Source organism: Centruroides sculpturatus, unplaced genomic scaffold (genome assembly GCF_000671375.1).
Source record: "Centruroides sculpturatus isolate CEXI.00-Female unplaced genomic scaffold, Cexi_2.0 scaffold147, whole genome shotgun sequence".
Lineage (NCBI taxonomy): Eukaryota > Metazoa > Arthropoda > Arachnida > Scorpiones > Buthidae > Centruroides > Centruroides sculpturatus.
Genome location: NW_019384357.1, coordinates 313,940 through 458,118, shown reverse-complemented (window position 1 = coordinate 458,118; position 144,179 = coordinate 313,940). Strand labels below are relative to the sequence as shown.

Sequence of the window (144,179 nt, the reverse complement as noted above, 5' to 3'; positions counted from 1 at the left end):
AGCAAGCGTATAAAATTATGTAGGAAACGATGAAACTACATCAGAGATGCATCTAACAACTTTAATATCCCATTATTAAAAGCAACGAGGGAGAGATTGATATAAAAACTCCATCAGGACATCGTTTCTCTGCATAATTGGTGCGAAATCGATGGATTAAACACGCTTGGTTAATCTCTAGAATTGTTGCATCAGAAACAGACATTGTCATCCATTTTCTTTCATTCGATGACATCGTCCATCATGACTGTACCAAAAAATCATTTTTTCTTCCGGTGGACAATGTACGAGCTAACGTTGTTTTCGTTTTCGGATGTCTTTAAAAGCAAAAATCCACCCTCTTATCGGGGAATGGATTTGCCTGCGTCTCGCCACTTCAATCTATGACGTCAAAAGGTGCAGTATTTATAAATATCACGTGACGGGAACGTCGCGCATACGCGTCGCGCATTCGACACGCTGGGTATTTAAAGGCAGAGACGCGTGTGGGTTGCAGAGTGTGGCTAATGTGAAAGAAAGGCAAGGCGTGTGTTGTTAAAGTAGGGGCATCAGCTCTAACCGGCTGTGCTCTTTAGGCTTACAGCTGGCTGGAAGCCTTGCTTTGTTTTGGTTGATAGAAGTTCTAGCATTAGCTCGGTTTATCTTTTGGTCCATATAAAAAATTTTAAAATGAATCAAAAAAATTCGGATCACTAAATTTTAGCTATCAAAATTATTTGAATTCAAAATAATACATATAAAAGAGTGTTGTATACGCCGTCTTATTTGTAAGTAGCCGAAGCTAACTGGAAATTTCTTCGACAATGAAACAGGAAGTGTTCCTGGCAAGTACCGAGGCTGGTTTGATCCGTCGATCCCCAAATGGTCCACTCTCGCCTATCCTGCTGCTGGATTCACCGAATGACTCACCCGTCGGTACACCAGACTCAGGCATCCTCACTGCAAGTAAGTGGAATACAAAACATTCATTGTCCCTTACTAATGTGTTCTGAGCTAGAAATAAATTTCTTCTACTTTTATCTCTTTTTTTCTTATGTTGTCAACAGTTAACGTCCCGTCTATGTAAATTGTCTGATGTCACTATTTTTGTGTGTCAATAATGTTATTGTCTTATACAAGTATAGTGTATATTATACATCTAACCTCTAAAAAACTATGTTGCAATATTTTTATTGCGAAATTTTAAAAAAACTTAGTCCATAAATAACTTAATTATAGAAATAATTTATACTTTATTTAAATATTCTTTTTAGATCTTGATTGATTTGAAATTAGAGACGATCGTCTTCTATTTAATCTAATTAAAATGGCAGATTTGTTAAAAGAAAGCTAACATTTTTCTATAATTTTCTTAATTAATGACGTTTCCCGAATACTAAAAAAACCCGCATTTATTGCGATTTTTTGTGAATCCTTTTTAGTTTTTCTGAATGTCACGAAAAAAGAGAGTTGATTAAACTTGCATTGTTTCCTTAACTGAGAAAACTGGAGTGGAAAAAAATATATATATCTATATATATATTCCACATTGGAGATGATAGGAAGTAAAAAAAAAAATTATAAGTCGATCGTGACAAAATCAAATCTATATATATACATATATATTCGATTTGATTTTGGTTTAAATTGTTAAAACGCAATTTATGAGTTTATCTTTTTTTGTTTTAAAATGCCATTTATATTCATAAATAAAACTAGTTACATCCAAGATCATTTGCCGAAGGAGTGGGAGAGAGGGGAAAAATCTGAAACACTCGGAAACATTTTATCTATAGAGGACGAGTGATCATCAGTTGTTTTTAATCTTTAATTTCTGATGATAGTTGACTGATTATTTAAAATCTAAAATTCCACATTGGAGATGATAGGAAGTAAAAAAAAAAAATTATAAGTCGATCATGACAAGAATCCCTAAGGAAGCCTCTGCTCGCTGTTTAAAAACCCCATCCCATTTTGAGCCCCATCTACGATATCCGGAGATTCGCTACGCTAGGAAACTATCTCTAGCATCTTAACGAATCACCAAGCTAAGGTGTCCGTTAAAAAAAGGGAGGAAGAAAAATGTTAGAAGGGCTAAACATCGACTCTTCCGATCAGTTGTTAGCGTTATTTAAATGTAGAGATGGCGAATCAAACCTGTACCAACCCCCGATGAGGAATGGAAGTGACCCAGCAATGTACTGGTTCAATCAATCGACATTGCTGAGGCCGGGAAGGATAGTGTAAAACTGGATGGACCTTTACAATACATATAAAAATCGATTGATAGATGCGAAACAGCTGTTTTGTTCGATTATTCCGATGTGCCACGAATGAAAATGACATCTTGGAGGAAATTTTAAAGGCGCAGATGTAATTCGTTGCTTTTAAATTAAAGAAAACGAAAGAAAGAAAAAAAAAACTTCCTCCTCGTATATGTGTCATACGTGTTAAACTGTCAGAAGCTTAACGATCGGCTTCGAATTCACTGTCATAGCGCATTCATGCTAATAAATGTTAGTAAATATGACTCACTATTGACTGGTAGAATTGATTCCTGTTTTCTGTACTCTGTATTTATACGTAATTACTGATTATTATTTTTTTTTCTTCCGTGGTACCTATATATAGGTTAGTAAAATCGCCGCCTTTTCGGAGGTTTTTAAACTGTTTCGGGCACGCACGAATAGTTCATTGTTAGAAATCGTACGTGGGACTTTTACCCTTAACTGCGCTGACTCCAACTATGGCGGATGCTGACCTAAATACCGATTCACGTGACAAGGAGAACTTGGTTATTTTGAAAGAGCTCGTCTGTGTTGAGCTGAATTTTTAGAAACCGTTCGGTTTTCGTTTTATATAATGTTTGGATTACCCTGAAGGTTTCTATTATTTACCCGCGGGAAGTAGTCATCAGTTTTTACTTTTCCAGGAAATCGTACTTGGTCTCGAGCCATATCTCTTACGTTTTTGCTTTCGATTTTTTTTTTCCTTCGTGCAATCTGCGCCGTTGGCAAACTTCTTTCGTCGGTGTTTCGACATCTCGCACAAACGCTTGGTTAACTGCTCTTTAAAATGTTAAATCGGGTCTTTTGCCTTAGTGTAAAAAGTTTTTTTTTTTTTTCTAATATTGTATCCCTGTCTAAATTTTCAACCTTGACCTCGTGTCAAGAAAACAAGTCGAACGTGTCCTCTGGAGACAAGTCTCACGTATTTCGTTTTCCACCAGTAGATTGCGTGCTTCGAATCTGTCTTCTATATTACTGAGCACGGATGTCAAATATCGGTTAGGAGAGAATTGTAGGACAGCATTTCACTTGTGTTTAATAATAAACAACGGCAATATACATATATTATTCTAATTAATTTTTTTTAATTCTGTATAGTCCATTTTTTACAGATGTGTAGACTGCCCAAACAGAAAAATTTAATCTATATTTACAACAGAGGTATTGCTTTTGTTTCAGACGTCATATCTCAATCTTACTTTCGATTTCTATAGATTAAAACAGGAATTAAATAAGCAACACAATACATTTCATGCATGTGCTTTCCATTTGTGTCATCTGTATTAACTTTTTCTTTATTTATAATTGTAATAATAATGCAAGCTTTCTGACCAATTATCTTATTTTTGTTTTGAAATTATTTATTGTTTCATTATAATATGAATATGGTATTTAAATTTATTCAACATTATAGTTTAAAGAAACATTTATGAATATTTCTATCCTAAATATTTACATCAAATCATAAAAGTATCTTGTAAAATCATAGTTAATTAAAGTAGTTAAAGATTTTTTAAAAATAGAATCTTGGATTCAAAGCGTTTTTTTGACATTTTACAGTTATGGAGATAAATTTAACTGACATTTGTAACAATTTTCACTTTCTTGACTTAAAATTACCAAATTTTTCAACACATTTTTATATTTCAATATGAATATTTCAGTGAAAATTTCAAAAATTTGTTACATTAAATGTCTGTTTCCTTCATTTATTGTGAAGTAAACTTTAAATAAATTTTGCAATTGCTAACTTTCCATTTAGGTAATTTTGATTTGAAAATAAAAAAGTGAACATAAACTTTAATTTAATAAATATTTCTATAATATATAAATGATTTTAATTACCATTCAATCTTGCAAATACAATCTATACCTTTTGGTACGGTATTAAAGTTATTTTATGTAATCAGCTAAAACTCAAAATAGGAATCAGTAGAATGAAATTTTGTTGAAGTATTTAAATTTTTAATTCAATTAGTATTATCAAATTTTAATAAATTTGATTTTATTATTGTTTAATTATCAGTTTAAATATTTTTTAAAAACATTTTTTAGATAAGATTTTAACAGATTAAATCTGAAATGAATAGTAATGATAGTTTTGATTTAATTAAGTTTTATTTGTTACTATTTAGAGCAATTAATTAAAACAAGTCTGTCCTGGTGAATTTAAATTCTGTATTTTTGGGTTAAAAACAGGACAACGAACTTTTTGGCCAACAACTTGCATCACCTTTGTTAGCCTGATAACTTTCATAAAAGTCAAATGAAGTAAAATTTTGGATGACAGTCAATGATTGTTTTAGTGATCCTATTAAAAATAGTAAATTAAATTGGTTTTACTTTTGTCTTAAAATTATTTTATATAATTGACATTAATGCAGTATTACTAGTTTTAATTTGCATAATCTGTTTACTTATCAATTTTGCTCTTCAACTTTTTTTTTATTTTTTTTTTTAATTTTATTTCTAATTGTGTCAAGGAATTTTGCATTAATTGTTTGTATTAATTTTGCAGGTTTTATATTTTAAAGCAATAAAAATACAACATTGGTGATGCAAGTTATTATCTATTTATTGCAAATGATGTGATGTAAATTCTATCTGAACGGTAAAGAAATGTTTTTGCTGTTGGTTAATTTATTACTTAAGTTGCAATATGTAATTTTGGTTGTGTTTTAAACCAAAATGTCTGACTGTGTGATATGTAATTGCTCTTGCTGTTTGATTTGCAGTAAAAATACTTAGTTCAGTACAGTTTAATGAAGATTTTTGTAATTTATAATTTAATGCAAAGTTTTGGGCATCTCAAAAGAACTTGGATATTTAAAAATTAGATAAGAAAAATACTATTAGTATAATTAAGTGTAATTAATGTACATGCTAAATGTTGTTTGCTTAATAGTGGGGCAAAGATTAAATTTTACTTGCAAAAAAAATGCCCTGCAGGCACAGAGAAACTGTTCCATTATTCTCTAATTATTTTGCTCTTCTGTATCTAGGTCTATATATTTTTTTAGATCTGTTTAAAATAGTTTTGTTACAGCTGCTGCATTTTTTAATGTTCTTTTCTCTTAATGTTTTGCATTTATGGTTTTTTTTTTTAAATAAGCTTTAAAGTTATGAAAATATTTAAAAATACAAAACAACTAATATAATTAAGGAAAATTTACTAGCATGTTACTAAACTGTATTTTAAAAAAATATTTTGTAATGATCACTTCATGAGATTCTGAAAAAATTTACTCCAGAAATTTACAATTTAGAATTTAATTTATATCAAAAACAAAAATGGCTTCAGTGAATACAAATCAATACAGAAATAAAAGTTTAAAAATCTTATTTATATTTTAATCTAAATTTTGATAAAGATCAGTTCAGAAAATTAGTTTTTGCAAAATTTTACTCACAAATTTAAATACTGTACATAATACAGTAACATAAATTTCATTATTTTTAAAAATATAATAATAATCATTACTGATAATCAGAAAATGCTGATTTAAATAATCTAGCTTTTTTTAAAAATGACTTAATAGATTAACTAGGATGATAATTTAGTGATTATTTTTATAAAAATTTTTGTTTTTTGCAATGAAAATTATAATTGGGTTATACATTCCCATTGTTGTTTGTTAATCTCAAAGGGATAGGTTGTTTGTTAATCTCAAATGAAATTTATGTTACTGTATTAGATAGATGAAAGTAGAGAGCAGATATGGAAAGCTTATTTTTACATTAAAATATGATTGTCACAATGTTGAGCTGCAAGTTTTAATGTCACAATAAGTAATAGCTTGTTTTTTTCTTATTCTTAATATAGTTGTCTTAATTTTTTATCACATTTACAATCTACGGATGTGTTATTGTATGTATATACATAAAGTTCTTGATATGCAATAAAATTTCATATATAATACGAAGTAAAATATTTTTTGGACAACTGACTTCAATAATCTACAAGATCGGTTTGGTATAATTTTATATGTCTATTGCATGACTATCTTTCTTTCATTTGTTTGCAAATGTCATTTCCAAATAAATAAATAAATAAATTGATTTTGAAATGATAGTTTCTGGTTTAGTAGAGTGAGTATCACTATAACAATGTGAGTCATCATAAGGACATCCACTCCACTCCACTTGCTTTCAAAAATTGATTGTGTTATTATTAGACTTATATATATTAACTGCATAAAAGTCTGTTTAAATAATATAAACAAACATTATACATGGATAATTGATTTTTAAGTGTATAAATACAATTTACTTCTGTATTTTAAATTGAATTGACTATGGTAGCTGCTTGTTAAGTTTATTGTTTTGTTTTATTGTGTTCTTAATATTGAAAAATAATAATGTAATCACTCCAATTGTTCTCAAAACATTTTGATGACATTGTTTTATTATGCAAATTTTTCACCATTTGGCTTGATACAGATGAAATGACTTTTGCAAAATATAATCAAGCATTTTGATTGATACAGCTCGGAAATTAAATGTGGGAAAATATTTCACTGTTTGTTTTTATTTTATTTTATTGAATTTGTTCTAATATAATAAGTATAAAATACAAGGCAAAATTACTAGCAATTTAATGTTCTTAAAATACAAATTTCTTTCAAAATGAAGTAATAAATTTTATTAAAATATTTTATTTTTAAAAACTCAAATACAGGTTTTACCTACCTTATCAGTATTTAAATTATCACTTAACATTAGTTTTTAAATCTTTTTCTTTTGATTACAGTCAAATTAAAATGTGTAATTTTGCTTTATCATTAGAATTTTTAAATCTTATGGCAATGACACACTTAAATAAATTTACTTCCTAATTTTTTAAGCTTTTTAATATTTTTTTGCAGTAAGAGAAAAGGTCATTTATGATTACTTTCCATTGTATCAACTGTTTACCAACTAATTTACAGATTTTACAGCCTTGTTTTTACTACTGCATTTACAAATAAGTCCATGAAAGAAGTTTATTTTGTGCTAAAAATAAAGTTTGTTTTTGTATGTCATTTGTTAAAAATGGATATAATTTTTTGATTGATATTGATGTTTGTTAAAAATAAACACATGATTTTGGTATAGCATTGCTTCAGATTCTATTTACAAGCCAAATAATTTGTAAATAAAAATGTGGGTGATACTAAATCAATATCCTGTTTGTTTAAATAAGGTTTTTTTTTGTTTTTAATTTATTGAAAGCCTTGTTATATTATTGGTGACCTGCAACTATCCAATATATTCTAATCAGTTTCTCATTGTTCTGAATGGTATTTAGAATCTGGCATCATAAAAGGATTAAACTTTTCATAATTTATTTAACTGGAGTAAAAGAAGGTTGACAGAATGGTTACATCCCAATTTCCTAAGACAAACAAACAGATTTTAAATTTGGCAAAAAATTATTCTACATTTCCAAAGCATTTGAAACTCTTTCCAATTTCTAGAGAATTATTATATTAGCCATTTGAAAATATGTCAGTAAATAGCTAGATTCTGACTAACAAAACTACTGCTTTATTTAATTAAAACACTGGTTTTTTTTTCTTTTTGCAAATATTTCATTTTAGAATCATTTTAGGTGATGTGCCAGATGTTCTGCAAACATCTACAAATGCATGCAGCCAGCCCATCGAAACACCAAAGCCTTCACAAGACCAGCAGCGGAAGCGAAGAAGAAAGAAAAAACGAACAGGATCTAGTTTGGCTTGCAGTGATTTTTCGGGTAATGCATTATTACTGATTTACAATTAATAAAAAATTGGTTTTTTCGGAACTCAATTTTATAACTTTATTTCGGTATATATTTCTTAATGCATTAACAGATTTAAAATTAAAACTTATTTCACTGATCCACGTAATTACAATATGGCTATTTTATTCAGATTTATTAATTAGCTTTAATTACATTTTAACTTAGCAAAAATAGAAATAATATCTCTGTTCTTTTTTAAATGGTTGTTATTTTTATAGACTTGTACAGGTTAACAGAAGAGATACTTGGTGAAGGTGCATATGCATCTGTAAGAACTTGTATTAATGTTTATACCGAGAAAGAATATGCTGTAAAGGTATATAGTATTTTTAATTATTATATTGCTTTTAATAAATTTGTAATATAAGTTATTAGTTACAGTAGTTATGACTACAAAATTACATAATTGTTTTTCTAATGACTTTTTTCTATTGGTAATAATTTCAATAAATATTTTCATTTTTAAAATGGTGTCAGATGATTATTTATGGTAGCTAATTTAATAAATTCAGGTTTTAAATATATTTTTATGTAATAATTGTTGGATTTAGATAATTTTTATTAATTTAACATTATAACATAACTTACAAAATTTAATGTTATGTGATTATTATAATCTTTATTTTAAAAAATTTATTAATTATTACTGATAATATAAAGTTATATCTATATAACGATTTTTTGTAGCAAAATTTATAAAAATAACCTTTTCACATTACTATTAATATTTTTTTATAGAAAAGAATATTTTTACTTTTTTTTTTACTTTAAGTATATTATTTATTATTAGAATATAGTATTAACATTAAAAAATAATGCAATATTCTGAAATATGAGCAAATTTAAATGATAGTATAAATTTTACATTTTACTATCTCAAAATATTAACATTTTATACAGAAAGTGATGTTTGTTTTAAATATTTTGACTTTTTAAATACAGGAAATCAAGAAATATCTATAAAGATTTTTAATATACAATAAAGACAATTAAAATATTTTTAAAATTTTATGTAGAGAGTATTTCAGATTTAAATTTACAGTAAAACATGAGTTGTTATATTTCTGAAAAATGAAAAGTGAATGCATTCTTTTATTACCAATGTTGAGTCATGATTATCAGAATCAAATATGTAATTTAGGTGGTTTGGAAAATTTCAGATTTACGTTTTCCCCGTAAATTTTACAATGATTTGATATTGCCTGGAGAGTTGACCCAGTTATCAAGCAACAGCTATAATCAAAGAGAGTTGTACCCAAAATCTACATTATTTCCTGATGATTGCTATTTTCATGTTGAATAGTAGGCTGGGTTGACCTCAAAGCCATTTTGGAAAACCTTTTTTTTTTTTTTTTTTTTTCCTTGTATAGGATTGATTTTGATTTCTTTCAATCTGTGATATTTATCTATAATTATCTTTCCTTTATATCAATTCTTTTTATTGTTAAACTGTCAGTGGTTTAAAATTTTTAAAAAATATATATTTCCATGAATTCTGATTACAAGATTTTTACTTAAGTTTTTCTATTGATTGATATTTTTTTTATATTTAATTTTTTTACATACATTACTTAAAAGTAGAAAATACCTTATACTGTAGAAATTGCAATTAATAAAACCTTATTTTGGTTAACATTTTAGAAAACCTTATTTTCTAAAATGTTAAGCTTTTTAACTATACAAAAACCAAGATTTCAGAATTCTAAAATTTTAAAAATGGAAATAAGTTCAATTTATAAATCTTTAGAAGACATTTTTTATTAACTCAAAAACAAGTAATTTTTAAGATTCTATTTGTAAACAGATTAAAACATTCAAATCACTAAATTATCATTATTTAAATCTAGTCTATTATTATATAACAAATGTGCCATCAGTTCTTAAAGCAGTTTGGGTTTTTTCATTTTTGTTAAAATTTAAGGTTATTGAAAGCAGTGTTTAGATATTTTTTAAAAAATAGACATTTGAAAATTATTATAAATAAGTTTTTAAAAACATTAAAATTGAAATTTTAAACATTTAAGAAAATCTTAATTTTGTCACTGATTATACTTAAATTTATAAACCAAATTACACAGCACAATTACTATAAATTATTGTTAAATATTTGATTTCGATAAGATTTTCTTACCTATTTGTTTTTTCCATTTTAAAAAAAATATATCGTAATTACAATTACCAGAAAAAACTTTACTCCTCTTTGTTAACAATAATTTAAATATATTTGATTTTTTTTTTTTGTTTTAGATTGAATATTAATGCATATCTAAAGATATATAAATATATACATATATTGATATTGTACAAAGCTGAAATAAAATAAGATCATTTTAATTTGACTTTACTTGCAAAATTTTGGAAGATTTCATTAACTTGACCATTTAAAATCAAAAATTATTAAAGTTTCTAATTTTTATTGATTTTCATGTTAAATAAGTAAATTGTCTTTCTGCAGAAATATATTAAAGGCAAACAATCAGAGATAACTTACATATTTGTATAAATTAATTATTAAAAAATAAATTATTGTGTATAATTTCAGAACATAAGTATTAATTTCCAAAGTAATTAATTACAAAATATGCTGTAATTACATTGACTTGTTATTATTTTAATTTTAACACATTCAAAAGCATTAAAATTTTTCCATTAAGATAATTGAAAAAGAACCAGGTCATAGCCGATCAAGAGTATTTCGTGAAGTAGAGACATTCCATCATTGTCAAGGTCACCAGAACATTATTCAACTGATAGAATTTTTTGAAGAACAAGACAGGTATATTAATCTTAAATTAAATTTGCAAAAGTTTTGATAACACTGATAAATGATGTTAGAATAAGATTTGGTAGTAACTTGTCACAATATTTAATAATGAAAATTTAAATATTTTTATAATTATGTAATTATACTAAATGGGTTTCTCATTAGTAAAAGAATTTTTAATAATTAATAATTTTGCTATTTTAATGAAAATTTCTAAGTTACTAATAATTTTTGAACACAAAATTTTATAATCAGTAGATATTAAATTCAAATGCACAGTTCATTAAATGGAAATCCTCAATCTTTTTGAGCTAATGGCTTGCAAGCAATTTTGGCAGCAAGCCAAGCTAGTTTGCACCAAAGATGCTCTTATGTATAAAGAAACAGTGAAAATAGTGATCTGTGTCTTTTTTTTATTAAAAAAAAAAGAAATAATTCTTTTTATCATTTATAATTTCAAAATTATTTTTTGAATTTTATGGCACTTCTGAGAAATCTATAGTACATTGATTTATTGATAAATCACTATCCTAAATTACTGGAAATTTTCAAACATTAATTAATTTCATATTTAAATAAATATTTTAAAATTATTTACTTGTAAAAATTGTCCAGTTAATTGAAACTTTTGTTTTAAAGAATAATTAAAACTTCTTTTTTAAAAATTTTTTAACGAGTCATGTATGTGAATAATGTATTACATCTTACATTTCAATTTTTCTTCTAGGTTTTACTTGGTGTTTGAGAAGGTCAATGGAGGTAGGTTAATATTTATACAAAATAAAAAATAAATAAAAAAGAATTAGTTTTTTATTAATTTTTTTTATGAATAGGCCCATTATTAGCACACATTCAAAAGAGAGTCCATTTTACTGAAAATGAAGCAAGTACTATTATTAGAGATATTGCCACTGCATTAAAATTTTTACATCATAAAGGTATTTTTTTTTTAAAACTGTTGTTCAATTATTAAAAAATCTTGAATGCATACTAAAGTTTTTTTTTTAATTAGGAATTGCACATCGTGATTTAAAACCAGAAAACATTCTTTGCTTTAGTGAAAATCAGGTTAGAGGACTTACTACCAACTTCTTATATTTATGAAAATTTGCTTGTTAGTTAAATTAATGAAAAGTTTTATATGTTGTGAATAATTATTAAAAATTAGTAATAAGTTTTTTTACTAAAATTCAATGACTAGTTTTAATTTACATAAATCTTTTTGATGTATAAATATTTAAAATTTTTTTATATTATTATTTTTAGGTCTGTCCTGTAAAAATTTGTGATTTTGATTTGGGCAGTGGTATAGTATTCAACAGCACAACTCCTGTCAGTACACCAGAATTACAAACACCTGTGAGTATTTTAAAATTATATCAGCTGGATTTTTGTTAAATGCATATTTCACGTAAATAAAAGCTAGTACTTTCTTTAATTGTGGCAATAAAAATATATTAAATGTAGAATTTTTAAAAAGTAAATATTTTCAAATCAACAAAAGCATAATGATTATATGAAGTAAATGTGAATAGTGATTATGATAAATCAATTTTAAATCCATTTGTATTTAACACATAAGTTTTTTAAAAAATTTATGCGAAGTTAAAGCAATCAACCTACTAGTATTATTATTTGCAGTATTAAGTCTACATAATTTGATGCACAAATTAATTATTTTTATTTATTTAATGAAGCTGTTATTGTGCATACTTATTAAAAAAATTGTCATGCACAATATAATTTTCTTGTTTATTACAAAAAAAATTATAGATTATTAATTTTTCAGGCATTTGTTGTTTTATTTAATAGCTTTTGTAGCAAAAACTATGCATTTTTTTTTATTTTGAAATATATATGACAGTTCACCTAGCAACAATAATTTTTCTCATTTATTTCATTATTGTAAAGCGTTTAATTTTTGTTTTTTTAATTTAGTTTAAATGTCTTTTTAAACAATTAAATGCTTTTTGATATTTCAGATGTTACTGAGATGCAATAAATATTTTTAAAACATTTTTAAAATTATTGTAATCAAGTCCTTAAACTGTTTAAAAAATTTATAATCTTATTATAAAATGATAAGTAATTAATTATTTTAAACTTAAAAGTATAAACAAAATATAAAATTGCAACGTTTAACAAAAAGAATACTTTGCTTCCGTTTATAATTAATTTATATATACATACATACATTTTACTACATATTCTGAACTGCAAGAAATTATTTTAGATAAGATTAAATTTTTTTTTTTGTGAGTTTAATTTGAGATTATAAGGTATTTGATTTTATCTTGTATTTCAACTGATAGGTGGGATCAGCAGAATTTATGGCACCAGAAGTGGTAGAAGCATTTATTGGAGAAGCAACCACCTATGATAAACGTTGTGATTTATGGAGTTTAGGGGTAATTATGTAAGTATATTGATTTCCAAATTTACCGAGAATTTAGAAGAGTTCTAAATAATTTAAAAATATACTAATTTTACTAAATATAAGAACTAAATGTTTAATTGCTCTTTACTTCTTAATTCCTCAAGATACTTTATTTACCTTGTATTTGAAGAGGAAAAGTATTTCAACTTTAAGCTGATTATAATAAACTTATCAGAAAACTAACAATAGAATTTATATTTTTATATTTTTCATACTCACTTATAACAACAAAAGCTGCACTTATGTATTAATTTAACATTAAAATTATAGATATTTTAGTTAATGTTATTTTTATATCTAGTATATAAGCACACAGTCCACAATTATTATCAAATATTATGCATAATAATAATAATGAAACACTCTTATACAGAGAACATTTTGTTTTTTAACATTGTTTCTTTTATTAGAAATAGCTTAATTTTTGGATTGCATTCATTTAAAATTTTTTTTTTCCTTGTGTCAAAATAAATGTAAAATGTAAGCTATTTTTATGAAAATATCCAAGCAATTAAATATTAGAGATGGACAAAAACTTATATACATCAGTCCACATCTTTTCTTGGCCTTAATTGAATGTGTAGGATCATTTGTGAAATCTATAATATTTATTAGTGTTAAGAAAAAAATTACTATTGATAGTTTACTTAAACATCAATTAAACATATGACTGTAGTTGGTTATTTCAACAAGTTTTGTTTTAATAGGATTTGTTTATGTTATTTCAAAGTTATTGCAACATAGTGTGAACATGACAATTTGAAACTCTATTATCTTATAAACTATCCCATATAGATTTAAGCTGATTATAGTAGTCTGTTTTTAAGAACATGTAGATTTTATGTAATTCTTAAAGAATACTTAATCAGCAGATAAAATGTCGTCCAAATCAGATCTTTTGATGCATCTTAAAAGACAATCTTATGGCAAACTGAAAAATCTGTAAAAAAAATATATTCATATAAATTAAAATTCATAATTGCATAATTTGACATTGTTGCATTTAAAAATTTTTCTAATGCATTTGCTGACACTCATTTTCTTCATTTCGACAAATTGTTCAATTTAAAACTGATTTCTAATTCAAATATATTTTTTTTCTAATGATACATGCAATAACATGATTAAATGTTTAGTTTTATTACAGTTTTTCCAAGTTTTCTTCAATGTTTTCTTAGTTATATATTCATTTCAGATCTTTATATATACATTGCAAATTAATGTGTCCATAAAAAAATTAATCATTATGTTTTAAATCAATATTATACCCAAATTGTATAGTTTTTGTTAATTATTTCATTGAAGTCATTTTAATAATAATCTAGACCGTTTCAGTAGAACTAGTATTTTAAAATCATTTTTTAGCCAAGAATTTTGCTATTTGAAGTCATATAGATATATGCATGGTTGTCAAATATATTGCATCTGCAACATTCCTAATTATAATATATATTGCAATATTGCAGATCTGTCTTTTCAAATAAAGATATTGAAGTCTCATCTAATAATTTTTCATCTAATAAGAATCCTGTTAAATGAGTAGAAAAGCAAAAATGTTAATTTTCAAGTAACTAACATTATTTAGTGCAACTTTTTCATATTTTATATTCAATATTTTCATGAAGATAACTAACAATTCAGTTTTTTAATAATTTATATTAATAATTTTTCAGGTACATATTGCTTTGTGGATATCCCCCATTTTATGGTCGATGTGGAAGCGATTGTGGATGGGAGAGGGGAGAATTTTGTCAGTCCTGTCAGGTTAGTTTAAAGCTTTATACATATAGATTTTTTTTTAATTATACAGAATTTCATATATGCTCATAACCACTGGTAATTCTTTAGTGTTAATCATTTTGATTAAATTCAGCACTCCTTTTAATTTTTTAATGTTAAATTCTATTTAATACTTGTAATTTCTATACTTGGATTTTTAAACTACAGTATTTAAATTTCAAAAAAGCATACTTGTCCAAAATTTTCATTGTACAATGAAGATTTGAAATTGACTCCATTGAAGAGTCATAAAATATAAGCTGATAAGAAAATTAATCCACACATACTTGGATTAATTTATCAGTATATGAAATGTATTTATGATAAATAGGCAATCTGGTTTGAGGAAGAAAGTAGCTATTAACACTAATTAAAAGATTTTAGAAATTTTTTTAGAAACAAATTATCGGACTAATTATCATCTAAATATATAAAATTACTTGTTCTGACAGACTGACTGAGTGATTGATTCATCATTGCCCAGAGCAAACTGCTAAACCTTCTTTAGGTTCAACAGTTTGAGGTGAAATGAAATTTGGTACAGTTAGAGTATGTCATGAAAACACACTAAGAAAGGATTTTTGGAAATTCCTCCACAGGAAAAGATTAAGGCTTAACCTGAAGAACAGCTTCTGCTGTACTATTTTAGATGAGATTTTTTTTTGTTTTCAACTAAGTTTAGTCTTCATTGAGTACTTAGGTGTATTAAATTGATAATATTTCAGACATTGTTATAAATATTTTTATTAGTGTTGTAACGAATAGTATATTCGGCCTCAAGCCGAATATTGAATATTCGGCCAAGAGCGTGGCCGAATAGCCGAATATTCGGCCAAACTATTCGGCTTGATTAACGCACGTACGAAAATTGGCGCGCAAACCGCATTATGGCAAGGATCCTGCTCTCTATTGGCCCGCTATCACTACGCTTCGCCAATTGCGTTAATTCTTGGCAGTTGTAGCGGACAGGCAAGAGTGTCATGGAAGTATGTGATAAATGATATCAAATGTGAAAAACAATGAAATGACCTACACGTGTAAATAACGGAAAAAGAACAGAGAAGGATCGTGAAGTGAAAATGTGAAAATAAATATGAAATTGAGTTGACAACATAATCGAACAAGTCTAGGCAGCTTATTGGCACAAAATTCTCGGCCGTCACCAATGCCAAACAATTGTTGTCATAGACTTCGGAAAACTAAATGCTTGTAATGTAAGTCACTTAGCGTGCACGGGCGAAAGCCTGGGGCCGTTTGGGTTATCAAGGTGTCTCGAATCTGTGAAATCATAACTGTGACTTATATCGACGCTCTATCTGTCTCTTTTCTCCGTTATCACCAGGCTGTCACGTAATTGTAAAATGGGAACTCTACGACGGAAAAATGACGAATCGAAAGTATCGTGAGTGCGTATTATGATGTATGCACAGACATACATGGATTAGAGCGATAGAGGAAAGAGAAAGGGAAGAGCAAAGACGAGCGCTTAAAAAGAAGGATAGGCAGGGTCAGACCCTCAGATGTGCGAGGATTCTCCAACGATAGACGTGTACGTGTGCTGATCTTTGTAATTATAAATTTTGAATACATGTGACTAATATTATTTTCTTTTTGTGCATGTTACAAGTTATAAATAAATATAAACAAACAACACTAACTCGATAACATTAAATCTAAATACCAAAACGATTAATTTACTGTGTTTTTGTTATTTCTTACTCCTGTTTTTAAGTATTCGGTATTCGGCCGAATAGTGATTAAATATTCGGTATTCGGCCGAATAGTGAAAAATAGGCCGAATACCGAATAGTAACCGAATATTCGTTACATCACTAATTTTTATATATTTCAATTTTTTAACCAAATGTTCAAACCATTTTAAATTCAAATTTGTTATTGCATATTGGTTTGAATATAGAATGATTGTAAATGTTTCAGAAAATTGATCAAATTGAAAAGAGTTCGTTTGATTCTCAGCAATTCTCATCATTCTCAGCAGTAGGTGTTATATAACAATTACTATGGTTGTTGAAATACTGAATATAAATGGTGTTTGCTTGCAAAATCTGCTTAGGTGAAGTCGTGGATAACAGCTAGTTTGATATAAAAGAAGTGCTAATGATAGCAAATGTGTGATTATTATATTAAAGTAGATAGTAAAAAAAAATATGAATTCCAAAAGTTCTTTTTTCACCAGAGGACAAAAGCAAGACTTCTGGGAAAATTATTTATGTTTGAAGTACTAATGATAGTTTTCATTATAAATAGACAGACATGATCAAATCAGTTGCAGCTGATATTCCACAAAGATTTAAGCAACATAGAAATAGTGCCAAGTTTAATATAGTTAATGTCAAATGTAATTTATCTGAATATATTTTATCTACAAAACAATCATATATGTTTTTATGATAAAAATAAGAGTTTAGAAAATTTAAATTTTATAATAATTTTATAATAAGTAATCAATTTAATTAAATTATTAAAGTTTTTTAACAATAAGAAAATGTAATTCTGAATTTAAGTACCAAACAATAATTGTAATTAAATTATTAGATAAACATGAAATCTGATAAAAAAATTATCCATACTGAACTGTGAAGCTAAAAATAAACTTAAGATGAATGACTAGTCTTTTTTGAAGTAATCCTCTCCTTATGTGTGTATTCTTACTGACATTTTCTTTCTGCTCAAAGCTTCAGTTTATAAAATGATTTTAAAAGAGAAATCGCATTTTGTTTTGTGGTTTCCATGACAAATCTTTTTTTTAAATATTTTGAGAATTTGGAATTAGAAAAGGACAATATCTAGTGATTATGAAGATGATCGTATTGTTTTTGTTCAAAACTATATTTAGTTTTGAACTCTTCATAATTATTGGCCAAGTGGTAAAATTATATTGTCTTGATGAATAAGTCAATCAATTGCCTATCACTTTTGTAGTTTGTAATTTATAGAATTATATAGATGTCACTGAGCTTATTTTACAAATGCTATTAATCATTTGGCTTTATATTCAAAATAATCATATCTGTTTAATCTTTTTCAAATGTGATAGTTTGGTTGTGCTTACAACTTTATCTCTTGCACTTGTACCAAAGCATCTATATATATATATATATGAGGATGTTTGTTTGTTTGCTATACACACCTAGGTCATTCGACCAATTGCTACAAAACTCAGCAGTTATGTTCAAATACTCCTAAGTTAGGTCATGTCATACATCCCACCCCAAATTTATTGATTGGATTTCTATATGTGCCATTTACTTGCCAAATTGATTAACTCTATAAAACAAAAAGGGGAGAAAAGTGACAAAGTAATATACATTCTTTTTTAAAATTCCTTGTAAAATATAAATTCAAATAAACATTGTAGAATGTATTATTGTACATGTAGCTTTTATTTGTCATATAAAATATATAAGATAGCATAGATATGCTATTATCATTACTATTATTACGATTTTGGTGAGATTAAGGGAGTTAATCGATTTGGCAAGTGAAAAATGTAACATCAAATTCAGTCTTCACATTAGCATACATTTTTTTATTAAAGATTTTTCACAAAAATGAATAACTGTTCTGTTACTGTTACAATGGCTATTTATTATTTTGTTTTAAATTGATCGTTCAGCAACATAAATGATGTCTTCTTTGTCATCTTTATTTAAGGTCCCACCATGTCAATTTGCTGTTAAGTTTTTATAAGAATCATGTTTAATAGGAGGAATGAAAAAAATCAATTTTAGTCTTATCTATCTTGCTATAACAGGTATAACTTTTCTTTTTTCTAAAAACAATTGTCACCAAAATTAAACAATTGTACAATATTTCACAAGTATCCTTACTTCTGCGGAAGTTGGATCGTAACTAAGTAATTTCTTTTACTTACTTTTTGTGATGAGATAACATTAAATAATTTATCGTTTATATACAAAGTATTGGTCAGTGCACACTGCAGCATTGCAATCACACTGTGCACTGGCAGATTAGGGTTACAATATGGAGTTAATTAGATTGGCTTCTGAAATAAATAAGTTTTTTCAATAGCCTATAAAATTTTGTCATTAAGTGGTATTGATCCTTATTATTAAGAGAACTTATACGCTTAACTTCTTTATATTCATAATATCAAGTGCTTTCACACTAAAATTTAAAAAAATTCAAAATGTGAAGTTAGTTGATTTGGCTTCTGGATGGCTCATATATCAATTAATTTGTCTACACTTAATTGTTGGCTTTACATGTAGTGCCATCTATTGGAAAAAATTTAACAAAATAATTGTTTAGTTATATTTAGTTAACCTTTAATTATAATTAACAAAATAATTATAATTAATAAAAATATATATTATATTCAACGAATTACTGCAACAATGATATAGCACAAAATAGATGTGCCGTTATTCTTTTATCATGACAGGTAGCACATTTCAGCAAGTTCCTACGTGGAGTGTAGTAGTATTTTGCCCCTGTATATCATACTTTTCCTATTAGCAATAGTCATGGCAGTTATTTATCTAAGTACATTTGGGAAATTTTTGAATTGAAATAATGTGACTCAGTACAAATTGGAAGTTGTATATAGTTAATCTGGCCTTCTTCTATTAAGATTTCCATGCCTTGTCTCGTTAAGGTAAGTAACTTCAGTCATATGCGAGGCCATCACAACCTGTCTAACACAGATCACTTTTCAAATATTAATACTGGTATTAATTAGTAGTTGTTGACCTCCCCTGGAAGAGAGGATTCAAATTACTTCAAACCCCTTTCGCAACAGTTCCTTCTTTCTATCAGACCAGCAGTATGGTGACATTCAAATAGGAAAATTACATAATACAAAGTTGCAAGCACAAAATATGTTTAAGCAGTTTTTGAGGGTGCTGAATTTAAATATTTTGTCTGTTTTTTGGGAAATTTGATTCGTTGGCAGATTACCGTTTGATATTCAGGTGTTAATGGTACAGTTTTTTAGAGTTAACGTTAGAAACATATGATATCTGAAAAATTTAAGATATATTTTCAATTCCTAACTACTTGACCAATGAAATTGTGCCATTTCGTACCAGCTGAGTATTGCTATAAATGTGACAATGGTAGGCTGAACAAAGTCTTTATATAGTTTTCATTTTAATGTTTGTTATATCGTAGTATTTAATTTATCTACAAAGGTTATCTTTGGTCACCTTGGTGTGATAAACTTTTACATAATATAACCTTTGTAAATATAAATTAAATTAATATAATATATATAATAGAAGGGTTAGAAGTAAGAAATAATCTAATGATCTTAATCTTTGCTGCTGTTGTTTTTTGCCCAAGCAATGCAATCTGCTAGTATATCCATATTTTACTTTGTTATTACATGAATAGATAATTTTTAAAACAAATTGTCAAAAAAATATTTTCTTCCTTCGTGATCAGAAATAGTGGATTGAACATAATATTCAATAATATACCATGTGTCTAAATATTCTATTAAAACTGCTTGATATCAATTGAAGATTCTTACATCATTGACAATTTACTCTTATTTTTAAATAGATCCTATCGCAATTAGGGATTGCAATCCAGCAATGTTTTTAATCCAGCTGGATTTTTGCTGGACCAACATCATTACAGCTGGATCCAGTGTGGATGTATTTTTGGTGCAATAAAGTGTTATCTAGCTATCTATCCAGAAATTTATGGGTTTTTTTTTAAAAGAAATAAAACATTTTTTTAAATACTTAAGTCACTTTTATTATTTAGACTGGTTACTATAAATCAGTAAAATTTCTTACACATTTAGGTAGTAAACTTAACTTTGATTCGATTTAACACTTGAGATAGAGATAATTATAATCTAACTAAACATTTAAAGTTAATTATAATGTAATCTTTAAGTTAAATAATAGCAAAGGTAATTCTACTAATTAATTTATATTAATATATTATATTATAATAATGTAAGGACGGATAATCAGTGACTAAGTGGCTATCAGTCTTGCCAGTTTTCTTATATAGGCTCTACATATCAGTCTGTAGTTATTTATAAGTAATTTAATTATTAGTGTTAGTAGTGAGTAAGTAACTAGTAGTAGTCTAGTAGTTAGCCAATTGAAGACTGGTGAGCAACTCATTGATTAGTGACCACTTGTCAGTGGAGAATTTAGTGTCTGAGCCAGTGTCTATTAAAGCTTTATTGATGCAAACTTTTACACTGTAGAAATGTTCTAGCATGCTGAGGAGACTATTCCATCTAGTGTAGCAGTCAAGAATCAAACTCAATTCTTTGTCCTTTGCTTCTTTTACATACTTTTGCAAAAACACATCATCTTTGGTTGGTGATTTTTTAAAAATCATATTCTGTTGTTAAGTGTAGGCCTCAGGGTGGAGAGAGAAATGGGCCATAAATGTTGCTTTTTGAGTCAATAAAAGCCGCAGTCATGGTGTTGGTGGTTTTTGATCCGTTAGTGGCAACAATGGTGTTTATATTTTGATGGTCTTCCCATTCCTTAAAGGTGTAGTACTAGCCGACCACGAGCGATAGCGAGTGTATCAGCATCAATATCTGATGGACTGTCTGTTTAAACATGTGATAGGCTTAGCAGAGAGAGTGTCACGCCTCCCTATTATCGTGCAGTCACCAGATAAAAGTATGAAAACTTTCTTATTTTTTGTCTCCAGTAAAATATCAATTGAGCTGAAATAAAAGATTTTCTATTAGCTAGTGACAGTCATCTCCTGGAGAGAGAGGTTAGCTTTCATGGACAAGCTGTGAGGCTGCAGCTTCCCGTAGGCTTAAACTGCAATCGTTCTGTCACGTGATTAATTGATGTCACAACCGACCGTAAATTAGAATTATGCACCAGGGCTAGGAGAGGATTTACTTATTTTATTTAGTGCAAAGGCACTTTATTTAGCGAGAGTGGAAAGTCAACTGGCAATTAGATCAGCAGAGGTAAAAGGGCGGGCGGTGCAGTGTAGAGGAGGTGTAGCATGTGCCACACTGAACAGCAATGTTGCTTTCACCGCCAAGCAATAGCACATGTAGCAAAGTGGCAATGCCAACAACGTAGACTTTTGCGCCATTATTTAGAAAGTTAATTGAGTATTTGCGGATCTCCAGCGCTGGATCCAGCACCTGGTGCTGGATCCAACAGGCCGAAGAATTCACTGGATCCAGCTGAGGCCATATTCTGGTCGATTGGCTAATCATTTGGATTAGCCAATCGACCAGAATATGGCCTCAGCTGGATCCAGTGAATTATGAGCTGATGTTTCCAACAAATTGTATAAGTGAATGTCCTAAATATTTTTTTCTGAGCAAAAATGTCAAATTGATAAATTTGGCTAATCCAAATGATTAGCCAATCAGCGACCAGCTTACGAGAGACTAGAGACGGTGACCAGAATATGGCTCCTGGATTGCTGGATGAGGGATCCAGCAATTCCTAATCACAATATCAAATTTATCAATTTGACATTTTTGCTCAGAAAAAAATATTTAGGACATTCACTTATACAATTTGTTGGAAACATCAGCTCATAATTAAAACTATTTAAGATGATTTTACATTAAACAAACATCATGAAACCTGATAAATTTGTAAAGCCAAACAATCACTAGATTACATCGGGCTACTTTTCTGTGATTATATTTAATTAATTACTAATACTTTGTCACTAAAAGGAGTCATTGGATAAATTATAGACTTAAATTTCCACTGCCATCTGTTTCTGTCTTTCCTTAATCTTGAGAAGTGTTATAGATGAAACCACTTAAAAGTGGTTTCTGTACGAATAAACAGAAATGTTATGTATGTCCTTCAAATCAGACGTTCACCCGAGTTCAAGAGTTATTCAGAAGGTTATTAATTCTCAGATATTTTATTGAAATGCATTTTGAATGGAAATTCTTGTTGATACCTCTTCAATGACTGTACAATCTGAGAGCTTACACTGATATTTTGTATTCTTTGAAATATCAGTGTAGGCTCTGTCACACATTGTACAGTCATTGAAGAGGTATCAACAAGATTTTCCATTCAAAATGCATTTCAATAAAATATCTGAGAATTAATTGTCTTCTGAGTAACTCTTGAACTCTGGTGAATGTTTGTTTGATTTTGAAGGGGATTTTTTGGACAAATAATGTCTTTTTTTAAATGATTTATAAAAGTGAATGACTGATTATATCTGGCAAATATTGCTAATTTTAGCTTCATATTAAACTATTCTTATTATTATTTTTTTCTATAACAAATTCCAGGACATGTTGTTTACATGTATACAAGATGGTGCATACTATTTTCCTGAAAGAGAATGGGCATACATTTCTGAAGAAGCAAAAGATTTAATAAGACATCTACTAGTGAAAGATGCCAGCCAGAGATATACAGCAGAAATGGTTCTCAATCATCCATGGATTTCACATGGTGGTCCAACCACACGTCTGGAAACGCCCAGCATCATACGCAGGTAATTTCTTTTTAATATCCTATATTAATTCATAGTGGATTTATATTTAAAACTCAATTTTTACATACAGAAACAACAGTGCCAAAGATTTGGCAGCTTTTGCAGAAAGTGCCAATGCTATGAAACGTCTTGTTTTACGTCACTTAGCATACAGCATGGAATTAAGACCCCACCGTGTCGAAGAAGAAGATCTGTTACTTCCTGGTACTCCCACACCTCCATCATGCAGTCCATCCCCAATATTTGGGCTTTCCCCTCCAAGCGAATCCAAAATTGCTCAACGTCGACTCCGCAGTTTGAGCCTCAGAAAAGCCTCTGAACCAGTAACGCTTTTGGGGTAATTTTCATAAACCTCAAATTAAAAACAAAAAAAAAAAAAGTGCAAGAATATTTAGTTGTTGGCAGGGAATTTCTGGTGCAAATTATTGTACAGTTGTTTTCCTGTACAAATTACTGCGCAGTTGTTTAAAACAGTACAAAAAAAATGTGGCACATATAAGTTGTTTTTACAATTAAAATCGACATTAATACTATTATTATTAATATTTAGAGTGAAATTCCCTGTAACACATTGACAATATTTGAATCACTGTAATACATACGAATGATCATAACAAGTAATCTGCACTTTAATTTAAAAGAAAAAATATATATATGTATATTTAAACCTTTTCTTGTCTATTTCATAACAAAAAAAAAAAAAGTGGTTGAGGTTGTGTTAAAGTATGTTTTAGTGTTCTGAAATGAATGTATTTCAGCAAGAATATATAATCCGTAGCATTTCAAAGTAGATCTTAACGATTTGGAAATCAATCATTGTACTTAAAGTGCCAGTAATTGTTTAATGTGTACAGAGTGTGAAATGCATCCTCAACTTGGTTTTAACAAGTTGGCATTCTGTAGTAATGTTTTTCACCCGGTTCTAAGGGTGATGTTTTATACAGAATAGTTGAAAGTTCCTGATTGCAGGCCTTCTCTCCTGCCACTTAGAAATATAAAACAACAAATGAAATGCTCATTACAGTTTGGACCTCAGGGAAAATAATTCCAATCTCTCTGCACAAACAATAGCTGTCTAGCTCTCGCTTGAGGTCCAGAAAACATTTTTATTGTTTTGCACTAAATGGTACAATGCCACAAGGCACAAACAAGTAAGATGTGGTATTCGATCAGTTTCTACATTTTAAAACAAATTACCCATCTAGGCATAATAGTTTTCCACAAGATTGGTTTTCAGTACTGAAAAACGAATGAAAAGTTGAAATATGGTTCTGATTTAATTAGATCAAATTATATCTTTTAGAGAATGTAGTTCAAAATAGACATAATTAAGGAAAAATGTCCACGTACTTTTATGTATCTAATACAAAATGTTCTTCATCTTGTATATTTTTTGTTTTTATGCATTACCGTTTTTAAATTCCTGCCACAAAATATAACTTATCAAGTTTGATAATATTAATAATAATAAAAATAATAATAATTAATAATTCACTGAAAACAAAAATTCCTGTTTTAAAAATTAACTTTTGAGTTAACTTTTCTGGAATGTACTTTACCAATTGTAAAACTTTAATATTGATCTTACTCATCAAATAAAACATGTCTTGAATTTATATACATATAAATTATATATAAATATATAATATATATGAATGACTTGATGGTGTTTTGATAAAATACCAATATATTGTTCTGGTTTACAAGAGCCTACCAAATGGGAAAAAATAAGATGAGTTGTACGGTTAAAGAGAGAAATAAAAAAAAACATGCCACATCATTTTTGTTGTCTTTTCTTTAACATTTAGGTTTTACCTGATAATTTACATCGTATGCGTTCTAATTTCTCATGTTACATACTGAAGATTTTCGTTTTTTCTATCATTTTGATTCTTTGTACATTTGCTGTAAATTCCAAATATAAATTTTTAACACAATACCGTTGTATTTTTATTGCTTCAATGAGCAATAAAAATTCAACGGTATTGTGTTAAATTGTACCAAAGTATTAACGAATTTCAATGAATTCGTTAATACTTTGGTACAATTGTGGTTTATGATGTTTCAATCAACAATCTCATTTTCGAGTTTTCTCGTCATAATTACAATCTTTAATGCGGACTTACTCGTGTATTTGTGAATCATTAAATTAGCTCGTATTTACTGTTAAATATTCTGGTTTGCATATAAAGTGGTTTACTCTTACAAGATAAAAACTTTATTTCTGAATATAATATATTCATTATAGTAAAAATAGATTCTAAATAATTGCAAATGGCTGAATAGTGTTTGCATATCAGCAACTATCACGTAAATTTATAAATCTCCACACAAATATGTAATTAATAATTTGCATGCTTGCAGGCTAATTCCAATTTTATTGATAGTAATCTGATGGCAAAAATGAAGATCGAATTAAGTTATTTTCAAAATTCGATGGTGGAGAAATGTGTTTCAATGATTTGCAACTTGTGTAATCTCTTTAATTGACCAGTTGACCAAAAAGTATTTCAGTAAAAAAATTTATCTACCAGTTTCTCTACAATAAGTTATAAACCACATTTCTAGGTTTATAAATTATTGTAGATATATAAAGAATAATTTTGGCACTGCTCGTATATTTGTCTAGAAAATGTGTATTATGAGTTTCTTTAATAATTTTCAACTTCGTTCATGAAAAATATTAACGATTCTATTTTTAGTAAAAAAAAAAAACAAGTTAATCACGAAACTTATACATAATTCCCAATCGTTTATGTTACAATAAATTGTGTTTATTGTATGTAACATAAACGATTTTTAGGTTCTTGATTCTTGCAATGGGCAAGAATCAAGAACCTAAAAATTTTTCTTGGGCGATCTGTCTCGTGTCCCGCTACTTCCATTGGAGTAGACATGGTCAAACCCACAATGGTCTTGAAAAAGCACAAGCTATTGAGGACATATTCGAATCTCAGCATTAAATACCTAGCACAATGCAGCCGTAAATTAAAATTTTTGATCTAAGCCAGACTGTCTAGACCAGTGTTTCTCAACCTCTAACGAATCATCGTCCCCCTTCAATAAAACTGTTACGTAGTATCACCCCCTTCAAAATTCCGATGCCGAGGGCCAGGGCTAACGCCAAATTCGTACTGCATTGAATAGACTAGTGACTAGTATAATGTTGTTTAAGTATTGTACGATATAACGAATAAAATAACTAATTAATCTTAATATAATGTTTTACTATATCGCCCAGAAAATCGTTTTTCGCCCCCAAAATATAAATTGATACAAATCGCCCCCTCAACATGGAAAAACGCCCACATGGGGGCGATATCGCCCCCGTTGAGAAACACTGGTCTAGACTCTAGACCAGGGGTGGCCAACACGAGGCCCGCGGGCCGCATGCGGCCCGCCTGGAGTAATGTTGCGGCCCGTGGAGCTAGGGCAAATGAACGTAAATGTTAACTTTATTGTACATATCACCAAAAGAACATTACGTCATGAGTTATTCCTATTATGTATTTTTAAATTATAGCTAACAGAAATTTGAAATATCTCTCATTTTGGAAAAATTCATAGATTTTTAGCTACGAGTATTTCAAATATCCCGCTATTTGACACTCAAGGTTACTTAGTTTTTTGTCCGACGCTAGGTGTTGATAAAATTTAATATGAGACCTCAGCTATATATGTTCTGTGGTCTTCGGCGTTTTCGGGAAGCTCACAATGCTATCGGGCTCATACTCATAACTACTTTCAGTCCAGCTTGACAAAGTTCCGTGTTATTCTGTAGTTTCGTTTTATTATCGCCAATGCATCTGGAGAGATTTTGCAATCGACGTTAAAATACATATTTAGCATATTTTATAATTACAGTTCAAACTACTTTAACCAAGTAGCCTGTCTACCATATCGATTCTATAAGTAAGTAAACCCTGAAACGTTGGAGAAATTTCGTCAAGTTGGTTTGGAAGAGTTCTGTGAAACGTATTTGGACAAGGATAAATATCCTGAGTTTTACAAATATGCTCTGTCGATGGTTTCGCTATGTGGAAACACTTATGCGTGTGAACAGCTTTTTAGTCGCATGAAGTACATCAAATCACAAGTGAGATCGAATTACTGATGTTCATTTGGAAAACTGTTTGCGTGTAGCGACATCATCAGTGGAGATCAATTTTGATGCACTTAGTTCTGTAAAACAAAGTCAGATATCTCACTTTTAAATATTTTTAAATTGTCTAATAAATATGTTTGATTCTCGGTTATGTTTTATTTTCTTCAAAAAAATAAATACTGTATACCTATTTTTTGTGTTTTTTTACATTAAACCAGGCAAGTGTTTGACCACGATCTCACCTACTGGGAAGTGACGATGTGGTTGAAGCTGTAGCACGCTTGCTTGTTTACTTTAATTAAAAAAAAAAAAAATAGGTGCGTGGCCCGGCAGGAAATATTATTTCTGAAATTTGGCCCGCCTTCTGAAAAGGTTGGCCACCCCTGCTCTAGACAATCTGGCTTACAAGTTAGATCAAAAATTCACTAGTCTCTCGCTCTAGACTCTAGAGCGAGAGACTTTATCGTCATGATCATTTGTCTAGCATGTATAGTACCCTTACGAAACTGGAAGCAGACAGGAGAATACGATACGCGAATTGCAAGATTAGTTTGTGTTGGATTGGATGAATTTGTTTTATTAATTAAAATTATCTTTGTTGAAAGATTTCTCTTCTTAACTGTGGCTCATTACCGCTTCATGGGGCCAGGAAAATTTGAATTAGGAGGCGCCGTATACATGTTGCCTTCAGACATTTTTTTTCGGAGGAATTTTTTGAGAAAATATATTTTTATAAATGATTGGTTTGGGCTTCTTGTTGGTAGGGCCCCAGGAAATTGCTTTTTTTGCTCGTAGGATAATGTGCCACTGCACAAAACATGGGTCCCTTTCTTATAAAAAAGGTTTGTGTTTTATGCAATTTTAGGAAGTAAAAGTCCGTCTTTTTGCTGTAAGCTGTAAGCACGACTCGCAACTTCGCCGCCATTTAAATAGTATAAAATATATTTTTATTATTGCAGCTAAGCTTATTGCAGAAATTTTGCGGGTCGTTATTGATTTTAATTTTAGAAAGATGATTTTAAAAAAAGTATTTGGATTAATCATCAGGGTAAAAATTCTTTAAAATATCAATTTGTTTTAATTTATGTATTAAAGCAATTTAGTAACGGAAGGATTTTTTTAAAACTCTTCCCTCCCAAGGACAATAAAAGGGCCTTTTGGGTTAGGCTTATAATAGTGCAAGGGGTGAGGGACAACGTGCGAGTGACGGGGTCCAACATATCAGGAGGAACCACTCGCAAAAAATTCTTGAGGATTTTTCGAACAGTCCTGGATCGATTCTAAGTTCCCAATCTAACCTTACGGCCACCAGAAACGGAAAGTAATGGTGTTTTATTATTATTGAATTAATAAACTTTCTCTCATAAAATATAAATTAACTAAATGATTAAATAATTGTTTTAAATTTTTTAATAATAACAACAACAACAATAAATTTTATTCCAAATATTAAAATAACAACTTTTTTTAAAAGTAATTGAAAGTTGGCAACACTGAAACAGGCATTTTCAGTCGTCTGTCGAATCGAGTAAACAAATATGCGTCAAATAGGATGGGCGAGTTAAATGGAAAAAGAAAAGAGTCGTTTAGTCTGTGATATTTGTCAAAAAACATATCGATCGAAAGTGTGTTTAAGGGTGCACATTAAGCACAAACATCCATCGCAGAGGAACCCTTTGTGTTTTCAATGCGACGAATGTGGAAAAGTCTTTCAATGGAAAGACACGTTAAAAGATCATTTAATCTTAAAACATGGATTTTCCGAACCGGGTAAGTGCACCTTAGTCCTTGCTGTTTCTTTAATTTTGCTTAATATAAATTTTAAAGTGTATAAAATTCGGTAATCGGCGCAATTGTAGATATGAATGACACGTGACCCGAGGAGCTGTAGAGCGTGCCCATAGAAGCAGAAAAGTCAAAGGAAATGTACTGTACCTCTACGTGTGACCCTTCACGAGATATAACCCTCCCCAAAATTACTCTGACATATTCCTATGCTTTTTTTTCCATAATGTATCTCTATGAAAGGTTTTTTTTTTTAAATTTCTATACAGAAGGCATTATAAAAGCTTTTTTTCAGCGTTTACGGAAGGTCCAGCTACATGACATTCCTTTGAAACTAAAAAACTTGATGCGCTATCGATCCTTTTTTAGTTTCAATGGAGTGTTGTACAAACAAAAGATATCCCAATGGGAAATCCTATGTTGGGACTAATATGCGAACTGGTGAACAACGAAGTAGGGACAGTAATGGACTTTGAAAATCTGTACCCATCTGTTAATTTAATGTCTTGCTTTGATGCACTCGTCGAACTCGTGATCTGACACAATCCGATGTTATCGGAATATTTGGAGGATGTAAATAATCTAGTGGACTTGATGTGCTACCAGCGCCCGTTCAAGCATTTATGTCGCCCTGAACAAAAAGACAAATTACCGCCCCATAAATTTATTCAGAGAGAAACATGTAATATAAAATTAACAATCAAGTAGTACAAAACAGTAAAAATTAAAGTATACCTGTACCTAGTTACAAATTGTTAACTAGATGCATTTTTGATGATATTACAAAAATGTATTATTGTACAAGCAAACAAAAAACTTATATCCTATAAAAAGTAGGCCTACATCAACTATACTAAAATCAAAAGAAACCTTTTTTATTAACTCTTTTAAGTTTACTTGATTGGCAGTTTCATATGCATTCGCCAAAATGGCCAAACTATTAAGATGATTTTGTGTGGTAGTGGAATGTAAAAGTTTCTAATTAATTTTTATTTAGAGAGAGACTTTTCCCCCACCAGCTACAGTTATTGGTATGATTGGCAGTATTCTTAAGGTGACACTAAGGTTTGGGACAAAATTTAACATTATTGCTTATGCTTTCCTTTTTGCCCAAAAGCCCTCTTTTATGGTTGTTTTCTTCAGAATTAAGGAATGCAAATATTTTCTTAGCTTTTAGGCAAAAATAATAAATACGAAATGTAAATTGCATTGTAATTTTAGCCACAGAAAAAAATAGACAAATATAAATTTTGTTTAATTAAGTATTTAACTCATAAATACTTTGTCACATTCACAACCAAAATGCTGCCTTGGACAAATTTCCAGGTTGTCCATCCCTAGAGCGGGCCCTGGTGCTACCTGTCTGGCTATACTTTGATTGGAATTGGCTGTTATGAAGGATTGGAATGAGTGTGGGGTATATCGTTCTAGAGTAAATGACTAGAGTAAAGATTTATGTTTAAACCATGTGAAATACAATGAGGTTTGTTATATAATAATCAGTAACGCTTTGAGTTTTTATGAACGTGTAAAACTTTTTGACTTGGCTTCCACTGGTCATGGGACACACATCCTGTCAAAATTTACTTCTTTACACTTTTTCCAAGAACTCTGCTCCCACGGAAATGACGATGTTTCTTATTCTTTCTTGTAACCATTGTAGCCTATATTCTTTGGCATGGGTGGCAACTAGACTTTGTCTTTTACAAAATCCAAATGCAGAAGTCAAGGGGTATAAGGTCTGAGGTGCTGGGTGGCTGGGTTGTGGTGATTGCATGTTTTATAATAAATAAGATACAAATCTTACTCCGTGTAATCTTGCATTTATTGCATGGCAAACTTACATTGACTAGCTGGGTCAAATGCACCCGCCAAAGTCTTATTCCTCAGGTTTTGTCGGTTCTTCTCCTTGCCAACGTGTTGCCAGCTAAAGTAACAGATAGTTTATTGTGTTGCCATGGATTATCTTCCAGTGAGGAAAAAAGCGTAAAAAAATATTCCGAGATAGTTGTGACTGCATGACCTTGCACATTGTAAGAGAGATGACAAATACTGCCTAGAATGGGTTTTATTAGTCAGTAATAGTGACAAGTCTCTGTAGATATTGTACTCTTTTTCTGTAGCAAATAGATTTTGCAATGTCTTCTGGTTTAGAAGTTTGTACTTCTGTTGGCATTGTTGGCATTTGTAAAGATGTGGTGGCTAAATTATGGGTGCCACTGGAGGAATTAAAACTCGTTGTGGCCGAATCTGTCTTGCCCTTTAAGATAAATGCTGCCTGACTATATTGACATTTGAATCTTTTGAGCTAATAATTTATCTCACTGTTAAAATTAGTAAATTCTTCAACATGAAAAAAATCTAAAGAAACATTTCCTAGATTTAATTTTTCTACATATTACTGACATTTAGAACACATTTACATGACATGTTTTAGTTTTTTCTGGTTGAGATTTTATATTTGAATCATTTTCTTTTATTTAACCAATAATTAGTTAAGTGTTGCAATTCAAAAAGGTAAATTGTTATTCTTGTATGAAATGACAGTTTGTGAAGCCACCTGTGATGTAATTGTAGAGAACCAATGAAAATTTAATCTATCCCCCTATGTATTACTATTGCTTACTGGAGTGGTTTGCTTGCAAAATGATGATTGTCAATGATGACAAATGTTTTACCTTTGATTGCTACCCTGTATTATCTTATTGGTAAAGATTTATTATGTGGAAACAAAAACAGGAAACCAATATATAATGGATTTGCTGTACAATAAAATTTGGGATTATAAATAATTTTGTTGAAGAACTTTGTCTTGAAAGTACTGCCTCTTATGGTAGGCAGTTTTGAGTTTGTATGAAACATATATTCAAACTGTAATAATCCATATAAACTATAAACCAAGGTTTTAAACTGGTCTTTTTAAACAAACAGTTATTTATTGTGATGATATCACAATGCTATCGATTTTAATAGTGTTTTGCCCCTGTACATCATACCTTTCCTGTTAACAAGAGTCATGCTGATCATCTATCTAATCTGTTCTGGAGAAAATTTTTGAATTGAAATAACATGAATTGAAGTTTGTATATAGTTAATTGGGGTTTCCTGTCCTAAGTTTTCCATATCTGGTTTCGACTTTCATCTATCTAACTCCGTTCATGAGATTAAGGAAGGACAGACTGACAGATGCTAATAGGAATTTATAGGTCTGCAAATTTTTAAAATTGCAGCCCAAATATTATAAATGTGGAGAAGGTTTACTTAGAAATGTGAATTGTAAATATTAATTTAAATAGTGGTCCTGATGTCATGACTATATACTATATAGTACATTTTTTAAAATATGAAAATGATACATTTTACTAAATAGTACAATTAATGTGCATGACACATTTTAATTAAAAATTACATCATGCATATTAGCATATATTTACATAATAAGTAGTCACTGATCAAAGCCATCTATCCAATGTAATTAGATTGTTTAAACAATTATTTTTATTTATTTATGTAGACAACTTAATAATTAATTATAAATATTGCAATATTTGTAATTATTTACTTTTTTGTGAAATTATTATGTAATTATACTAATTATTTAATAAATTATTAAAATTATAATTATTAGTTTAGATAAGAGATGGTACCTAATGTCTAGATACTAAGTAATTTGGTACTAGAGGTAATCATTAATAATAGTGGATTTATAGTCCGGTTGTTTAAGCTGATCATTTGGTTGAGAAATTGTTATGCCTGCTAGTTTGCATTCCTTCAAAATCTGCCACTCTAGGCCCTGGCCTACTGTGCTTGTTTATAAATCCAGCCCTAACCATGCAGATTTATTCCAACATTGTATCTAATGAGTTTCCTGCAGTTACAACTAGCTAGTTTTAAGCCATCTTTTTCTGCCAGTGATCTACAGATAAAACTGATACTCTGTTGTCATGATAGCTATGCAAAGAGCTACATTTTCCCTAATTGGTTTAATTTTAGTAAAAATAGATTGACTTATTGATGATTTTATAATCTTTCAAAAGTGAGTAGATCAATAGTAATCACTAGAAATCATTATCATCACTTCATTACTCTGGGAAAATGGGAATAATTTTAATTATGACAACTACCTCATGGAGCTGCATGGAAACATGACTCATAAACTTACATAAGATTTGTCTTCACATATATAAACAATCATCTTTGAATGTTTTAATAAATTAGAATAATAAAATTTTTATAATTTAAGAACATATTGTTAATGTAATTATGTATGATATAAATATTAAGTTTTATATTTAGGAAAGAAAATGCTATGGTGTCACTTCTGTCCCAAAAAATTCCTGTATAAAACACAGCTTGACTCGCATTTACATAAACATAATGATTACAGACCCTTTCAGTGTGAACAATGTGGTGAGTGAAATTTTACATATATTTAAATACAACAATATATAAACTTTTATAATGATTCATTTCATTTTTATCCAAATATTTGACTTATTTGTTTTAATGGAAATAAAAACAAAAACCGTAGGTTTTACAAAGCACTTATACTTTAATTCATAGATAAAAACAATCTCAAAAAACATATGTTCAAGCAATGAATAGTTGAAAAATTTTTAAAGTAACTTGTTAAGATAGTGTAAAACAATTTCTAACAAATAAAACGGCAAAGCCATTTTTGGGACAACTGTGTCTTGGAGACTCACTACTAAGTGGGATCACTTCAACACTCATGGTGGGTCTTGTTCTCATTCTCCAATCTTCTTTGGTATTGCTGGTTTTGAGTGCAATCATTCAAACTTTGCCAGCCACTACCATGAGGTCATCCACAATGCATTTTCGGTGAAATTTCTCTCCTTTCATTGCATGTCGCCCCAAGTTGATTTCTGTCGATGCATAACAAAAATTTTCCATTTTGAAAAATAATTGTGGCTATTGTATCATCTGAAATTATTTTTTATTTTGCACAAATAAAATAAATATACAGTAGAGCGTCGATTATCTGAAAGTCAATCATCCGAAACGTCAATTATCCGAAAGAATTCCAGTCAGCAAATTTAAATTTTCGCCAGTGCTGTGGTGCTGCAATCTTTGGCTATGTCTTGGGCTACTCAAATATTTTACGTTTTTGATACTAAATTAACTTCTGAAGTGAAGTGTAATTTTTTATTTNATTTTTTATTTTGCACAAATAAAATAAATATATTAATAAATGTTAAAACAAAAAAAAATTATATTTTGGAAGTTAGTTTTAATGTAAAATTATACTAGTGCCATCTAGTTTCAAAAATGCTCCGATGCTGAAAAAAGATATCTCTGTTGAGAAATTGTTGAGAGAGGTAAATGGGTTTTTTCAAAGATTGGCTTGTCAAAATTTGATTTCGAAACATTCACATTTCCAACTTTTCAACGAGCAACGCATGTGCAAATCTCACACCTGCGCCTGTTTGTAGAAAGAATGTTGCCATTTTATATTTTATTTTGACTTGGTTCCCAGTCCCCCCGAGTATCTACAAGTCTGGATTTTTTATGTGCACATAATTTGGTCACAAAATACTCTGTGCCAAATTGCAACTCCTGACATGTACTCCTTCATACCTCTAAGGTGTGCAGCTGTTGACAGCAGGGCGATTTTATAAATAAGACAGTCTTGTCAAAAAGCTTATGAAATAGAAATATAATTTGCTTTAAAAAATGAACTAGTTTTGTTTTTATTATTGTTTATTATTTGAAAATATTACAATAATATATTCATGCTCCAAAAATTTTTTTTTGTGTTCTGTTTTTAGAAGAAAACAAATTTAGATATGAGACTAAACAGATGTGTGCATATAAATATATATTTCATATTTCTGGAATCTTAAAATATTGTTAATGTAATTTTCCTTTCAGGGAAAAAATTCAAATACAAACATTCATGGAAGAAACATGATACAACAGTCCACTCCAATAAAAGGGATTTTCAGTGTGATACTTGCGGCAAAACTTTTAAGACGAAGAATTATCTGTATACTCATGAAACTAACGTTCATCAACAGAATAGTCCCGTCAAATGCAGGTAAAACATCCATTTAAATTTTTTCACTAATACAAGAAGACAAGATTAAATAAATTTATACTTTATGTACTAAAAAGGTTAAGAAATATGCAGATGCTTCTACAGAAAATTGTATCTTTTTTTAATTATTTTCTTTCTAGCTTTTGTGAGAAATATCTGAAAACAAAAAAGATCCTAAATTATCACATTCAGCAAGTTCACCAGAAAAAGGAAAGGAAATACATATGTTCTGTTTGTTTCCAAGCCTTTGTTTCACCAAAAGATCTTCTTAGACACAGTAAAACGCATACTCGAGTTAAAGACCATCATTGCAGTTACTGCCACAAGAGCTTTTCTCGAGCAGACAATTTGCAGACCCACCAAAAAATTCATAACAAACAAAAAGAAAAACTTTAAAATAAATATAAAGGATGATTTGGTACCTCTGTAATTCTGCAGCATGATAACTCTCATACAAAGGAATATTTTGTACAGTAACAGGTTCCCTGATGTGTTATTTAGGAGTAATGTGGCTCATCAGAAGCTTACCATGCTTCAGTGCCATCATATGATTTGTGGACAAGTAAGCAAGAATGGATGTGTAAGATTTGGCTGATCTCACCAACATGACAATGTTATGGGAAAGCTAGAATAAATGGTGTCACGAGCTATCTGCATTTACCAACAGCAGTTATTAGACCTCACATTTGATTATGTCCAATAATCACTGTTATAATGATGTCATCAATGTACTGCAGTTTAGAATGGACACTTTTAACAATTGAACTTCCTGGTAAGTGTATTTGTATCAGTAAGTACTTCCCTTTCATTGTTGTATTATCTGTCACTTATGTGTTACTGCACATAAAATATTCCTTTCTGCAAGACCTATTGTGCTGCAGAGGTCCCAAATTACCTTGAATAAGTGATTACATAATTAACAAATTGGCATTTATGGCTATGAGTAAGGTGTATTATTATTTTTTTTCTTTTTAAAAAAGGAAATGTAAATTTATGAAAATAGGACAATTGAATATTTTTCCACATGATAAAGCTATTTCCATGATTAGCCTCTTAAAATTTTAAAATTTAATGCACTCCAGGAAATTTCTTGTTTCAGAATGTAGAGAAGTGATCGAAATTTGGAATCTCTAGCGTGAAGTGACTAGGACAGCATCTCTCAACATGTTAAAGATTTCCAACATATCTAATGTTAAAGATTGACAGAGATTGGATTAAGAGGACCACATTAAAAAAAAAAAAGGTGCTTTCATATTGCTACATCTTTGATAAATAACACTTTATATTTCTTTAATTATAAAGCATATATCTTCATATATTGTAGGATTTTTTAAAAATATTTATTTTAAAGAATAAAATGTTACAATATTTTGCCAGCGATGTTGAAAAGATCTGATTTCATAGAAAGCAAACAAATGTGCAGAATTGAAAATCTGTTTTATATTTTTAAATGTAGAATTCTAATTTTTAAGTAGATTAAACTTCTATATTTTTATTTAAAAAATGTTAATAAAAATTAAAAAGTAACCATCGAGCAGAGATGTGGATTATGTTCACAATATAAAATCATATATTGATGAATCCTGATTCATCAAGAGATTTGATTTATTTCAGTAACTTTTTTTATTTACATTAATGTGCAACACCACACTATGTAGCATTCCCCAAATTATAATTCCCATTAAAAACTAATGATCACAAACATCTTTAATTAAGTTTGACTCACACTTTTAGCAATTAATCTCAATAACTAGAAATGATGTGTAATACATTTGATCACCAGAACAGCAAGATTGTTACTTGTAAAAAAGAGATTTTGTCAGTACTCAAAATATAAAAATGCATTCTACTTTAAATTCTTTTGGATTAGGAATAAGACTACAGGTGCTCCCCTATTTATCTCCCTGGAACAAATTGTTTAGACTGTACTTCTAAAATTTAATTTTAGACAGATTTTAGAAGTTCTCATGCTGCTCAGAGTGGTGTCGAAATCAGTCTTTGGCCAGTAATAAATTAATCTTATTTCCATTGCCACTTATGAGGTGGTGTGGAAGTCAGTAACATTGGAATAATGGCATTTTTTGTTATCGTTTGCAATTTTTATAAACTTTTATGATAGTGCTTCAGAAATGCATCCAAAACAATAGTAAATATAGCAGTGAAGTGCAAAAAGCATGGCTCTAAAACCATGGAAACTAAACTGATTATTATAAAACACTGCTAAGCAATATCGAGCAGGTAAACAATGTATTCTATTGTACATTGAAAGCTAAATAATAAGTGGTTATTCCATGTACAAATATACATGGAATAACCATTTAATTTTAGTATTTTGACCTATGACAATCCTTGGGAACCTAACCTGTTTGTAAGTAGATCACCTACTATGACTTATAAAAATAAATTATCTTTTAATCCTCTGAAAACCAATGGTTTGCTGCATTTCAAAAGCTGGCTGAATAAGTAAATTTTCTGATTTTATTGTTCTCTCTTTAATAATAACATTTTCAAATTCTTTTTTCAAGTGATAAAATATTTTAGCACTGTCTAAAATAATTTTCTTCTGAAATGTCTGTGTATATTTTGATAATTCCTGAATTATTGCATAATCAATTGACAGACTTCGAAAAATTACTGTTTTATTAATCATTATTGAAAAGCACATTATATCAAAACAGTAACAGAGATTTTATTATATATTTAAATTTAATGTGGCAAATGTAAGACATATACAGTAGGCCTTCATGTACAGATGCAGTTAAAACCTTTTGATCAAATCTAAAATTCTTGTATTGTATTAAGTCTCACAGATATAATATTNCATTATTGAAAAGCACATTATATCAAAACAGTAACAGAGAAGTTTTATTATATATTTAAATTGTTTAATTTACAGATGTAATTTTAGAATATCTTGCTGATAATATTTTGAAATTTATTTTATGCATACACTGAAAAGCAGTTAAATAAAGCAATAAATATTTAATTGTAATGTTCATCTAAAAGATTGTATGTGTAAAACATGAAAACAATCAAATGAGTAAACTGATCTAAAAAATGAATATTGAACACTTTAATCTATAATTAGTTTAATTTGTAATTTAAAAACAAAAACATCTTGTTTTTAATTTACTGTTTTAGTCATTTTAGATTGAACTGTTAAATAAAAAAACTACCAATTTTCTTATTAAGTCATAAAACTGGCTTCGAAAAAGAGTTTCTTAAATTTTTCTTTTGTAATGGATTATAGAATTCATTAAATCTACCCCTTAATATATTAATAAACTTGAAGAAAACTTAACCTTTTTGTTGCCACAAGTTAATCATTGTTTCCAATTAAAATGAAAGTAGAAAAATGATAAATCGTACCATTTAAATTATCTTTATTGTGGGGATCTGAAATATTTGCCTATTATATAATTTACTTTTGACTTTAAATTTTATTAATCAAACAAAAATTCTAAAAAGGAACTCAACCAGAACATCTGTAACAAGAAGAATGCTGTATCAGTACAAGACACATCAAAATGTTGATGACATGTTTTGTACTGACGTATTAACTTATCAAGAACTGAATCACCAGTAGAGGAAAGAAAACTTTCCCCCAAAACTTAGGATATTCCAGAATATAACCACCAGATGAGAGAGACTTGAGATACAGGGGACTTTAGATGGTCAACAATCGGCCATTGTTGCCAGTTGCCAAACCGGGTCTTCGGTCATATCTGCTTCTATCTTTTACTTTGTTGTTGGACAGAAAGACCTGGATGACTTGTCCTCAGTCTTCCAACCATTGTCATAACATAATACCTAGTTTAACAAATGTCAACTCTTGCACATGCAAAATTAAATAATGTTTATTTACTTAGTACAGTGAGGTAATATATTTTCAGAGATTTAAATGTAGGTGCCACTCCCAGAAATTTACTCAACACCCTTAATTGTCAAAATTTGACAATTAAGGGTGTTGACTGTATTTTATACAAACAAATATATGATTTGGAATTGCATAATTTTTTATTTTTAGATTAGTTTATTAACACCTCAAGCTGAAGATGTGAAGGATTTGGAGAGAGTTAAAATTAGTGATGGACAAAATGATTCTTTTCACCAATTCAAATCATTAATCTGGTTTTTGAATTGATGAATTGATTTTGGGAGTCTAAAAGAATCAAAAGAAGTTGATTATTTTTTAAATTTAGTGATCAAGCGATTAAAAAAAAATCAACTATTTACATTTATACAAGACATTAGATAAAGTTATTGTTATAAATTAACTTTATCTAAACTGAAAAGTGGTTAAGTTTAAATTGGAATGTAGAAATATATTTTTCTGTGGCATTATTGTTTTGTATTACGACTGCAAACCACTCAAAAATTATTATAGATTTTTAAGTTATAATTACATTCTTTATTATAACAGAATATTTTGTTTAATTACAGATGAGCAAGAAATAATAATAATTGCCCATCTATAATTAATGTTATATTATAAAAGAGTATAAAAAAATATTTACATACTGGTATTCTTTATACAATTTCAGACAGTTATTTTTAAAATATAAAATGATTTTGAATCCTTAACTGATTTATTATGTTTTTCATGTCATTATTAAATGAGAAAGATCCACAGATGAGAACGAAAATGTCTTTTACTTTGAATTTCATTTCCTTCAATATTAAATCTTTGTGGATCCTGCCGTAGTGGATTTTATCACCGTATTTCTTCTTAGTTTTATCACTTTCCTGAAATATTGGGATAATAGTTTTTGAATTTTCAAAGTTAATGAAGCAAAAAGATTTATAAAAGATAAGTTTACAATGCTAATAAAGGAAATTTCTTTAATCTTGTGATTGGAATGTTAACAAACATTCACTAGAATTAAAAGTTTATAGTTAACAATTTCATAGTTATCTTAAAATCATAAGTCATAAGTATTTTCTAAACATTGTTTTCATGCTGTAGCATGAGCTGATTGATTTATTATACAAGTGCTAATTTTTTAAATTAATAATCAAAAACTTAAATTATTAGTGTGTATCAAAATGAGCTTCTTGGAAGAACATTTAAGACATGTAATGTTATATGAATTTGAAAAAGATAACACTGCAGTAAAGTCTGAAATGCAAACACGGGGATTTAAATCTTAACATGAGTCTAGCACTCTGGATGAGCTTCTGGTTACAAAATGCTGAAATTGTTGAAGTAATAAAAGCTGACTCCAAACTTGGAGTGTCCCAATTTCATCTAGTTTTTCTTCAATATTTTTCCTAGCTAGTGCAACTGATCAACAAGTACAGTCAAACCCTCAGTTTTTGAACTTGTTCCTAAAAATTGTTCTAAAACCAAAACAAATTTTCCAATAATAAACAATATAAAATGAATTAATGTGTTCCTGACCCCTAAAATAAAACATTTTTTTTTTTTTTTTACCTTTTAACTGTATTTCATGCCTACAAATGCAGTTTAATATTACGTATAATTTTCACCTTTAAACATGAATTCTTGGATGCTATTTATATTATGTGAATAGTCAGTTAACACAGTTTATATTGATTAATTTGATTTAAATTCAATTGTGGCACATACTGAAAAATGGAAGTGGTATCTTTCCCACAAGTGCATTGAAATCTAATTTAAATAACAATGTTGTCGATGATTTGTGTCAAGATGTCTAATGATGCAAGGCGATCTCGGCACCACTAACTTATGAATTGGTAGTCACATCTTTGATGGGTCAAGCTGTCAACAGTCTGTCTCTCTAATCTGTAGCCAGCTCTTGCCAAGTAGCTTGTTCGACAACTGGTGTAATAGAAAATAGATGTTTGACTGACATAATATTTAAGTGAATTGCTGTAATCTCTATTTCATGCAAACTAGTCAACTATTACAATGTTTGAAATACTAATCAAATGAACATCATTTTTAGATTCAAATATTTTTTTTCACTGCGTAATGTTGCACACAATATAGCCTCAACATGTTTTGCTAACCAAGACCAATCCAAACTTTAGTGGAACAAAGCCAGAGTTATCAAAACTATTTCTTTGCTGTTCCAAGCCTTACTAACAGAGCAAATGGAAATATCCAAGCAGAAAACCACCAGGGGAATGTCTAAATGCTAAAGATGCAGATATACTCACCACTTCTTGGAAATACACCTTCATTAACATGTAACTAGCATACAAATTTTCTAATGCTTTATCTGTTTGTCACCTTAATATGTATTTATTATTATTTTGTTAATTGTATTTAAATTTGCTTGCCATGTTTAAGCATTTCAAATTCTGTATTCCATTAATGAAGATTCCTGATAAATTAGACTGAAAACATTAGTTTCCAATATCTTTTTGCTGTGCAAAGCTATTATTTATTTGAGTATCTCTAGTTTTAAAATAGGATTGGTATGTAAATAAATAAATTTTTCTTTCATAAATTATAAAATATACAAACTTGGCTTAGGCAGTAGACTACTGTAAAATTCCAATAACTTTCCCAGGATTTTAACTTGGTTTTCAACATTATATCATCATAGTATCTACATGCATAAAAGAGACACAGAAACGTTTCGTCATCCTCATTATCAAGAATCTGTCGAATTACTTCGACCACTGGAGTAATACCACTTCCAGCTACAAGCATTATTATTTGTGAAAACTACATAAAAAAAATAAAAATATATAATGTAAATTTTTCTTAGATTTAAAATACACTACTGCAATTAAAAAGAATTATCTTATTGAATGCAATTATAACTCAATCTTTAACAAAAAACATTAAAATTCTCCTGAAAGTATTTAGATGGAAAATTTAATTAGTGATAATTAAAAAGCAATCAGTATACTACAAGCTGTAACAAAAAATGAAAAAAAAATTCATTTTTACTTAAAACTATGCAAGATTTAACTTATTATACAGTTTTTATAAATTCTCTCTTAATTTTCCTGTCTTTGATCCAAATATGAAATACAAACTTTTAAATTCTTGCTGTTGCATCAATGTAATTCAAACTCAGCATGTAACATCTGGCAAAACTGGTATACTTGTGATGGAAAATATGTAAATAAATAAATTTTTCTTTCATAAAATATAAATATACAAACTTGGCTTAGGCAGTAGACTACTGTAAAATTTGGAGCATTGTCAAAATCTGCTGGATATTCATTAAAGCATACATAATATTTTTGAGTTTTAATTTGCTTAGCATTAGAATTAATTTTTTTTTAAATATAAACGAATTAAATCTTATTACAAATGTAAGAGTTTCAGTTGATTAGTGCAAGAAAAATTTGAATTCAAACATGGTTGCTGTAGAAACACCCCTTCCACCAATAAACAGTGGTTTATATAGAGATAGAAATGTACAGACTTTGAAATATTTTTTAAACGAAAAAAGGATATTATATTATTAAATTCTTTGTTCAGAAAATAACATCAATTACAATAAAACCAGAGTTTTGATTTTTTTAAATATTGGATGTGCAGTATCCAAATACATCTCTTCTAGAAAGTAGTGTGTGATGTACTTATTTTATACTAGTAGCTCAGGACGCCTCCTAGTGAGCGTTCTTTACAAATTTCCATGAGGCACGGTTCCTTTGACTTTTTTGTTCCTATCAATATGCTCTACAACTCTGTTAAAGTCCGAATGGTAAGATTTACCCTCTGAATGAAGAGGTGGTGATCCTCCAAACCGTAGACCCCTGTACTGACAATAAAGTAAAAGGAACCATATCCCTACTCGTGACCCTTCGAGAGATATAAGCTCCTGAAATAATAAATTACTATTACAAATATACTGAATTATTTATATTGTTATATTGACCAAATAATAATTTATTGTCCAAATGAATAATAAAAATTTATATTGTTAATTTAAATAAGAATTAAAACTGTTAATTTGAATGTTTGAAATATGACACACGATAGGGATGCCTCTAGTGTCTGTTATCAAACGGTTATGGGACGGATAGATAGATACCCGTTGAATGGGTTATATATATAGATGACAGACAAAATACGATGACATAATGTTCTCATAGTGTGATGCAAATCTTATTATACTATACAGGTACACCTCGCCTTACATTGGTAATTGGTTCCAGGAGAACGACGTAAGTCGAATTTACTTGTCTCCAAATCTACTTGTCACTAGGCTAAACCGTAAATTACCATTCCCGGTTCTGTATTTTATTTATTAATGCATTTTTAATAATATATGGTTAATAAAAATCTATTTTAAGCTTACAAACAAATAAATTTTAGTTTTTAATATAGTACAGAAAAAAATCTAAATTTATGAATGCATGTACTGTAAATACAGTACATACTTGTATATATTTTAATATGATTCTATGTGCTTTAAATTCGTTTTTCTAGTGATATTACGACTTCAATATTTGTGGCGGACAGACGTAAAGTCGAATAAAATGACTTAAACTTGATTTTTATTTTTCCATATACTTTTTTAACAAGCGATGTATAATCGGGAACGACATAACTCGAAACGACGTAAGTCGAGGTATGCCTGTACTTTTGTGAAAGTAATATAATGCAGTGAACCTAGTCTCACTGAAAAAGTATATATCATTTCAAAGATTTGGAAGTCTCTGAGATGTAGTTTTTGAGCACATTGAAAACAGTTACAAATTTTTACAATGAATATGATTTTTTAGTGAAATTATTATTAGATTTTGCTTTCTTGATCCAAAAATGTACTTATCTAATTAAAGTTTATTTTTGGCAATTGATCTCAGACTTATACAGATTATAACCCCAGCAAATTAAAAACCAGGGTTTGTTCAAATTTATATACAGTATAACTATAATCAGTTATTTATAAAATGGACATAATTTCAATTTTTTACCTAATAATTACATTGCTTTCCATTATAAATGTTCTCAAAGTGGTGATAATTTTATAGAAAATTAATCATCAGCAGACTAAATATACTGTAAGTGTATTCTAAAGTTCTTATTGAAAAGATGTAAAAATAAAAATTTTCTTTTAGAAATTTTTTCAATTTCTAAAATCAATGATAATTTATATTTTGTATAGATTGCTACTTTTATCACTATAAAAAATAAACTTTTAACTTACAGAATTTGGTTTGTATTGAAAATCTCCAAATGGTCCACGCCAACTGATTTTGTCATTAATTTTCCATTGATGAATACATTTGGACATTTTTCCATGTTCGTACAACTAAAAATAATAATTATGGCATATTTTAATGCAATGATAAATAAAACATATATATATTATAGAAGCTATTTAGAAATTCTCATTTCTGAAACTTATTACAAAAATAAATTTATTTAGGTTATAGATAATTAAAACATGTATAAATAAGAAAAGTATATTGATTAATAATAATTCAGAAAACAATTCATTTATTATTGTATTATTACATAATGATTATGTAAAAGGAATTTTAATTAGAAATAAAGCTTATAAATTTAATAAAGTTTATAAATTTTAATGCAAAGAGATATGCACCAAGAATGAGGTATTGGAAATGAATGAAACTTCATTAGTGTGATGATAATATAGCAAAGCGATTTTCTGTGGAATGATGATATAGTTTAAAGGAATGTTTAGTACCTTGCACAAACTCCTTTGATTGGATACATGTGGTTAGATAGTTAAGATACACTATGCTATTCTGCATCATATTTGCCACAGATGTTGCAGCATCATTCCAATACTCTTAGATGGCTGAAGCTGGCATACAATCTGGTCCCACAAATGCTCAATGTAGAAATCTGGTCAGGTCAAAGAAACATGGAAATGTGATAAAGACATTGTGTATTATGTTTGGTTGAAACAAAAAAAAAAAAAAAAAAAAAACATTGTGCTTTTTCTGTATTGTCACCATTTCTAATTCTGCAAGTCAATAGCACTAAAAAACTTTGAGTTATTTTTTCATTTACTGCAAACCATATTCAATAGACCAATTCATTTTTGTGTTATGACTATGGGTAATAATGATCTTTCTCAGACACCCATATATAAATACCAAATGAATTGTTAAAGTTATGTTCTATCCACAAATTTCCAGAATGTTTTTTTGAATTTTGCCACATGAGGGTGTGTCTCTTAGCAGCCATTAAGATACTGCTAGTTGTTAGTGTATGACTGCAATTTTTAGTTTTTCATTGGTGACATGTCTTATAAAACCAGTTCAGATAGATATTGTGCAATGATTGACTGCCATAACGGCCAGTGTGTTCTTTATAAGCTGTATGCGATATACACGAAAACATGATACATTGAGATTATTCATGTATTCAACCATTCCAGTTACATCCATTTTAATTTCTACGTGATGAAAATTTAATAAGAGAATGGGTAACCAGTCATGCATGTTACATCCAGCTAAATAAATAACTTTGTCATCATAAGACACAAATCCATATAGAATAATTACTTGCAGATAAGGTATGTGGTGGCTCTACATTTGTCTTAAGGACAAGTGTTTTGTGACAATTAATTAATTAAAATTTCATCTACTTTACCCTTGAAAAATAATTATGAGTCAAGACTCCCATAATTAAGCATTTCTTGTATGCTTTTTTTCTTTGTTAGAAAAAGTTTAAACTTGTGTAAGAATGATTGAAAATACTCTCTTTATAATTTAAATATAAAAAACCCTTACAATTACTAACAAAGTGAGCAATATGAATGAATTTTTATTAGTAATTTCGAAATCAATTATATTCTCAATTCTATAGTTCTGCAGTTCCATAATTCTTGCATTATCTTAATGGCGGCACAGCGGTGGCAATACAGTTTGGGAAAATACATAAACCTTCTCTGGAAACTTGCGGATAAGAAATTCTTTTTACATTCTACAATGATAAACTATATTGTATTTTAATTATGTTCTACATCAGTGATATGAAAATTATGGATTGCAACCCCAAAGAGGTTGCAAAATATTTTCAAAAACAGAAATAAGTGGGATATTTGAGTGGTTTACTTTTTCACACTTAATAAAAGCATGAAAAAATAAACCACTCAAAGATTGAATAATTAGAACTAAATTGCAGCTGTACCAAATTTCTACCTAAAGAGGTAAAAGTTAATAAAAAAAACAATAAGTTTATGAATTTGTTAATTGTCTGCTTCAGAAATATAAATAAATAAAATATAAGACTTTGGCTATCAATCAGTGCCAAACTATGTAAACTTTTATGAAAAATATAAAATCATAAAATTTCTGTTTTTGAAAATAATAAATTAACTTTCTGACTGTTACGATTCTATTCTTTAAATTTATATGTACTGTACTGTACATCAGGTTTTTTCCAATACAGTAGAACCTTGATTATCTGAAAAATTATCCTGCAAGTGAATACACTACTTTTCATATACTGTAGTTCATAAAATAAGGTTTAAAATGATTTGTTTCTGTTACCTTTTATCATTTAACTTCAATATGAGATAAATCATATTAAAATGTAACTACAATAATAAATGTTTTCATTCTTAAAACTACTGTTAATACAATGATTTAAAGAATAAAAATAATAGCTGTATAATAACTAATGTAAAATTGTTGTTGTCATATTTGATTAAATTCATTAAGGTATAAAGAAAAGGGACAAAAGTACATAAATTTCTATTTTGCTTTCATTATATTAACCATAGAATTTCTTAAACTAGTATCACCAAAATTATATGTATATAATTAGTCATAAAATCCTATGCTCAGTTGATATTCAAGTAAAATTATTCCTTAACAGGAAAAAAATTGATTAGGAGGTAATAGTCTTATATTATCATGTAGAAAGGTTTTGAAAGAATAGGAAATTAGTAATATAACAACACAATAGAGTACTTTGTAAATTCTGTATTGCTTCATATTTAAAATGGACTTTTCTTCATACATTCTCAAACTTATACTCAAATATTCTCAAGGTATGTCTTAAATTTGAAGTAACATGGTATTTACAAATATTTCAGAAAGCTCTTGTATTAAGATAATAAGTATGTAAGAAGATAAAAAGATCATTAATCTACAGAAATTTTTAAAGATAATATGCATCCTAATGCAATTACTCGTATGTTAAAGTGTTCAAAGAAATAATAACACTAATTCTTACAAATGATTAATTCAATATTTTTTAATTTTTCCTATAATAATAATTACTATTATTACTTGGTAAATAGAAATAATATATCACATCAGCTTAGAAAATGTGTTAACTGAAATAATTATCATTTTAAAATATTAATTACAAATCAATTAATAACTTTTGAATGAAACATATAAATTTTAATGAAGAAAATGAAATATTTTAATTTTCTTCATTAAAATTTATATGTTTCATTCAAAAGTTATTAATTGATTTGTAATTAATATTTTAAAACTTTGTAAAATTCACATAATTTTATTACTGCTAGTTATATTAAACTAAAACGATCATCTAAATGTGAATAGAATGTTTAGTCATTATTAATTGATCTGAGTTTTACTTATATTTTAATTAAGACATTAAATCATAAATAGTCATTAAATATATATTATAATGCTAATTGTGAAATTTAAAACAACAAAAAGCATGTTTTAACAAGAAGTCATATAAACTAATAATTTACAAAGAACTATTGGTTAAATATCATGATGAAAGATTTCACTTTACTATGTCAAATGCACAGATTTGGTTGAGTTACCTGCAAACAGACATCAGATATTATTATTTATAGAAACTTTTGGGTTATTGTGAATGCTTTATGGAATTTTAAATCAGAAGATCATGTTTTTGATCTTCATTCTTCCAGCTTGTCCAAACTGTATAATAAATTTCTCAGACACAGTAGACACAGTAATTTGCTAATAATCAATGCTGATAAATGATTACAATATTTATGAAAAATATTGAAAACATCTGTTACATTTTCAGTGTTTCATATATAATGTCATATATACAGTATATGTTACTGTAATCTTAAATTCTACAAATAATCTAATAATTAAATAATTGTTAATTGTATGGGAAATAGATATCAAATAAAAAAAAAGGATATATTGTACTAACTTCAAATATGAAATATTACTTGTGCTCTTTCATTTAATTTTTAAATAATTTTAAGTATAAATTACTTTAATTTGAGAATTTATTTTATTTTAAGATTTAGAATCTATAAGAATTTCATAAACTGCTTACTTATATATATATATACATTAATTCATCCACTATTTTATTCTTTTTGACAATTTCTATACATTTTTCTTGAGAATATTTTCATAGAAGTGAATTTGATATGACTATTAAAAATAGCTAACTGCAAGTAACATCTGAAACACACAATATAAATAATTTATTGTAATAAACTATTGATATGAAAAGTATATTGTTAATTAATCATTTTAAATAAAATGAAATAAAACCAAATTTAAATTTGATGCATGCATAATTAACTAAAATATATACTTTGTTTTCGTATTCACCAAACAGATATGATCAAAATTAAATTTTAAGTCAGTCATTAAAAATAATTTTATGTTCTGTAATATATTTTCTAACTGGGTGTTATTTAGAACTTATTAATTGAACTGATAATTACAAAATATACTTGCATATACAGGGGTGGCTTTGGCTTACATATTTTTATTACTAATGCTTTTGGTCAAATGAATAGTTTTTACTACTTTTTACAGTTTTTCATTATAGATATAGATTATAACATGTTGGCTGAACTTGTTCTTTAAATAATTGGAAAACAAAACTCATGACTTTTTAAAAACTATCACATCTTTCAGGTGTACTTATTAAATGTACGAAGGCTTGAAGGTATGTTTTTTAAAAATTTTAAAATTTAAAAAAATAAATTCTGAAGATAGAACCATTACGAGACCTGAATGATTAAAAATTGGAATCACACCAGAAAAATTTATAGAACACCTGAAGACGACCCTAGAAATGGGTTGAAAACATTTTTGATATGTTCTAAGTAGTAACTGCAAAGCTATACAAAGTTAGTGTGACGTATTTGTTGTTATTTTTATTGTGTAATTTTTAAAAGTACATTTCTAAAATAGTAGTATACATTATAAATCTCTTTAAAACACACCTCAATTCTCCTTCATACCCTCAATTTCTATATGAATGAAAATGAACTATTCTAGAAATTAAAGTATGAAAACTGAAACCAATATTTCAGCTTCATACTTTTAAATTTATAATCATAATGCTTATAATTAGGAAGAGTTTTTATACATTAAAGTAATAACTTATAAAATTGCAGTAATTTTAATTAAATAACCACCTTTCTTTAAAGACTTTATTTCCTTAAATGGATACACATAAGTATGAGTAATTTGGATAACAGTTTTTGACCAACAGCTATAGTCTGTTGGCTACCACTTGTAAGTTTTTGGTAGTCAATTACAATTTTCTGGTAGTATTTGACTGCCAGACTATTGCATTTTTCAAACCATGTATTTGATAAAACTTTTTTCTATTTCCATTCATGTTACAATTGTAAAATATCACAGTAATAACATGTACTATTAGTAATTCAAACACAAATTATTTATTGTATTTATTCAGACATTTGGCAAATCTCATCATTAAATTTTATTCAGTTGATATGTGTTCATCTCATTTGTACACATTTTGGGCATTCCTTGCCTCTCTTCAGCCAACTTTTAGATAACACATTATTGAAAGTTAAAACCATAAAATTCCTTTGTCTATTTTAACTAAATTCCTTTGTCTAGTTGTCTATTGTATTGTTCAAACCATACAAAAATTTGTAATTTAATGGATGACAAGTAAAATAGACAAAGGAATTTTATGGTTTTAACTTTCAATAATCTGTAATCTAAAAGTTAGCTGAAGAGGGGCAAGGAATGCCTGAAACGTGTACAAATGAGATGAACACTTATCAACTGAATAAAATTTAATGATGAGATTTGCCAAGTGTCTGAATAAATACAATAAATAATTTGTGTTTGAATTACTAAAAATTACTGGCACAGTTTCAAAAATACCAAAACATGTACTATTGTTAAGATATATCAATAACTTGTCAAAGTTGAAAAATATATATTTTTAACAAAGTGGCTATTTATACATATAGTATGTATATGCAATTGGCTATTTAATCCTTTTAAAGCCATTACATAAAGATGACAGTTTTAATGTTATTTATAATTTAGGATATCCTAAATTTTGATTATTGATATCCTAATTATGATATTGATTATTGAGAAATGAGAATTAAAAATAATGACACTGAGGAAAATCTTGATAGCAAAATATCAAAATTTTATAATACATCGGTGGAAGCATGTTCTTGTTCATATTGGAATTCTTTCAGTGCACTATGTCATCATATTCTTATGATAAGAAAATATAATAATTTGGACATATTTTCAAAAGCTTGCTTTCATGCAAGATATATTATTTCAATTGAAAATGAACTGAGTATGGATACAGATGATGTAAATGTAGACATCAATGATCATATTGAAGATGAAACTTTTACTGATGATTGATTGTCCCAACAAAATATTATCGGATTTGGAAAAATTTAATATGGCACTGGCAATAACTAAAAATATTGCAGATATTTGTCTAATTATGGAATGCAAACCTTCAATAAATATGTAGAGGAATTAAAAATAATAGAAAGCAATGCAAGAAATAGAATTTCTCTTTTTGAACACAAGAGTAGTGTGGGCTTAGTACAATTGAACCAAAAGAACTTGAAGAACAAATTAGGTCTAATAACGAGCTCTGTTCAAATCAATCAAATAAAAACTTAAAATTCAAAACTAAAATTAAATCCAAAGAATGTCTGAAGAGAAAGACTTAGCAGACCACATTTTACAAAAAAAAAAAAAAATTAATACAGAATAAAAAATAATATATTTATTTTTCTTTATTGGTATATCTACCAATCTACTTTAAATTTCATTACCTATATTTCATTGATTTAATGATACTTCATAGTTTATTGACTAGTTTGAACAACATTGTAACTGAACTTTAATAAATAAAACTATAATTATTTATAATTATGTAGTTATCATCAAAATATTAATCGTAATAACAGCGCATACAGTCAGTATCCGACCAGAAGGTAAGAACATAAAGTCAGTATGTATAAATAGTCACATCCTATTTTTAAACTGACCGAAGTATCAGAATTTATATGCATACTAATAAAAAAAAAAAGACATATGACAGAAAAATAGAAAGTACAGACATATAGTAATCTATCAAAATATGATAGAATAATAAAAATCTTTTAGACTGATATATATCAAACATTATTTCAAAATGTTAAACAAACTAACTACTAATATAACATTAATTAATGTAAATACTTGAAATTTTTCTACAAAATAACAAAAAATACCTACTAACCTTAATAAGTACATCAAAATGACCTTCTGTGTCAACAGGACTAATTGGAGTATATTGTCTTGTAATCCATTCATTATTAAATGAGTCTCTAGAATTATTTATTTAAAAACTATTTATTAATTATTGTGGTAAAACATTTTAAAATTATCTTTTAAACAAAGTTGAATAAAATATTTTTTTTTAATATTTATTAAATGAGCATTTAAAATAGAAATTATACAAATTTACAATACCTTAAAATCAAATGCTGACCCATTTTTATTCCTAATTTTCTATTATTTGATATATTAAAACGATAAATACTGCTGTTAACTGTTTCCTTTATGATATTTTTTAAAGTAAATTTAGAATATTCTTCTTGACATATCACATTTTCCTAATAAAAGAAAAAATAATAATAATGTAATTTATTAAAATTAAATAACTTTAAAATATATTTTTTTTCTACAATTATTATTATTAAAAAGATTTCTTATAGATTTTTAAAAGTATTAGAAAACAATAGCTAAATAATTTTGTAGTTATTTAAATTATAGTATAATGATATTTCAAGGTATTTTAGCTGAATGCATTCTAGTAAAATTAAAGTTACAGCTGAACCCATAATGGGCTTGCTAAAAGAGGCCCTTTTAGTATCCACAGGGTGTAAAGAGTTAAAAAAACCAAACTGTAGGCCTATTCAAGATTATTGTTTTATCATCATTTATAGAAATGCATTATATTCACTTCTAAAAGTATGAAAATGCTAATTCATAATAATATTTTAGTATTCCTTACTTGTACTTTAAAATTTGAATCTTTCCAAATATTGCACAATCAATTTCAAATTATAAAAATATTTTATATTTAAATTTGAATAATTTTATAAAATTACGAAAAAACTATTATTTTATTAAAGCTAATTTGTCAATTATTGCTATTATGTTATTAATAGGGATGTCATTTTGTATAAAATGTGTAAAAAGACATAATGGCTTTGTGAACCTAAATATTAATTAATGAATTATACGGAGATTATTTGGAAATTAAGAAAACAAAAATACAAAAATGCATAAAATGCACAACTTTTTGGAATTTACATAAATGTACGTAATTCAACATGAAGTGCAGAGAACTGTGTAATTTTTTTTTCTTAAAGACAAACCAACTTTTTTTATATATATAATATAGAGTTAAAATGGCTGATGATTACACCCACAAAAATTGCACATCTGAAATAAAAAGAAAATTGAACTGTCATAAAACAACAAAAAAGTAAGGTAAAAAATACAATAAAACAGAAATTGCAACAAATTATGTAAAATAATCAGTAACTTTACTTTGATGACATTTTTTAATGTGTGCATATATTAACAGTTCTAAATTATTTATAAATTTCAATTTTTCTGAAAAGTGCACAAATTAAAAATTTTAATTATGAAGTCTACAAGATCAATTATATAATTTTAAGTTCATAAAGGAAATGTGATAAACCAAGAATGTCATCTTAGGAGATTTAGATGCTCAGTCTGCCCCACAATCTCTCTATACAGCACCGTCCACATAGTATTAATTATTGTCAGGCCCAGCATTGCTAACAATGGCACCTCAACACAAATTTTCAAATGATATCCTGCAGAACACCTTTACATTTTTAATTGTTAAAACAGTGTCTGAATGCAATGCATACCTTGTTCACCTTATTACTGTCACAAATTGCCAATGTTTAAGAAAACAAAGCTGTTGGATGATTCATCTGACAATTTGCATTTTCATTCTTTCAGAGGCTTCTTAATATAACACTTAAAACTGGTTAAAATTTCAGCTTTGAAGGAGGCAGTCAGGACCTTATTATAGCCATAGACCATGCCCACAGGAGTAAAAATGTCAAAAAAACAGACAACTGTCTATCGTCCACATCCTTCACAAGATACAGCCTCCAAAATCGGCTTATAAACATTCAATAAGCTTAACAGATTGCACTCTTGAAGTAGGCTAGTTGTTGCAATGACATTCCTTGCATTTTATGAACTTTTAACCATCTCTAGTAAGTAAAATTAAAAACAGTTGAACTTTAGCATTGTTTTGAGAAACAGTTCTGGACAAAACAGTCTGGAACCATTTCTTAAAATCCCATGAAATTTTTTTCCAGTTTTGTGAGTCTGGTGGTAGGTTATAACTTAAACAAACAACTGTATGAAAACCCAATAAATATGTTACTACAGCCAACTAGTGCCATCGAGCTATATAATGGCTGCAATACTAATAAATTACCAAACAATTTGATACTAGAGGGAGGCGATAGGTGTCATCTCATAATAATTATTTAATTAAAATTATAATTATTAAATTTATTACAAGGTGCCTACCGCTCTAACGTAATGCTAGAGGGAGACGCCTAACGCCTCCCTCTAGCATTACGTTATAGCTTCAAGAGAACCAGGCAGATTTGAATTAGTGGGCTCAACGTAGCTTCAACTTTGGATATTTCTTGGGGAATCCTCCCGACATCCTCACTTGTTTTTTTTTAACACAACCACTAAAGAATTAAGTTCCATGCTGTACCACACTGGCAATCCAGAATCTCGGATACTGCCCAAATTTAAATTTCAATATTCTTACTACAGTAACGAGTCAATAAAAGATTGCTTTGGGCAACTGCCCTTTTTTCTTTGGACGATGCTTTGGGCAATTGCTAAAACATCAGCATAAATGATCGTCACGAAAGAAAATCCCTGAATTGAAGAAAATGATACCTTCTGACAAAGAAATGCTTAGGAGATTTAAGGACATCTTTGGCAATGCCAGAAGAAAGATACAAAATGCCCTTTTTTCCCCTTGCCATCATGAGGGACTTCAAAATTGCAGAAATGCAAAAGACGATTGGTTTATTCCTTTGACTCTTTACTCCTGTAGACACAGTCCACGTCTCTGATAGGGTCTGAACCTCACCGCTTGAGTCGAAAACTCACCGCATCCGACTCTTTCTCGTTCGAAGCTTTATCTTTCAGGAAATACTTCTTGCATTCTTTCTTCCATATTTTCAATTCCTGTTCATAAATGTCAAATACACAAAGGGTGCAGCCTGATCCACAACAGTCAGATGGTAAAGGTTCAATGGGTTTTAACCTGATCAGATCTTCTGGTAATTGTTGTTCATCAATGCTAAATTCATATGAAAAAATAAGATATAAAGTTATTTTAATAAATAAACTTTAATTTAAACTAATTACTACGAATTATAACAATCATATTAACAAATATTTCTAAAATAATTGTTAGAAATAGACATTTAAACTTCTTTTGTAAACTTTGAACGTAAGACTTACGTTTCTGGTGCAGACGACATTTTCTCCAAATTAGTTCGAAATAACAGCGTTAGAGGGCGCCAACTAATATATTTTTTCAAATTTAATTGAAGATTTATATNATAATAAAATTATAATAATAATTTTAAATTTTTTAAAGTTAAAAAAAATTTTTTTTTCCAGTTTTAATAAAATTAAGTAACTTCTAAAATTAAATAAAGATAAAATTTTAAAATATTAGCGAAATTAATTAAATTTGATTAATGTGATTTTTTTTTAAATTTTACTTTATAACGATTAATAAAATAATTTTTTTTAAATGGCAAAAATAAGATTAATTAATTAATTATAATTAATTTTAAAAATTTATTTTTACTTTAAATAATATCTTAGCATCAAATTAACATTTTTTCCATAAGAAGCTAAAATAATAAGTAATTATCCAACTGGAATAAATTTAATATAATTAATTCCGATTTCGATGCCGACGGCTGTAAAATGTACAAAATTTCAAAACACAAAGATATCAAAAATTAATCACGAAGGGTAAGCATATAATTTAAATTTAATTAAGAAACTAAAGTATCTATGTAACAGTATTAATAATTACGTAACACAAATTATGCAGAATTTTAATATTATGGGGAATTATTGATTAAGTTATCTTAACAACCGCAAGGGGGAAAGGGAATAATGACGTAGACAGTATTTAAAAATTTGAATTTGAAATTTTATAACTAAATAGGCCTATTTTTTTTTTTTTTTAAACTTTTCGTAAAGAAAATTTTTCAACCATATTATTTCTATTTAAATAAAAATTTTCTCTCGTAATCGTGAGTCAGGATGATTATGTAACTTTTAACAAAATACAGTATTGTTCGATTGTGAGCCTATGACAAAGTCTCTTACAAAATCGTTTTTTTTCTTTCTTTCTTTCTTTCAAACATGACACGTTTTATATTTTTAATATGTATATTTGTCGCTTAGATATGGCGAAAATTATTAATTTATTACCTTTTATTCTATGATTTTGTTAGTTTTATCAGTTATTAAATCTTATTTTAAACGTTTTACAAATAAATCTATTATATAAAGATTTTAATATTTTTGAAGATGTAAATTCAATTGGTTTGCGTTAATCTACAGAATTTTTATAGAATAAAATATTCTGCAGGATATTTTATTCTGTAATACTTCCCGTAGATTTCTACAGGATATTTTGTATTCCCACGTTTCCCTCTAGACTTTTTACAAGCTAATTTTTATTATGTAAATACTCTATAAATTTTATATTCCACACACAACATTATATAGACTAACGGTGATTAACAATTAATACAGACGATTTAATAATATAATTATATTAATTTCACAACTTGTTTTTTTGTAAACGAAATTTCCATTGGTAGATCTACAGTTATAATTCAATTTTTTCTGTTTTGCGATGACCGTTGGGTACCGGAAATACTCATAAGAATCATTTCCTGTGATGTGTCTCTAAATTAACTCGCTTTTATTAACGTTAGCCGCATTGGCTTCTGAAATAAAACTATAAAAACTCCGACTTTACAGATAATTCTAGTGCTTTAGTAGATTTCTTTCTTGAATACTTGAAATCTTTGTACATAAGAACTTACCTCTCGAACTTAATTTTCTACCTCTTAGAAGTGTAGAATTTATCAAAGTCAAGTGTGTTCTGTTAGTAGAGAGATAAATAATATACATTTAAGAATATATAAGTGCAGTTCTTTCATCCCTCTAGCTTTATTTTCCTTTTAAAAATTCGTAAGTAAGTGATTGTGTTTAAAGAAAGAATAATGGTGTAGAGAACGTACACACTCTCTTCTCTCTATTCATCCAATTAAGAAAAGCCCCGAAGGACGAACTATTTAAGACGATGTACGTCTTCACACCGAAGATAAACCACATTTTAATTTTATAAATACGTAAATTATAGGAAGAAAGGCGAAAAAAAATAATGTGTTAAAAATAATGGAAAGAACGTCGTTAACGTAATTTACTACACAAGAATCGCACCAGTGATTACAGTAGTAGAGATACAATTCCATCACGTTACTCTTCCAGGGATATATCAGAAGCAAGTAAATGTTTTCATAAATTCGAGGAATGTACCATAAACAGCTGTGGCCTACGGGGTTCGATATATCGATCGTGTGACGTCAGCCACACACACGTGAAATAACTCAGCTGTATACTTGGCAGCGGCTCAGACACACGAAGAACGTGGTCGGGACCGCGTTAAAACTTCAGCAATCACAAACGAAGGGACGTGTTTGGTTCAGGGACTTCCTTTTAAAGTAATTGTACGTTTTCGTTAACAGAAATGAGGCCTGAATGATGAGTGAGAGAGTAGACGAGAAAGAATAAGGGTCGTTGAACGAGTCGGCAAAAGTCAAGGTGGCCATCGGATGTGGCAAGTACGGGATTGGTTGACGGACATTTGTGACTTGTCGCATTCCTTCCGTTGCTGAGCAGTTCCTTGGGCCAAGTACGAGTTTCTTACACGCTCGGCTCAGTCAATGTTCCTTACTTTAAAGGAATTCCATCATTGTAAGTACTTCTTCTCTTTGTTATTATTGTTATTAATTTTTTTTTTATTTTTACTTGGTGTACGTACCATGGCTATGTTGGTGTGTGGTTTGCGAAGGGAGACGGTTTTGAAGGTCACGGTTGATCGAAATTGACGAGGATAGTCCGTTGGTTGTTTTCGTACCTTCACAGTAATCTATCAGAAACCATTTCGTTAGCGAAAACTTATCAACTCCTTAAATCTCCTGCTTCGGGATTATTCTAGATAATTAAATTACACGTTATTAACCTTTTTATCAAGGACAAAAACGTAGGATATAAGTAGGAAAAAAGTGAGGTATATGTGAATTTTTCTTTATTTTTGCTTTTAATTCGATTATTTTTTATCTTCTTTCACAATTATCTTCGTACATTGTTACATTCGTACAACTAATTTATCAAAAGAATTCTCGTGGGAGTTGTTTATATTATTCTTTAACAAGAACAATCAATATCAGGACACGAAAGATTTTGATCAGTTCCAATGGACCGATATTGATTGTCTTTAAACATGCAAAAGAAAATTAAAAAAAAAAGAAAAGAAAAGAAGAAGAATTTTTTAATTAACGAAGACTTAAACAATTAAACTGTTACGATTTTTAAATTTTTAGTATGCAAATCCCACGTTTAACAACAGGATATTTAAAATTCTAGTGTAGTTCTGGTGTTGTAAGTCTGTTGCAAGTTAATGCTATTTAAACTATTGCGTAATTTGTTATTATTATTATTTTTTATAAAAGAACCTTTTATAACATCAACTTAATGAGATCGAAATGTAATTCGCTTCATACTGAAAGAAGGGAAAAATAAGTAAAGGATTTCTTTAAAAAAAAATACTATGACGCAACTGATCCAATTACTAAAGATGTAATCTTAATTGTCTTAAGAAGAGAGCAAGAGAGAAATATGGTTTCTAAACTTACTTATTTATTTTTAAAATAATTAATCATACTTTTTGCCAATTCGTCGCATCATAACCACACGCAACCTTGACCTATATTTTAAACAAAAATTCTAATTCTTTCCATCATTTAAAAGTTAAATACTAGAAAAAAAAAAAAAAACTTTAAAATCGATTAACTTTCAAACCAGTTATTTAGTTAAATTGTAAATTAATTTCTTTCCTCAATTTATTTACTTTTTCCTCTTTAAATAAATAAATATTATGTGTTTTTTTTCCTGCGCTATTTCTCATTCAAGTATCGCGACTAATTGTATAAAGTATACGAAAAATTCACTCACGCTAAAAAGTCGTATACCCGGATAAAATACTTTAGATTATATCTCATATCGTAACTGAGATATTCAAAAGGTGTCCTTGTTTGTGACGTCATCGCTTGTATAGTAATTTATCACAACGCAAAACAATGAACAGTCAAGAATGTGTGTGTTATACATACGTATAACTGCCATACCCATACATACAGCGAGTAATTAAGACAAGTTTTATGTTTACGAACCCAATTTTTATTTATTTATTTATTAATTTTCTTAGATTTATCTCTTTAGAAACCTTTCTGTGTAAAATTTGCACAGTTTTTTTAGTGTGTGTAACTTAACGTTCCCATTAGAAAATGCTTTAAAAAAAGATAATACCCGTACTTACTTTCCTTATAAAACTAAGTTGGTGTATACGTTTCCTTGTACAATTGTCCGTTTAAGTGTCAGCTATTATTATACTTTTTTAAACTATTATAACTCTGTTTATTCAAGTTCTTGTGAATATTTATATGTACGCTTGTATAAACACGAGAAATTTTAGTTAATATAACCCATTAAAAAGATCTCTAGCAGCTCGTTTCTTGGTTTTATAAAGAAGTATTATGGTGTAAAAAGGTCATAAAGATCCATCTTTAATCATATATATCTTATTTTTATAGATTTAAATTGAATTTTATTCATATTTAATCCATTATGTGTAAGGATTATGTATAGGATGTCACTTTCTTTTAATGAATATAATTCACGGTTAATCAAGGAATTATTCTTTTTTACTGAGTGTATGCAAATTAAAAATTTAAATTCAGAGGTCACATCAATTGAATTTAATTAAGAAATGTAGAAACAATTTTAAACATAATTAAAATTTTATCTAGATTCATTTAAATGTAGAAGAATTACCTTAAAATGATCACGCTCGTGGGAAGTGTAAATTGTAATAAAAGCCATAAAATGGCATTCGCTAGAACGTGAAATAACTTGACCCTTAACCCGTCGGGCAATTTTAAGAATATTTAAATTTTTTTTTAAAGCATTAATATTTACATTTTTTTCCGGCTGAAAAAAAAGTGGTATGAATCTCAATTAAATATCATTTTATCCGCAAATAATATTAATTATATTTAATTAAATATAAGATCCTTTATTTTTTTTAAAAGAAAATTTGAGAAATTTGATACTCTAACAATACATTTAATATTCTGTTAGAAGCAAATCTTCCATTTTATGGGCATGATTAATTGGATCAAGGTAAAAGTTAATTGCTTAGAAAATCGTGGATAAAGTTGACGCTCGTAATTTTTCGTTGTTACCGTTAATTTATTGCCATTATTAACAATTTCTATTTTAAATTATTATATGTACCTCTCTCTTTGTCATTATATAAAATCAAGACTATTGATCACCATTAATTAAATGAGTATTGAGCAAATATTTAGATACATATATCCACGAACAGCATTGACTACGCCTCTACTTGATGATGGTAAATTAAGAATTTATTTATAAAAATTAATTAGTTTATTGTGTTTTATAGTTTTATTACATCATAAACTTAATATAGATTGAGTAAATATGTATAAATCATTTATAATTTTATATAAAATCAATGATTTTAATTGCTGTTTATTAGTTTTCTTCACTGTGGAATTGGATTATATTTTAAAATAAAATTAAATATTTATTTTTTCAGATTCAGATATTTAAACGCGGATAGATTAAAATTATGAGAAATTGCTTTAAAAGTATTTATTATTAATGCTATTTATATATAAATTTAATGTTAATATAACCCATTAAAATCTATATTAATCTCATTAAAGACAAGTTGAGACCACCCTTAATGGCTTCTGTAGGATATTTACAATAATAATATAAAAATTTAATTTAATATGTTTTTAGTTGAAATTTGATATTCAGTATATTATATATTGTTATTTTTAAAGGAAATCATCTCATATTTGACCTTTAAAATGATGTTATAATGTTGAATACGGACGCTATTCTCATACATCACCACACACCATCCACTTCTTTTATCATTTTTTTTAGATCTTATCGTAGAAAACAATTGACAAAACATCCTTAATTCTCTTGAAATTTTCTTAATTAAATAAAAGAGATCCTTATAAATGAATTCGTTAATTCTTAGTTACAATACTTGGAAAAAATCTTAAGGCCATCTTTGTTTAATGTAAGAGATAACGCTTTGTATTGAATAATATCAGCGCATTTTTTACGAAAATATTTAACAAAATAAGTTTAATTTCCAGGAAAATGTATAAATAGATAATTAGGATATGATTTTATGATAAAATTTCTTTAAATTTCAATTAAATTCCTTTCCATTCGCGAAGGATTTTCTACTCAAGATGACGGGCACTCAAAAGAAATAGATTTGGGCATTTGCAAACCACTTTAATTTCCTATATTTGGAGAATATATTTATTAAGCAACGTGCTACAATCATCAAATTAATTCTAGGAACTTATTTAGTTCCGTAAAGTCCTAATTTATATTATCTATTTAAGTCCATATTGATAGACTTTTGCAGCATGAGATCTCTGTATTTAAATAATAGGAGCCTTGATAAACCTTCAACAGCAATATAAATCAGTAGGAAAATTCATAAAAATCCATAAAAATATTCGAAGATATTTATTGAAATTAAAAATTTCAAATAGGATGCTTCAAAATAAATCCTTCTTGAAAGTCAGGTTCTAAAATGCTTTAACTTGTTATAGCATTTTAGAACCTGAACACATATATATATAATTGTTAATTAATTATATATATATTAAAGTATTATTTAAGTGTCTAGCATTTATTTTTCTCCTTTGAAAATTTAATTTTATATCTTTAATATAGGTTTTGCTTAAGGGAATTTTTTACGTTTAAAGGAAGATTAAAAAAATTCTTCGGAATGTTTCCTATAAGACAATCCAAAGAATTCTTTGTTTAATATAAAAATAAAGTCAAATAAATAATAAAAACAGTATAAAATATTAAGTTTTAAAAGAATAATTTAAAGAACTCTAACCTTTCAGATTATTCACGAATGTACTGGAGTTGAATTTCCATTTTTGAAGACATTCGAGAAGTTTAAATTGTATTAAAACAGACGTAACTATAATTAAATTACATTAAAACAAATCATCAAACCTTTAAAAATCTATTTTAGAACATAAGAGATAAAAATTCTTCCCTTAAACACGAAGAAAAACGTCAAAAATATTTTCTCTTTTTAATGATTTTTTCCTTCTAAAGTAGACAAACATTAGCAGTAAAAACATTAAATTGTGATTCAGAAGACCGTAAAAAACATTAATTTAAACAATTATGTTAATTTACATCATGAACTTCTTTAATTCAGTCGAAATTCTTCACGTCAATGAAGAATTCCTCTACTTCTTGTAGAATAAAACACTTTAACAAATGTAACTTTCAGGAGAATTAACTACACAATACTTTAAAAAATATATATATATAATTAAATTACTGTGTAATACATAAATTTTAAATTATAATTAATTAATTTAATGTAATTAAATTTGAAAATTTAATAACTCTTGTCGATTTTATGATTTTTCCACATCCATAATTGAAAATCTGGGAATTCCAGAGCGTCAGATAATTGTAATTCTTGATTACGAAAAGAATTAACATCGTGATTATTTGATGATAAAAATAATTTAATTGATAATTAAATTTAAAATAATAGACTTATTATTTTTAATTAACCATTATCTGCATTCTGTAGGATTGATCTTCTAGTTTTACTTTTCTGGCTGTTATATATAACAGGGGGAAAATATGGCGATTGATTAAAGATGATCCCCCAAATAGTTACATTTTTGAACTCAGGAAACCTTAAAAAAAGTCCTTAAATTCAAAAAATTTGGGGGATTTTTCCTGTATGCATGGATGTTAGTCGTGTACGTGCGTTTAGGGGTACGATTTTTTCACCCAATTTAAAGCTTAAAAACTCCCGTACCTCTTGTCGAAAATTTCTGAAATTTTGTAGGGAGGTTTGGATATTAGTGAGAAATATTTATGGAAATTTTTAGGAAAATCGGACAGTTGGTTCGGGAGATATGGCCCCTCCCCGAACCAATCTAAAGACTTAAAGGTAATGGTAGCAATTATTAGGAATGGAAAGAAGTAAAGAATGATGGGAAAGTTCAACGTTGCCATTTTCTTTTTAATTAGAGATTTCATTGAACTGTAGAAAGATTATTTTTCTCTAGTTCCAGAGATACTAATTGAGAAAATCCTCATAACAAAAGGAGAAAAGGAATTACAAATTTAGTAATTTAGAATAAAATCTTTGATTTGAATGAATTTGTATTGGTTGAACAGATTTTAATTTCGACGAATACTTCAAAAGATTTTGTAAATTTATTCATTCATCTTTGGTTTTCTTTATATTAATTCGGATCCTTTGTATCAATTATTAAATCTTTTATTTTCCCCTTCTTAAAATAGGGGAATTACTATTGTTAGAGGTGAATAACTCAGTTCATAGAACCGTATTTTTTAAAAATCAAATCTTTGTTATAAAATCCATGGATATTTATCTTCCTGATAGTTTTTCCTTTCTTTAGAAAATCATTTTCAATTACTGGCAAGGTCTTTTGAAATAAATATCATGATCTGATTAACAATAGAGAGCTTTCACTACACATAAAAAAACAGGATCTTGAATAAACAAACAGAATAGACCATGAAAAAAAAAGAACTGTTATCTATCAGATAAACAAGCTTATCTTCTTCACACTATGATTAAAAGTAAATTTATGTAGCTTACTTTAATTAAATACAGTAAAACCTGTCTAAAACAGAAACCTGTCAAAGCGAGAAACTATTCGATACAGCGCGACAAGTTTTACTGTGTTTTAATGGATTATTATCATTTATACACGGCGGCCCGAAAGTAAGTTAACTAGTTTAGAGGCTAAATTGTTGTAAGAATTGCTCTAAACAGGTTTATGATTCATTATTTACAGGTGCGGTTAACTGACTTTTAGATCACACTGTGTTTACGTAAATTGTATTGAGTATTGAGTATTTAACGTCATTATTAGCGAGCTGAATAATTGAAATTTGAGATTTTTATGTCTAAATTTATGTATAGATAAGATTAACCACATAGACGAGACACGAAAAGTATTGTACAGTATACATACACAAGACAAACGTATAGTACAAAAAACCCAGCTTTAAGTTCGCCATATTGGTTATGAAATATATCAATATGACGTGAAATATTGAAGAATTTACATTATTTTTTAGTAATTAATCTCTTAAAATTGCCAAGAAAATATTAAGACAATTGTCTTCTATCTAACAATATTGATAGAAAGAGATAATCTACTTTCTACGCTCTAAAAACAACGTTCTAAATTTCTTTAACGAGCAATTTACAAAAAAATGGCTTTTCACAAAATTCTAGAATTACAAGAAATAAAATTTATAAGAAATTTTATACAAATATAACACGATTTTCTTACATTTAAGCTATCATAATTATCTATAAATCGAATCTTCTCGTAGAGAACCATACTTTTCCGTAATCCTCCATGATTTTACACGCATTGCAACGTCGATTCTCGCCGTATTTTCTTTAAAATATAGCAAAAATTACGGAAGGACAAGGAATTCAAAGTAATTTATAACATTAAAATCGCAGAAAATAGGCATAAAACGAAGTCTAAGACGAGAGGAGGAGATCCTCCTATTACAATGATAGATCCATTTATAAGTGCAATGAGGCACAATTTTATTTTACATGATAACAACGCTCGATCACACAGGAACGAAGATACTTAACGATTACCTCGAGAGGCCCATAGTTCGCATGAATTGGTCTGAAATGTCTTCACCTTGCATAAGCTATAATCTAATTTATGCTCCAGTAGATCATGGTATAGAAAATTCGGGTAATTTAATTAATACGGCAGAAGATATCCCCAGGGATTCCATTGTAATTAAAGTTAATGTTATTTAATACGACTTATAGTCATTAAAAATGATAAAAATCGCCGCGAATTTTCCGAAAAATAAAAATTATGATGCGATTTTATCGAATTATTTTTCGACTGGAACATTCAGCACTTGAGACGTAAAAATCGATATTTTTTTATTATTATTTTGGAAATTTTAGTTGAAGTTTAAATTAAAAATATTACTTTTTAATCAGAAAAATAATATTTTAATTAAGTTTTTATTTATTTATTTATTTATTTTAAAGAAATTAAAGTAAATTAAGGTGAGTCGAAGACGTTGTTAATCGATGTAATTCCGATCATTTCCAGTCGAGTTTCTCGTGTTTCTTGATGGAAGAAATTGGAATATTTTGCTTTTTTAGTTAAATTTTATAAACATTTATTACATAAAAAAACAGAATTTTCGTGGTGTTTTCCCTGATAAAACGTAAGAACTTGATAAATTTTTATGAGTTGTTATCATGCTGTTATCGTTGCACGCTTCATGTATTATGCTGCATATAGAAGTAAGAATTCGTTAGTACCAAACTGCATTATAATTATATTCAGAATTAACTAAAAATTTTAACAAAGAGTTGCTTAACTTTCTCGGCAAGAAATTAAAAAAAAAAAATTGTTAAATTACGAGTAAAATCGCAATTAAGTCCGCCCTCGCGCGAGATATGACACACGACCTCTTCTATCTCTCCATCCCCTTGACCTTTAACCACCAAAATTTAATAGTATCGGCCCTCCTAATACTCGAATCTCCCTACTGAATTTCAGAAATTTTCGACTAAAGGAACAGGAGTTATTAAGCTTTAAAGAGGCACACACACGCGAACATTTTGGTATACGCTAAATAAGCTTATGCCTTGGGGTGGGGCCTCGTGTCTTTAAATTTATCGTTGTTTTACAAAGGGGAGGGCCTCTTGTACATAATATATAGAAAAACCCCCGCGATTTTTTTTCATTTCTCGACGTTTCAAGGTCCTCCGAGTCCAAAAATCTTGCGGGAAGGGGTGATTTTTTTTTGGACTGATGGACATACTTTCCCTCTGTTTTATGTACATAAAAACCGGGGAAATAATTTAAAAATTAATTGATAAAATGGCTCGATAGGTTAAAAAATAAAAAACGATTCTGCTTAAGTTATCGAGTTTAGAAATCTCCAAAGAGAAAGGCAATTTCCAACACGATTTAATAATATAAAAATGAGGAAGAAAATCAAATTTTAGTAATATTTACAGAGAACAATTGTCTTGAACAATTTTCTTCCCTGTTTATTACGTTTAAAATGACCTTTAAAACTCGTTAATTATCTCCGATTTGCATAGCGATCGTTATTGTTATCATCCCCCGTATTTACTTATCGAGACTTTATGAAGATAAATAATGTTAATTAACGCATCTAAAATTCTAAAAATAATGCATACATTTAGCAGAATAAGCTATGCCTTAGGGCCTCGTGTCAAAGGGAAAGACTTCTTTTATGTTAAGGTATAAATTACAGTCCCACGTCTTTAAATTTATCATTGTTTTATGGAGGGAAGGGCCTCTTATATGTTAAAATTTAGGGCCTTCATAAGACTGAATTCGTTCCTGGATTAATATATAAACTAAACGTGTATATAATATATATAAGAATATACTAAAACAGGCAAAAAAGTGCACAGGTTAATGTGCAAAAGGTGTGTGTTTAAGTAGCAAAATTAAGCAAAATACATAAAGTTCTTACATTATTTCTATTAAAAAATACTTTAAAATATAATTTTTATTAATTAAATATTATTTTTGAGTCACAATTTACGAGGAAAATTGTTAAACAATGTAAAAAAAGTATATATAAAAAAAAAAAAACTGAACAGGAAATGAAAGTATTACGTGGTAATGCATTAATTATCTTCCTATTCTTTATGTAATGTTCTATGAGAATTTTTTTTTTGGTATTATTTGCCATAACCATAAATCATGGTTTACGAACGAACAAATAATTAGCTACTTTTAATATACACTCAAACCTCTGAACGGCGGCCAGTGGCCGTTGTTTGGAGGTTATTTCGTTTAATAAATATTTACGTTTAGAGGTGGCCGTTGTATGGAGGTTACTTTTGTATGCATTTTTCTTCGATGTTTATGAAAAAATGTCCTTCGTTTACAGGTGACCGTTGTTTGGAGGTTATTTTTTTGTTTAATGTCTATGAAAACATGTCCGTCGTTTAGAGGTGACCATTGTTTGGAGGTTATTTTTGTTCAATCTTTTCCGCCGTTTAGAGATGGTCGTCGTTGGCAGTTCGACAGCATTTACTTGAATAAATATAACTTCTAGTTGTATGAATGAACGTCTATTTTTAGAAATCGCTCATGTGTACGGTTAAATTTCCGTACGAAACAATTGCTGTTTTATTATATAAAAATAAATATAAATCCTTAAAAGTTTTTTATTTATTTAAATTAAAAATTTCGAAACTTATCTTTTTTTTATTTCGTCATATTTTAAAAACATTATTTTGTAATTTTTAACGCTGTTAAATTAAAATAAAATACAAAAAAAACGAGTTAAAATTTACTTCATTTTATTTATAAAAAATCAGCCTCTGAACAACGGACACCGACAGGAACATAAAAAAAATGGCCATTGTTTGAAGGTTATTTAAAAGTTCCTCAAAATATGTCCGTTATCGGAGGTTCGACTGTATTAATATTTTACTCCGAATACATTTTTGCGGTATGAAATTTTTAGTATATTCAATTTTAAAATATTTATAACTCTTGGAGCGTTTAATTTGTTCAGATTTGAGTTTATTTTTTAAAGAAAAAGATATAATAAAATGTATTTATTTCATATTAAAATTATTTATTTATTACATTTTGATATTTTATATAATTTATTTTAACTCGAACGATCGATAGTCGACATGCAAATCTTCCACTTATGTAAGTGCTAGGTATACAGTACAGTACGTTTAAACGTCCTTTGAAGTATAAAATGCGTTAAAATACTGAATAAATACTGTATAAAATGAGAATTTATACAGTATTTTACTTATATTTATGATAAGAAATTAAGATATTTCGTATACATTTTATCTAAAGAAAATAGTCGCTGTCTATCTTCATTATCAATATATTCATTTAATTGTGTTAAGTGTGTTAAGGTATGTTTAAGTACAACCAAACCTCTGAACAACGGCCACTGACTGAAACAGAAAAAATGGCCGTTATTTGGAGGTTACGTGTATACATTCACAAAGAGGTGTTCCTGGAAGAGTGACCGTTGTTTGGAGGTTGTGTGTACGCAATTAAAAAAAAAGGAGTATCTGAAAAACTGGCCGTTCTTTGGAGGTTAAATGTATTCATTTCACAAAGACGTGTTCCTGGAAAAATGGCCGTTATTTGGAGGTTACGTGTATACATTCACAAAGAGGTGTTCCTGGAAGAGTGACCGTTGTTTGGAGGTTGTGTGTACGCAATTAAAAAAAAAGGAGTATCTGAAAAACTGGCCGTTCTTTGGAGGTTAAATGTATTCATTTCACAAAGACGTGTTCCTGGAAAAATGGCCGTTATTTGGAGGTTACGTGTATACATTCACAAAGAGGTGTTCCTGGAAGAGTGACCGTTGTTTGGAGGTTGTGTGTACGCAATTAAAAAAAAGGAGTATCCGAAAAACTGGCCGTTCATTGGAGGTTAAATGTATTCATTTTACAAAGACGTGTTCCTGGAAAAATGGCCGTTATTTAGAGGTTAGGTTTATGCAATTGAAAAAACGGCTGTCATTTAGTGGTGGCCATTATTGCAGATTACACATAAATTACTATATAAAATAACAAAACTAGTGAAAATAACGAGAAATACTTTAGTTGTATCTTGACTTATTAAATAATAAATAAATATATTTTTAACTTGAAAAAATATTTACTGTAAATCTATAATAAACTCCAACTTTTTAAAATATTAAGTCACTAGTAAACATAGAAAAATGATTATTTAGATGTAAAAAAAAAATAGAATTATAATAGAAAAAGTAAGATAAAAAAACACACCAAAGTTCTTCTTGGATTCACTTCTGAGTGAAACAATTGTAGAATTTTGATCCACTTGCAAGATATAAAAATATTTTATTTATGGTACAAGATCCATCAATAGAAATGAAATGACCCTTATAAAAATTGTGTGCAATACTTTAGAAGTTTTATATCTACAAATTGTTATGAATTATTGTTTACATTTTCTAAATTCACAATAAATAAATAATTGTCTATTGTTTTCTATACTAAAAAAAATTAAATAAATAAGGCATAAATAATGCTCCAGGAGGCTTTAAAGGAATAAAATTTCCTTTAAAAATTGCTTCATTTCTATACTTTTAATTTAATTTTGGAAGGATTAAATTATTTTAATATTAATTTTTTCGATTTTCAAAACCTGTTTAAACCGGACTCGCACGATTTGGCATGCTTCCGTTTTGAACAGGTTTTGTTTAAACATAGAAAAATCTCTCCGTTCCGAAGAATTTTTCTCGTTTAGGCAGATTTCCGTTTTAGACAGGTTTTACTGTATATAAGTTATACTTAAATAAATAAATGTATATAATTTTTCAATTATCTATACTTTGAAACTTCTAAACAACGACCACTGACGGTGACATAAAAAGTGGCCGTTGTTCGGAGGTTATTTTGTGTATATTAAAAATAAAAATAAAAAAACCAAGGAACGTTTCTGAAATAATGGCCGCCGTTTAGAGGTGGTTGTCATTGAAGGTTCGACTGTAGTACAAATTAGTAATTTAAACATATTTGTGGATAAAATTTAAAGTTTTAGTATTTAATATGCATGCAAATATTTAAAAAAGTAAGATTTTTATTCGAGATTAAGGAAAAATGATTAATTTTTAAACTTTATCATAAAAAATAGATCATAAATTGCAAAAAAAAAACGTTGTATACATTAATCAGACGTTATTTTACCATATTTTCCAAGCATTTATTTTTCGTTTTAAGGTATAAAAAAGCTGATAATATTGCTGTTGGATTTTTCCGTCATTCTTTATTTATTTTCATTCCTAATATTGCTACCATTACCCTTAAGTTTTCAGATCGGTTTGAGAGATATCAAGAGGGTGGCTATATCTCCCGAACCAATAGTCCGATTTTCCTGATAATTTCCAGAAATGTTTCTCCCTAAAACTCAAATATTCCTGCGAAATTTCAAAAATTTTCGACAAATGGCACAGGAGTTATTAAGCTTCGAAATCGGGGAATAAAATCATGTCCCCCCACACACGCTAACGGAAAAACCCGCATTTTTTCCATTTCTCGACTTTTCAAGGCCATAAAATTGTAAAAATCGTGGTGGGAGGGTTTTATTTTTGACCGATTGCCATACTTTTCCTCTTATATATATATATATATAGGACCTATACTCGTAACAGCTTGTAAAGTAAAAAGCGTTGTATACACTAATCTGATGCCACTTAACTATATTTTCGAAGCATTTTTCTTCGTTTTAAACCTATAAAAATCCAAAAACATTCAAATTTTTTAATAAAATAAGTAAGGTTTTATTATCGATATTAATTTTCTGACAACATCAACAACTTTTAAAGCTGCTAGCAAAATTCTTCAGTGAAAGTACACCAGATATAAACCCTTGAACAAACATAACATTGTTTGAAAGCAGAAAAGCGGCTCCATTTTCATGGATCAATGCAACTACAATACAAAGTCATGCCTCATCATTACGTCAAAGAAATCCTCTTAAAAATATTCTAAAAAAATATATTTAAAAAAACATAGAAAATGGACGATTTTCTAAGTTGAAGTGACGTTTAGGGATTTAGTTTCCTTAACAACGATTACGTAAAAATCCCTACAACGAATAAGGGATTTAATTTGATCGATGCCTTATTTATTGATCCAAAAAAATCTTACTCATATTTAAATATTAAGCACACACTCAACTTTTTTTAAAAGTCATTTGCAATGGTAACGAATGAGGAGGAAGCTGAGTTAGGAGGTGATTCTCCTTAGATGTTACCATGGAAACCCAATTCCTGATCCTTCTCAGTTAATGTAGACCACAGAATATTAAACTAGGAACCACACACAACCTCCTCGACACTCTTTAGTATCAATTAAATGAGCAGTTACATCTATTAGTATGGTCTGGAATTTCATTGATCCGTGTCAACTGAGTTTAACGCAGTAACGTAACCGTTACTGCGTTACTCTGTAACGTTATTTTCGTGGTTTTAAAACTATGACCCTCACTACAATCGATATTGTAAAATATTCCTCCATTTCCGGCCGAAGTAATTAAATTAATCCTACTTGATGGATGGAATAATTCCTTTCTATCAAGTTGGGATTAGTTCCTAACTGGTATGCTAATTATTAATGTGTTTTATCATTTCTTTTCATAATTTGTGACTTAACGACGGTTAATTATGCGTCATTAGTAGTATTAATTTATAGATTTTATTTATATTTCTCATTTAAACGCATTTATTTGCTTTAGTTTACAGTATGGCATATCAATCGGTAGGTCGCGAGATACCAGGATTTTTTTTCTTGGATAATGGCGCAATTTTGTTGTGAAATAAAAGAAGGTACACAACTAAAATAAATTGAGAAATTCGGTTTTATATTACAAACAATAAAAAAAAGATTCAATTTCCAAAATTTCTACAGGAAATTGAAATTTCCAAAAATATCACCACTTGGACATTCCTACAAGCTATTAAATTAGAAGGGAAAAAAGTTTATTTCTTTTATTTTATACCCTGTTTTCATTGTTATTTCTTCGTAAAAATTAATATGTTATGTTTATCAATTAACTATTATAGATTAAATTTGGGGGATGCTTAAATTTTGGTGGATAAAGGTCGAGGGGGTGGAGAGATAGAAGGAGATTGTGTGTCGTTTCTCGAGTAGGGTTGGACTAAATAACGATTTTACTCGTTATTAGCATTTATAATTGTTCATAAAACCCATCCCTACCCTCAAAATTAAGCTTTATGCCATTTTATAATAATTAAAAATGTAAACAATTAAAAAAATGAAATACCGTAACAGGTAATGCTATCAGAATATGGGAAAGTTAAGCAATTCGTTACTGGATTTTTTTACATTTAAATGGATCCACATTACATATCTGGATTCCTCGTCTCAATTAATGGAAAATGGCAAAGTTTAATCAAAATTGATACATTAAATTTCGAGAACGAACTGGATTCTGTAGACGAGCGAGCACGACAAAGTCGCGCGATTCTTTACGATATCGCTTTGAAACGACCTTATACCTCGAAAACGAAACCATGGACTTCCATTTTTTATTGCATTTTTGGATTCCTCGTCTCAATTAATAGAAAATGGCGAAGATTAATAAAAATCTATCGAACAGATTTTGAGAACGAACACAATTCAGTATGCCTCATAGAAGAAGGATTCGCCAACGCTCCGCTTCAATTATTATTATTTTTTTAGATTTTAAACCTAAAAAAAAGTTAATATTTCTTCCTTAATATATTCACTATCCAGCTTTTATAAAATTAATTATACAATTATTGATGTTTTAATTTAATAATTTATACAAATTTTATAATCCTCTGAGGACCAAATCAATTTGCAGCTTTCACTTCATGATGTAAACTGATAGAAGATATCCATTAAAAGAAATCTTAATGGTTAATTATCTTCTTCAGATTTTTATCTATAATGTAAAGTAGTACTTAAGAAATTAAATAATTAATTAAATTTTTTAATATATTTTCTATGGAATAATAATGCAATTTGAGAAATTGAAAGAGAAGCAATGTTAATTCTATGTCCATAGATGAAAGATATGGAATTGAAGTTAAGAACTAAGTGTACATGTATTAAGTGCAAGGGACTTGGTACATTACTTAGTTCCAAGTAGCACTTATTTAATAATTTAAGATTTTAATACCTTAAAACGTAAAAATTTACCATACAGCTTTGAATTTAATACATATTTTTTTCATAATTTTCCTAATTTTAAGTTGGAATGCATCTTAAATTCCAGGTATTCTTTGTCACCCTTCAAATGCTTGAATGTAATGAAAAAAATTATATTTTATGCTAATTATATTTTATTTTAAATAAGTTATTAACATTTCTACTGTTTAATAAATTCTTTAAAGTATAATTTCTTAATTAACATTCAGTTTTTACCTGAAAATTTCATTTTAAAAGTGGAGTGCATATTGAAAAAAAGCAAGGCAATGTGTTCACTATCTTGCCCCTCTTTTTAGTATATTATAAGTTTAATTTATAATTAGAATTTAATTAAAATAAGAAAAAGTTTTTTAAAAGAATTTAACCAAATTATTTGCTAATTTAGTAACCTGGAATTTAACTGTCTACAATGTATTTTTAAATCAGAAATCCACTTTCATTACTCTCTAAACTATTATTTTTCAAATTAGATACTATAATCTGACATTAAATCGACATTAATCTGTTTATTTACCATAAGAAATATATGTTATGTTATAATTTTAAATAAATTATATGTATATAGTCTATTATAATGAAGGAATTTCATGTGAAATGAGGAGAAGAGGAGGAGGAAGATGTGAAAAGTTTTCAGAGAAATAAAAGGATGTGACCCAACTTTTAGAAAATGTTTAAAACGTGATAACTACGAAACACGTTTAGGATCATCAATAAACCATTTCTCCCCTCCTAAGTTTAAAGGTTAAATTTAAAAAAATTAACTTATAAATTACTCAGGATCTTCATGAAATTAAAGATTTATAATCATTAATTTTTAATTTTTTTGATGATATTTATATATTATAACTGTTAAGAAGTGTTTAAGGACCCCGTATCAATGTAATATAAGGCTTACTATACGTCCGGGTAGTCCGGATTTTGTCTGGGTTAATCGCCCTTCAGCCCAAAAATTAAGATATTTAAAGACTATTTAGAGGCATGATTATGTACTTTCTGGCATTTAACATATGCCACTTAGTCCGTCTGTAAAGGGTTATATTGTAGAAACAATTTAAACCTGTCTAAAACGGAATTTGGCACTAGAATTTCACGTTTTGAAGAGAGTTTATATAATATATTTTACTTAACAAATCGTTCCAGTTGACAGTGTTCGTTTTAGACGGTTTTACCGTCCTGGTATTCAGATTTTCTCGTAAGATTTATAGAAAATACAACACACGTTATGTATAAATATATAGAATTTTAAACTAAATTATCTTCTTAAAATAAATCAATTTTTAAACTATTAATAATTCTTTTATTTATTTATTAAGGATTTATATTAAATAAATTACTTTCTTTACAATCTAAACACGAAGAAAAATGAGAACTTCGTAGATATAAAATCTTGGAAATTAATGGTTTGAAGTGTCTTTTAATAATCTTTAAGTAAGAGGAATGGTTTGGAATGGAGGAAGAATAGAAAAATGAGTTATTTTTTGACAGTTTAATTAGATATTTATGTATAATAAATAATAAAAAAAACATTATTTTAACTGTTCTTATACCATTCCTTAACTTTTTATGTTAAAAAACAACCTGCTCAAAACAGAAAACCGTCAAAATGGTCGGTACCTTGCGCGTCCGGTTTACACAGGTTTAACTGTATTATAAGATATTGAAGCGATATCTTATGGTTTCTAAGCTTATTTCAGGTAAAAAATATTTCGAGATTTTATAATTTATTGTTATTTTTAATACAGATTAAAAAGAAAACGTAGTGTGAATCATGAAAAACGTAAATTAAAAAAGACAAAATAGCTTGAATCCTGTACAAAACAAAAACCTGTTTAAACGGAAAATAAATCTCTGGAGAGACGACGGACGAAATATTATTATAATTCGGAACCTGTCTAACACGGAAACGGTGTTTTATGGAGAAATTTTAAATACGAATTACTACAATTACCCTTCTATAAAACTTGTATAAAGCAGAAACCTGCGTAAAGAGAACATTTTAGCCTTTCCGTTTTAGACAGATTTTATTGCATATAATTATATTTTCCTTTCCGAAAAGTAAATTAATACTTTTTATGTAACGTTGTAAGATAGTCCGACAAATTATGGCAATTCATACTCGAAATTAAAGGGAGGAAACAATTATTTCACTTTAGTTATATCATTCATTACGTAGTATTATAGCTAAGTAAAAGTAACCACCGAGGAATGCATTAAGTAAAATGAAGATGAATCGTGAGATAATGGTTTAGGTTTGTCTTAATGTATTCTCGATTGTTCTCGGGGGATATTTTGACGTGACAGCAGATTTGAAGCTGCTGTTACGTCAAAATATCCCTAATCCTTAGGAGATAAATCTGGAAATGTCACATCAAAATATCCCTAATCCTTTGGAAGTGAATTTGTTGGAATACAGTAGCTTTCAAGCTACTATATCCTATCAAATGGCACCTCAATAAACCTCAATATAGAGCCATTTGTTGGCCTCTGAAATTGGCACTAAACCGAATAATGGGAAAAAATTAAAACGTAGGCCTACAAGTTTGAGATTTGAGAGTTTGAAATTCGTATAATTCAGTGAATACTGTACTCTTTTATAGTTAGGAAGATTCGTTCACGAGCATTAATTGGCTATTTAGCGTTATATAGAAGAGCTTTATATCGAGGTTTGGCTGTCCAACGTTACATATAACTGTATGTTTCGTGGATTTGAAGAGCCCGTGGCAATTGAGCATCGCAAAACCACTATACGCCTCTATGTAGGGCCAGAACCTTGTGGATTTCATAACAACTCTGCCCATCAGTGTTCGGTGAGTAACCACCGAACACTGATGGGCACGTTGTTACCAATTGTTCAGTGGTTACCCACTGAACATGGGTAATTGGTCGTGGGTTCGCGCCTAGCCAACGGGCTAGCACGTGGAGTTTTCTGGTTTTCTTCGCATTTGTAACACGTAAATAGGGGCAAGACCCCCATAGAAAGCCATCCCGGGAGGTATCCTCCCTCGTGTGCCAAATAAACCAAACTAAAATCACGTATAGAATATTAAAGTCTATACTTAAAGTATAGAAAATTTCTTAATGTTTATTACAAAATGAATATTTTGCATGTTAACAAACAATTCATCTAACAATTGCATCATAATGTAAAGTTTTCAGGAAATTTTTATCATCAATGAAAATATTTTATTATGCAACGTTTATCGCTATTTTAACTTATATAAAAGTTAATATTTGAAGATGCTTACGTTGTAATCAACACTGTAAACATTCTTAATTATAATTTAAAATTGCTCGTCACAAGAAAGTAATCATAATAAAATTATTTTATAGACAAAACTTATTTAAATTCCACATATTTTAAGACAGTAAAGATATTAGGAGGGCCTTAATTAGAATGTGTAAATTGGCATTCATTCCTGTACAACTATGGATGAAGAGTAGACTCTTAGATGTTTGCTCTTCATCTACAGTGCAGGCCCTACGAGAGGGGGGTGTGCAGCCGGAGCTCATAAACTTTAGAAGGCCTTATTTTTTAAATTGACCATGGACTAACATTTATAGTAGATTATTTTTCTACATCAATATTATGTTATTTGTATAAGCAGGGTCTCCAAAAAGGGATCCAAAATGGTGTTTACATCAACAATTTCCATTCTATGGGGCCCTGTATACGTGCATTTATTTACAAAGGTAAGGGGAGGCTCGGGTTTTCGGGCCCCTTACGTTTGTAAATAAATACAACTACTATAAGATTATATTTTTTCTGATCTTCTTCCTTAAAAATATTTGAGGTTAATATTAAAATCACGAAGTAATTCATAATAATGTAAAATATTTTTACTTTATAACACGTTAAATAAGTTCATTAACTTAGATTTAATAATGTAAATTTTCTGCTTAGTGTAAAGTAAAATGATGAAAATATGACCTCATTAGCATATTTCCAACTCTCAGATAATATCACGTAGATGTAGAAACTATTTTATTATTTAAAAAAAAATATAAGAGGTATAATAATGGTAGGAAAATGAATGTAATAAACTAAATAGGCCTGCTATAAAGGGGTAGATTTTCTAGAAATTTTGTAAAGTGCCACCTAAATTTTCTTTCAGATAATACGAAATAACCTTAAAAAAGAGTTAACAATCTTTAAATTGTATGCAAAATGGGTTATCAGAATTTATATAAGTTATGATCTGCGCCTACATCACAAGGACAATCTAGGGTCTTCAGATACGGCGCCAAATTTTAATTACGATATCCTTACTACATCGATGAGTTTTTAAAAGATTTGTTTGAGGCCACGTGTTGGTGAGGCCCCAAACCAATCTTTTATAAGAAAATATTTCTTCAAAAAAATCCCTGGAGAAAAATGTCTGAAGTCAACAATATACGGCATTCCCCTAATGGGCTTTATGAAGCTATAACGCGCCATTACATATTCTCGTATTCAGTATTTTTTAGCTAATAGCATGAAGAAATGTTGAACAGTAAAACCTGTCTAAAACGGACACTCTATAAACCCTGGAACAGAACGATTTTCTATATAAAATACCATTTTAAGCTGGAACCTGCCTAACGCAGAAACGGTCTTTTCGTGTATCGATTCAGGTTATGTTATGCAGGTTATACAGATTCTTATACAGGTTTTCCCATCTGTATACATACAAGTTGACCCACCTATAACACTGTTGATAATTCCGTTTTATATGAATTCCATGTTGTACGAGTCACTTAGATTTTACAAATACGTGTGTCGAGCTGTGAACGGCTCACGTATTTGTAAAATCTAAGTGACTCGTACAACATGGAATTCATATAAAACGGAATTATCAACAGTGTTACAGGGAGGTCGACTGTACACATTTCAGTGTTTTCAATATTGTTTGAGCATTTAAAAGTTCTAGAATGGCCACAGTTAGAAGTAATTTGTATGCACCCTTCATTCACTACATAAATTTTAATTTTCCTCTAAATATTCTCTTCCATATCGACGATAGGGGTTTATTAAAGAGTTACGTTTAGATTTTTACCTATTATAAGGAGGAATTAAGAAATTTCCTCTTTCACAATGTCCGAAAACAGACTGAAGAGGTCATAAACCTAAATACAAGTAATCAAACTCCCTGTGTATCCAGACAAATACTTAATCTAGAACACAATCGCATTCATAGGAGGACTTTTGTGACCATTTTATAGTTTAGTAAACTTTAGAAAAAAGTATTTAACGACACTATTAAAGCCATGAAACTAAATTGTATCCATTATTTTTCTCATAACGGAACAAAATCATCAGCAACTTTGTATTATTCGCGTGTCGTTTCTTAAGTTTACAAATCATAAATATGGATTTTTGTAACTTGACTTCTTCTAAACTTTCAGAAAATTGTTAATTAAGTAGATTAAACTCTGTGATATAATATTATTATTATTAAACAATTTAATAACAAATTCTATATACATTCTTGAGTGAAATTATGGTACCATTGAACAAAGTCAACAAAAGACTTGATAACAATCAAAATTTTATGGTTAGTTTAAGTGTGATAATATGGAAATTCCAAAGATATTTCGTATTAATTATTACATATTTTTTTTATTTTTGGTTAAATTAAGCAAAATAAATACACAGTATAATAGTGATTTTAGTCAATAAGTGGAACCTCCAATTACGACCATCTCTGGACAACGTTCACCTCTAAACAGCGGCCATTTTTTTCAGAACTTTTTTAAAATAATTTTTTTTGTTTTTAATAATAATTAACAGTTTCATACAAAAAATTTCCATCGCTACTTTTAATAATTATACGCGCCTCCATTAATCAGTGAAAGAGGAATAATGGAGAAAGAAAGCGTACTTTGAATAAAATTTAATTAATAAAAGAGAAGAAAAAGAAAAAGAAAAAAAATGCAAAAAAACCTGTTTTTAAGTTTTTGCAAACTTATAAAAAAAAGGCTTAAAATTTAAAACCTATAAAAATGTATAGAGGGGCCTACATATGTGGGGCCTCACTCCCTTAGAAAACAGTGAAAATGTATGAATAAAATAAAAAAATAAACTAAATTATGAGGTCCCCTCACTTGGAAATTGGCCCAAATTGCCCTGATAATACTTCTCTTTCTGTTTCTCTTACATATTTACCAAAAAATAAATAAAATAACAGAGATTTTAAGAATATGCTTTAAAAAAGTGCCTTCAACAATGTTTACAATAGAAATTTCTTTTATATTTAAAAATAATTACATAAAAATCTATTTAAAGTTATAATGACAGAGAGAAAAAAGTGGAATAAATTAAATTGCCACTCTTAAAAGCATCAAAATTGAAAACTGTAATTGATTTTCATTCAAAACCTGTAAGAAAAGTAATAAAATATTAAATGCTTTACTTTTATTAAATTCGCTATTTAATATATTAATAAATATTTAATTAAATAAAGGAAAACATTTGTTGAAATTTCAAGGAAATAAATTAAAATCCAACAAGAAAAATTCATTTATAATATTAAAAAAAAAGAATTGTTTAATACGCAACTGTTAAAATTTTATTAATAAATTACAGTAGAACCTCCAATGACGGCCACCTCTCAACAGCGGCCATTTTTTTCATTTTATATGCATTTTTTTGAACAAAAATGTATACAAAATAACCTCCAAAAGCGGATATTTTTTTACGTTCTCGTTGTAACTTTTCCGAAATAAAAGTTAAAATTGCATGTGGCTCCATCTGTTATGAGATCTTTTTTATAATTTATTAATTATTATAAAATGGAAAAATGCTTAATTTTGAGGGTAGAGACGTGTTTTATTTAAAAACAAATTGTAAATGTTAATAACGAGTAAAAAAACCTTCGTTAAGTCCGACCCCACGCGAGATATGATACGCGACTCCTCTTCTCCCACCCCCTCGACCTTTAACCTCCAAAATGTAATGGCATCAATTTCTTTAACACACAAACCTCCCTGCAAAATTTCAGAAATTTTCGACAGAAGGCCCAGGAGTTATTAAGCTTCAAATTGGGTGCCCCGAACACACTAACATATAAAAAACTCCATATTTTTGCCAAAATTTCTGGACATTTCAAGGTCTCCCGAGTCCAAAAATGTAAAAATCTTCGGGGGGTCCTTTTTTTTGACCGATTGCCATACATTCCCTCTGTTGTATAAGTAAAATGGACGTTGTTTGGAGGTTATAACGTGTATCTATATTTTTATTATTTTAAAAGTAATTGATACAGTAAAACCTGTTCAAAACGGAACCTTAATAAAACGGAAACCTGCCAAACCGTGCGAGTCCGCTTTATACGGGTTTTATTGTAATATACTTTTAGTTATGATTTTCTTACCAGTATTTACACAGCTCTTAAAATAACTGAAGGGTTTCATTGAATTCGTACAGCTCCTTCAAACCTGTCCAAAGCAGAACCTTTATAAAACGGAAACCCGTCTAAACGGGAAGAACTCTTCGAAATTGCAGCGATTTTCAGCGTTAAAAAAACCCCTGTTAAATACGGAAACCTGCCAAACCGTGTGAGAGTCCGGCTTACACAGGTTTTACTGTATAGTATTTCATTTATATTTTATAATATTGGACTTCTAAATAGCCTTTATAACTGTACAGAAGTTACTCAATTAATTCAACGAATCGATTAATTAGTAATTAGACTTGTTTAATGTTTGTCTGAAGCTTCAAAGAGACGTAATTTTCGAATTTTAGTTTAAAATTCTGTTTAATTTTTAAATATTAATGTAGAAAAGTTTATTATTATTACAGTATTTTAGTATATTCTACATCATTGTTTTNAATATTAAAAAAAAAGAATTGTTTAATACGCAACTGTTAAAATTTTATTAATAAATTACAGTAGAACCTCCAATGACGGCCACCTCTCAACAGCGGCCATTTTTTTCATTTTATATGCATTTTTTTGAACAAAAATGTATACAAAATAACCTCCAAAAGCGGATATTTTTTTACGTTCTCGTTGTAACTTTTCCGAAATAAAAGTTAAAATTGCATGTGGCTCCATCTGTTATGAGATCTTTTTTATAATTTATTAATTATTATAAAATGGAAAAATGCTTAATTTTGAGGGTAGAGACGTGTTTTATTTAAAAACAAATTGTAAATGTTAATAACGAGTAAAAAAACCTTCGTTAAGTCCGACCCCACGCGAGATATGATACGCGACTCCTCTTCTCCCACCCCCTCGACCTTTAACCTCCAAAATGTAATGGCATCAATTTCTTTAACACACAAACCTCCCTGCAAAATTTCAGAAATTTTCGACAGAAGGCCCAGGAGTTATTAAGCTTCAAATTGGGTGCCCCGAACACACTAACATATAAAAAACTCCATATTTTTGCCAAAATTTCTGGACATTTCAAGGTCTCCCGAGTCCAAAAATGTAAAAATCTTCGGGGGGGGTCCTTTTTTTTGACCGATTGCCATACATTCCCTCTGTTGTATAAGTAAAATGGACGTTGTTTGGAGGTTATAACGTGTATCTATATTTTTATTATTTTAAAAGTAATTGATACAGTAAAACCTGTTCAAAACGGAACCTTAATAAAACGGAAACCTGCCAAACCGTGCGAGTCCGCTTTATACGGGTTTTATTGTAATATACTTTTAGTTATGATTTTCTTACCAGTATTTACACAGCTCTTAAAATAACTGAAGGGTTTCATTGAATTCGTACAGCTCCTTCAAACCTGTCCAAAGCAGAACCTTTATAAAACGGAAACCCGTCTAAACGGGAAGAACTCTTCGAAATTGCAGCGATTTTCAGCGTTAAAAAAACCCCTGTTAAATACGGAAACCTGCCAAACCGTGTGAGAGTCCGGCTTACACAGGTTTTACTGTATAGTATTTCATTTATATTTTATAATATTGGACTTCTAAATAGCCTTTATAACTGTACAGAAGTTACTCAATTAATTCAACGAATCGATTAATTAGTAATTAGACTTGTTTAATGTTTGTCTGAAGCTTCAAAGAGACGTAATTTTCGAATTTTAGTTTAAAATTCTGTTTAATTTTTAAATATTAATGTAGAAAAGTTTATTATTATTACAGTATTTTAGTATATTCTACATCATTGTTTTTACTTCGTAAATTAGTTTTTAAGAGTAAGAATTTTATAGCAATTTTAACACGTTTATAGGTTAAAAAAAAAAAATAGTTAGCTTTCACTCCAGTTTAGGAGCCAGTCCGTCTGTCTGGCGACTCGATAACTGTCATTACAAGAAACTAAGTGAAATTAAATTTAACTCAAGATGGGGGAGTGAATTATGACATATTTCTACCTATTCTGTCAAAGAATAACTTGATGTCTGTCCATCAAAATTGATCGTGGGCTTTCAGATGGATCTTATAAGAACATCTCCCTTTAAAAAATAGGAAATCAGAAACATCTGTTAGTCAATTTGGGAGTTTTATACACGTTATCAAAATCCATCCGGGCTTAAAGTTTGGAGATGGATCGATAATTATAAAAATAGTTGATGAAAATTTCGATCGGGTTACAAAAAAATCGGGTTAAAGTACTATATATCGAGGTTAACTGATTTTTGGACCACCCAGGATTACGTGCCATAAGAATAAGATACTTGGGACCTTCTATACTCTCTTCTGACGTGACACTCCCTTTAAGTTAAAGCCTTTAAAGGCTTTAATTTAAAGGGCATAAAGATGCCCTTTAAGATTTTTATAATTATTACTCAATACTCTAANAGGCTTTAATTTAAAGGGCATAAAGATGCCCTTTAAGATTTTTATAATTATAGTTTTAATATATAGGCTTATATATATATATATATATACACGGGCCTTAGCCTGTGTGTTACGTTATTCTAATTTTACTTTTTAAAATTAATTTTTAACGTTTAATTTGTCTAAATTTACGAAAATATATTACGTAAGAGCGTAATATAATGGCTTAAAAAATGGTTTTATCGAGTTTTTAAAATATATTTATTTATATTTTTATATTTTAATACATATTATTATAATTTATAACGATTTTCTACTGTAGATATATGGAAATATTTGCTGCAGAACTTATTTAAAACGTATGTAATCAATAATTCGATAAACACAGTATATCCTATATTGACCTTAAGTATGGCATCTTCCTTTAAATAACTGATCTAAATAAGAACTTCCTCTATATTAAAAATGACGAATGATAAATCAAAAAAGAATTTATGAATAATATTTAAATTTTAAATTTATTCTTTTATATTTTATCTATAAAGAAAGGCAAAGATATCTATAATTTAGAAATGGACAAGTCGGCCATATTGTGTCATACATTTTATTTGATTTTATAAACTTTTATGTTGGTTTTTATGTTTATAACTGTAAAATAGTATATGTATTACATTTATAACAATATAATGTTATAAATAGTGAATTATTAAAAGGTTAAACGTATAAAGAATAAGTTATTGAAGCCAATATTGATGTTAGGTCAGCCACTAAATGAATTGTTCAGTCTAACTGTTGAACCGAAGACTTATTGAAAATCAATAGTTACAACAATCTTTCGATGTAGCAGTTGTTGCAACAATTGTCAAGGATATTGGGCGAGGCTAACGTCATTTATGTTATAATTGATGTCGTTGTTAATCTACATACATCACTTTAGTTATAGATACTATAAAACGGCTTTAGCTAAACGTAGATTAATGACTGAATTCTCATTAAATTGTTAGAAATATGTCTTGTTAGAAAGCCGAAAAATGGATCCAACATTTTTCGTATGAGATAGGGATAATTTATAACACTCATTCGTTACGACAATCTCAGCTTATAGCTCGAAAAGTCATTATGAGATCGGCAATATCTACAAAACTGATTACGCTTAACTTAACAATATTTTCATATTTAAATATGGGATAAATTCTCTTTCAGTTGCTCATAAATAACAATTATAAATTACGTTATTCCATCCATGTTCCTAATTTACAAAAGTTATTCAAGTTACAGAGTTTTAAATGATTGAAAATTCAAGTTTTAAAATGGATTGGATTGGATGAGGCAATGTAATACTTGTACGATATGCCAAGGGAGTGGGATGCCTCTTAGGAGGACTTTTACAGGAAACTAGCACTTATTTATGTGAAGAAAACTCAGAAAACTCCACGCAGCCAACATTGATGAGGCGTGAACCCGCGACTGATCAATGTTTAGTGGTTTTTATTCTCTGGTAGTGATGAATCGGGAGAACTTCCTATAGGAAACTGACCCTTATTTAGATGTTAGGCACACGAAGAAAACCCGGAAACACCACGTGGCCAGCCTTAATGAGGCATAGCCATTATGAACTAAATTATGCAGCCATTGCTCCGTAATCCAGTTCATAATTGCAATTTAAAATCGGAATATAACCCTCACCCCATTTAAATCGTATAAAAAACATGAGTATTTTTTATGTAAATATGGTAAATAAAAAAATAAAATAAAATAAAATACACGTATTAACCGAATATACGAAATTACCATTTAAATTTTATAAAAGAATGTTTAATAATTTACATAAAGAAACATTAAATTTTTTTTAAATGTATAAAATATAAAAGAAATTTTAAATTGAGAAAACAGGAAAAATTCCTGTTACAGTTTTGAAAATTTAAAATTTCCTATTTCCTTTTTTTATTTTTCTTTTATGAATTTTTAAAGAATTTGTTACATTCATCTTGTTTTTTTTTTATATTTTTAAAGGATTTGTTTGAAGTACAATGAATGGTGACTTACTATAAGAAAAATTCTCTGTTTACTACAAAGAAATATTTCTTATTTTGAATTAAACTACTTTAAAAGATTAAAGTTTATAAAATAAATATTACAAAAAAAGACTATTTTGGCCATTAAATTTATATTTTAAAATGAAATTACAAACAATATATTTTTATATTGGCTCTATTGGTTTAGATATATCTGTAAGAGAATGTTGTTTTTCCTGATTTTCTTTTCCTTTTTTTTTAAATAAAGAAAATCAATTGCACTTCCATTTAAAGTGCCAGTCTTGTTGAAAGTTTTAATCTTATATTTTTGTTGTTGCTGATGGAAAAAAACAATAATTTAATAATATCAAAACTTCTTCAAGAAGTACTCTTCTTAATTTTTAGTTTATAAATATACAATAGTACTCTACATTAAGGCCCTATCAGATTGTGATCAGTAGGTTCTCCTTTCTGATAGGCCCTACTGTATAATAGTTTAATTAAATAGGACATACTGTATAATGTTGTATAATAACTTGTAATAAGTAGGGCCTACTGTATAATACTTTAAATAGGGCATACTATATTATGTATTATATTCTATTTAAACTATTATATAGTAGGCCCTATTTATTACAAATTATACAGCATTATGTAGTGTATATATAGTGCTGTATACTAATTTATAACAAATGCTTTGAGGTCCTCCTGTTTTAAAATATTTGTTACAAATTATTCATGACATTATATCCTTGTATATTAAGAAAACACAGTTTTGTTTTGTTTTAATACAGTAGAGGCCTCAAAAAAAAGTAAATAGTCTGAACCTCTCTTGAGATCTGAGAGGTCCTACTGTATAATTAAAATATTATATAAGTTTTTAAATAATTTAATTATTATTAAAAGAATTTAAAGTAATTTAAAATGGTGAGATAGAAGAAATGGTATGTTTGCTGAAAGAATTCACAAATGATTGGAAAAGAGTAGATTTATAAGGATGAGGAATTTTGGAAATCTGCATCTTATATATTTTGGAATTTATATAATGGAATGCATTAGTGAGATTAACGATTTGGAAATTCTTTTACTAGGTTCTAGTACCTTGTAAATAAAGCTAAATGGTTGAGGATTGTTGGCTTCATGGCTTGATATATGTAAACTTTTTATGCTATTTTTTAAATTATCCATTGGTTTTTATATACAGTAAAACCTTTCTAAACCGGACCTGGCATGGTACGAATACTTTTTCCGGTTTGGCAGGTTTCCGCTTTAAACAGGGATTTTTTGTAAAGCTCCCTTACGAAGAATTCTTCCCATTTAGGCAGGTACTAAGGTTCCGTCTTAAACAGTTTTTTTAGCATAGTAAATCACCGTTTCGAAGAATTCTTCCGGTTTAGGCAGGTTTCCGTTTTTATAAGGTTCCGTTTTGAAGAAATTTATACTGTTTACAGAGATTTCTTTAGGGTATCCCGCGTGAAACGCCTAAAATTATTTAGTTTCAATTAAATTTCTCGTGTTTAATTCTATTGTTTCCAAGTCTTTAGGCATTTTAGAACTGAATTACATTTAGATATTCTATTAATATTCTGGTCTATATCACGAATGTCTGATATATAATTTGTTGGCAACTTGACCATTTCATTCCTTGTTTTTCTATGGATAACTCCGTGTGTGCCAGACAATTTTTTCTTCCCGAATTTAGTACTGTGAACGTTTTGTATCGGGAATACCAATGTCAAGTTTACAAATTTTATAAATATTTACCAGCTTTCAGATTTTTCTTATGATGTTTCGTCTGTAAGTATTGCTTGCTCTATGCATAATTTATGTCCTTTCGTAGCGGAATTTGTTTCTTGTAACTTGTTTATCTAGACGTAGCCTATATTTTGCTTCTAGAATGTAATTTTGTACATAATTTATGCTTCTAGAATGTAATTCTATACGTAATTTATGCTTCTAGAATGTAATTCTATACGTAATTTATGCTTCTAGAATGTAATTTTATACGTAATTTATGCTTATAGAATGTAATTCTCTACGTAATTTATGCTTCTAGAATGTAATTCTCTACGTAATTTATGCTTCTAGAATGTAATTCTATACGTAATTTATGCTTCTAGAATGTAATTCTCTACGTAATTTATGTAGAATGTAATTCTATACGTAATTTATGCTCCTAGAATGTAATTCTGCATGTAATTTATGCTTCTAGAGTGCAATCTCTCAGCCACGAATAATTTGCACTCATACTTAAGCTCTTCTATTTTAAATTATGCTTTCATGCAGCTGCAAATTTTTAATTTGCAACTATTTATAGATAATGGCGTAAACTATAAGCGAATTTTTTACATAATTACTTCATTTTTTAAAGAGAAAATATCAAATTTATGATAAATATTTTAAAATATTAAACTATAAATATAGGAACAGGATTAAAACAAGTTTAATTCTCTACAAATTAAACTAAACTTATCGTGGAAATTAATTTGCAATTTAATATTTTAACGCTATGCGGTATTTTGTATCAAGATTTAACTGGACTCTGGCCAATATTACAATTTGCATATTTTATCATTTATTAATATTTATGAGTTCTATAATGCCTTTACTGTTTTAAAACTCGATAAAAAGATAAATATTATTTCGCTTAATTAACATTTAACGTTAATTAATCATAATATTACAATTTAATTTAAAAATTCCATTTTGTATCGTGATCCAGTTATTCCAAGAGTGCATTTAAAGCCTTAAAACTATCCTGAAAATTTTGTATATCTATCTATAGAGGATTTCCAGATATGTAAAGAATTATACGGACAGACAAACAGACAGACAAATCGTTATACATTTTAATCATTGAAAAATACGCATCTAAGGATAAATTTCATAGATCTACGAGATATTAATGAATAATACGAGCAGACAAACGTACGAACGAAACGTTAAAATTAATATTTTAATAGCAGAAATATAATTGAAATTGTATATTAAATATGTGATCAGTAGGTTCTCCTTTCTGATAGGCCCTACTGTATAATAGTTTAATTAAATAGGACATACTGTATAATGTTGTATAATAACTTGTAATAAAATGGGAATTTTTGGAAAAAAGATTTTTATTTTTTTTATTTTTAAAAATAAGAATAAAGATTAGTTTCAAAGAAATATTTCACTCGTCTCTTTACTTGTTTATGAAAGTTTCCTATCGACCAAGTGAAAGGAATTTTTTCTAAAGCAATTCAATAAAAAGGAAATTCAAAAATACTCTTCGAGAAAACTATATGAAGGAATTCCACATAGGAATTTATTCTTTTTCTTCTTAATGCAGATTTTATTTATTTCTTAAAATATATGTGAAGTCGAACTTCTGAACAGCGGTCACTGACGGAAACGTAAAAAGTGGCCGTTGTTTGGAGGTTATTCTGTGGGCATTTTTGTTTAAAAAGTTTCCAAAAGTGGCCGTTGTTTGGCGTTTATTTTGTGTGTATTTTTGTTTAAAAAGTTTCCAAAAGTGGCCGTTGTTTGGAGGTTATTCTGTGTGCATTGTCTGTTTAAAAAGTTCCTAAAAGTGACCGCTGTTTGGAGGTTATTCTGTGGGCATTTTTGTTTAAAAAGTTTCCAAAAGTGACCGTTGTTTGGAGATTATTCTGTTTCCTTTTTTGTTTAAAATGTTCCCAAAAGTGACCGCTGTTTGGAGGTTATTCTGTGTGCATTTTTGTTTAAAAAGTTCCCAAAAGTGGCCGTTGTTTGGAGGTTATTCTGTGGGCATTTTTGTTTAAAAAGTTTCCAAAAGTGGCCGTTGTTTGGAGGTTATTCTGTACGCATTTTTGTTAAAAATTTCTGAATAAACGGTCGTTGTTTAGAAGGGCCGTTATCGACGGTTCAATTGTGTATAGTTTGCTAATTAATTTTTTAATATACTAACATTTTTATTATATTAATTTTTTATTTAGTAATTACCGAAAGTCGCTAAAGTAATATCGGTTTTTTCCTAAATAACAATATCATCTATATTGATTATTGATGGTAGGTTAGCTGAGTTTATCTTTAATCAATAAACTGAACATTTCTTAACGATTTAATACATTCTTGCGAGATTTTCGTGAAGATTCTGTAAACGGGGATGGGAATATTCGGGATTTCGTGAAGCCATTTAAATCATTACGACTAATTCACGAAAATTTATGGAAATTTTTAAGTTATTTTAAATGGCTTCATTGATTTTCGTGAATTATTCACATTTTTAAGGGTTCCACGAATTTGTGGAGCTCTTAAAATAGCGATAGTTGGTCACAATTTCGTGCGGGTTTTCCGGTTTTTATACCTGTTTAACACCCAAATAGGAACCATTTTCTTATAGAAAATCCTCTAGGGAGTCCACGAAGGTCTTTGAAATAATTCAAAGAATTGATAGAATAAGGCAATCAGCGCATGGACGATCTTCCAAAGTGGCACCTTTTATGGACTTTTCTGAATTAGCCCTACTTTAAAGGACTTCACGCAAAAAAATACCCCTTTTCAACGTACTTTAAATGGTTATTCATGAATTAGCCATACTTTAATAGACTCCGCGAAGTCATTGAAACCCTATGAATACTTTAAGGAGCTCTACGAATTCAATGAAACCCTTCAGCTTGTTTAAGGACTGTAAGATCGTAACTAAAAGTATATGTACAGTAAAACCTGTATAAACCGTACTCGTATGGGTACCCAATATATTTTCCGGTTTGGCAAGTTTCCGTTTCGAACAGGTTTGTTTTTAACACAGAAAATTACTCCGTGTTCCGATGAATTCTCGTTTAGACAGGTTTGCGTTTTATTAAGATTTCATTTTAAACAGGTTTTATTGTATATAGAAAATAAAAGCAAAAAGTAGTACAAAAAAAAAGTGTTTAGGAGAAGTATATTTTGTATTTTTTATGTTTTTTTCCTTGTAGTATCGACTTGATGATGCGTTACGTTTAAATGCAGCACACGTAACGCATGCAGTAACCTAAAAGAATCCAATTACTGATAGTTCTTTCAATCATTTCTAGAATACTAACAAAGGAAAAAAGAAAAAGTAGATAAAGACCATCATTAATGAAAAATTGAATGCAATCGAGTAATAAAGAAAATCCTAATTAAGATTCGAAAGGAAATGACTAGAATTAAAAATAAATTATAATATACAATCGATCCGTTGAAAAAATAATTAAAATATAGTTTAAAAGTAATTTAAATTGATGATTGTTTCTAAATTTAAGTAAGGATATTCACGTTAAATAGATTTCCATGCATCTACCGAGTTACTATTTCAAGAATAAAAATTGTAGATAAAGCTAGATTGAATTGATAAACTTAACTAAACTTTTACGTTCAGGTACTGTACGTGTTAAGCTTACAGATTGGAGAAAAAAAAATTGTAAAATTTCTTTCAAAATAACTGTATTTTTTCATTTTTTAAGAGCAATTTATACAGTAAAACCTGTGTAAACCGGACTAGCATGTTTTTCCGGTGTAGCAGGTTTTACTGTATGTATAGGAGTCAAAATATGTATAACTGTACGTTAGAGTTGAAAAATACAGTAGGGGGCCTCACCCCAACTACTCCTAAAGCCCACCAGTGGATAAAACACTGGTAGTTGATGAGTTCGCACCTGGCAAATAGACTGACCACGTGGAGTTTTTCGCATATTTTTTCATGTTTGTAACACCTAAAATACGGGACAATTTCCCTATTTATATTAAGACTATTGTTATTAACATCAACTTTATAAATCTCCCCCCAAAAAAGCGCGAACAACGCCGGGCACGAGTAGCTAGTAACTTTATAAATACAGATTGTAAACTATTGTAGACTCTTCTACTTTAACACTCGAAATAGCGAACAAATACACCTTGCTATTCTTTACCTAATACGAATTCGATGTAGTGAACTGTTTAGTTTATTCCATTCAATATATCGAGGTTGCATTGTACATAAAATACAGTGGCCATTTTTTTTTAACAACAATAACCTCCAAACAAAGGCCATTTTGTTTGGAGCCGTTGTTCGCAGGTTTTAACTGTATTATTACATAAAAAATAGTCACATTTTTGCTTTACGCTTGAATAAAAATGTATATTTCTCTGATTTATTCTTATATAAAGTATTATTTTGAAAAATTACTGTATATATACATATTTTTGAATATATTCTTTAGTGTTTAGATGTATTATTATTATTATTATTAGCTCCGTTCAACATCTGATAAAATGATGGATACGGAGTAAATCTCTCTATTATTTTTTTGTTATAACCTATAATATAAACCAGTGGCAATCGGACAATTTTGAATAAAAATGCGAGAGGAAGGAGAGAGAATATTTTATAAATTTGAATATAAATTACAAAAAATGCAACTTCATGATTCTACATAATTCAAAGACATTTATCATTCTACTCCCCAATAAATTTTTCTTAACGTCACGTCCGTATGCCGATACGCTTCCACGTTAAGAAATACGGAATAATTTTATTTATAAAATATTTATCGCTTATAACGAACTTTTTCGTGATTTTAAATCGGGGTTCTCAATCTTTTTTACCATTTATAACACCTTTTTTAATTGGCTGATCCACATAAAACGGGGATCAAAGTCAGAGATTCCTTGAGGTCCTGGAGACAATTCTTGATTTAAATAACGCTCAAATAATCGAAGTACTTGTTGAAACTCGAAATTTGCTAACTGTTAAAGAATAATTGTATAATAAAAAACAATTATTTCGTCAGTTAATGATCGCTATTGTTAGTTATTACTTCCTGGATAAGCTGTACAGGCTTCAATTTGCAAACAAGAAGTGTCTAATGCATCCAGTTATATTTCGTAAACGTAAATAGGATGCAATTTTGTTGGACAATTTATTAAACAATCGAGACACACAGACGTTCTTCAATTAAGATAAATAAACGATTATAGATTCTGTACATGTATATATATATATATATATATATATATATTTTAGCTTTTTACTTATCGACTCCTTTCTACACTGATACAAAGTAACAACGAGCATACAGGGCTGCAATTTTAATCATATATATTATTTTAATTTAAAAAATAACGTGACTTCCGGTACAGACAGGAAATTTATATATTATTATTAATAGATCAGTTTGGGGCCCTTTGTTGGTGAAGGCCTCAGTCAATTGCCCCATTTTGCCCATATAATAGGTTAGATTGGAGCCCTCAGTCAATTGCCTCTTTTTTTTACCCGTATGGATAACGCGCCATTGAAATTAAATACAGTACGAATTAATATTACAGTCAAACCTGTGAACAACGGACATGATGGGAACATAAAACAATGGCCATCATTTGGATTTATTTTAGGGATTTTCGCTTAATTAAGTTTCCCGAAAAAGTAGTCGCTGTTTAGAGGTGGCCGTCATTGGAGGTTCGACTGTATGATTTACTTTATATTATTGAAATTCAGATATATTACTATTACATAACTATTTTTTTATTATAAATTTATATAGGTTTATAATAAAAATGAATTTGTACCACGACTTTCACATAATCTTTAGGAATTCCTGGACTCCCAAAATAAATCGATTGAATCCTTAGGGGTTGCCATCGCATCTGACCTTCGAGAGGGTCCATAAATTAAAATCTGCTGCTGTTCTAGAGAATAAAAAGAATTCAACTTCAAAACTGAATTAAAAAGTTCTAGAATCAATTTGTAGTGTTTTTCTAGAAAATAATTAATTTTTATTGCTTAATTTAAACTCGAATTCAAAGATTCAATTCAAGTTGAAGTGTTGTAAATTATTAAAAATTAAGAAATTATTGACCCTGAAGGAAATTTATTCAATAGGCACTTAATATAGGCATTTAATAATATTCAACAGGCATAAGTTTAATATGTCTCCATGCATTAATCCTATTAAGAAGTCACATTGAAAGTAACTATATCGATCGTTTAGATTTACCACTGCCGACAAATTTTGCGATTTTTTAAAAGAATTTATTCATCAAATATTATGAAAATTCATGTAAATTATAGATTATTAAATGACTAATAACTTCAAATAATTTTTTATCGATTTTTTTCGAGAATTTAACTTGAAAAACACCAAAAATTTCAGCTGCAACTTAAGAGTTTTCTTGGGTAATTACGGATTTAACGACGTTTCTAATGATACCAAAATGCCATTTTATCGAAGAAATTACCGGAATATTCTTGAAAAATATTCTCCGTAATTTTTTTTATTTAAAAAAATAAATACACGAGTCAATATTTCTTATAAAAGTGAAAAATTTGGCCTTAGAAAACTGAATATATATGACTTTGGCATGTAAATTTCGTGCCAGTGGATGGAAAATATGCGACGTGTGGAAATAATTTCTGTAGATTAAATGATTTTGAATACATTAATCAAAATCTTTACAGACATCTGAGAATATTATTTCCTATTGATCGGTTTAAAATGATTATAAATGGCTGGTTTTTTTTTGTCAATTTTCTCCTCGTCTACAATGCCTCAGATATTATTTTACACAGTTATAAATGAGATATTTTGCAAGCTTGCTCTTCCATTTTTGATTTTTATCTACTAAAAATCTAGGTACAGCCTGTATTTTATTGTATAAAATGAATTTTTATAGGCTTTAGAACGGATGCTCACACTGGAAAACAGGGCTATAGACTTTTACCGGTCATTATGTGGCCGTGCTAGCCTGTATTTGAATAGAATTTAAATATCAAAGTAGGACATAGGTCTACTTTCATTCATTTAGGAGTTTATGAATGAATAATACTTTAAAAAATGAATCAATGACGTGATTGTACAATGTACGCCTACGGGAAACGTTGGCCTTTGTTCGTATATTTCACGAATTGAAAGAGCTTAAAGTTCTTTTTTTTTAAGTAAGTAAATTTTAATTAATAGTTTCTTCATTAAAAAATCAATTTAAACCATATTTGTTTCTATAGAAATGCCCTTTCTGCTTAATCATATTGCCTGTAATTGCTAATTAGGGTCTAAAGTTAGAACCTAATAACGAAAATTGCGCATCGTTTATGGTATAATAAGCCCAATTATCCGATAGAGTTATATTTAAACTAATGAGAAACAAATTTTATAATAACTCACTAAAAAAAAAATGGAGCTTATAAATAACAATCACGTAATATGTCTATTACAGGAACACGTGATATGGGCAATAAATTTCTTATTTGCTACACGCTAAAAGTGGCTGCATTACTGTATAAAATGCGAAGAAAATGTAGTAAGGGAGCACATGTTAGGTCTTAAGTACACATGACCCGATTAAGGTCACCGCTCTTCTTCAGGGTCAAAGGTAAACGACACATACCTTGTGTTGATGTAGTAAAGCAAACATTCTCATCCCAGCATGTTTCACTAGTTACTGTATAAGTTATGAGTTTTTCTTTTCTATTATTAGATGTAGTAATAATTTGTTAAATTGATACTGGTAATTAAACTGCAGAAAATTTTTAACCTAATTTAAGCTGTAAGTTTGATTCTTTTACTTTCCAATATTGTTATTGTGCAAACATTTCCTATATTACTAGCAATTTATATATATGTTGAGCTTTCATACTGCACAATTATTGTTTATTTATGAAATTTATGTATTTAAATATATAAATGTTAATTCTTTCTTTAGTATAAATGAATGAATGAGTTACAAAAATAAAATAAAAATGTATTAAAGATTGTTTAGTAACTTTGCAACTGTCCACATATTTCTTTATTCAATTTTCTTATTGATTATTTAATAGGATGTTGCATAAGGAAATAAATACAGGGAACAATTATGTTGTTTACTGAAGTATACTAATGAGAAATACAATCATTATACCTGTAGTTATTTAATTTTTATTTTTTTAAATAATTTTTTCAAACATGAAACTTATATAACAAGTATCAATTATATATTAATGATTTACTGTTACAGAATTGTTATTGATTACATTCAAATACTTATGTACTTTTTATCGTTTCAGAATTTTTAATATTGACATCATGTCGCATCATAGTGACGATGCGGGATTAGTCGCCACGAGTGATAGCTTTTGGGAACCCGGAAATTATAAAAAAACAACAAAACGTATCGAAGACGGTTTGAGACTTTGCAATGATCTAATTCAACTTATACAAGAACGAAGTGACATAGAAAAAACTTATGCTAAAAATTTACGTGGTTGGTCCAAAAAATGGAATGATTTAATTGAAAAAGGTAACAAAGAAGTTGATCATTGTAGTATGATATTCAATATGATTTTTTAGAGTGAAAACTCAGATTTTTATAATATTAAGAAGATAAATCAATCCTAAAAATACTGTTTCTGATGATGTATATGAGGGAACTATAAGTTATAACTGTCAGAAAATCAAAATTAAATAAACTGAAGTAATTTTCAATAAAATACATATGTTTAATAAACATCTTAATAAGAATTGATCTCTGTCAGAATCCATCAGCATCCTGCAAAGATTGAAGGTTGTTCTAAAATTAGTTATGAGTTTAGGAATGATTCCTTGCAGACATGGCACTTAAAGGATGTATTTTAAAATTAGATACTTCCAAATACTTAGTCTAACACTTCAAAATAGATTTCTCAATTACACTAATTACAAATACTTGGTTTACTTAGTGTACTATCTAACACCATCTGAAAGATATGAGTATTTAATTGTATTTATAATTAAGAGCAATATTTGAACTTTAATATAATTATTTAGAAAAAATATATTTGTCAGAATTAATAGTATTTCTACAATACTGATGGTTTAGAGTTAACTAGTAATGCTAACTTTGAAACATTTTGGGAAACAAAAACAAAAAAATTGGTAGTGTTTTAAATAGCTATACACACCAAATATTAATAAGAAAGATAACATATACTGTCTGTCGGTGTTACGTAAAAAGAATAAATTTTTACATAACGCTGACAGACAGTATATGTTATCTATTTCCAAAAAACTTAGGTTTTGACAATTAAAACACTATCATAATATTGGCTTTAATAACTTTTTATTGTTAAAGCATATGTATTTTTGATTTAAGGGGTAAATTTGACATACAGGTCAGACTTTTTGACTTAAAGGTTTTCACTCTAGATTATTGATATATGACAACCTCAGAACAAGAGTGATCTGTCTAATTTTGGTGTTAATTTAAAGCCTTAGCATGTAGAGTTTGCTTAAAAGCAACTGTTCTATCTAATGCAAAACAGATCCAAGTAGAATTTGTTGTTACAAATTCCACTTGGATTCCAGGCATGAAAAGAAAATACAGAAAATACTATATAAAAGTTTTTGTTAATTATCTCAAAATTAGAATTTATTGACATGGACATAGATCACTCTTGCTGTAAGGTTGTCATATAACAAAAAATGTATATAACAAACATTCATATATAACCTTATAAAGCAACAGAAATTAATATAATAAGTAAAAAGCATATTTAACTAATCATAGTGATAATGTAACTTTTTAAAATTTAAATAGTGTTTGGCATATTTGTTATATTTTATTCTATTAGGTGCTAAAAACATTCTATATTGGGACATTGGTCTGATAAAGGTCATTAAAGATAACCGAAAATGTTAATGTTTTGCTTAATAAAGTTTATTTCTACATTTTTATAAGGTTGTATGCAAATGTTAATTGTAAAAATATATTATTGTTTTATTTGCAGTTTTATAAATTATTAAAAAGTGTTACCATGTATAAAGACATTTTTGTTATTTTTAAATGCATTATTGAATTTTCAAGCAATTTAGATATTATGATGATAAATTGTTTATCATCACAATATCTAAATGGCAACGTATAAATGACGTATGATTCACTAAAATATTGTTTAAAAATTGATTAGAAAGATTAACAATGATTTCTAAGCAGTGGTAAAGCAATTAAAATGATTAAAATTAAGATAAGTTATCAAAATTAATTACTAAAATAATTAGTTTGACATGATCTCACTTTCTAAATGTAGAAATTAATTTGACTGTTTCTATGTCTAGACTTTCAGTTACTGGGTTGGTAATTGATATTTTTAATATTAAGAGTGATGCAGAGTATCCATCCAGCCTTATACAGTGGGTGATCGGGTAACGAACATAATCCGTTCCAAGATTTTGTTCGCTATCCGAATTGTTCGTTAACCGATTATCGATTTACCGTAGGTTTTAATGGGAATTTAATTAATTCGTTCTGGAGACCTTAAAAAATAAAAAATATATACCTTCTTACTTATTTATATGTAATAAGTTAATAAAACTACATACATACACAGTGTTGCGTTTTTATTAGTCATGTTTTTTCCATTTGAAAGGGTTAAAGAATCTGTCTAATGTCGATTGCTTTTCTCTCTTCTTCACGATTTTTCGTAAGTAATTAATAGCATTGTAATTGTAGAGGACCCCAAGCCTCAACATGGTTTGAATGCCATTCTAAGACCGTTGTTCTGACATCCTCCCACTTCTACAAAGGATCTTTAATAACAGATATTGACATTAATCCTCTTTTTCAGAAGAAAACATATCTTGCCGAGTTTCTTGGTGTTCTTCATTCAAAAGTTCTAGGCGTTCTTCTGTCGTCAGATCCGTTTCAGGTTCCATTACAAACTCTTCGATGTTCTTTATTTCTCAGAAGTGATTTTTGTTACTGCTTTAGCTGCTGGAGTCTTTTTGATTATACATCATTTTTCTTAAATAAGATTGAACTGAGGCCTACTGTAGACCTGTTTATTCCATATTGCCCGGCAACATTAGATATCTTCTGTCCACTCTCTACCTTTGCTATTATACTCTCATCTTTCGAAAAGAAAAACAGACGCAAAACTTAACAAGTGCCTACCCAACAGTCTTGCGAATACACAAAAGAATTGTTTTGTCAGAAAAATAAAAGGCTGGAATTACAAGGGAGGATTTCAAAGTTCGGAGGAATGCTATCCGATCGGCTTGAGCATCAATGTCGACGTCTCCCACACTCCGAAAAGTTTTGAATTGTTGCCTGAAGACAAGGGAAGACCAATCGGTATTCATTATTTTACGTTGCTTCTTCTTGTATTTGTTCTGTGGGGTGTTCGTTATCCAATCATGTGTTCGTTGTCCGAACATAAAAATCTTTCGTGAAAGTGTTCATTATCCGATTTGTTCGTTATGCGATCTGTTCGTTAACCAATCACCCACTGTATATCTAATATACTAAAATCAAATATAAAGTCAAACAGTAAAGAGGTAGCGTGCTTCATAGATTTTATATTAGATTGATATGTGACTCAACTATTACACATATACAGCACATATGGTATCATGTTGATCTTCACTCTGAGTTATTTGAAATTCTGCTGCTTGGTCCCTCTCCCACTCCCACTCCCATTCCCACAAAAGATGGGATTTACATCTCTAAAAAAGCTTCGACTGAAAAAAAGAATCACTTAAACTATAATTAAAACAGTTGTTTAGATTATTGGTTTTAGACTCCAGGTCATGGTTTGTCTGAACCATTTCATATCATCGTATTAATAATTCCACCACTGATGATCTCACTGTACATATTTTTTTCTTGTTTCTCTCTTAATATGGAGGTGAAGATCCTACTTTGTTGCTGAATTGTATTTTTTTAAAATTGTTTACAATATATATATCTATTTTCTCATTTATATTAAAGTATATAAAAGTAGTTGGGTCATCATACTCTTTATCATAATCCACAGCTCTTTATATCTATGAAAGTAGATTTATAAACTATCAATACTATACTTTTATCTCAAATAAAGTTGTTTATATGAAATGCAAGCTTTTAATATATAAAAGATGGGATTGTTCAATTAAAACTTTTATAGATACTCTCAAGAAATAGAAAATAAAACAATTTATTATCTCTATTATATATCTTTTATGCTCTGGTCAAAATTGGCAATAATGAAATATTTATTGATAAGCCATAAATAAGTCACTTTGGTTTTACTTGTGGCCTTGAGCTTCTAGGAGTCTGAAATACATACAAATGTATTCCTGTCAACCAGGAACAGATTCAGAGACAAATATCGAGAGCATTTTTAATTTGCATAATAAAATAAACAATATTAATTACATTTTATAATTATTGCAGAAAGTTTTACTGCAATCTTGCAATCATATATGCCATTAGCTTTAATTAAAAAATTTAATTAAAAAGTTTTTAATTTTTATAAATTAGAAGATAAGGTAGTTTAATGGTATTTTATATTGTACAATACAGATTTATATGTATAGTACATTATATTTCATTATCTTGGATTATTTTTCTTTATCCTTGCAGGTATTGGGGTACACCAGTGACTAATTTAGACCTTCGCGGGCCCTAGACAAAATAATATTTACAGGCTCCTTTACAAATTTTGTATTACTATAAATACTGTATAAATAAAATTGTAATATTTAAAATTAAAGTATTTTTATTTTTACATTTGAATATCTTACTTACATTGTATTTTTGGAGCTACAATAAAATTATGCAGCAATAAACATTAAATTTTTCTCAACAAACAGTACTTTATTCTGAACTTCACCGAACTGATCTAATGCGCATATACAAACATTATCTAATTCTCAGTGATGATGTTAGATGTCGGAGCAGTAGGTAATGTTATTCTTAATTATTAACCCTTGAATATGGCGCTAATAATATAGTAATTCACAATACTAATAAAACAATGGCACGTTTAGAACCTATTATGGGCCCCAATTAATTATGGGCCTCGGGCAAGTGCCTTGCCTGCCTTGTGCCAAATTAGGCCCTGGGGTACACTATAAAATGATTGTTGAAGAAAAGATAAAATGACTGGAATTTATCAATTTCAGTAATTTATAATTGATATTCAAAGAATATTCAATTATAAATTGGATATTCCTTGAATATCATTAATGTATATGAGTGTAATGAAGTCATTTATCAGTAATTAACATTAGAAAGAGATGTTATAAAAGCTACTGTACAGTACTGTACTTTGGGTGTTACTTTTCAAGGTTAAACTATTCTGCTTGTGGCCCTAGGATTTGTGAGACCCTAGGCAAAATTTATTATTGAGGCCCATTAAAAGAGTGATGGATGTAGAGAGTGGTTTTATTTAGATCTAATTATATTAACATTTTAAATAGTAAAGCACATAATAAAAATAATAAAAAATCCAGCAACAAGTTGCTTAACTTTCCAGCAATGTTTTGGTGGTGCCATCTGTCNATATGATTCTGATATTTGATTTCCTTCCTGGTGTAGCATCGTTAATGTCCAGCAGTGTATGTACAGAAGAATTTCTATCACAATTTAATATAATTTACTTAAGAAAATTTTAATTATTTTTAAAACAATTTTAATTATCATTGATGTAGATTTCAGTTGAAGCCATTGAAAATATTCGCACAGTAACGTCTCTTCACCAGCAAGAATCATTTTACAATAGCTACGTAACATTTTTATCAGAGTCATCCAGGTAAAATGTTCATATCAATATGAAAAGTTTTTTTTATATTTTTAACTAATATAAAATGGCAAAAAGCTTAATTTTGAGGCTAGGGATGTGTTTTATGAAATATTGTAAATGTTAATAACAAGTAAAATCATCATTAAGTCCAACCCTACTAGAGATACACATCATCCCCTCTTATCTCCCCACCCTCTTGACCTTTAATCACCAAAATTCAATAGCATCAATCCTCCTAATAAACAAACCTCTCTGTAAAAATTTCAGAAATTTTCAACAAAAAGCACTAGAGTTATTAAGCTTTAAAGAGGGTGAACAAAATTGTACACCCCACAAACACAGAAAAACCCATACATACAGAAAAAAACCACCAAATATTTTTTCATTTCTTGATGTTTGAAGGTGTCCTGAGCCAAAAATATAAAAATCTTAGGGTGGTTATTTTTTGACCAATTCCTAACTGTACAATAGTAAAATGTGTACAATAGATTTAGAATAAATTGGAAAATTCAATAGATAGATGTACAGAAATTTACACTCAAAACTGCTCTCATGCTTTTATTTTATTTATTTATTGATGGCTGAATTATTTTATTCAGGACCAGAGTATGGCACAACTGAGGCTGCATGGAAGGGCGTTCTTACCGAAGCAGAGAGGAGATCTGATATGAGTATTCGTGTTAAAGACCGCCTTGCAAATGAAGTAATAACTCAAATAAAGCAATGGCAAAAAGACAATTATCATAGATCTATGATGCAACTTAAAGAAAAGAAGGAAATGGATGATGCCTTCAAAAAAGTTAGTACCCATTTGATATTTATAACTTAAAATTCTGAACTGAATTATGCATAAAAGCATTTATTTATATTGATATGTTTCTTTGCTCATTGAAACTACATTACTGTATATTGAAAATGCTTTAAATTCAATTATTAAAATTTTTATCTGAAAATAAAAAATATTTATTAGATTATTTCATTTTAGAATATAATTTTAAATATATAATTAATTAATAATGCTACTTTTTATATACGTATAGTTTTTTTTAGATCCTTCTTTAATATATTTTCAGAATAATCAATTGTTAAGCAAATGATATAAAGTATTAATTATTATTAAAAGAAACTCTTATTAACTGTGGTGTAATTGAAAAAATATATTTGAACATAATCCCAATAGTATGAAAACACTAGAAATTTTAAAATACATGTAATAATAATAAAGCAAACTATTTCTATAAAAATAAAATTTAATAAATTTGCAATAAGCAATTTATTAATTTTATTGTATTCTGGTATTTTTGAAACTGTGTCCAGTAATTTTCAGTAATTCGAACACAAATCAATTATTGTATTTATTGCATCTAACATTAATGTAATTAAATATAAGAATAAGAAAAATTTATTACAAGAAAATAAGCAAGTATTTGAATGAAATTTTATACGAATAAAATTACACAATGAATTAAATAATGCTAAACAACTTCAAGTAAAATCATCTCAAATATAATTAAAATGGAAGAAAAAATATTTGATATATATTTTTTTTTGTGATAATTCATCAAAGTTTCTTTTGTAAGTCAAATTTTTCATCATTGAAAGTAAATCTGATGCTAGTTAAATTGTTAAATCAGTAACATGATCACAACATATAAAAAAGAAAAATTATTTTTTAAATATAAAATTGAAAAACTAGACTGCTATAATAAAGAAATTTTTCAGAATATTTAAAAGTTTTTGGATTAGTAATGTAAGAAAATTTATTTAAATTATATTTTAAAAATAAGTTTAATTTTTTATATATTTATTTGATCACTATATATTTATATATGTAATGTATTTTCCATCTCTAATACTATCTGTGAATACTAAAAAATAAATTTGAATACTATGAATACAGCCAATATTGTGCCAAATGTATAATCACAGTGGTGGATCTAGAAGAACCTGAAGAAGGAAGCTAACTTAAAAATTAACAATATTTGAATAATTATAAGCACCTTTTTATTAACACATGCAAGAGAATTGTATTATGGATGGTCTGATAACCATATTTACCATTGTAAATGTTTTTAAAAATAACATTTTGAAGTTTGAACAATTAAATTTTAATTTTTTTATGTCAATAGTATCTCCGTTGTATCCACCACTGCATTTCAGAAAGTCTCTTCAGCACCTCTGGTTTAATTTTTGACAAGAAAAGCTGACTAGATTCCAAATGTTTTTGAATTATTGTTTTCTTAAAACAATCTGCAGTAGGTGAGAATGAGAACAATTGTTTATTTATTTGTTCCAGTTGAGATAAAAGTACCCAAAAAGCTACCGTACTTTAAAACTCAAATTCAAAATTAAAAGTTTAGAGTTTCATTACTTCAAATTTTGTGAATTGCTTCTCTGTTTACTTTTGTTTTACTTTATTAATATATTGAAATAAATAAAAAAAGATAGATAGTAAATATTAAATAAATTATTAACTAAATAAGTTATATTAGGTAATTAATTTCAGTAAATATTCATCGTATTTGAGATCTGATAGATATTCAAATTTGAGAAAAGTGATATTCATCCAACTTTAATATATATTTATTAATTTATTATAATTATTTATTTAATATCAGTTAATGTGATATTAGTTGTTTTATTTTTAAATCTATGTCAGTTTATTAATTTATATAGATATATTTTTATTTTTATAAAATTTGTAACATTCTTCCTAGATTTAGAAAACTGTCAATAGTTCTACTGAGTTATATCCTTTAGAGAACAAAACAATGTATTAGAATGAGAAAAAAGTTAAAAAAAATGATGGATAAGTTTATCTGAGATTTTTATAGAGAAGGACAAGAGAATGAAAGTATTGAAACATTGGAAAACTTTCTTACGGTTTTTTATTTTCCTTTAAAATCTCATTCTTTTAGAAGAAAATAAGGAATTGTTAAAGCAAAGAAAATACAACATGTGTGATTGACAAAAATCCCGAAGAGAAAAATAAAAATAATATGAACTGAAATAATAAAAAAAAGTTACTTATAAAAGTTATATTGTTAAAAATTGACAAAAAACAAAATAAATTACATTACAATAATGTTATGTTTAATACATTTTTTTAATATAAATTTTAGAACATTAATCTTTTTCTTTTTTTTTTTTAATAAATAAATATTTAGATCATTTGTAACTATTGTCTTAGCATTTATTAATAATGAAAGACATCAACAACTTTAAATTAATTTGCAATTTTACTATTAAAGTGCAAAATATAATTTCAGAATTAATGAAAATTAAAATTTTTTGGTAATTCATCCAGTTAAAATTTTAATTTGATAAATAATATTATCAAAAAAAAAGTTGACCAATGGTATTTACACATTGAAAATAAATAAAAATACAACAGATTTTGCTTAATTGGGCATGATCCATTCTCTGATGTGGCCCAATTAAGTGGAATCAACTGTATATCAAAGATACAAAATTTGTCTTCATGAATCCATCTTTGTGGAAAAAACAGGCTTATGAAGAGACTCATTAATTTTACTAAAAAATAAATAAAATCTTTAAAATGGCAAAAGGAGTTTGCTCTACTCCTAATCCTCATACAAGTTCTCAACAGTCCTGAATCCTACATATAAAGAATATAAAAAAATTCTCTCTGAGAATAAGAAGAGAAAAATGATCTGTATTTCTAATAAGAGTTAATTAAAATCAATTTAACTTAACTTATTGATTAGTTATATAATTTCTGTTTCATTGTTATAAAATAATGAATTAGCCATTTTAAAATATCAGGATATTTATAAATAAATGTAAGTTTTTTTTTAAAATTCTATCCACTTTAAATTTAAAAATCTAAAATAATAATAATACAATAAATGAAATTTTCTTTATTATGTAAACTGTAATTTGAAGTATAAAGTGGAAAAATAAAATATTAAAAATGAAGAATAACAGGTATAAAAATTAATACTTAAACATAAATTACATATACAGAACATGTGGTTATAAATATTGATGAGTAAATATGAATATGCAGTTATAAATATCGATGATGGAAAGGTTACAAAATTTCTCTACATAAGCAACTTTTTAAGTGGAAGAACTGTAAATTATCTAGACCAGCATTTCTCAAGGTGTGGTCTGTGACTAAGTGCATGTCTGTGAAAAAAAATGCTGGTTCATAGAAAATTTAATAAATACATTATGAAATGTGCTAAAGTAATTAATTTTTAATGAAAATAAATTTCCTGTTTTTAAAAATGTTATTATTATTTAAATGAAATATCTCATCTATAATATAATCGAGACGGGTTGATGATGATAAGTGCAGAGCCCAAATGGTTAGGAGTTGAAAGTTGAAATTTGGTACACAGATAGGGTATATCACGAAAACGCACACTAAGAAGGGATTTTTCGAAATTCCTCCCGGGGGAGAAAGACAGGATTAAGGCTTAACACTTCCATCAACAATGGAAGTGTTAAGTAACAATGGAAGTTTTAAGTAACAATGGAAGTTTCAACAATGGAAGTGTTACATAGCAATGGAATTGTTAAGAGAAAGCGACGTGCAAGACGCAGATGCAGTTTTTTTCGTTTTTACGGGAAATCGAACATATTTTTAGATCCATCTAAAAATTCTCTAATTAGTCTGGAAACAAGGGGATTCAATTCTTGCATTCTGTGAAAACGGAAGGTTGACTGTAACGTAATAATCTTTATCTTAGTTATCGTTACTTTTGCCCGAGCAACGCCGGGCCCACCTGCTAGTTTCATAATATTGTACAAAAGTCATGCATTTAGTGAAATGCTAATTGTGATAAAAATTGTTGCATGTGCATGATATTTGAGGTGGGTATCAAGAAAAATTACTGAAAACAAATGATCCCAGATGGAAAGACTGATCTACAGAAAAAAATTATTTAGTATTTCTCATTCATTTGCTATGATTTTGGAAAATTATTCTGCAACAAAAGAACAGATTAAAAGTTTAATTTGATAGATGCTTCATATGTAAATGATTTGTAGGAAATTGTTTTTTATGTTCTATTTCATTTCTGTTTAATTTTTGCTACATGTACTAAGGGAAGTTTATTCAAAGAATGAAATTAGTCTTGAATGTGAAATCACCATAAATTTGTGCTGAATTTTTAAAAGGGTGGCATTTAAATAAAAAACATTATTTTTCATAAGATGGATATTGTAAAAGTTAATAAACTAGTGCATATATAAAATAGAATCATTGAGAGCTTTTATTGGGTTTGGGGTAGAGTGAGCCTCTTAACCATTTTTTTTTTTTAACAAATGAATTATGTAGAATAATATATATGTTAATTTATTAGTATTAAAGTTATATTTGTTTGTTTACTTTTTGGGCTGCAATTTGAAACAATTGTAGACCTATAAATTCCCCCTGTCATTCGTCTGCCTTTCTGTAATCTCAAGAATAGTGTTAGATAAATGAAATTAAAGACCAGATATGGAAAGCTTAGGGGCAGGAGGCCCTGATTAACTATATATGAACTTCCAATGCAAATTGGAAATCACATTATTTCAGTTTAAAAATTTTTCCCTGAAAGGAGTTAGATAGATGACCAGCACAACTGTATTGCTAATGAAAAAGTATGATGTACTGTACAGGTACAAAACACTGCAGTACTAATTTGAGGTGGAGAGCATATATTTTTAATTAAGTAAATTAAAGATATGATTAAAAATTGCTGCCCAGCATNGTGAGCCTCTTAACCATTTTTTTTTTTTAACAAATGAATTATGTAGAATAATATATATGTTAATTTATTAGTATTAAAGTTATATTTGTTTGTTTACTTTTTGGGCTGCAATTTGAAACAATTGTAGACCTATAAATTCCCCCTGTCATTCGTCTGCCTTTCTGTAATCTCAAGAATAGTGTTAGATAAATGAAATTAAAGACCAGATATGGAAAGCTTAGGGGCAGGAGGCCCTGATTAACTATATATGAACTTCCAATGCAAATTGGAAATCACATTATTTCAGTTTAAAAATTTTTCCCTGAAAGGAGTTAGATAGATGACCAGCACAACTGTATTGCTAATGAAAAAGTATGATGTACTGTACAGGTACAAAACACTGCAGTACTAATTTGAGGTGGAGAGCATATATTTTTAATTAAGTAAATTAAAGATATGATTAAAAATTGCTGCCCAGCATCATTGTCAGCAATTTAAAAAATGAGCAATTATTTATAATTTCTTTTATTTAAGTTTTTAATTCTTCCAAAATGAGAAGAATTAAACTCCAAAACCCCATAAATGAACTTGAAGCGGTACCTTTTTGGAGGGAACATGCCTCAGTATCTTTTTTTATATGTGCAAAATACAGCTTTTGTTTTATTTAAACAATGTTTATATACAAGAAAAAACATAAATAAGTCAAAAATATTTAAAATAAATAATCTAAATTAAAAATGTATGTATACAGTTTATACAAATTTATCTGAAACATTTTTTTATTACATAATATATGAAGATTAATGATCATAAATAAGTGAAAAATCATTTTCCAAGTACAGTAGAACCTCGAAAACTTGGCCTAATGTGGACCGAAGGGTGGCCGAGTTTGTGAAAATGCCGGGTTATCGGAAATGGGGTTAAAAAAATAAGTACGAGTGTTTCCTCAGAAAATACTGTACTGTACTTGTATGTATTGTTTACTTGAGAATATAACAGAGAATAAACTGCCCAAATACCCTTAAACAAAGGAAAAGTACGTCCTTTACGAAGGCATAGAGCCTTTACTACATGAAAATGAAAATTAATGAATACACTGTGTACAGTAATTTACCTGATAAGACAGACCTCAGAAAAATACTTTATAAGAGCTTTTATACTTTTATAAAGCTGTCTATAATGAAAATTAATTAATTAAGGATTTTTTTGCCCTGCCAGGGAGTGGCCGAGTTATATGGAGTGCCGGGTTATCGAGAGCCGAGTTTTCGAGGTTCTACTGTACTGTCTACTGTATTTATTATGCTATATGTTTGTTGCTTTATTTGATATGTAATTTCATGATACTTTTCTAACTTTTAGAACATTTTAAAACAGCTATGTAACTCTTATAGAAATGCTTCAAAAGAAATTCTTTAAATATTTTTGAAAAGGAAATTGTTATTAAAATTATTACAAACCTAGAACTAAAGGAAATTGTTATTAAAATTAAATTGAGTTAATATAATTATCTAAATTATGGATTAATTAACAAGTACAAAACAAGGAATTAATACTAATTTACCATATGTTAGTAGAGAATAGAAAATATTTTTACTTACTTTAATAGGCAAATGAGCTATATCAGATGACTTTTTATTTGAATCAAAGAAATTACTAAGGAAATATTAATATTAAAGAAGTTTGAAATTTACTGAATGCAAGATTCTTTTAACAACTGTGGAAGAGCAAGTTATAGTGTATATTATCATTATCTGTACATAAATGAACTTCATCATATCCTTTCTTTATGTTGTCATTTCAATTATCTGCATTTATAATATTATAAATGCTGATTTGAACTAAAATTTAACTCTGTTTGATATTTAAAATGTCACAAAGTTGACTGGAGTAAAATCCTCTCTTCCATGAACCTGTTACCGGTGTGTAACACATAACAAATATACAGCGGGTGACAAACATTTTCGAACTATCTCACAGTTCTTCCTCAGGCCAAGTTGACCTGAGGAAGTTTGTCGTTTGTCACCTGCTGTATATTTATTATACGTGTTATGCGCCAGTAACAGATTCAGGGAAGAGAGTATTTAAAATGTCTTTGAAAAGATTGCATTATGGTGCAACTTTGAAACAAAAACTATATTATGTTCAAAGGAGCACAGAAGTAATGATCGGAGTTATTACATGTGTCCAAAACTTAAGGATGAACACAATTGCTAATATTGATATCTAGAAAAAGTTATTGAGCCAATTAAATGGTGACAATCCTGCCACAATGTTAGTATTACTTTGCAGTTTGACGTGGACATATTCCATACTAACAAGCCTCTCTCCTTGGGTATTCTTAAGCACTTTCCATCCATTCTCCACCTATGTCCAACTGCGATAAGAAGCTTTTTCACTAAAGACTTACTTTTATTGCTTAAATTTCTAAAATTAGATAAAACATTCCTTTTATTATAATTTCTGGTGAGAACTTCTAATAGGAAAAATATTTTATTTAATTTTAATTACTTTAATTATTTAACACAGATAAAATCAGGATAATTTCATTCATATCCTTATTTGGCTGTTTTAATTTAATTAAGTGGTCACATTTGATTCATTAAGATCTATATTATAAGTAGACTGAGGATAATCATTATGTGAGTGTGGAAAGTTTTTAAAATTGGTTAATATAATCAGTAATATTTTAAAATATAAATCCTAATGCATAATTATCTGCTTTTCCTGTTTTTATCCATCTGAATATATTGCATTCCTCAATCTACATGCTAATTTCATATGTGAATTCACTCTTCTGGAGAGCAATCATGGATCTGGAAGCTAGGGTCTTCTAAGTTCCTCTATAACTTCTTCAGATATGATGCTTTGATTGCTTCTGATTTATTGATATCTTTTTCTCCCTTTATACATTTCAAATTACATAATCTGATGTTCTAGCCCTTATAATTAAAATTTCATTATACATATTCTGGCCAAGATTCCAGAATTTCCCTTCCTTCTCATCAACTCTACTGTTAACTTATTCAATAATAATCACCCCTTTCTTAAAGTTAACTTGTTTGCTTTATAGAATATATTAAATTTAAATAATCCAAATATAATGATGAAAGCTACATGAGTTAATAATGAAAAATAAGTATAAAGATACATACATCATAAAGTTTTGATATTTATACTTCAAAAAGGAAGGCTCAAATGGAAAAATATCTTTCTACATTATACTTTTTTCTCAAATAAAAATTTGTCAAATAAGATTTCTTTAATCAAGAGTATAGTTAACTCTTGGCTAAAGAAATCTTATATTCAATAATAAATGAATGGTTTCAAGAGTTTCCTTTTAGCTTCAGATCCTTTTTAAACAGATTTATAAAGATGTAATGAACTTTTTTTAAAGTTGGAAAGATGCCAAATGTTTACTTAGCATGAACAATGACTTTTAAATATTCAAAAATTATTGCTAGAGTTCTTCACTGTTAAGAACATATAATTAAACATATTAAATTATTAAAAAAGGATCTGAAGCTGAAGGAAGAGACTTGAAAACATTCATTCATTGTTGAATATATAGTAAGTGTTCTTTAGTCAAGGAGTTAATTATAACTTTTAATTAATAGAAGAGAATTAAAAAAGAATGACTCAGTTTTCCTCAATATTTTTCAGTCATCTTATTTCATATTGTACCATTTATTGCTTTAAAAGTATATTTTATACGTATAATTTATTCTTCAAATATTTATTTCAAAATTCATTTATTTACACTTAAACTTAATTAACATATTAGCAATAATTCTAATTAATATCAATAAAAGTACCAGAATTTCATATACAATGGAAGATAATTGTTCATTTTGTTTTTCTGAAGATATTTTATTTATTCATCCAGAATCTTATTTGTAATATTTGATAAGGATAAATTGTCATTTCTCTTGCAATCTATTAGGTTTTATATGGTATATATATTAAAAATTATTTAAATGTTAGATAAAGATAAGTTGAAATAATGAAAATTTGTAACATGAAATATTGCAAATTCTTCAATTGTCAGCCAGATGGCAAAAGTGGCAGATTTCAGCTTGTGTTCTGAGGAATATGGATTTGATTTAAATTTGATCATCAGAGATTTATGAGTTATCTGGCTTGGATATGTCAAGCTCAGTTCCTTATTATGGATCTGAAATCAGTGATTGACGTGACTAAAAGGCTCATTAGTCTCCACGTACTAAAAAGTTAAAAAAAATTCTCCAACTAAACTAGATTAGATTAAAAATTATAGTAAATTAGCTATTAGCATTTATTTTGATGTACTATAATGTAAATCATCTCTAATTTTCACAAACAAAATTGAAAATCTAGAAAAATTTTTATTGAATCTTTTAATTAATAAAAAAAATATTTAAAACGATCTAATTCTTGTTCATTGTGTGCATACCATATTGCAAAATAAGATAAAATAACATTATTAACAATGGTATCTTATTTATGACATTAATATATAAAATTCAAAGGGTCAAAATTTATTATTTGATAAAACTTTTTTCAAGATGATGATTCATTATCATAAGGATGCTGGGCATCAGATGATAAATTAATATGCCTCTCAAAACCTCACTAGGTCTCACTAGATTTCAAGCATTAACAAATGTTTTGGGCTCCTTCTAAGCCTTGCTTCAGGTTTTCTACATTCTATGAATGGAACATGTACAAAAATACTGTGGTTAAATTTAAATTTAAATTGCTACATTACCAACTACCTTATGATAGAGTCGAACATACATCATTATGTAACTGGGCAGGTGGTTTATGCTGATTAGAACAATGGATGATAAATTAGGAGTGTGTAAACTTTATTAGCAGTGGTGTCTTATTCTTGATATAAAATGAAGTTGCTACTTAACAAAACTCCTAAAATAATTATTTATCATTTGAAACATTTAAAATAATTTCTCAAATGTGTAAAGTGTTTTCGACAGAACTAAAATTAGTGTCAATGGTATTCATAAGCTAGTTTCTTCGAATTTTAGTGTAAGTTTATTAAATAATTATTTTTGTAATTATTTTTATAATTCCAGGCACAAAAACCATGGGCAAAATTATTGGCAAAGGTAAACAAATGTAAAGTGGATTACCATACTGCATGTAAAAATGAAAAATCAGCCATTAATCAAGAAAGAAATGCAACTGGTGATACATCTTTATCCCCTGATCAAGTAAGAATTGATGTAATTTATCAATGTAAGTGTTTGAAGAGAATATTAGATTTAAAAAAAATATAAAAATTTTTTATATTTTATTAATAAACTACAACAATTTTATGGTTAATCATGATAGCATTCGTAGAAATGATTTCTTAGATTATGAATTTAAGATAAATTATTTTAATAATTTTATAACATTAACTATTTAAAGGTAAAAAAACTTCAGGATCGTGTCACGAAATGTAAAGATGATGTCCTGAGGACCAAGGAACGTTATCAGCAGGCTCTCGGAGAAATAAATGATTTTAATTCAAAATACATGGAAGATATGATCGTCGTTTTTAATAAATGTCAAGAATTCGAAGAAAAGAGACTTAATTTTTTTAAAGAAATGTTGTTTGGTATTCATGCTTGTCTCAATATATCAACTGATACTGAGTAAATATATATATTTTAAAATTTTTAATTTAATTTATTTAGTAAATGATATCATGACTAAATTGACTTTTTCAGATATACACATTTAAAAAATTTGTTTAGTTATCTATTTAATTAATTAATTTATTAAAATGTTTATGACTTGCATAGAATTTTATGAATTTAATGTTATTTATAATTTTAAAAGTATTGTATTTAATATTTCTGCAGCATTGTAATTTTAATGTTAAACTAAATGATAACTACCTAGGTTTTGTGTGTAAACAATAGTTATGTGTTTGGCCCAATCCTTTTTAAATTGTCTTTTAAACAATGGGACAAATTATTTGTCAATTTTAAATTGCAAGTACAAACTAATGTCTATCGAGCAACCATTGCTCGATAGGTTTAGAGTAAATGCTAGTGGGTTATTATAAGTCATTGCTAGTTATATGCACAAAAATACAAAAATAAGCATACTGAGGTTAAAATTAGTAATCTTACTTATACTCTAATCTTATAATTTGTATAAAAAAGAAAAAAATATACTGTATGTACATCTTAAAGCCTGATAATTATTATTTATTTATTTATTTTTTATTAATAAACTTAATTTTTTTTTTAGATTACCTCAAATATATGAAGAATATAGACATACAATACAAAATGCAGATGCTGCTAAAGATTTAAAATGGTGGTCAAATAACCATGGAGTTGGAATGGCAATGAATTGGCCACAATTTGAGGTAAGATATATCTAAGTAAATTCATAAAAAACATTTTACATAATTTCATTTCTAACTAAAAAGAAAAGTGGGATCAAATTATATGAATTTAATAAAGTTAAGTTTATATTCCTGAATTAATATTTATAATAAATATATAAATAAATTTTCTTTCATATAGTTATAGAATGAATAATAAATGAAAATCAATATATTTTATATAACAAAGTTTTTCAATGATATCTAATTACAACAGTATAACTGCTTTATTACTTTTAAAAATCATTTACCAAATATCCTTAAATAAACAATATATATTGAAAATAATGATTCTAGTTTTCATTGGCAGAGTTTTTATAAATTATATTAGTTTTCATTAAGGTAGCTTCTCAAACATAAATCCAATTCAAACTATTTTCTTCAGAACAAAAGCATCGTTGCGAATCCACCTATTATCATCAGAATCACCCATTACAATCTTGATGATGGATGAATAGCTCAAAATTGGTAGTTTTCTCAAAAGCTTTTGTTCAGTTTGAATTGGATTTCTGTTAATTATATTTTCTGTAATTTTGTACATTGTAAAATTCCACTTAGTTAGTTAGAGAGGATCCATATCCTGTTCTTGATTCACATTCCTAAGTTTAAAATAATTTTCTTGATTTTCTATAAAGTGTCTTTGATTAAATATTTATACAATATTCAATACTAAAGCAATCAGTATTAGCATAGTAGTGGTAAATGTGTTGTTTCTTAAGGCCAATCATACAAAAGGAGAAAGAAAGACAGCAGTTAGTATTAATGGAAGATCTAATTAATCATCCGTCAATCGTCAAAATTATCAATTGAAATAGATTGATGCCTTAATTTTGCTACCTATGTATATTAGTCTTTACTCATCAAAAGCAATGACATATACCAACTGTAATTATTTACTTCTCTCCTTATATAACCACAGTAGTCAAACTGTAGCTAGAAGAGTCATGTGCAGCTTGCTGCACATGACTCTTCTAGACCCTTATTCTGGCTCCTGTACAGAATATTACATATATGTAAGTAATATGTCTGAACTTTATAAAAAGAAATTGTATAACTATACGAGAGTTGTACTAAAGGTCTGGAAGAGCCACATGTGGCTTCTGAGCCACAATTTGGCTATCATGGTTATATAACAAGATATTTATTGTAAAATTTTGAGACAATATGAATTATATTTATCTGCATATATAAAAAAAAATATTATCTAAAATTCTAAAACCTATTTTTATAAATATTTTATAAAATATAATCAGATTGTTGTTGAATTTTTTTAAAAAAACATAAATTTTACCCTTCTGTATCTTTTTCTTCTACAGTTTCTTTTCATTCTGCTTTATGATTATTTGTAAGCAATGACTTTGAGTTAATGTTATGCAACCCTGTTACTCTCATCATAGGAGTACTCCGAGGAATTCCGTGACATCATAGGAAAAAGCAAGAGAGGTGCATTTACTGACAGCGGAATCATGCTTGTTAATCAACAGAAAATCAATGAGGACGTTCCTGTAATGATAATTGTTTATTTCAGGCATACTTATAGCTTCTCTCCTACTTGGCACCTTCCATCTTGGATGCTTTCTAATTTAAAAAAAAAAACAATGGCTTTGTATTAAATTAAAAATTCAAGTTTTTATTAATGCTATTTTATCACTCTGAAATTAATAAGCTTTTAGTAGCATTAAGACAAAATTTTGTTATGAAAATAAACAGAAAATTGAATGTAGATAAAACGAAAAGCTTAATTAAAAAAATGTTCATTTCAGAATATATTAGACTCGAGACATAAAATTTGAAGAGATATCTTCTCTCATTTACGTAATTTTTAAAAAGTCAGAATGTGTTAGATTATCATTAGGCAAGAAGAAAATATGAACAGTTTAAATAAGAGAATTTATCTTTTATTTGTTTGAAGTAATAAAAATAGACATACAACTAAATTAAGACATCAAAAACTTTTTAATAGATAAGAAACATTCTCAGACTATTTACAATCTAGCTTTAGCTTACACATGTTTTAAAATCAAACATTGGAATTGCATGTTATTCTATGATTCCAAAATGTGAGAGCTAAAGCTGTACTGTAAAATAGTTTGATCATTTCTTGCCTATTGAAAAATTTTTGGTTACCTTAATTTAGTTGTACTTTTTATTTTTCATTACAACTTTAAGATATTGTACTAAGTTTTAGTGATTTTTCATAATACAGGTATATTTAATATAATAAAATAAAGTAAACAGATAAATAATTAAATTCTAATTTGAGCTTTCCTGTTACAGTTATCAAAAGACAATCATCCAATTTTAGTAAATATCTAGTAAAATATGGTGATTAAATTCCATTGATCAACTTTATCATGTTTTAGAAGAATTTCAATTTATTTTATTATATCTTAAACTGAATAAAGAAGATAAATTCTTTTATATAAGTTTTCAGTGTAAATATCATAATTATTTTATGCTAAAAATCACATTGATAAAATTCAAATACTGAGCGAATGATTTCATTTCATATGTAAAATGTAATTTTATTCTAATGAGGAATAAAGTCAATTTCAAAGCCATTGTTCTTATCTGCACTTTTTCCTTTAACCATTCCTTTATTCTTATTTAAATCCCATACTAATCCATAGGACAGAGGCTCACAACTAAAATTATAACATCTTCTCCCACCTGAAAATTTCCTTCATTTGAGCTAAAATGGAATAATGAACTTATTCCTGAAAATTAAAATGAATGGCTGTGGTATATAATAATTAAAATTTGATGTATTAACAAAACTTTTCTAATGTTAATTATACCTGACTTTAATAATAAATTTTAATATTTGATTATATAAGGTATTATCAGTGGTATAACTATTTTGCTGCATAGTCAACCATGAAGACCGTGAAGACAAGATTTTGATATGAGTAACCTTTTCGTTGTTTCGGGAGGGTCCTAAAGGTTAGAGCTTGCTCTGAAGTTGAAAATCATAGTTATGCCACTGAATATTATATTAATATTAAAATATTTATATCACATATACTTAAGGGTTTAAACTGTGTAAGCATTCTATGATTTGTTGATATGCAATTATTTATCATAAAATGTTAATTTTAATCACACAATTTTGCAGAAAAGATATTGCTTTTATTCATTTTAGTTTACAGATTGCCATGGCATGTCAAAAAATTATACAACAGAATAAGTGACATAAAATTGCTCTTCTGGTTTTATTTTCTCAGATGAAAAATTATGTGTAGAGGACAAATTTTTCTGAAAAGGGAAATGACATTACGGATATGTTTAAATATAAATAGGACAGTTTTTAAAGCTAAAATGGAGGAAAAGGATGTTTTCCTCTTAGATATCATATAGTAATTCTATTCTTAATGGATGTTGATCATTCTGGCCCATGTTTGTCTATCATTGCTGCTCCGAATGATTGTTACTCCAGTCCACTTTCTTCATTTTATAATCACGATGTTTTTGAGTATCAGGCCTTCTTTTTTCCTCTATCTTTTTTGCTGTATAATATTTTTTGTTTTTATGTATCCAAAGTATGCAACTCTTATACTCTTTATGACCAATTTTTCCAGTTCTCTCATATTTACAAAAAAACTTTTGATTTTTTTACAAAAATTTGGAAATTCTTCAACTCCAAATTGAAGCTTATTTCTCCCTTTTACTTTCTTGGTATACATAACAAGGGAAAGTATTGCAATCGTCTCATTAGACTCTCTGCAAATCTCTACATTTTGAGATCCTGAAAAAGTAAAAAGGGTGGGAATTCCTCTTTTTTGTGGATGTGTGTGCATGCGCATGTATGTTGGTGTCTATTTAATTTAATATCTTGGGATGAAGTAATGATTAAGAAATAAAATTTGGCATGGTAGCTTGTGTATAAAGGGCTTTAATGCTATAAAATCCTGATGGTTAAAAGTCAATATCATAAAAAGTCTATGTCATAGACTTAATGATATTGACTTTTTGTCAGACTTAATGAAAGGTTTACTTGTTAGCATTTACAATATTTTTTATAAAACTCATCTCTATTCTCAAAATTAAGCTTCTTTTTTTAACAAAATCTCATAACAGATGGCACCAAGAGAATTTTCAGTTTTGTGGTAGTGTCTTAATGTTTTTTTTTGGGAAAGTTATGCACTTCATTGCTGGATTTTTTACTCAACAAGTGCTCAACTTATGGGTAATATATTAGACTTAGGAACAGGAGATCAAGTTTTGTTATTATTGAGAGTTCAAAAGCACCAAATTTCAAGTTAAAGTTGAATTCAACTTTAAAATGAAATTACTTAAGTGCGGAATAGTTTTTGCCGTTTTTCCTCTTAAGATACAAATCTATTTGTGATATATTCAAGCTTATTGTTCTGTTTAATATCAATATTGAAGGATCTGAAGCATTGTTGCTTCTTAATGAACTTATCATACAGAAGACTTAAAGATAACAGGAATAAAACTAGACTTTATTTGTATAATACCAATAAAGTCTAATTTTTAGTAGATTTAGTATTAGTTTTATTTTAGCTTTATTGGTATAATACCAATAAAGTCTACACTTCAGATCCTTCAATACAAATCTATATTTTTAAAATTTATAATATTTTTTATACAATACTTATATAGTATCTGATTAACATCATGTATAATTCTTCCTTTTTTCTTTATACTGTAATTAATTGTTTTTAACATTAATCAAATGTTTTGATTTCCATTAACAAAATCCACATGAAGATTGTTAACTTTACTATTTAATAACTTTTGAAAATTGTAGCATTATTACTGTTTTATTTTAATTTTCTGTTCTCTAATTTTATAAGTGCCATGGAAAAATTCCATAATACAGAATGAATAAAAGTAATGATTTAGTCAGTTTAGTTTATTGAAATATTGAGATTTTTTTAAGTATATGTGATAATTTCACCATTCAGTCTTAAAGTTATGGAAGTTAGTGCCCAAAATTATATTGGAGTACACCAGATAGAGTATTAACAAATAACCTTGAACTATTCATAGAACATAAAAACAGATTTTTAAATTCCTGTAAAGTTTACTTTGAATTGGCTCTTTTGGTTGAATTGAATAACTATACATAAAACTATAAATAATGCTGTTAATAATATATATTATATTGTACCATTAAAACTTTATAATGAATACCATTGATAATAGAACAAAATATTAAGACATTTAACATCTATTTATTTCCATAAGTGATAAACCATTACAAAGAATAAAGTTTTATGTTTTTAATTAAGATATTTGTTAAGGAAGCTTCTCAAATGTAATTATGATTCAAGCTGCTTTTATCAGAGTGCAAATTTTTTAGAAAACTCAAGTGGCAATGGATGTCCTGCATATGTCAAACATCCATCATCAGAAGTTAACAAGAGAAATAAAGGCTGAAAGAATAAATAAAAATAGAGATAATCCTTGTGACTATTTTTCCTGAAACACAAATATGAATGCTAACACATACAATAAGCACTATGTCAACATATTGTGTTTCTTGCAGCTGATGTTGGCTTCTTGTGATGGAAGATGGATTCTTAATGATGTGAGTGAGGGTCTTGATAACGAAACTATCTCTTGTGATGACATAAGCATGCCAAAAGGTTTGTATAGCAATGTAGGCATCTGTGATGGAATCCTGGCTCTGATGAGAGCCAAAGATTAGATTAGTTTATTTCTTTTGCTAACTCTAGGTAGTAATAAATGATATCTGGAAAATAACGTGCATGCAATTTACAAAAAACTTCTGGAATCCGAACTTTGCAAAATTGTGTCATTAGCATATTGTAACGAAGGTCACACAATGCAGTGTGTTAAGTAAATAATGTAAGTAAATGGATGAAAGAGACATTACAATATTCTGAAGATGATCTAAGATAATGAATTCCCTATTGACAAACATAAGATTATAATTTTAACATGCCCATTTTAATATTGATGAAACACCAATAAATTAAAGAAAAATAAATTAAACATAAATACAGTATATATAAATATTTAAAGTTTCAGACTGAATGGATTAAAAATAAAATTTGAATTTATTAAAATAATTGAAGAAAATTAATTTTTTGATATATTGACAATACAATTTTCAATTAACTTAATATTTGTGTCAAGAATATAAAGAATTTATTTGTCATTCCATTTGTTTCACTTCAATATTACAGGAATTCATTCCAGAATTACAGAATTCTTCTAAAAAGGAAAAGAGAGATTCCGATTCTGACATCATTAAAAATAACAAGGAGAAAACTAAAAATTCTTCGACAAAAAATCATTCAGTTAACTCGTAAGTATATGTTTCATTCATATTCTATATAATTTGCATGGAAATTTGTGTTTAATGGATTTAGAAAACAAGTTTATATCTCGGTATTAATTTAACTTAATAGTCATTGCTAAAAGAGATAGATGGAATGTGTTATTTTAATAAATAACTTAGTAGGAATTTTTAATTTATAATGAAATAAGTTTATCTTACATGCTTCTAAATTGTTGATGTGCAAAATTTAATATAAGATGCCTTCTGAAAATCAGAGAATTTAATTTATTATTAGAAATGTCTCCATACAAAAACTGCTCTATTCATGTTGATAAATAAACATCAATTTCCTATGACCTGTTAAAGTCCTGTTTGAGGGATAAAATTCACAAAAAAATGAAACACATTCAAAATTAAACTTTGAATGAACCAGTCTCAAATGTTTCCAGTTTAAAAGCAGGCATTTTGTTCTATTTTTGAAATTATTGAAGAATATGTAGTGAGTATGAATCGCCAAGATTCAGACTCAATATTGGTGAGGAGTACAAGGACTGTATAAAAAGAATACAATGTAAAGAAGGGAACTATATTTATATCACGTAGAATTCAATAATTAATACACTAGTACACTAGTTACTAAGATTACAAAAAAACCACTTAGCCTAGTGGTGATAATTACAGTATATACAATGGCAAGTACATGTTGAGACCACTGACACGTTCATTGAATCTTGTTCAATCCAACAATAAAAAAAAGCAGTCAGGAACAGGCACACTGTACATGAGTATGAATTATTTAGTTAATCTTCCCTTCCTAAGCAACAGTTCTTCAGCTTTTATATCTCATTTCACTACAACTAACCCCAGACCAACGAGTGGTTGCTGAAGACGGAGGCATGCAACAAATGGAACATTTTACAAGCAAAAATATTGTGACAGTATAAGAAATATAGATAATATAAAAATATAGAACAATTTAGTGATGGAGCACTATAAATATTTTGTTCATTTGAAGCTCAAGTTTGTAGAGTTAATGAATATTCAGTTTGTCTCTGTTATCAGAAAATTCCATGGTAATATTAAATTTTAAGACAGGTAATGATTAGTAAATACTACTAATTTTTAAATAAACAAGCTCATGTACCGAAAAAACCAGCAGGATATCCATTTAATATGGAAGGAAACATGTGCTAATGTGAGTTTTTGTAGTTTGTAAGCTTGTTTATTTAAATTTTAAAATATTTCATTTTTAGAAAATAAATTCTATAAATTTCTGCATTATGAAAATCTGAATTACTCAATTTTATAGCATTATATATTTTTTTAATCAAGTAGTAATGGACAGCAAGATCACACATCTTACGATGATGACGAATGGGATGAATACTGTAATGATGCATTAGTAGATAATGGCGAACCAGGAGTCCCAGTGAAAGCTCTCTATGAATATACGGCAACGGAAGCAGATGAGTTATCATTTAAACAAGGTAAACCGAATTAGGAATTATTTTGTTGTCATTAAATAATAAATGTAGATTTATTATAATATAATTAGAAGTTAAGAGTTCTTTTAATTGCAATAAAAAATATTTAGATTGTTCTCTAGAGTCAGAGATTAAGAGAAGACAGAATTGAATAAAAGTATAATGTAAAATTATAAACTTATATTCTAAATAATAAGAATAAATTATAACTGAAACTCAAAATAAAAATATTAAATTCTAGAATTAATATGCCCAACTGTTTTTTTTCATTTAGGAGATGTATTTGAAAAATTAGAGGACGAAGATGATCAAGGATGGTGCAAGGGACGCAAAGATGGAAAAATCGGATTGTATCCAGCAAATTACGTCGAATTAGTTCATAATTAATATCAGGAAACAATATTATAAATATATAACAGAAACATATATACACAGTATATATGTAAGAATGAAAGAAAAAATTTGATTTATTCATTGTGCCAATGTTTATTGTTAAGTATGGCTATTGATGCTTGACTATTATACAAAAAGTTCACATTTATGTGAATGAGTGGAAAAGTATGTTTTTATTTAAATGTGTTTAGTTTTTGTGTACAGTTGTCCTGACGTAACGATTTGATAATTTTGGTTTTCATGACATTTTAATTTCCCGTTTTCGAGACATGCCATTTCAATCGACGTCAAAGGTAAAATTCTATCGTTTCTATTTTCATCTACATAGAAGGTAGGAATTATATTATCAATATGCTTGAAATAAATATAACAAAAAAATCAAATGAAAATATATAAGCAATTAAAATATAATCTTAACAAAAGATTTATTGAAAGATATTGTTTTAAATATCACTGTAATATATGTCTGATTACTGTTTGTCTAGATATATTAATATTTAACATATATAACTCCTTCAATTTATGTAATTATTTTGTATTAAGCATCATAGATGTGCTCAAATGAGAGATCATTTTTAAATTTGTGAAAATATTTTAACATTTATATCTTTCAAAACAAATCAGGAAATTTTTGATGATGACAATACAGCAGAGTCTTGATTATCTGGCATAAATGTTAATAGTAGCAGTTCTGATAACACAAATATACGAAATTTGAGCTGCATTTGGAAGTAAATTGTTAGTATCAGTAATGTAATAAAACCTTCATTTACTTGTCTGCCATGCTATGTGCAATGTATACTCTAAGAAAACAAGTTCCATACGAAGTAAGGCATTTAGAAAGGAAGAATATTACTGTTTGATGCTTGCACATAGTTCTAAACTGTACAGATTTCAGTCAAAAACATTTTTCAAAATGTCTAGGGCAAAAAAGGCAAGAAAAAAACTGTTTAAGATAATCAGAAACCAGATAATCAGGACTCTACTGTAATTTAAAATAACTTGCATTATAAATTCACAGGTAAAGACGTAATTTATATTAATTGTAACAAGATTACTAATTTACGTATTTTAAAATTTTTGATAATTTAGTCAGTTACAAAACAATTTTACATTGAAGTAACAAAACAGAGAAAAAATAACTGTTTTTTATAATTTTGTTGTGCACCATTTGAAAATATGCTCTTTTAATATCAAAAAAACAAAACAAAGTCGATCCTAAACAGTTTCCAATATTTCAATTTTTCACAAATAAAATAATAAAAATACACTTTCTATTGCTCACATTAATAAAATTTTAGAAATAATTTTACAATAAATAAATAAAAATAAATAAATAAATAAAGTACAAATCTCAAAATCTTATATTTCTCATAAAGAAAAATGATTACGAGACGCTTCTTAAAAATATTTTAATTTTTTATTGTTAGATTGATTTTTTTTAATTAAAAAATATATTTATCATTCTATGAATATATTTATCATCATTTACATTACTTTTCAGGATATAATTTAATTATAAATTGAGTATTCTTTGCATCGGTAAGATGAATAATTGATTTATATATATGCAAGATCAAACTGGAACAGTATAATCTTGTGCCAAACTTCTAAACATTAAAATATGTACAGATCCTTTCACACATCTTGACTGGGCATTGCATTTTACTTGGGGCTCTGGAAGTTTTAAAATGTTCAAGAGTTCTTTTTTTGGCAATTACGGTGACCTTGTCAAAGATTTGCCAAACAATTTGTTTCCTTTATTAAGTAAATAGACCGATTCCTGTTACTGCACATTTTATAGCCCAACTATGATTTGTGAAAGAAGCTGTACACAAATAAGAAATAAGAATCTGTAAGATATTTATCAAATATTTTATAATAGTGAACCAAGTTCAACAAGATGACCCAGTGAAAAGTTTACTTGCAAAGAAGAGTTGAGGAAGCTAGATTTTTGAATAATGAGCTTTCAATCTCTTTCCATCCTTTGGACACTAAGAGGGCCATTTCTGCATACCTGTTGAAGATTTGGTTAGGCCCACAATGGGAGCAACTGGGTGGTGAGGGATAGGACCCGATATATCTGGGGCACACCACTTGAAAAGTTTGTAGAGTTGATTGCCGAGATTCGATTCCGAGGCTCCACAATGGTAGGCCGACACCTTAACTGTCTCGACCATTAAATTGTTTTGTATTTTAAAGTATCCAAATCAATTTATTGTAAAAGAAGAGCACAATAAGATTATAATGTTTAGCTGGTTCCAATTTAAGATCTTAACTAAGATCTTAACTAAGTGTGATTTTTAACTTAGTTAAAAATCGAAGTAAGTAGACATAATATACAAACAACTCTTTGTTTTTAAGATAATTCATTAGAAATATTTGTTGATTTTCTTGTATTATAATTAAATTAATAATGGCATTGTAAATAATTTTGTGAATGATTTTTATACTGTTTTTTAGAGGCAAATAATGTAAAAATTATAAATTTTCTAAACTACTAATATTGTACATACATCAATTTTTTTATATATTTTAATGATAGAAATAGTTATATGGAAAATGTTGCTTAATGTCAAATTCTTCAAACTCAAAATGAACAATTGTTTCAGTAACCTTACATCCAACCAGCAGGGCAATTTGATGTAATGTTACAGAAATTTTTAAAGCTATCTTAAAGGGCAATTGCATCAATTACAAGCTTCAGTAATCTGTTTCTAGAGCATGGCAAGCCTGTTTGATTTGTTACTGTGAGCCAGTACGTATCCAATAAAACTTGCTAATTTTGACAATGTAATCATATTTACTCTTCAAATTCTATAAGATCAAGTTTTTAATGTTCACATTACAAGGTATGTTTGCATTCCATTTTACAACTTGGTTGTTTCTTAGGAAGTCCTTTGGTGTAGGCCAAAAGTGTTTGAAAAATTACTTGTAAAAACACTTAATCACTAGACTTTTTGGGCTGTACTTAGGTTAAAAACTAATTAAATGAAGTAATTATGTAGTTTGGCTTAAATTGTCAGTAATTTAAGCCAAACTATTTGATTAAGCATACAAATACAAATACTAGCTAGTAACTAACTAAATTAAGCATATTAAGTATGGCCTGAGAACTGATGATTAGGTATTTGTATATTACACTTGGTTTATGGGAAAACAGTTGATATTTTTATCATTATTAATCTCTTAGTATCCTTAGGATGAAAAAATCTCTTTTTGTAGTCATAATGGATTCAAGTAGGATTCAATTAATCTGGTCAAACAACTTAAGAAAAATCTGTTAAATTAAAATTCAAACAAGATGCAAATCACATTATATTAAAAGACGAAATCAATAAAGAATATGGGTTCAAATTGAAATCGGGTCTTCCTATTTTTGTGGATGTCAGATCAATGCTTCATTCCTTGTCTTTTGATCACAGTCATTGGTTTCTGTATTCCAGATATTAGCCCTGTAGCCTATTACAAATTATTGTCTTGCCTAAATAATGCAGTTGGAATATTATCCTTCAGTTTAATTCCCTAGATCTTCCTCATTCTGAGTCACATTAAGAGTAGGATTTGCAAGATGTAAAGTTTTTGTAAAGGTATATTGTCAAAAAAATGAGAAATATTTCATCATCAAGAATTTGTATCCATTCCTAATTGCCTTAAATGCCCCTGGCACATGGGCAATATAACCAGTATGATCTTGCATTTAATTAATTCTTTATTTAAAAATATATTTATGTTGAAAAATGTATATTTACTTTAACCGTTCGAAAAATATAATCCAACAAATACAAATACGTCTATCCAAAAATTGAAATAAGTATTGATGCCAACATTAAAAATAAATATTTTCTCGAATGTAAATTTGTTAATCGTGAGAAAATCTTGGCTCTTTAATGAATTTGTTAAAATTTTTGACCAAATCTTGAGAAAATATATCAAAGTAACTTCCAAATAATAAATAGCCTTATATAACCATAAATCATAGTGTACGAGTATGTCTATGCATATTAATATTTTCTCCTCGTACGTGAATTTGAAACACAAATTCTCTTTGTTAGATTTAGAATTGTTAATATAGAAATAAGAGCAATATATATAAAGTGTTGTGCATATTGAAAACTTTTTCCTGGACTGTTATGTAAAATCTGTAAGTTAAGTTTTATTTTATTTTAGAAGAGAAAATACTTTCTTTAACAAGTTTGCTACCAATCACACGATAAACTTTGCTATAATCAAGGATGTCTTGATTGTAATGCAGTTTATTACTTAGCCTTTAATTTTTCTAATTTTTAAATATTTATTTGGCCCCAATTCATATAAAATAATATAAACCAACAGTATCTTGGATAATAAACTCAGATAACAGAAAATTTTTAATACAAAACTAACATAAGTATACAGAAGCTACAGTAAGGGTCTAGAAGAGCTGCAGTTTGAACACCCTGGATCTATACTGTATATTCTTTGTTGACAAAGTGCACTTCCGTAATTTGCCTTGGATAATGTGAAGTTTTAAGTAATCTAATTATAAAATAGCCCTAATTAACTGTTTAAACATGTCTAATTTAAAGTTATTAATGTTCATTTGTCCTTCTTTGGGCCAGAATATTATTTGATTAATCTTGGAAATATATGACTCTCTCATTTACCAATTGTGGAATTTCTATAGACTTTACCTTCTTATCACTTAAGGTAAATTATAATTTCATATTAAATCTGGCTAAAATAGCCTTGAAAACAATCAATTTTGATAGTTTGAAAGTTCATTAGATTCAGACAGATCCAAAGGAGGCTCTGAAACTTTGATTTGACTTCTTAAGTAGTAGGTGGAATTTCTGTTGAAATGAAAATTATATGAATCTGTTGAGAGAGATTCAACTTGCATAGCTAAATTCTAAGTCAGCTGATACCTAAGCCATTATTTATTAATTTTCATTTCAATAATAGTTAACATGATGATCATGCAGATGTACGAGGATTCCAGGCTAGAATCCTCAAGATAATTCAGAATGATGTACCCATCTCTATAAGTAGGCAAGTGGCAAAACTGTCACGCTTCAAAGGACCAGAGTTTCATTCTGGATCAAATGCTCAAGAATTTTTTGTGAATAATCTCATGTTGGATTTTCTCTCTCTCAATATTCAGCAATCGACTTTGAGGACACAGCTAAATCTGTAATGGGCAGAAAATAAGCATCTTCCCTGTAATCACAGGAAAAGAGAAACATTTAAAATAATCTTTCATTCACGATAACTTCATTGCCAATCAGGTCCATCCAATGGACAAAACTAAAACCAGCCATATAGCTTGCATGATGGTGCCTTGCAGAAAAATCCAATCCAATGCTTTATATCAATATTACTCCATTAAAAATTCACCAATACCCCTTTTGATCCATCAACCATATACCTCTTGTACCAAATATTGTTACAAAAACTAAAAATTGGTAGCTCAATATCTTCCATAGAAGCTCATTAAGTTAACAGACATTTAAAGATCTTGTAATTTCTTAATGTTCTGCCTTAAGATCCCAATATGGAGGTAAACTCCTGTAGTGCTTTGGTAGCAAGCATGTTAAAATTTTAAAACTTAACTACAGATTTTAAAGATAGAGCCAAAAAGTTTTAATACTGTAATATAATTTAGACCAAAATGATGCTATGCTTCTTAATTTTTATACATTTACAAGCAATGCACAAACTTGAGCTGCTACAATTAGATAAACAAGAAAAATTTTAATTAAATTTTCTAAAAAAATTAAACAATTTGAAGCTTAACCAATTGAAAACAAATTCACTAAGCATTTACAAAAGAGTGATATCGACACACTGTTACATTATTTTATTAATTTCCAATTTTACTAAAAGACTTGTATCATATGCTTTCATCTCTTGTAAATATCATATTTAACACATGCTTAATTCAACATTTTCTCATAATTATAATTGATTATCATATTCATTTTTAAGTAAGTTTTCCTAATCAATTTAGATTTATTAATGCATAAATTATTCTTCTATTTTCTCTAATTTATAGATGAATGTTTAAATACTAATTATAACTCATTAGAACTTTTCCACAGATTAGATATAATACAGAACAATCTGAAATCCAGAAATCTTATAAATTAATTTAAGATAATTCACAAATATTTGGTTAAATGCTAGAAGTTATGTAAGGCTCTGTATAATCTTATAATAGCCTGATAAAAAGGCACTGTAGACATTATAAAAAATTATTTGTAGCCTGATAATAACCTTAAAAAATTTGAATTCATAACCTAAATATTTTATTTGTAATTCAAAATCTATTCACAGAATGAAAACTTATTAGAAAACTCTAGCACTTTTAGGAGTATGCCTATTGTATCCAGGATGAATTACAGTGATAATATACAAATTATATGTTGCAAGAAAACCTTAATTAAAACAGGTGTGCACACCTTTTTTTTATTATTTTTGATCTATTTCTTAGAACACAGTTAAGCGTAATGATGTTCCAAGTATATTATAGAATGTACTCAGACATACATTGTTATCTTGTGTTATTTATATAATGTATGTAACAATAATAAATATTTGTATATCTAAATAGAAAAGATACAGGTGGCTATGAATTTTTTAGCTTGGATTGTAATGGTTCCCAAATAAAAGCATGTTACTTGAAGCATGTATTTGAACACTTCACAGACCCTCTGGAATTGGTCTTTAGACCAAAATGATCTGGAGTCATCCCAGTTTTGGATAAAACTGAAAAAGTGAACTAAAAATCACACACTACACCACTATTGGATAAACAGAAGTAAAAAATAATTGGGGTTATTACTGCACAATCCCAATTTTTTAAACAGAAAAGTTAAGTTTGCAAAATAGTAAATTAGTGTCTCTCATCAGGAGTTTGAGAAATTTCTGTTGACGGTATGTAGCCTAAAAGTATTAGAGTTTCTTTCAGTAAAACGTTTCACTCTGAGAAAAGCAATTTGAACTGGATTTAAGTTTCTGAAGCTTCTTAAGTATGTTACAAAAATATTTTCGAAATATTAACAAAACAAGATTTCAGATTGTTCATTGTATAACTCTTGTACAGTGACACAAATCAAACCAAATTAAACTGAATCATTAATTGCAAACACAGATTTTCATGTAAGTCTTACTCGGAATCCTGTTTAAATGTATTAATTTTTACATATCAAATAAATAAATGTACATGAGAATGGCTTTAAAAGATTGCTATAATCAATTAAAAGGTTTTAGTGCTCACTTTGTAAGCTAGATTAAAAAAAAAATAGCAAAATTTTTACAGATTTTCTATCTTTATTTTGTTGTGGGTTTACATATCTGTATTGATTTAAATGTTTATAAAGGAGGTTCAATAATTAACAGTAAGGCCATTGAATTTCTTTATATTAATTTGTTATTGATAAAATTCAAAATGACTTTTTTTCAATGTGTAATGTTCAAGTTAACATTTTATGTTGTTTTAATATGTAATGCCTGAAAGTTGAGATGAACATTCATAAATTAATATAATTATACCAAATTATGCTTAAATTAAATTAATGTAGTTCTATCTGGATTACTATTTTTATATATTAAACACTAAAATGATTAAATTTAATTTTCTGAACTTTAAATAATTATATAAATAAATAATCTGCGTTTATTTATATTATATATCATATTGTTATGCTAGTCCAGTGTTTTCCAACATCAGATTGCATACTTTTGGTGATGTCACAGTCTTCCAGTACACTATAAAAGAGTTGCTGTTGCTAATTAAGGAGAGTTGGGAAACACATAAATATGGATTAATAGTGTCGTGATATTTGGAGTTGCTTTGTAAAATGAAATAGTGACGATCTTGATCTGAACATGTTCTAATTATGATTAAAAAATCAAGAGCCTGCCTTTCAATTTTTTTACGAGCTGAAAAGAAAATTAATAAAAAAATATTCCAATAATCAGGGAATAATGTTAACGTCAATATTTTAAAGCTGTTCTCATCTATATTCATTTTGATCTAAAAGAATTAAATTTTTTTTTCCAAAAATCCGAGAATTTTTATATTGATGTCTTGCAATCTATTTTTATAATTTAGAATTTAGTTTATTATGTTTCATTATAAAATTTGATAGTTGGACATTTTTATGGTAACATAAAAATTTGCTCCTATCATTTTATAATTTGTTCCAACTAAAATGTTATCGACTAAATTCTGTTGAATTACCTATATTTGATATAAAAATAAAAAAATATCAGCTATTTTTGATGAAAAGTTGTAAAAAAAAATATATTATATTATATTGTAGTATAAGATTCTAACAATGTTGAAATTTCTTATAGTTAAAATGTATATTCTAATATTTGTCTCAGGAATATATGAGATTCTATATTCATTTGTACTGTTGTTGCAGACTTTGGCCCTTGTATATTATATAAAAAAATCAGGGTCTACAATATGTGCGTATAATAACAAGAATGTAAATTCCCTTTCTTCAATACGATGAATCCAGAATGCATTCAAAACAAAAGGGAATGTGTCGCCAATATAATCTTGGTTGTTACTAGTGTGTAACAGATTTTAGAAAATAAACACCTGTGATTTGTTAACTAAGCAATATTATAATAAATAAATATATTATACATATAAATATATATACATATTGCTCCTTGTTAATCATACAAGTTTATTCCTTGTTGTAAAACAGTAATTTGTAATCATGAGTGATCAGAATGTCATGACAAGAATTCTAACAAAACTGAATATTCTTGTTAAAACTATAAATAATTGATCATAATATATCATGTCTCCTATATTGTATATTTGAGATTAAAGTGTGTTGTATGAGTAGTTTTTGTATTATTATTTAAAAAAGAATCAAAGGCTTGTTTAATAAATTCTACATGCTAATTCACTGTGTATAGAAATAACAGCCTGAAAAAATTACATTGTGTACAGTACATTTAATGTGTGGTGTTTTTTCTAATTCAAATTAATGCAAAAACAAAATAAATAGTATTAAACAAATAGTATTTAAACAAAAATACGTTATTTGCTACTTAAGTACATTTTTATTATGCTACTTGGAAAAACTTATGTTGGCTATAAATAGAGATATAACTGATGATGATAAACTGAAGAACAAATTCATAAATGAAACTATTGATAGAGTGCCTTTACATTGCTGTTTTTTTGTTTTGGAAAGTTGATGCAACTGTTCTCACTAAGAATTTATAGGATATGGTTTTGGACCAGTTTAAAGGTGGTTTACACTTGCTCAAAACTTTATTTAGATATAAGAAATTCACTATGGATGATGACATTATGTATGAAATTGTAACGAAGAGACAGTGATTTTCAAATGGATCCACTTTTGAATAAGCAGGGAAAGATAATTTTTCTGACAATGTACTGTACCATTTTTCCAATCAACCTAATGTTTTGTTTCTTAGAATGTTAATTTCTCTGACAATAAAATGGATGCAAATTTTAAAAATTTAACCTTAAAAAAATGTTTAAATAATTAAAGGTTAAATTTTTAAAAATTTGCATCTTACATATACGCACATTATTTTAGCAAAATGGCATTATTAACATTTCAAGTGTCATTAAAATATCAGTTTATTAAAACATTACAATAAAATTCAATTAAAAAATATAACTTTATTAACAAGATTTTATACATTTGATGTAAAACAATAAAAACAAACCTGAACTTTTAATTTTGAATAAAAATTCACATCTAATTTAAGCAATACTTGTTCTTAATTTTTTCTTTTGCTAATAATTTCTTGATTAAACGTTTCCAATTATCATATATTCTTTTCTCTCTTTTCTGCAAATTCAAAACATTATTAATAAATTAATCTTATTGAAAAAATCATCATCATACAGGATATATGGTAAAAATATAGACAATTACATTTTTAATGATAAAGAATAGCCATTTTAATTTCTCTCTTATAATTTAAAATAGTTTTATTATATTGTTAAACTCTAGAATGAATGTGATAATTTCTTTTCATGTGTAAGTATAATAGAATCAAATAGAATGTATTGTACTTTGTTCTCATTACTGTCATTTTGTGTGTGGTACTATAAAGGAATGCTAGACATTTCAAAAAGAAATTCACTCTGATGAATTCTTGCAAGAGAAATTTCAAACCACTGCTTGTTTATTTTCCAAATAAAACAAAAGATTTTTACAGATAAAACTTAGTTAATATACTTAAGAATTCTTGAAGCTGTTTACATGATGAATGAATAAATTAAATAAAACTACAATCAACACTTGCCAAATTTAGTTGAATGACAATTTAATGATAAGATACGGAACATATGAAAAATTTGAGTCCACAAAAGGTTCAGATCTGAAACCGTGGCCTAAAGGTAACAAATTCCACTTAACTGTATTTGCAGGGGTGGCGTAAGGCGTGGGCGACGTGGGCCACCGCCTACGGCCTCGCGCCTCGAAGGTTTACACATTACTTAAAAAAGCTGTGAACGCAACGGAAAAATTTTACTCGTCATAAAACGATAAATATATTGACATAAGAGACCAAGAAAACGAAAGGCTAATTCGTGAATCTCAAAAACATTAGCACAATTTGTTTGAGAGATTAATTGATATCATTAATTTCTTATCCTCTCATAATCTGGCATTAAGAGGTCACAGAGAATCTCTCAAGACAGACGACGGCACTAGGAATTCTGGTAACTTAATAGACTTATTTAACACCACGATTGGTTCTATAATAAGCAATATGGATTCGAGATTTATGTCTTTAAATCGACATTTTGAAAATTTTGGTTCTCTCTATGATCTAAGCGAGTTAAAAAATATTCCAAAAGAGCAAATATTAAAAACTGTCAAGATTTACACTCAGTCCTGCGAGTGGGTGAGAGCAGTGACTTCCAACCTACGCTGAAAGGAGCTTTTCAAAATTAAAACTAATAAAAAATTATTTAAGAAATACAATGGGCCTGGAAAGACTTTCAGCTTTGGCACTTTTATCTATTGAAGCATATATAGCATCTAAGCTAAATTACGATACAATTATTAAGGAGTTTTTTTTTAAGGAGTTCAGTAAAGCTAAAAGCAGGAAATTTCTGTTTCTTTAATTCTTTTTTTATTTTTATTTTTTTTTAATTTTTTTAATGTTAGTCAAAGAATATAATTTGCATTTTTATGAATAAAAATTTGACAGTTTGAACTGCTTTTTATTTTATAAAATCCGTCTTCTTGCACCACCAGAGGGCCTTGCGAAATGTACCTTGCCCACGTCAAATTTAGGTCTTGCTCTGCCACTGTGTATTTGATGTACTAACAGATTTTCAATCCTAATATAAAATCCAGAAATAAAGAAAGTTCAAAATAATTGCAAACAAGTTATTAAGCATGCCTTGAACAGTAAACAAAACACTCAAAACAAACTCTAGTGTATAAAAACTAAGTGATTTTCAATTAGAATGTTGCAACAATGGTTTCTCACAGATAATAGTGGTATTGGAAAGTTTCAACATTTAAGGATACTTATCTTGGTATTTAAGTTTCTCAGAGATAAATAAAAGAGAAGCTGAAAACATGATGATATATGAATTGCCTTGTCAATAATACAACTGAATATTAAATTAAGACCATCTGTAATTATCAATAAGCTCAAATTTTCCATTAAAAAGCAATTTAGAGCAATAATCAATTTAAAATGTTTTATTTTACAATTTTATAAGCAAACCATACTAGTATATTTAAACAGTTTGTAAATGTTATGGATGCATTATTACAAAAATGATATTAAAAACTAAAAATGAAAGTTTATCATCATCATTCATCCTAAGATGGAAAAGACACCCATAACCTGAACAGACTACTGGGAATATATACCATCCCCTTAGTAGACAACAGATGGCAGAGGCAACTAATTTACATAGGATCCACTAAACCACTAGGATAAAAGAACATAAAGCAGATATCATCCACAACAAATCTACGATAGCATTATCTACAAATATATGCAACAAACCTGGACATAACCCTGACTTTTAATGAGGCAAGGGTTATCCACACCACTTGTTATCAGGAACATCTAAGAACTTGGAAGTGATGGAGATTTACAAAGCAGATTGCAAATTAACCTGCGTCAATTTTAAAGAAGAAATGAATCTCTCAACAGCGTGGCAGTATTTATTGGATGAAAAATTGTAATTTGTTATATGATACACGGGATTATTATAGGATGCGCACATCATATCTCCACTAGTATAAATTATAAAAAATTATATTTTGAAACGGCACGTGATTGCCTTTCTTATTTGAACTTCTAGAAACGAAGCATGCTCTTATTTAAAAACATTCAATTTAAAAATCCAGTACAGTAAATTTGGCCTGAAGAAGAGCCCAGGAGGGGCATCGAAAGCATTTGCCAATCTTTGTTTGGAGTTTTCATGCCGGATATTGGTTACAGAGTATACATATTTTTGAATATAATTTTGATATCTAAATTTATCAAAGTATCTTTTTAGTTAGTATCTAAAGAAATGTTTTAGAAAACAGTGTTTTTCATACTTTGCATTTTACCAATAACAAAATTCAAGGTTGGAGTCACTAGAGGCGAAAGAATTTTACCGACTTGATTCTATCCTAAAACATCAACTCCAGCAGCTCCGACTTCATAATGCTGGAAAAAACACCTAAATTCGCCTTGTCCATTAACATTAAATTGGAATGTCTCAATGCTAAATTCTTATGGAAACTACCATAATGTAAACCCATATTCAATTTTATATTATAAATTTACCGAATTTAGAAATTTTTCTGATTATTATTATTTGATACTTGATAACAATAATAATAATAATATAATGTACTAACTTCTTTCTCACGTTGCTGTTGAATTTCTTGATCTTCTTCCCAAGCAGCAATTAACACATCACGAAATTCTTCACATACAACCACACCATCAAAACTATAAAGATTAAAATTATTTAATGTTGTGAATTGGCAGACAATACTATAAAATTTATAAATAATCATATTAAGAAACTGCGATAAAACAATAATGTTTTATGAATACTTAATGGATATTGCATTAAAGAATTTCAAACTTTATTAAAGTTATTCGTAGATTTTATTGAAGAATAATAAATTTATGAACTTCTTTTGATATGCTTCATAGATGAACATTATCAAGTGATTGACTACTGTCAAATTTCTCTTTATTATGCAAAAACATCGCAATGATCTTGCACTTTTACATTCAATTTTCATTTGGTTTCACTCCTAGACAATTAGTTTTAAGGAAAAATAACTTTTTAATTATTAGTGTGTTCATTTTGAAGAATTTAAATTTAATTAAAGTCAGAGGAAAGAAAAACATATCAGAGTTTTAATGGCTTTAGAAAAATGTGAATCATGGTATTTGAAGTGAATATGTTTACAGAAATAGATCAGTCCAATGGATGATTCGTGCAAAATTTTTTAAAAATATAAAATTGTAATCCTTGCTGTATGTAAATTGAAGACTGATGAGGGATGAGTTGCATCTGAAGTGGTTGTAACAGTAATTATACCATATATTATCCATATACAAGATAGCTTCAAAAAGTTCCTGGAATTGTTTTATTACTGAAAAGTATGTGTACAATTGATAAATCAAGCAATGTGTCCTTCAAAGTATTGTCCTTCGGCAACCACACTCTTTTGCTAATGATGTTATAGCTGCTGAAAGCATTCTTGAAAGTTGTCTCGCGACAGCACCTGCAATGAAGATATCGCACTCTGTGGATCAAGGATCACCACTTGATGGCGATCCTTGATGGCATCTTTCAACTGGGGAAAGAGGTAGAAATTGCACAGTGCAAGATCCAGAGAGTACGGAGGATGCTCCAATGTGATCACTCCATGTTTGGTGTGATCTCCATGACAATGCCATGGATGTTTTTAGTGGCTGGCTTCTCTGAGATGGTGAAGGACAATGACATACATCTCCTTGTACACTGTGCAACTCTTGTGCATAAGCTTGAAGTGAACAATCCCATGGGAGTCAAAGAAAACCTCCAACATGACTTTCCACTTATTCCTGTCCTGCAGTGAGCTGAGCAACTTTCATTCTGTGGACTGTCATTTTGGTTGAGGATCATAAAAGAAACACCAGGTTTCATCACCTGTGATAATGTTGTCAAGAAATTCCAGATTCTTATTGGGCGGTTTGATGAGATCTCTACATAATGTCTTGCAAGCAGGGGCAGATCTAAGTTTTTTGGGGCCTAGGGCTTATTGAAGCCCAATGGGGCCCCATTTTTTGTTAATACAAATAATATTAATAATATAATAATGATGATGATTTATAGTATTAAATAGTTTTTACTATATGATAAATGCTCATTGTTAATGAAAAAGTATTAAAAATTTATGATAATTCAATTTTTGGGGCCCTTGACAATTGGAGGCCCATGGCTTAAGCCCTATTAGTCCCTATGTAGATCCACCCCTGCTTGCAAGTCTCTGGTCCATCATGAGCATTTGTGGCACCATATGTTGGCAAACATGGTGCATGTTCAATTGATCATGCAGGATGGAATGACATCTTCCAATCAAAATTCCTACTGTCTTGGTGATCTGCTCAATTGACTCCATCTGTCTGACCTTACAATCTTGTGTACAACCAACACTTTCTCCTCAGACATTGATGTTGATGGACAACCACTTTGCAAATCATCAGCAACACTTTTTCATCCCTCCTTATGCCAGTCATAAACTTGAGAATGCTTTGTGGCAGATTCAACAAAGACATCCTGAAGCATCTTCAAGGTCTCAGAGTGTTTTCCCCCAATTTGATATTTGCACATAGTTCTTCCATAGACATTTTTGCCAGACTCTGTTTCATGTCTCACTAACCTGACCTTAAGTGAATGGTAACTGTTGTATCTTTGCAGTGAGTACAGATTTGTTTGAATATGTTTCTCTATTCCTGACATATTTAGCTAAGACATGCATTACATGTTCCCTTTTTTCATTGCTTTTAATTGACTAACCCAGCATAATTCCAGGAACTTTTTGAAGCTACCTTCTATATCTTTGATATGTAATTGGCTAGTAATATTCTCAACATGGATAAAAGATTTTCCTTTAGCCCATTTTTAGACTGGGAAAAGGACGGTTCCTCATCATGTTCAAAGTCAGTTTACATATGGTCTTCTGAATATATTGGTTTGGAAATTAAAAAGTAAAGTCCACATAAAATAACAAAAAATATGTAGAAAAATAGATGAATATATCAATTACTATCTCATCAGTTTAAAATTTTAACTGATTCTGATTTACTGAACTGATAACTGAACTGATTTACATTCATTTTCAGAAAAATAATTTTTCTACAAAATTGTTTTATTTAAATATTCAAATGCAAAATTCATTCATAGTGACTGAAGAAACCACAATGAAATTAATAAGAACATAATCTTAATCTGTATTTGATTTTTACTATGTTTGATGATGATTATATACTTACACTGGATGTGAATGCCCCCAATTTCCATCAAATCCAACCATAGCTGCAGCACAGTCGATATTCAGCTTTCGAGCTATTCTAATAAGTCCTGGAACTAAATTTGTAATCAATGATTGATTAGTCAATAGTCTGCTGTAAATAATACTAATTATATCATTTCTTTAAAAAAAAGACTCATAAAAATACTTTAAAAAGTGACCAAAAACCTAAAAATAGTGACAATTACTGCTTAAAAGAATGACCATATCAAAAGATAAAAAGACATACTTCCTAAAATTTTAAATGACGATACAGCTGTAGACCAGGATTCATATTAAAATATAAAAACACTTGTACATAAACTAAAGTATATCACAACAATGATAACATTACTCATATACATATATAAATATACTGTATATCTCCAACCAAAGACATGCTCTGTTATGCTGTTAGATACAGTAATAGACATTCATATGTATTAAATTTCTATGCCTTAACTTTTTTTAAGTATTGTACTAGAATTAATATATTATAACTGAGATGGAAGCATTAATAGCCTTTTCTAAGTAGCTTACAGAACTGTATTTGTTTTCAAAATTTTATCAATCAATTTTGAATAAACTTTACCATTTTCCATTAATTGCAATGAGAAATCCAAAAATGTAATAAAAACAGGGGTCCGTGATTTCATTTTCAAGATACAGTGGGGTCAAAGTGATAATGTCCATGCTCCTTGACATGATTCAGCACACCTAATGGAATTTAGGGGGAAAACAGCATTACATGCACCTAACGGAAAATGGTAGCGAAAAATGAACAAAACACAAGAACAAACCAATCAGCATCAATTACTTTGTTCCTGGATTGCCTCCTCTGTAAAGGCAAGTGCAAGGATCATCTCTTTCTTTCCGGCTCCACCTCAATCCTATCATGATACAACAACATTGTGCAATTTTCTAGCTTAAGGTATTTATCTTTTTATTCTTTCCCTACCAGGTGTGATCAGTTATCTGAAATTGCCTGCTCTTATTATTTTGAATAATGATACTCTACTGTATTTTGTAGCTTGTGAAGTTAATAAACTGTATACCTTATGCTTCTATAAGAAATCAAGATTAGTTGAAATTATGAGATTACACTACTTATGAGAAATTACTGTTTTTGTATCAAGAAAGCATTAGCAGGCATTGGAATACAAATTGACTTCGAAATAAGGGAGAATAGCAACTCCAAGCAAGGAAAAAGTAACTAAACAGTGACCAAAATAAAATTAGTTGGCCATGATAATATACATTATTTGTAAGGAGTTGAGTCTGAATGTTATTTTATGTTTATGGGTTTTGTTTCATTTGATGTTATAATTTAGTTTCAGAACATTTTCTTTTTTTTTTTAAAAGACAACAACTTATTTTCATTATTAATTACAAATAAAGCAATCATAATTTGTAATTATGACCAGAAAATACCACAAATTGAGCTTCTGGCTATTGGCACTGTTTGTCACAGTGGCTTAATTTAAGACTAATGCTTGCACAGGGTCTAGACATTTGTAAGCATTTCTTGCATGAAAAATTCATTTCTTGCTTCTGCATAAATGGTGTCATAATTGTGAATTCTAGTCCGAAAACCGAAAATTCATTTTCACGTGTATTTCCATCTTCTCGCATTTACATAAATGCAGCCTTATAGTGAAGACTCCAATAGATGCGAGTCTCTGGTGAAACCAAAACCCCAAAATCTCTGGTTTTGTTTTCAAGTGCATTGTATCCGAGTCAGTTGAACAAAATTAGTGAAAGGAGTCATTAATGTGTTGACAGCTATCCGATGTGTTGGTGGTCATGCTAGTTAGAGCCACGCAGAATTATTCAACCGTCCGACATCACTATAACCAATGTAGTTTCACTCAAGGTTAAATTATCCTGGCTTTGTAAGACGCTTTACATCCTAGTGGTGGCTTCTCGTGCACATCTATAAAGTTGGCTCTGACCGCCAGCAGTTGTATGGCTATGTGAAGCCGTGATTGGTATGACTGCCAGCATGCCAGATGGCAATCAATGTGTTAATAATTATCCTTTGCTATATCTGTATATTTTTATCTGTTCTTTATTCAGTTTTTTTATTTTTGGTAAAACATAACTGTAAGCTAATAAGCACCAGGTCGGTTAGCCAGTTCAGTAATTAAATGTGGGAGGTGTCTATTAGAAGATATATGCCATGTCTCCCTCTCAAAAAAATATTGAGAGAAATATCACCTGTATATTTATCTTAAATTTTGTTATCTTAAATTTTGCAAAGTTAAATTTTTAATTTTGCAAAGTTTTGCAAAGTTATCTTAAATTTTGCAAAGTTAAATTTTTAATTGGTTAAAATTATTAATTAGAAAAAGTTTTCAGTGTCTCAGAATTATTAAAAAACTTAAAATACATTTCATTAAAAAAAATCCAGAAATGAAATGCATAACTTTCCTGGCAAAAAACAATATGTAATAGAAGAAATTTAAAATTAGTTTACAGCACCATCCATTATGAGATTTTGTTAAAAGACAACTTATATATTATATTAATAATTACAAAACTGCAAATAATTTAATTTTGAGGGTAGAGATGAGTTTTATATAAAATTATAAATGCTAATGATGAGTAAAATCTTCATGCAGTCCGATTCTACTCGAGTTATGACACGTGATCCCTTTTTACCTTCCCACTCCTTGATCTATAACAACAAAAATTTAATAGCATTATTAATACCCTTTATACACAACTACTGTGCTAAATTTTGTTTCTTAATCATCACCCTATCCTGAGATACTACACAAAATTTCAGGAGGTCTCAAAATGCAGATTTGCAAAAAACTTTCAAATTTGACACAATTTGAATCAAACTTAATCAAATTTGACACAATTTCAACATTTTCCTGTGTTAAATACATGATAAGCTGGAAAAGTAAAACACCGTTTTTATTTATTATTCATCAATAAATCCTGTAATCTGTTACAAAGTTATAAATTTATTAAATTGTCCCTTAATAAACTTTCCAAATTTTATAAAATATTAACAAAGTTAAAAAAAAATTTAATAGTGCAACAAAATCACACTATCAAACTTATTAAAACAAAAATTGAAAAATGATAAATAGTAATGTTTTAAATTATGTTTGTTTGTCATTTTTTGCACTTGGTTTTCATTTTTAGATTGGTTTATTAATGCCTGCCCTCAAATTGAAGGTGTGAAAATTAATTGTGAAGGGCTCGGAAGGAATTAAAATACTGTACTTCAAAAAAGTTTTGTTGACATTAGACTGAGTTCTCAAATTTATAATATTGCATAACTAACATTTTTAAAACCTCAAAAGTAATGTAATAACATGAAGTTTTCAACATGAAACAAGAGAAAGAGGTTATGGGCATTTAAACATTAATTAATGAAGTAACATGTGACAGCTTGGCATCACAAAAATGTTGTTGCCCATAACGGCAGAAAAAGTGAGACACAGTGATATATTGCCAAAATAGTTCAGATAATATAACTAATTTAAAAGTAGTGAGAATAGTGATCCATTCCGAGACCTGCATTAGTTATCCAAAAAATGCTCAAAGAATGTTCTAAAAGTGTCATATCATTCAGAGATTTGAAGAAAATATAAAATATTAAATTCATGTATTTATTTCTCAATTGCTAAACTTTTGAACAATAATGTATTTTTATTTAAATGTAAAAAATTTTTAATTTTAGAAAGATTCTCTTGCAATTATTCAATATGTTAAAAATTCATTTTAATAAATTAAAATCTTACGTTGAATATGTACAGTTCCTGCAGGAAGCATGCTTGGCTGATAAAGATCAACATTTCCATATTCATTTCTTGGAACTTTACCATNTAGAAGAAATTTAAAATTAGTTTACAGCACCATCCATTATGAGATTTTGTTAAAAGACAACTTATATATTATATTAATAATTACAAAACTGCAAATAATTTAATTTTGAGGGTAGAGATGAGTTTTATATAAAATTATAAATGCTAATAATGAGTAAAATCTTCATGCAGTCCGATTCTACTCGAGTTATGACACGTGATCCCTTTTTACCTTCCCACTCCTTGATCTATAACAACAAAAATTTAATAGCATTATTAATACCCTTTATACACAACTACTGTGCTAAATTTTGTTTCTTAATCATCACCCTATCCTGAGATACTACACAAAATTTCAGGAGGTCTCAAAATGCAGATTTGCAAAAAACTTTCAAATTTGACACAATTTGAATCAAACTTAATCAAATTTGACACAATTTCAACATTTTCCTGTGTTAAATACATGATAAGCTGGAAAAGTAAAACACCGTTTTTATTTATTATTCATCAATAAATCCTGTAATCTGTTACAAAGTTATAAATTTATTAAATTGTCCCTTAATAAACTTTCCAAATTTTATAAAATATTAACAAAGTTAAAAAAAAATTTAATAGTGCAACAAAATCACACTATCAAACTTATTAAAACAAAAATTGAAAAATGATAAATAGTAATGTTTTAAATTATGTTTGTTTGTCATTTTTTGCACTTGGTTTTCATTTTTAGATTGGTTTATTAATGCCTGCCCTCAAATTGAAGGTGTGAAAATTAATTGTGAAGGGCTCGGAAGGAATTAAAATACTGTACTTCAAAAAAGTTTTGTTGACATTAGACTGAGTTCTCAAATTTATAATATTGCATAACTAACATTTTTAAAACCTCAAAAGTAATGTAATAACATGAAGTTTTCAACATGAAACAAGAGAAAGAGGTTATGGGCATTTAAACATTAATTAATGAAGTAACATGTGACAGCTTGGCATCACAAAAATGTTGTTGCCCATAACGGCAGAAAAAGTGAGACACAGTGATATATTGCCAAAATAGTTCAGATAATATAACTAATTTAAAAGTAGTGAGAATAGTGATCCATTCCGAGACCTGCATTAGTTATCCAAAAAATGCTCAAAGAATGTTCTAAAAGTGTCATATCATTCAGAGATTTGAAGAAAATATAAAATATTAAATTCATGTATTTATTTCTCAATTGCTAAACTTTTGAACAATAATGTATTTTTATTTAAATGTAAAAAATTTTTAATTTTAGAAAGATTCTCTTGCAATTATTCAATATGTTAAAAATTCATTTTAATAAAATTAAAATCTTACGTTGAATATGTACAGTTCCTGCAGGAAGCATGCTTGGCTGATAAAGATCAACATTTCCATATTCATTTCTTGGAACTTTACCATTTTCTGCAGGTGGTGAAACATACTTTTCTGTCTGCCAAATACCAAAAATTTCTAGAGGAAGATCATGATCTAATTCACCTTTCATCTAGTATAAATAAACAATAATTTTAATATTTATTTTCATATTACATCAACTGTTTGTATTTTATTGCACTTGATTTCTTTACTTTTATATAAATTAACAAATAATAACAATTTCAGATATAGTCAGATCTCATGATAACCATATAAGTCAGTCATTTTACAATAATTTTGCTGAATTACACTGATGCATCCAAAACACTCAAAATGGAAAGCTAATATACTTATAAATTATTAAAAATGTTTCCACTAACTTCCCTAACTATATGCTTCAGTGAAAAATCATTCTTATCTCTATTGTTTAAAACATTTTTTTGAAATACCATGACACACACAAATGCCAGTTATGCTACCTGTAACTCTGTCTGATCTTTGCAGAACTATTAAATAGTTTAACTTCCAGAATTATAATACTTCTGGTAGGAAAAGTCAGATGAAGGTCCAGGTAGGCCTCTGCATGGCGAGTGGCAGTTACACGTTTGAGTTCTACCAATTCTTTTTTTCCAGAACCTTCTTAATTAATTAATAAAATATTAATTTAATTTTAGCTATTAAATTTAATAAGAGATGGTGCTTAACACCTACATCTAGGCTACATTATTTAATGTTTAATTATCAATAGTAGTAGTAATATAACCTGATTTAATCCTGTAATTGCTTGGCTTTAATATAACTATTGGGCTTGGTGTTTATATTTATATTAATTATTAAATAACCATATTCATTTTCATACCTTATTCCATTTTGGTCTCGCTTTTACAATTTTATAAGGAACTTCTCCAATGCGCACAACTCTCGCCTGCTTTAACCAAGTCTCTCTTGAATGTAATGTATGTACGCATTCTCTGGCATAAATGGGTTCACCTCGAACAAACCCCAAAGATGGAGAATCTGGAGGATATATTGCTTGAAATTTCAGTAAGTGACGTTTCAAAACATACAGTGGGTGATCCTTGAATCTGAAACACAAAATTATAAGCTATATGTATAATTTAAATATAAAAAAACTTGACAAATTCTTAAAAATTCATTATATTTATCAGATGAAATGAAACATTCACACCAGATGACAAATAAATCTCACTATAAACCTATTCTAAATAATTTGATACTATTTTTATAAACATTTGGAGTGTTGTCCTGTTGGAATGTCCCTACCAACATAATATTTTTATACACATTATGTTGGAAGTATTTGGGTAGCAGATTTATTGAGTGTAAATAAATACGAGCTTGTAAATCATAATTTGTATATATCATGTATCAAATATATTAATTATACTTGTAATTTATATATTTGTTTAAATCATGAATTACAAATCATGCTTTACCATCATGAACAAACTCCATATCTAAAAATTTGAAAATTGTAAAAACAGGACCTTGTCACATTTTAATTTCTTAAAAACAACTACAGGGAGAAATTCCAGATCTAATGGAATAACATATTACAATACTATAGACTAAGCACTTTTTTATATTTTTTGTCCATCAAAAGACAAGAAACAAGGAATGAGTTTCAAGTGAAATGGGAATCTATAAAAAAAAAATTGAAAGATGGACCAATATTTCAAAAGGAATAAGACCATGCTTGACTTTTTGAGGAATGAAAAAGACAAAGTTAAAAGTGGAGAGAGCTGGTATAAATGTAAGTTGATGTTAGTAATAAGAGGATAACCAGAGAGAGACTGTATAGGAACCACAAAGCAAAATAGATCAAAGAGATTCATGAGCACCAGTAAGGTTTATATAATTTAGTAACCACCACACTCAGTAAGGAAGCATATGATAGTGACATTAAAATATACTTTGAGCTTGGGTAATTTTAAAATGTTCAAGAGGAGCTGAAAAACTTAAATTTATGAGGGGAGCCTGAAGAATGAGATGATTACTCTTAGGGATGTCAACAGCCTTTCTTTAGGATGGAAATAATTAATCAAGAAGAAAAAACAGATCACCACAAATACAAATATTTCATTTATTTGGGTTTGTGCATGATTTAGATCATGACTGTTAAATTTTGAATTAAAATTTTATGAAATAAAATTTTATTTCATTATAATGTTAGTAAGGAATTACATAATTTTGTTCTTTTTGTTATGAACTCTGATGATGGACAAATAAATGTCCAAAAGCACTTAGTAGCATTGTAATGTATTACTCCATTAGAAGCAAATGTTTGATATCAGATTCATGCTTTACTGATTCTAAAATGCATCCTGGTATAAATTTATGGTTTATTTTATACATTTCTAGAAATATAAGTTTATATTTCAATTAAATATGTATAATAAATTTACTTACTTGTCAATTGTTTTAGGAAATGGTTGATCAAGCATCACTTGATCAAGCTGTTTATTTTCATTCTCATCTTGTTCAGAATTACGTAACATAAATGGCAACAAAGTTTTATTCCACCAATCTGAATCTATTCGTAATTTTCTAACATTAGTCATCCAATTTGATGCATATCTTTTTGTAACATCTTTAACGTAATTTTTATCATCAAAGGCTAAAACATATGTTATGGGCTGTCTAGCACGTGCTTCTAATTTGTATGGTTTGTCAATAATGTTATTTACACAATCCACACAAATCCATCTATCTTCACTTTTTGAATATATTTCTAACCAATATTCTATGCCATTGTATTTTGAAATAACTTTAATATCGTCATCAGAATCTATTGTTTTTGTATGTGGCATCTTTGTTTTTGAGGATTTTTTTGACGAGCTCGACTCATTTGTTTCTGATCTATCACAGGATTTTCTAACTTTAGTGGACGTTCTTGATCTTTTTTCCTCTATAGAAAAATCGTCACTACTGCTCTCGCTACCATTATTATCAAGATCGCCATCACTATCTGTTTCTTTCATGCTTATCTTTTTATTTTTTCTAAGTGTATAAGTTCTTTGAGTATTAGTAGATTCAAAATCACTGTCACTATCAGATTCTTTTGGAACTTGTCTGCTTTTCTGTGATTTAGTTTTATTTCTTGTATTTTTTGGACTTTTTTCTGTTTTTATATCAGACTTAACACTAACATTT

General features: G+C 28.3%; 5 protein-coding genes across 18 annotated transcripts in view; 3 read left to right on the top strand and 2 right to left on the bottom strand.

Moving 5' to 3' along the window:
* LOC111639973 (MAP kinase-interacting serine/threonine-protein kinase 1-like) overlaps positions 1–25,257 on the top strand; it is a 77,061-nt gene extending 51,804 nt beyond the window's left edge. For both annotated transcript variants that reach the window (XM_023385968.1, XM_023385976.1), the window contains exons 2-13: positions 813–945; positions 7,858–8,001; positions 8,250–8,347; positions 10,686–10,807; positions 11,523–11,554; positions 11,629–11,733; positions 11,808–11,863; positions 12,062–12,154; positions 13,108–13,211; positions 14,906–14,996; positions 23,269–23,477; positions 23,548–25,257. In XM_023385968.1, the coding sequence (XP_023241736.1) occupies positions 813–945; positions 7,858–8,001; positions 8,250–8,347; positions 10,686–10,807; positions 11,523–11,554; positions 11,629–11,733; positions 11,808–11,863; positions 12,062–12,154; positions 13,108–13,211; positions 14,906–14,996; positions 23,269–23,477; positions 23,548–23,818 (1,458 nt within the window). In that variant the 3' untranslated portion in view covers positions 23,819–25,257. The remainder of the gene's footprint in view (positions 1–812; positions 946–7,857; positions 8,002–8,249; positions 8,348–10,685; positions 10,808–11,522; positions 11,555–11,628; positions 11,734–11,807; positions 11,864–12,061; positions 12,155–13,107; positions 13,212–14,905; positions 14,997–23,268; positions 23,478–23,547) is intronic.
* A 3,799-nt stretch (positions 25,258–29,056) lies between these two features.
* Positions 29,057–36,828, top strand: LOC111639964 (gastrula zinc finger protein XlCGF7.1-like). Of its 2 annotated transcripts, XM_023385950.1 has the most exons (4): positions 29,057–29,352; positions 33,664–33,777; positions 35,260–35,425; positions 35,566–36,828. In XM_023385950.1, the coding sequence occupies exons 1-4, from the start codon at positions 29,148–29,150 to the stop codon at positions 35,819–35,821; spliced, it is 741 nt and encodes a 246-aa protein (XP_023241718.1). In that variant the 5' UTR covers positions 29,057–29,147; the 3' UTR covers positions 35,822–36,828. The 2 variants fall into 2 exon arrangements, with proteins under 2 accessions (XP_023241718.1, XP_023241725.1); XM_023385957.1 differs by lacking the exon at positions 33,664–33,777.
* Positions 36,829–39,914: 3,086 nt separating this feature from the next.
* On the bottom strand, positions 39,915–55,211 carry LOC111639955 (NADH-cytochrome b5 reductase-like). Its single transcript, XM_023385938.1, has 7 exons — positions 55,118–55,211; positions 54,761–54,953; positions 52,043–52,185; positions 51,810–51,897; positions 44,527–44,631; positions 41,880–42,083; positions 39,915–40,171 (listed from the first exon to the last, which is right to left on the bottom strand). Exons 1-7 carry the CDS (start codon positions 55,135–55,137, stop codon positions 39,980–39,982), a joined length of 945 nt encoding a protein of 314 aa, XP_023241706.1. The 5' UTR covers positions 55,138–55,211; the 3' UTR covers positions 39,915–39,979.
* A 1,917-nt stretch (positions 55,212–57,128) lies between these two features.
* LOC111639900 (protein kinase C and casein kinase substrate in neurons protein 1-like) lies at positions 57,129–121,568 on the top strand. 10 transcript variants are annotated; one of them, XM_023385871.1, is made up of 10 exons: positions 57,129–57,667; positions 94,594–94,826; positions 100,665–100,864; positions 110,837–110,974; positions 111,174–111,400; positions 112,005–112,125; positions 113,541–113,648; positions 118,320–118,441; positions 119,747–119,901; positions 120,173–121,568. In XM_023385871.1, exons 2-10 carry the CDS (start codon positions 94,613–94,615, stop codon positions 120,283–120,285), a joined length of 1,398 nt encoding a protein of 465 aa, XP_023241639.1. In that variant the 5' UTR covers positions 57,129–57,667; positions 94,594–94,612; the 3' UTR covers positions 120,286–121,568. The 10 variants fall into 10 exon arrangements, with proteins under 10 accessions (XP_023241639.1, XP_023241651.1, XP_023241625.1 ...); XM_023385883.1 differs by lacking the exon at positions 57,129–57,667 and adding an exon at positions 57,770–57,983; XM_023385857.1 differs by lacking the exon at positions 57,129–57,667 and adding an exon at positions 85,801–86,390.
* An 8,383-nt stretch (positions 121,569–129,951) lies between these two features.
* Positions 129,952–144,179, bottom strand: part of LOC111639881 (DNA repair protein complementing XP-C cells homolog) — a 20,757-nt gene continuing 6,529 nt past the window's right edge. For 2 of the 3 annotated variants that reach the window (XM_023385845.1, XM_023385830.1), the window contains 7 exons: positions 143,436–144,179; positions 141,865–142,090; positions 141,048–141,135; positions 139,574–139,654; positions 135,799–135,892; positions 133,161–133,254; positions 129,952–130,124 (listed from right to left, as the gene is read on the bottom strand). The exon at positions 143,436–144,179 is cut by the window's right edge and continues 1,359 nt beyond it. In XM_023385845.1, coding sequence (XP_023241613.1) covers positions 130,032–130,124; positions 133,161–133,254; positions 135,799–135,892; positions 139,574–139,654; positions 141,048–141,135; positions 141,865–142,090; positions 143,436–144,179 — 1,420 coding nt within the window. In that variant the 3' untranslated portion in view covers positions 129,952–130,031. Of the gene's footprint in view, positions 130,125–133,160; positions 133,255–135,798; positions 135,893–139,573; positions 139,655–140,966; positions 141,136–141,864; positions 142,091–143,435 lie in introns of all 3 variants that reach the window. The other variant, XM_023385839.1, reaches the window with a different exon arrangement.

What these genes read in the sequence shown, in the direction of transcription:
- LOC111639900 (XM_023385857.1), top strand. An exon ending in CATCTTTATCCCCTGATCAA is followed by an intron (nt 110,975 to 111,173) that starts GTAAGAATTGAT and finishes AACTATTTAAAG; the next exon opens with GTAAAAAAACTTCAGGATCG. An exon ending in TGAATTGGCCACAATTTGAG is followed by an intron (nt 112,126 to 113,540) that starts GTAAGATATATC and finishes CTCTCATCATAG; the next exon opens with GAGTACTCCGAGGAATTCCG.
- LOC111639964 (XM_023385950.1), top strand. Translation starts at nt 29,148, where the DNA reads ATGGAAAAAGAAAAGAGTCGTTTAGTCTGTGATATTTGTCAAAAAACA. An exon ending in ACATGGATTTTCCGAACCGG is followed by an intron (nt 29,353 to 33,663) that starts GTAAGTGCACCT and finishes TTTTATATTTAG; the next exon opens with GAAAGAAAATGCTATGGTGT. An exon ending in AATAGTCCCGTCAAATGCAG is followed by an intron (nt 35,426 to 35,565) that starts GTAAAACATCCA and finishes TTTTCTTTCTAG; the next exon opens with CTTTTGTGAGAAATATCTGA.
- LOC111639955 (XM_023385938.1), bottom strand. Translation starts at nt 55,137, where the DNA reads ATGTCGTCTGCACCAGAAAC. An exon ending in ATGTCGTCTGCACCAGAAAC is followed by an intron (nt 54,954 to 55,117) that starts GTAAGTCTTACG and finishes ATATGAATTTAG; the next exon opens with CATTGATGAACAACAATTAC. An exon ending in ACGAGAAAGAGTCGGATGCG is followed by an intron (nt 52,186 to 54,760) that starts GTGAGTTTTCGA and finishes TTCTTTTATTAG; the next exon opens with GAAAATGTGATATGTCAAGA.